The sequence below is a fragment of the Miscanthus floridulus genome, chromosome 15, assembly GCF_019320115.1.
Source record: "Miscanthus floridulus cultivar M001 chromosome 15, ASM1932011v1, whole genome shotgun sequence".
NCBI lineage: Eukaryota > Viridiplantae > Streptophyta > Magnoliopsida > Poales > Poaceae > Miscanthus > Miscanthus floridulus.
In genome coordinates, this window is record NC_089594.1 from 11,371,769 (window position 1) to 11,515,083 (window position 143,315).

The 143,315-nt window shown below is 46.9% G+C and overlaps 7 protein-coding genes, 1 non-coding gene and 1 pseudogene across 8 annotated transcripts; 2 read left to right on the forward strand and 7 right to left on the reverse strand.

The window, feature by feature from the left end:
- Positions 1-6,898: 6,898 nt before the first annotated feature.
- LOC136506993 (GDSL esterase/lipase At5g45670-like) lies at positions 6,899-8,341 on the forward strand (annotated as a pseudogene).
- Positions 8,342-12,822: 4,481 nt separating this feature from the next.
- On the reverse strand, positions 12,823-12,961 carry LOC136509740 (small nucleolar RNA Z247). Its single transcript, XR_010772483.1, has one exon. It is a non-coding gene; the product is annotated as a small nucleolar RNA Z247 (small nucleolar RNA).
- Positions 12,962-36,857: 23,896 nt separating this feature from the next.
- LOC136506994 (uncharacterized) lies at positions 36,858-37,418 on the reverse strand. The gene has a single exon (XM_066501860.1). The coding sequence runs from the start codon at positions 37,416-37,418 to the stop codon at positions 36,858-36,860; it is 561 nt and encodes a 186-aa protein (XP_066357957.1).
- A 24-nt stretch (positions 37,419-37,442) lies between these two features.
- Positions 37,443-52,835, reverse strand: LOC136506995 (protein NUCLEOLAR FACTOR 1-like). Its single transcript, XM_066501861.1, has 11 exons — positions 52,206-52,835; positions 52,000-52,089; positions 51,434-51,623; positions 51,039-51,180; positions 46,768-46,873; positions 41,740-41,840; positions 41,545-41,667; positions 39,947-40,027; positions 39,583-39,728; positions 38,015-38,087; positions 37,443-37,664 (listed from the first exon to the last, which is right to left on the reverse strand). The coding sequence occupies exons 1-11, from the start codon at positions 52,522-52,524 to the stop codon at positions 37,443-37,445; spliced, it is 1,593 nt and encodes a 530-aa protein (XP_066357958.1). The 5' UTR covers positions 52,525-52,835.
- LOC136509368 (uncharacterized) lies at positions 41,980-45,502 on the forward strand. The gene is made up of 2 exons (XM_066504186.1): positions 41,980-45,112; positions 45,197-45,502. The coding sequence occupies exons 1-2, from the start codon at positions 42,884-42,886 to the stop codon at positions 45,500-45,502; spliced, it is 2,535 nt and encodes an 844-aa protein (XP_066360283.1). The 5' UTR covers positions 41,980-42,883.
- LOC136509369 (uncharacterized) lies at positions 48,544-50,489 on the reverse strand. The gene is made up of 4 exons (XM_066504187.1): positions 50,327-50,489; positions 50,082-50,270; positions 49,187-49,921; positions 48,544-49,091 (listed from the first exon to the last, which is right to left on the reverse strand). Exons 1-4 carry the CDS (start codon positions 50,487-50,489, stop codon positions 48,544-48,546), a joined length of 1,635 nt encoding a protein of 544 aa, XP_066360284.1.
- Positions 52,836-54,336: 1,501 nt separating the features above from the next.
- Positions 54,337-57,519, reverse strand: LOC136508800 (uncharacterized). The gene is made up of 8 exons (XM_066503574.1): positions 57,349-57,519; positions 56,596-56,654; positions 56,261-56,512; positions 55,979-56,036; positions 55,746-55,870; positions 54,997-55,059; positions 54,784-54,908; positions 54,337-54,653 (listed from the first exon to the last, which is right to left on the reverse strand). The coding sequence occupies exons 1-8, from the start codon at positions 57,398-57,400 to the stop codon at positions 54,518-54,520; spliced, it is 870 nt and encodes a 289-aa protein (XP_066359671.1). The 5' UTR covers positions 57,401-57,519; the 3' UTR covers positions 54,337-54,517.
- Positions 57,520-64,547: 7,028 nt separating this feature from the next.
- On the reverse strand, positions 64,548-110,004 carry LOC136506997 (uncharacterized). Its single transcript, XM_066501862.1, has 18 exons — positions 109,869-110,004; positions 109,111-109,169; positions 108,950-109,027; positions 108,776-108,855; positions 88,280-88,503; positions 87,930-88,194; positions 87,571-87,793; positions 87,162-87,285; positions 86,779-86,949; positions 86,610-86,690; positions 85,709-86,158; positions 70,335-70,396; positions 70,168-70,219; positions 69,547-69,969; positions 69,278-69,418; positions 68,755-68,930; positions 66,075-66,143; positions 64,548-64,841 (listed from the first exon to the last, which is right to left on the reverse strand). Exons 5-18 carry the CDS (start codon positions 88,442-88,444, stop codon positions 64,769-64,771), a joined length of 2,475 nt encoding a protein of 824 aa, XP_066357959.1. The 5' UTR covers positions 88,445-88,503; positions 108,776-108,855; positions 108,950-109,027; positions 109,111-109,169; positions 109,869-110,004; the 3' UTR covers positions 64,548-64,768.
- Positions 110,005-122,729: 12,725 nt separating this feature from the next.
- On the reverse strand, positions 122,730-123,140 carry LOC136506998 (uncharacterized). The gene has a single exon (XM_066501863.1). It carries the CDS (start codon positions 123,138-123,140, stop codon positions 122,730-122,732), a length of 411 nt encoding a protein of 136 aa, XP_066357960.1.
- Between the last annotated feature and the right edge of the window lie 20,175 nt (positions 123,141-143,315).

A 143,315-nucleotide genomic window follows, 5' to 3' on the forward strand; every position in this document is an offset into this window, starting at 1 on the left:
AGTCAGTTTATGGTCCAAAGATTCCATCTAGATCTTCAAGTCTCATATTCTGTTTTATTTGTTTGATAATGAGAATGATTATCATTTATAATATAATACAACTAGTATGGCAAGCATATATAATATAGTTTTACCTCATTCCTGTCATTTCCAAGTATCATCTTTGTTAATGATCCTTGTATCTCTTCATGTTGTTGCACAGTTTATAATGAAGCATTGAAATTAAAGTACTGTTATGCTGAAATTACATTGCACATATGTGTGTAATTTACATATGTCTGAATTGTAATTTTTGTGTACTGGTATTATAAATTTTACCTGCATATTCCAGTCAGTCTAATTATCTTCCTGAGAGTTACTGATCTATTCCATCATAAGTTTAGTGTAGCCTCCCTGCATTGAAATATATTTTAGTCGAAAAACAACATTCTTATGTTGGCATTTTTTTATTCTAAGTAATGATTTTGCTCACCTTTTTGTATCTGTAGGTATTTGAAAGGTCACTGGAATAATTTGTGCCTGCAAATATTTGGTAAGGAGCTGACTGCACTTCCTTAATTGCTTCTTGTGACTTCACTGATGTTGGATAATCATCACATCTACTTGTTGTGACATATATATTATTCTGCTTCATAAAAAAAGCAAGCAGCTGAGTACTTACATAGCTTTTCATTGCATCATTGAATTGTGTTTCTTACCTCAAGTAGTTGATCAAACTAGACTGATGCTTGTATTAGTTGCATAAGGGAAGCAATTGAAACCTGCAAGAAAATGAAGAAGCCATTAGTTCTCATTTATTTATTGTTTGTGTCAACTGTTTTGAATTAGGAGTAATTTTACATCATTGTTGCTTTCTTCTTGGCAAATCATTTCCTCATAATTCTGAATCTGATATTGTGCCTCTGACATTTCTTGCTGCCTTGTTCTTCTTTCTAGATTCATGTTCTGTTATAACATCCAGATTTCATGTTTTGACAGTTAGAAGGTTTCTCGTCATTACATATTTCATGCATCTAACACACACAAGGAGATTGGATTCAAATAATCGGTGTACTAACCTTGGCAGTTGAGGTTTGTGGTTCCTCTTCGATCTGATCTCTGCCCCCTTTGCCCTGCTTTGCGTGTACAAGTTGCATGAGCTGAATCTTTAAATTGTATACATGTACAGTATAATTGCATTAGCAGCAAGTACAAGTTGCACTATGTCAAATGTGCAATTTCCTTATTTTTGTTATGTAATTTAATTACAATAGTAATATACAAATGCATAAGAGATATATTTGTAATTTTAGTTGAGGATTAGTTGAGGATTGCTGAGTGGTGTGGCTATGCTTGTCTTGTGCAGGAACAGCACAGCAGTCCCAGCAATAGCTTGGCTGCTGTTTTCATTTTGGCCCTGAGTTCTAGAAGCTACTGCTTTGTATCTTCGATTTTCCTAAGGAGTTGCTTGTTCGGTTTTTAGGTGTGCACCAGTACGTTAGTTGCAATTTTCCATCTCTTATGCAACTAGAGCTAGCTAGCTAGTAGTTCTCTGATGAACAGGGACATGATTTAGAGTGGCTTGTTGATGTGGCTGCAGAATTACTTTTAGAAAATTAGCCTAGAAAAATGTGATGATATTTTTCTGTTAGCATTGTTTTTTAATACTTGTTCCTGACTGAGTAGGCAATGTTTAGGAATAGGATTATTCTCAACAAGTCAACATTGCTTGCAGCACCACTTGGTCTGTTTGTACATGCAATGTGATAATATCACCTAAAAAATAAAACTAGTATATGTCGATACTATCCATGTGGATACCCTTATATTTATTTGGTCTGATGTTACAGGTGTTGCAATGCCTCTGTGGTCAAGGTTTGACTTCATCAGGTGGTAGTGGTCAGGTAGGAAGTGATGGTGGCAATAGCAGTGGAGCTTCAAGAGCGGCTGTGAAGGAGAGGTCAGTCTGATACTATAATTATTTGAGGATTGCTTTCTTGTACAAGTTGTGAAGTATTGTCATGTTTTTGGTTTCTTCCTGTGGTGCTATCAGATTTAGGTTTTTCAATATGTTATTTGAAGAGATCTACCAGAAGCAATGTGGCTGGTCTGTTCCAGATCTGTGTGATGTCTTTTCCATAGATCTACATTCTCCTAGTTTTTTGTTGCTTTTTCAGAAAGTAGATTCAAAAGATTGGGATATTAACCTTTGTTGATAAGGTATGGATCAGTCTTCTAGTTCTTTTTCTTGAAATTTTCTGTTCTTCTTTGCAATCTGATGTCTGCCCCTTTCCCCTGCCCTGCGTGAGCAGAGCAGAGGCTTCCCCCACGCAGATCTGTTTCTAGTTGGCTTCTCTCCCAAGTCTTTATATTCCTATGTATTCATGGTTTTGGGCTTTGTTATGGGCTGCTACTGTTAAATGGGCCAATTTGTAATTTTAGTTATATTTCTATGTATTCATGGTTTTGGGCTTCTCTTATGGGCTGCTGCTGTTAAATGGACCATTTTATCATTTTAGTTAATGGGCCAACTTTGGTTGCACAGAAATTATAACAGATTTCCTCTAAGTGGGTTTTCTTTAAAAACGTGTGCTACCTTATGCTAAAACACATGGTTTCTTCTCTCTTAGAAATCATGTATTATGCAAGCAACCAACAACCATGTGCTAGCTTGTGCTAAAACACATGGTTTTTCCTCTGTTACAAATTATGTGTTTTGTAGCTAGTAAACAATCATGTGCTACCTTTTATTGAAACATATGGTTGTTGGTTAGACAGACTCATTTTTTAACGGAGTTTTTTTTTCTATACCAAAGCAACATGAACCCAATCTTTTTGAATACTTAAAAATATTTACTTTTCAGAAACCTCTTGAGAATGTTTTGTCTCTATGTTTAGACACATCTCCGATATAAAGAAATAATATTTTAAAGGATTAAGTCCACTTTTGGTCCATCAATTATTGGGTTCGTCTAATTTTGACTCTCAACTACAAAACCGTCTAATGCTGGTACACAACTATCAGAACCGTTTAGTTTTAGCACTTGGGCGCGGACTGGGCTATTTTATCCAACGTGAAGTGGGTTTAACTACGCCACGCTACCGTTGACAGTGCCACGCTGGTCCTCTCTTTCCTCCCGTTCCTGCGCATGTAAAGGAGGCAACGGCGGCAGCGCGCGAGCAGGCCATGACAGCAGCGCACGAGCAGTGCAGCGACGAGCAGGCTAGGACGGCGGCGCGCGAGTAGGCTACGGCAGCGGCGCACGAGCCGGGCGGTGGCGGCACCCGAGCAGCACGGCAGCGCGCGAGCAGGGCAGTGGCGCATGAGCACGGCACGAGCACAGCAGCGGCGCACGAGCAGGCTACGACGGCAGCGCGCGAGCAGGCTACGGCGGCCGCCGTCTCCCTGAGCCCCGACCAAGCTCACCATGGCCATTGCCATGGCTGCTCGGTGCTCACAGGCCGCCACCGAGCCGAACGAGCGCCACCGCCGGTTTCACCAAGCCCTCACGTGCATGGTGTGCCCCGTCGCCGGTTCGCTGCATCGCTGCGGCACCGCGGCCATGGCGTCGCCGCCGCCACGGCCTCTGAAAGAGGCAGGTAATCTCTTCATTTTTTGGAAGGAAAAGAATGGTAACCCAAACACTCTCCAGCAATTACGAAATTAGCAATAGGAGCAAATCTAGCTACACTTATGACAGGATTAAGCAGCACTCTGGGATACCAGGATGAAGCAGAGCAGGCGCAGGCGGTGCATCCCTTGGCCAGCCCTGCTCGAAGGGAATTAAAGCGTCGTGGAAGCTCCTATCAGGTGTCGACAGCCGGCGGGCGACTGCTCGGTGAAGCCGGCGGGCAACTGCTGCTGCGCCACCGCGATGTCTTGCATTAAGGGGCGCTTTAGGAAGGGGACGACGACCGTGTGTGGATTTGGTCAATAATGGTACGCTAGTCTCAGTAGCAACCGACCACATCATAGTCCCTCCAGTTGTCCAATCGAACCTCCTCTAACTTTTACATTCATTTGACTTTTACAGTTTTACTTAGAAAAATACAGGATCTTCTGTGGTCATCACGCTCAGTAGCTGCCTTATACCATCTAAATTATCTTATTACTAGTCTATCGTCCCAACCTCCCGCACGGGTTAGAATCTTAGGAAACATATATAATTTTATGACGACATAAATGTAGATTTTGATCTTCAAATTTTAATTTTACCACTGGATATAGATTTTATATCCTTGAGAGCATCTCCATTAAAATGAAAATAATTTACCCCTTAGAAGAAGGGTATAATTTGCTACAGGACATGACCAGAAAAGATTCAATTGGCCAGCGGCTATTCTAGAAATATGTTAATTTGCTGATAGATATCGCACCTATTAACTTAAAGTAATGTTTTCCTGGTGAGTAGCAAGGAGAAAGACAAATGAAATATCGTTTTTGCCCCCTCACACTTTCTTCTTCCTCACTCCCCTATTCCTCTTCGGTCTTCCTGCTTCTGCTCTCTAATGCATGATCACGTTGGCCCTCTACACAGATGAGCACTGCATCGAAGCATTTCACCTCGTGGATCTTCAATGTCACGCCTCGTTCGCCAACAGCCACGTACCCCCCTCCTCACCACTGTCGTGTCATCAGCAACAAGTAGAACTCCTCAATGGCGGAGGTCGGCCATGTCGTGCTCCATCATGAAGAGGTGCTCGTGGAGGGTTAGGTTCTCTTCTAGCCCTAAGTCACACGCCTCCTCCTCATCCTCACCCAGGGCAGCTGCGATCGGGGGCTATAGACCATCTCGAAATAGCTGAGGTTGTGGTCTAGGCAGCGCTCCTACATGTCACTCTCACTGGACCCCAAGTCCTTGCCGGTTGCGCCCCTAGCGTAGGCGCGGAGGTGGATAAGGCTCATCTTCATGGACCCATACCCGTCCACGCCCTATATCTTCTTGTCCATCTCCACTAGCACCTCCAACACCAACGATAGCATTGGCATTAGATGTAACATCCTACGATCGATTTTGTGTGATAGAAAGATACAATTTAAAATTTTTGCTACCATTTGTGCTTCCATCTAGATTATAGCTAAATGACATAAACCTAAGACAAACATTCATTCTTATCTTACTTCAAAATCCCAGTATAAGTTTGTCTTTCTAAATTTTTATCAAGAGTTTGTTGGCAAAATCAAAACCTTGTCGGGCTTTTGGTTTTGCACCGGTACTTATTTTGAAGTAATATAATTTTCTAATATTATTTTACCAAGTGAACCCAATCTTTTTGAATACTTACAAATATTTACCTTTTCGGAATTTTCATGAGAATGTTTCTATCCTATGTTTAAACATATCTTCCATATAAAAGAATACTATTTTCAAAATATTTAGTGTTTGAATTTGAGCCCACACTCGAAAACATTTTATAAACCTTTTCCTCACAAAACCGTTTCACAAAGTTTTTGTGAAACAAAACCCTTTTTGGAAGAATGTTTGATAAAATATCCTTGTGGAATCCTTAACATGGCGGAGAATCATGGCAACCCATTCAAGTTGTACAACTGCAGCTCTAGATAATGTTGAATGTAACTGAATCTCAACAGCAGGCCTCGATTCCTCTCTCAATCCCATAATATACTGCCGACCAACTGACCAGTAATGTATCGCTGACAGAATGGTCAAGCAAACGAATGTGCTAAACAAGCCGCTCAAAAGCCTTTCCATAGTCCTCCACTGACCCAGTTTGTTTCAAACTTAATAATAACTCGATCATCTTGTCTCGATGGGTAGTCACCGTCAAATTCAGTCTACTGCCTGAGTAAAATATGACCAACTGAGACTGTCGTGCATCAACTTGAAGGAATTGGTACCAATGCGCAGCGCTGTCGACCAAGTGCATAGTCGCTGCTGTGAAACGAAACGAGTCCGGAATTTGGTAGTCTCACATTTGTCCAACAACCATACTCTCACATCAGAACCGTCAAACTCAGGGAAATCCATTTTGGGGGAATTATTTATTTGGTACTGAAATAAATCAGTGTTTCGTATTTGGCACTCGAAAATTTGAACTTTCTTATCTGACATCAAGTTGAAATTTCCTTTCGTAAATGGCACTGCCGTCCATTTAGGACAGTAACGGTGTCAAGTGACTGATAAAAAGACATAAATACCCTTGTTTGCAGCAGAAATCCACGGTGCCAAATAGGGAAGTTCAAGTATTTTCGTATGGACGATATTGCCGGAGCTCTTGCGCAGCCCCGTGCCATCGCCCTGGCGACCCGACGCATAGACCCCGTACCAACGTCCCCGCATCGCCGCCTTACCGACTGAAGGAGGCAGGACGATGGCGTGTCGCTGCCCCCATGGGAGCGCCTAGCTTGCTTTGCCGCAACCTCGCTAGTGCCGCGCGCTGGTCATCGCGGTCTCCACGTGCCGCTCGCCGCTGTCCGCGCGAGGTTTGCTGGCACCACAGCGCCTCACCATGCACCGGCGCCGCTGTCGTGGCCCCGCACGCGAGCTCCCAGCTCGCTGCCGCACGCGAGGTCCGCTCGTGCTGCTCCCCGTGCGAGGTCTTCCCGCGCCGCCGCGGCCTCGCTGTGAGACGGCTCCGCCACTCGCCAGTCGTCGCTGGACCTGTGCGCCGCTTGCCGCCATCCCCGGGCGCCAGCTCGTAGCTCGCTTTGCCGCGTGTTCGGTGCTGCCCTGCGCGCGTCGCAGCTCGCCGCTTGTCGCGGCCTCAGGGATGGCGGCCCGGCCATCGCGTCGCACTGCGGCGGGGAGCTGGCCGAAATCGAAGAAGATGGTGGCGTCTATGGAGTTCTGACCCAGCGCTGGTGACGCAGCCCATGATTCGGGAGGTGGTGAGGTACCTGGACGGCGGTGACCGGGTCTAGCTAGCTAGCTACTAGCCATCAGCACATGTGGAAAAAGCTAGCCATAGGAATGGGGCGTGAGACAATGCGGTGGCCGCTGCCGGCGCTGCTCCTCGTCGTGGCCGCGCGGCTGGCCACCGTCGCCGTCGTCGTGGTGCGGGGCGAGCCCCAGGTGCCGTGCTACTTCGTGTTCGGGGACTCGCTCGTGGACAACGGGAACAACAACGACATCGCGTCGCTGGCGCGGGCCAACTACCCGCCCTACGGCATCGACTTCGCCGGCGGCGTCACCGGGCGTTTCAGCAACGGCCTCACCACCGTCGACGCTATATGTAAGCTCTCACTGTGTATTCATGTGTCGTTTTTCAGCTCGGCTTCTGGGCTTCGACGATTACATCCCCACGTATGCCGACGCGAGCGGCGATCAGCTTCGGCGGGCAGCTGCAGAACTACCAGGCGGCGGTGCAGCAGCTGGTGAGCATCCTGGGCGACGAGGACTCCGCGGCCAACCACCTGAGCCAGTGCATCTTCACGGTGGGCATGGGCAGCAACGACTACCTCAACAACTACTTCATGCCGGCGGTCTAATCCACCAGCCAACAGTACACGCCGGCGCAGTACGCCGACGTGCTCATCGGCCAGTACGCGCAGCAGCTCCGGACGCTGTACAGCTACGGGGCCAGGAAGGTGGCGCTGATGGGCGCGGGGCAGGTCGGGTGCAGCCCCAACGAGCTGGCGCAGCACAGCGCCGACGGCGCCACTTGCGTGCCGGAGATCAACGGTGCCATCGACATCTTCAATCGCAAGCTCGTCGCGCTCGTCGACCAGTTCAACGCGCTGCCGGGGGCGCACTTCACCTACATAAACGTGTACGGGATCTTCGAGGACATCCTGAGAGCCCCAGGGTCGCACGGTACGTATATGCAGGGTTTACAATTTCAGCGAAATATCGCCTTTTTCACTGAGGTTCGAAATTTTTTTTGTATCGGTCAAAATTTTTCGGTTAAATTCATCTTTCACTCTAAAATTACACCAAACCATACTAAAATGACCCTCCATATCATCTAGTCTTATCAAAGCTCTAAATTTCTTCAAATTTATTTAATTTTTTCACTCACACATTGGACGGCACTAGTATATGCAGCTCGCCCACCGTCAGCACACTGTATTACCGCGGCTCTACTTCTGTGATATATTATGTTATTTCGTCAATGTTATATAAATTTATGATGGATGATGGATTATAGAGTTTTTCTAGTGAAATGATGCCAAATTTGTTTAAAACTCAATTTAAATTTATTTAAATTTGAACCGATATTTCCGAAATTTCGTATTTATCGCTGGGGACCGAAATTTTTTTCTTACCGGTATTGTAAACCCTGCGTATATGCACGTGTTTGAGTGGACACCAAACCGAAAGAAATACTCGAACTTCCCTATTTGGCACCGTAGATTTCTGCTGCAAACAAGAGTATTCATGTCTTTTTATCAGTCATTTGACACCGTTACTGTCCTAAATGGATAGCAGTGCCATTTACGAAAGGAAATTTCAACTTGATGCCAGATAGGAAAGTTCAAATTTTCGAGTACCAAATACGAAACACTGTGCCAAATAAATAATTCTCTCATCCATTTTAGGAAGGCATAGGACGCATAGTTATGTTCCAAACATCGCCATGATCATTGATCAGGATTCAGGAATAGTTCTACTGCCGCCAAAATCGCCACCAGAACCGTCCTCATCCAGAGTTTCTGTTCTACTGCCTCCAGCACCACCCAGAACACCCAATCCCCACCATCAACCCACGCCGGGATTAATTTCAGTTCGACCACCGCCCAGAATACCGGTAGCACAAAATTGATCTGCAAGAGTGGAAGGACGACAAGGGGGTGCCTGATGAGAACCTGGTGGTCGCGTCCCTATGCTGGAAGGCTGGAATTGGAGACGAGGTTGTAAAAAAGCTTCAGAGGCGCAATGTGGTGGAACGGCAGGGCCCCCAAACTTGGAGCTCCTGGCCGGTTGCGTGTTAATTCTTATGGTTGCCAAAACGCCTGGCACCGGTGGCTTACATAGGCTCCATCCCTAGAGAACCGGCTGTGGTTTGTTACAACAAACTCTATCTAATCTATTCTGGAAGATTCACCACAGCCGCATAAGTCTAGGAACAGCAAAGGGATAAATACAAAATATATCTTTACATTTAACACTCCCCCTCAATCTAAACTTCTCAAGTTGAGATTGTTCTTAAACATCTCTAATTGTCTTACCGGCAATGGTTTTGTGAAGCCATCAGCAACTTGATCTCTTGTAGATATAAACTCAATGTCAAGTAATCTTCTTGCTACCCTTTCTCGCACAAAATGATAATCCACTTCTATATGTTTTGTCCTAGCATGAAAAACTGGGTTAGCAGAGAGATACTTAGCTCCAATATTATCACACCATAATTTGGCAGCTCTGAGCGCCTGTATTCCCAATTCATATAACAGAATTTGTATCCACATAATCTCAGTTGTGGCATTTGCTACAGCCTTGTATTCAGCTTCTGTACTTGATCTGGAGACAGTGGCTTGTTTTCTTGCACTCCATGCTATCAGATTAGACCCCAGAAATACTGCAAATCCTCCAGTTGACCGACGATCATCTACATCTCCTGCCCAATCTGCATCTGAAAAGGCACTCACCAAAAGAGAGGAGGTTTTACTAATACGGAGCCCAATCTTCATGGTGTGTTTTAAATACCTCAAGATCCTCTTTACTGCCGCCCAATGAAGTGTCGTAGGAGCATGTAAATACTGACAAACTTTGTTCACAGCAAAAGAAATATCAGGTCGAGTCAAAGTCAAGTACTGTAATGCACCTACTACACTCCTGTATGCTGTAGCATCTTTTGGTCCAAGAGGTGTCCCTTCTTGTGCTGACAATTTTTCTGATGTAGACATAGGAGTACTTACTGGTTTACAATCCTTCATGCCCACACGATGCAATACATCTCTAGCATATTTTTCCTGGGTCAACAGAATACCATTCCTCAATTTAGTTACCTCTATCCCAAGGAAGTAGTGCAGCTCTCCAAGATCCTTGAGAGCAAATTCCTTCCTCAAGTCCTGCAGCAAACAAGTTATAGCCTCCTGTGTGGAGCTAGCAACAATGATATCATCAACATATACAAGAATAAATATAGTAACAGGCCCTTTTTGATAGAAGAACAAAGATGTGTCAGCCTTCGAAGCCTTGAAGCCTAAAGAACACAATTTTCTGCTCAACCTCGAGTACCACGCCCTTGGCGCTTGTTTCAAACCATATAGAGCCTTATCTAACTTACAGACATAATCTGGAGTAGCCTTGCTTTCATAACCAGGTGGCTGACGCATGTACACTTCTTCTTCCAAAAAACCATGAAGAAAAGCATTCTGTACATCAAGTTGCCGCAGGCTCCATCCTCTAGAAACAGCAATAGATAGAATTGTTCTGATAGTAGCATGCTTAATGACAGGACTAAAAGTATCCTCATAATCAACACCATATCTCTGTTTAAAACCTTTTGCAACTAGACGAGCCTTATACCTATCCAGACTCCCATCCGCTTTTCGCTTTATCTTATAAACCCATTTGCAGTCAATAATATTAATCCCTTTTCTTGGAGGAACTAAATGCCAAGTTTGATTCCTAATTAAAGCCTCATATTCGGCATCCATTGCTGATTTCCACTCTTTATTATTTAGTGCTTCATCTAAATTTTGTGGCTCCCCGGAAGCAGTAAAACAACCATACCTGACTGTTCCATCAGTATAAATTTTTGGCTTACGAATACCTGCACTCAGCCGGGTCCGGTGATGTGGTGCTGGCACAGAGGATTCATCAACAGGGAGATCTGCATCTGCAGTATCAGGCACAGGCGCTGTTCTCTCGGCCGCATCGTCCGCAGCGTCAGAATCAGGCACAGGCACAGCTCCTGTCTCCCCCTCGCCTGAACCCTGATTCGGCCGCGCGTCAGCACCAGGTGGGGCACCCGGCGTGCACGCGGGGTCAGGCAGTGCCGGAGCGCGAACCAGCGTCTCCGTGGCGCTGGCGCGTTGGTGGGATGGGCCGGTAGAGTTGGAGAGCCCCGATCCCGGAGCAGATCGCCCAGGAGTCCGTGCCGCATCATTCTCATGTCTCGCACCAGGAGGCAAATCTGAGATCCTGTTATCACATGCACTAGATCCATTCTGTTGAGTAGCATTAGCGGAATTAAACACACGGTCTGCTACAGGTTCCACCCCAGGAATAGATAAAGGAACAAGGTCTGATGGTAATAGATTAATTTCAGCACGGAGACGGGCTCCTGCATTGGAGTGGAGTTCAGAAAAAGGAAAAATAGACTCATCAAAAATAACATCCCGGGAGATAAAAACACGACCGGATGACACATCTAGACACTTGAACCCTTTATGGAGAGGACTATAGCCAATAAAAACGCATCGTCTTGAGCGAAACTCAAGCTTATGTTGATTATATGGACGAAGGTTGGGCCAACAGGCGCAACCAAAAACCCGAAGAGAGGAATATTCAGGCTTTTGATTAAACAAGCGTTCTAAAGGTGTTTCATGCTGGATGGTAGCGCTAGGCATACGGTTAATAAGAAAAACAGCTGTTGCAAAAGCCTCATCCCAAAATTTTAGTGGCATAGAGGCATGAGCGAGGAGGGAAAGCCCAATTTCGACAATGTGTCTATGCTTGCGCTCAACAACTCCATTTTGTTGATGCGCATGGGGACAGGAAACATGATGCACAATCCCACTTTTGGTAAAGAAATTATGCAATTTTTGGTACTCCCCTCCCCAATCAGTTTGCATGGTGAGAATTTTGCGACCAAATTGTCTCTCTACCATGACCTGAAAATCATGGAATTTCTCAAACACTTCAGACTTGTATTTAATAAAGTAGATCCAGGTGAACTTGCTAAAATCATCAACAAAACTAACATAATATTTCTTTCTCCCGAATGAATCTAGAGCAGGACCCCAGACATCAGAATGCACAAGTTCTAAAGGAAATTTTGAGGAATTAAAGGATCTACTATAAGAAAGTTGATGACTCTTTGCCTGTTGACAAGCATCACAAACTGAATCATTGTTTTTCTCAGAGGAACATGGGAGCTTATTACTGCTGATAATTTTGGAAACAACTGGAAAAGCTGGATGACCCAGGCGGCTATGCCATCTAGACATGGACGGCTTCACTACTCCAAACGCCTGTTTTATTGACTGATCTGATGGAAGAGGGTACAACCCTCGGTGGCATCGTCCTCTAAGAATCGTGTTCTTCGTGGCCTGATCCTTGATAAGAAAATAATCAGGGTGAAATTCAAGGAAAACAGAGTTATCTTTAGCAAGGCGACGAACAGAAACAAGATTTTTGCTAGCTTTTGGAACATGAAGCACATTGTTTAGATGAAGATTACGGGACTGGGTTGGAACAGTAGTATGACCGATGTGCTTAATTTCCATACCTGCACCACTAGCTGTGTGGATCTGATCATTCCTGTGATACCTCTCACGGAAGGACAACTTCTCCAATTCGCTGGTGACGTGGTCGGTCGCGCCCGTGTCCGTGTACCAGTTGGTGTCGACGTTGTAGGAGTTCATCGCCATCGCCGCAGCCACGTGCCGTTCTTCAGGGACATAGGACTCGTCGAAGCGATGCCAACACTTCGCCGCAGTGTGCCCTGTTTTAAAGCACACTTGACAAAGAGGACGTTCATCCACGCCTCCAAGGTTGGGGCGCTGTGCCCTTCCCCCGCGTTGTTGTCCGCGACCACGCGCGGGACTGCGCCCACGCGAGCCGCCACGGCCTCCATCACCGCGCCCAGGGGCGCGATTGTTGTTGAAGTAGCGATTGTTGTAGCCGCCCGACCCAGATCCTCCTGATCCAGATCGGCCGCCCCTATTGGCGGCGTTTGCAGAGAAGCCCGATCCATCTTGAAGCTCGAGTCGCGTCTCAAAGCTAAGAAGCTGAGAGTACAACTCATGAATTGAGAGCGGTTCAGTCCGGGCAGTAACAGATGTCACCACCGGATTGAATTCAGCGTCCAGCCCGTTACAGATATGGGCCGCCAGCTCCTCGTCGTCCATTGGCTTCCCCGCAGCTGCCATCTCATTTGCATAGCCTTTCATCTTGGTAAAGTATTCAGCAATTGTCTGGTTACCTTTCCTTGTTGTAGCAAGTGCTAATCGCACGTTCATCGTTTTGGCACGGGTTTGAGCGGAGAACATGTTCTCAATCACTCCCCATGCCTCGGCCGCCGTCACTGCAGCGACGACCTGTGGCTGCACTTCCTTCCCGACCGAAGACAAGATCAGCCCAAGGACTTTCTGATCCTCGGCGAACCAATCTGCATAGGCCGGATTAGGCACCTTGACGGTTGTACCGTCAGCCTTCTTCTCCTCGATCTCTTGCGCAGGAGCTTGAGTCTTTCCATTGAGGTAACCTTCCATGCGTGCGCCGCGGACGGCTGCAAGCACGAGTGCGCGCCATGGCGCGTGATTCTTCCTTGTCAATTTCTCGGTGATTGGAACACCGAAGAGAGGATGCGGAATGCTTGAACTTGACGACATGGTGACCTAGGCTCTGATTACCATGTAAAAAAGCTTCAGAGGCGCAGTGTGGTGGAACGGCAGGGCCCCCAAACTTGGAGCTCCTGGCCGGTTGCGTGTTAATTCTTATGGTTGCCAAAACGCCTGGCACCGGTGGCTTACATAGGCTCCATCCCTAGAGAACCGGCTGTGGTTTGTTACAACAAACTCTATCTAATCTATTCTGGAAGATTCACCACAGCCGCATAAGTCTAGGAACAGCAAAGGGATAAATACAAAATATATCTTTACATTTAACAGAGGTCCCATCGATCCTTGTCACGAATGCTCCAACTGCAGATGCCCTTGTGGAATTCGCTCGCGAGACGAGCCAGTTGGGGGGAAAGACTTTTGTTATTCGTCAAAGTTTATCGATTATTAATTGAAAAAGTCTACTTTTGGCCTCCCTCAAATATCGTAAATTCCTCCCTAAACTAGAAAACCACACATAACACCTCCCGGTTTAAAAAGATGAGGATGAGTTATGTGTGGTTTTCTAGTTTAGGAGGAGTTATGTGTGGTTTTCTAGTTTAGGGAAAAAAAAAGCTGACTTTTACGACAGTTGAAGTAGACAGAGTACACTGTTTTTCATTATTAATCGATGCCAACAATGTCGGCAATGTTTGCACTTTTATCCTCGAAAGTACATGGGCTTAGCCCAGCTTTTCTATGTCAATGTCCTCATTTTTCACTTGCTATAATGACTCCATATCAATTTTCTTCTCGTATCTTTAGATTCCACCAGCAGTATCCATCCCGATCACGAGCCTATGCATATATAATCAAGAAGTTCCGGGTTAGAAGTAAAAGCGAAAAAAGGAACTAAGAAGAAAGGTGACTACTGAAGAACTCGCTTGATCCAGTCGAACCTATGCCAGTTCTTGAGCAGTCAGTTGTCGCTGTCCTCAAGAAGTTCCGACAGAAACTTGAGTTCATGGAGACTGCAGGAACAACCAAAGAGGAGGGATCTCGGGTGCTCACTGCTCTGCCGGTCAACCCTCACCTTTGGCAGCTCTCAGTAAACCTGGAGGCCATCCGAGGCTGGGCAATGGCGCGCCGCAGAAGAGACAAAAGCGCGCGGAGAGGCCGATGCTGCCTGTGGGAGAGGAGGAGTGACTACTCATCACCCGGTTGATAGTTAATACAATTATCATCCACATAGTGGGGTTAAGGTGAGCGTCTGAGCAACCAGCAGTCGGCTAGATCTCAAAGAAGCCCCTCACACCCGCACACGGCCCTGTTCCTGCGACATGCTATGGATGATTGACGTGTGTCCACACGCCAGAAATCTAGTTGCTCGCTTCCGTCAACAGCAGTTGGAGTCGTGCGGCTCTTGCATGGAGTGCTCGCTTGCATGCATCACAGGGACACGCGTCGATCCTTTATAGGATGTCGCAGGGGTGTGCTGTGCCGCGCCGTTGCATAAAAATTATTTCCTCCTGGACGCACAGGGCACCGGCGGCCAGCCCTTTCACGCCACACGCGAGCTCGAGCGGAGGGAGCCACAGACTGAAATTGAATTACCTCTCAACGTGACATACAAATGGGCCACAACTAATGAAATTGAGCCCACAATACACAAACAGCAACCAACTAATGGTGGATGAAAACAGAAATATCCATCACTCGGATGATGGATAGAAATTCTGAGAGGGAAACACGCGGATTTGGCGAGCGAGCCCCGCTGCCCTTTCTTTGACTAGCTGAAACTGAGGAATAGCCCGTGCTATTTTTAGACAATGAGATTTACAGTCTGTTGGGATAAGAATACACGGCAGGAAATAGCAAACTATCTTGGAGTTGCTCTTAGCTTAGAGCATCTTCAAGAGCATTTCTAATCCCACTCTCTAAATTATCATTTGGAGAATTATCTGTATAAAAATCGTTTTCTATATCTTTTCACTCTCCAACATTTTTTCTATATCTCATGCACACTCTAAATAGCTATTCTCGTATTCTATTTTTGGCTAGCGAAAAATTCGGAACAGAAGATTGCCATATTTGGATGACCATTTAGAAAAGCGGTTGAACGGTAGTTTTCACCAAAATCTCTATTCCTACCATTTAGGAAGGACATGGAGAGTCTCTCGGAGATGCTCGACTTATTTGGATCCACCCAACTAAAGCTTAGCTAGCTAAAATTTTAAAGCTAAACTTTAGCCAGCTAAAAGTTCTCCTAGCTAAATTTTAGCTAGAGTGTGTTTGGATCCTCCAGCTAATAGCTAGGCCGTTTAGATCCCTAGCAGCTAAATTTAGCCAGCTAAAGTTTAGTTGGTGATCCAAACATGCTCTTAAAAAGGCGTAATCGAAAAAATAGCCATATGGGCATTGTATGCACCTCTGTAAATTGTCAACTTATAGAAGTGGTCTTCTTGGCACGCCAACCTCACCGAGGCGGGCTTCAGCTTAGGCCCGACTGGCCAATTACAGAGCCAACATATAAGGAACTTGAGTGCTAACATGGGAATACACGCAGAATAGGAAACATCACCTGAGCTCACTGCTTGTCATGAGCCGGCAAGCGGGCGCGAGCACGGGGCCTCCCGCATGGGTCGTCTCGGTCGATCCGATGTTGGAGGAGCTCACCGCCTCGCTCGTCGTGAGCCGGCCAGCGGGAGAACAAGCGCCCAGGTGCCAGCCTACTCAGGAGGCTGTCTCTCAGGAGGTTGAAGCGTCGTTGGTGCCTCTGGCGGCGGCCGCTCACCGGATGATAGACTCGTCTCCGCTGTCGCCGGTGCTGGAGCTGCCACAGCTCACGCCACCATGGGTGGAACAATCCAGCGTCAAAGATGAGATCACTGTGGGCATGCCCACCCCCAGCGACGTGACGCCCACGCCACGTGAGGTTGCTCGGCGTCTTGCACGATTCAGCGAGGAGGTGCAGTGCAAGCAAAAGTCGCCATTGATCTTCAGTCCACCAAGGCAGAAGGCGGCAACCACAAAGCGCCCCCTACCAATCCGGAGCAGACGGATTGTCGCTCAACCGCTGGCGCACGTACCGACCGCCAAGCGGGGTGAGGTACTACTCATGAAGAAGATGGGTGTCGCACCGCCGGCAGCACCAGTTTCATCCTCGTCGAGGCAAGCATACGACGCCATTTTCGCAGGGAACTTGACATCGAGCCAAGTTGAAGCTCTGGACGAGCTATTCTCAGCGACCAACACCAAGGCCGGTAGAAAAACCAACGTGCTCTTCTCGGACGCCGGAGTAGGATCACGCAGCCAGCAGCGGAGGCGCCCAACTTCGTAGGTTGCAACACTGCTCTTAGCCCGGTTGTAGACCTTTTATGTAATATCGAAGCTTGGATTTGTTTGCTAGGACAGTCCAGCCTACGGCTGTAAGACCTCCTAGGGCGCTCGTCAGAAGCACATCGTTTGTATTGTTAAACTCTTCTTCTTAATTACAATGATGCGCAAATTTTTTGCGTATTCGAGAAAAAAGTAAGTGGAGTTCCAGAAGAGAGCACCGGGCTTACAGAATCGGTGCTTTTGCTACCTGCCACTATTAGTGCCAGTGTTGGGCGGCTGCAGTAACAAAGAACTTTGTTTGCTCTGAAGCGTGTGAACATGTGCCCTGTCTGCAAATCCCATATCTGATTCAAACACAAGAAAGAACAAGCATTAAACAATTAACTCGATTGCTAGCTATATACCCCATGGTGTAGAGCTCAGTGAACATCTTCTGGATCTCCTCCAGCATGATCTTGGATTCGGGGCAGGTTGCCCCACTTGTTCCTATGGCCATCTGCCACGCCCACCAGGCACCAGCTGCTTGGGTACAGAGAATCGTCTGGCGACGTTTCTTTTTCACCTGCTGCAAAGCAGGTTCCCGCGCTGCTGCTAGAGATGTGCAACGCTTCTGCGGCACTCCGACGCCGACAGTCCAGAACCGTGTGCCACACCGCGCCACTGCCTAGTGCCTACCATGGGAATTGGAGAGGAGATTTGTTTATTTCATTGATCTTCATCATATCTTGTAGAAATAGGAGGTATGGTTCTGGCCATGAAAAGCGTAAGAAGTTGGAGCTCAAACTCAAGGGGTGCATCACATGTTTTGTTCGGGGTCCTCCAAATCGTAGGTACAGCCCTGATTCCGGGTTCATGGTGCAGAGCTTTTCGTAGAAATGTGTGAAATGCTCCTGGTGTGAATTATACTTGGCCATATGGCCCGAGGCCCGTTGGCCCGGCCCACGGCACGATGTTTCGGCCTGGCCCAGGCACGGCACGGCCCGGTGGCTGGCGGGCCCGTGCTGGCCCGGCCCGACCCTTGGGCCGTGCCTGGGCCTCACTTTCGGCACAGCGTGCCGGCCCGACACTTTGCAGACCCGGAAATGGCTTCACAGTATATATACGTTGAGCATAACTGAAACCCTAACTCTCTCCGTCTCCCTCATGCGCCACGCCCTCCAACCCTCTGTCTCCGTCTCCCTCGGGCGCCGCTCCATCTCTCTCGCTCTCTCCCCCTCCCCCTCAGGCGCAACTCCATCCCTCTAGCTCTCCCTCATCCCGAGCACAACCGAGCGGCCACGGCCACGGCCAGGGCGCGCTCCATCCCTCTCCCTCTCCCTTAGGCGGCCACGACGGTGCAAGAGGCACGCATGGAGGCCAGGGCTGGCTCGCGCGCATGGAGACCACGACGGCGCAGGGCGGGCTCGCGCGGGTCGTGGGCACGCGGATCCATGCAGCAGCAGCTCCTACACCTTCCTCTACAGTGGATCCAGCGCCACCACCTCCACGCCGGCGGCCGCACGCATCGTCATCAACTCCGGTAGCAGATCAGGCAGGAGCAGCTCCTCCCCCGTGCAGATCCGGTGGGCTCCCTCCTCCCTCCCTCTCCCTCGGTGGATCTGGCGACTCGGTGGAGCTAGCAACCCCGGCGGCGGCCGGCCTCGGGCGGATCCGGCGGGCTCCCTCCCCCCTCTGCCCACGTGGATCCGGCGCATCTGCGACGCTGGGCCAGTCGGGCCATTGAGCCGGCACGGCACGGCACGAGGCCTTTTAGGGCCGTGCTTGGGCCATTAGTGCTGCCCGTGGGCCGGCACGGCATGGCCCGATGCACCTGATGGGCCGTGCCGGCCCGATGACCTCCAGGTCGTGCCGAGCACGGGCCCGTGCCAGGCCGGGCCGGGCGGCCCGAATGGCCATCTATAGTGTGGATGCGGTAGTGTGGAGGATGCAGAATCTCCAGATCGAGTGGATTCCCACAATTCAACCGTGTGGAATTGGAATCACGGGAACTCGAATTGGATGCAGCAGACAACACGGATTGAATCTAGCTCAACAGACAGGACTTGTTGCGGGTCAAACAATGGAAGCACGGACCGAGCGATCTGGAATCGGCTCGAGGAGTATCAGATACCAGGTGTTTTGTTCTTTCACCTCGTTTTATTATAGAAACGGCTGCTGCTCACTGTTAGCCCACATGATCACCGGCCCAGTCTTACCAAGCACCCGCTAGTGGTGCCGAGCACCCACTCGCTAAGCTGACCACGAACAAGTGTTGTCCATCCCCACACACTATGGCTCAAGATTGAAGAAGAGGGAGAACAGAGCATACACACACAGTACAAGACACCAGCGTTGGTCGAAGCCCTATATAGGAGATGACAAATCTGAACTCTCTTTACTGAGTTGCCGTGGTAATCTATTTATACAACTCTATGCATCTAGTCCTAGTACAGCGCACATGCTGCAACAGTAACTAGATAACATAGCAGGACTGATTTCTGCGCCTGTCTTTGCATGTGGCTACAGTGCGGCAGGTGAGCCATTCGGTGCCCGCCTCTGTAGCGGCTACAGTAGCACAGCAGGGGGTCTTTTTGGCGCCGTCTTCCCTTACTGTGTGTTCACACAAGGATGCAGTAGATTATTCTAACAATTATTCCCCTAATCCTACTGCTATCCCTTGTACCCCCTCCATGCCGATCATCTCCTTCAGCTCCATGAGTCGAAGACGTCCGAGCGGCTTGGTGAGGACGTCCGTGAGTTACCGACCAGTTTCGACGAACTCGATGACGATCTGCCCTCCATCGACACAGTCCCTGAGGAGGTGGAACTTCACGTCGATGTGTTTGCTCTGGTCGTGCAAAATCGAATTCTTCACGAGGGTGAGGGCGGGCTGGTTGTCCACCATCAGTGCTGGTGGGTGAGCTTCCACGCCGGTCAGCTCGCCCAGCAGCCGGCGCAGCCACACAACTTGGCACGCTGCTGTAGCCGTCGTTACGTACTCTGCCTCGCACGTAGATAGCGCCGCCACCTTCTATTTCAGCGACAACCATGAAATTGGGGTCGACCCGAGGAAGACGAGCACGCCAGAGGTGCTCCATCGTCCGTTGATGTCCCCCGCCATGTCTGCATCGCTGAACACAGTGAGCTGCAGCCTACTCCCACTAGTCTTTGGAAAGATGATCCCATGATCTACTGTCCCCTTGACGTAGCATAGTAGCCGCTTCACTGTAGTCCAGTGATCCTCTCTGGGATCCTCCATGAAGCGACTGACGTAGCCCACGATGAACACAATGTCCGGCTTCGTGTGGACTAGGTAGCGTAGGTCGTCGATGATGCTCCGGTAGAGTGTTGCATCCACCTTCATCGCGGTGCTAGCCTTCGTCAGCTTCAACCGCTCCTCCATCAGAGTCACGCATGGCTTGCACTCAGCCATGTCGCTCCGCTCCAATAGCTTGGAGGCATACGTGCTCTGACCGAGCGTGAGTTCCTCCTTCCCCTGTCTCACCTCGATGCCGAGGTAGTAGGAGAGTGTGCCGAGATTGCTCATTCGAAAACAAGCCGCCATCTCGCGCTTGAAGCCATTGATGTCCTCTGTGCGCACGCCGGTGACGATCAAGTTGTCCACATACACGCCGCCGACGAGCTCCTCCTTCCCCAGTCACTGCGTGTAGAGCACGTGCTCGGTTGCACACCGTGTGAATCCAAGCTCGCCTAGCAAGGAATCAAGCTTGGCGTTCCACGCTCGTGGGGCCTGCCACAGCCCGTAGAGCGCCTTGCGCAGTCGGAGCACCCTGTGCTCCGCTCCCTTGATGGCGAAACCTAGAGGTTGTCTGACGAAGACCGTCTCCGCCAGCTCATCTTTGAGGAAGGCCGATTTTACGTCTAGGTGATGGACGCGCCAGTCCTTTGCTGCTACCAAGACTATGATGAGGACATCAACACCGACACGGGAATGGCTACTCCAACTGAACCAGCACAAGCGCCACCAGGACCCATCACTCGAGCTCGTGCACGTGAATTAAACTTTGTGATGATTTTGAAGAATGAAGGACCAGAAGTTTCCTAAGTGCATACGCCATCAATGCTCATGATGAACCTGCCCAGAATAATGTCTAGGTGCTGCGCCACCTATGTGTTTTTAGTTTTGTCAAGAAATAACCAGGAAGGTGCTGCACCATCTAAATCAGGAAAGGGAATCAAGGAGATGGTGTGTGGCTGTTTGGGCGCCTATTCCCTACCTTGTGGGCAGGCTGGGCGTCCTCCTTCCTCCCTCCTCCCCCTATTTAGCCAAGGGCTGCGCCCCCTCTTTGGCTTGGGTTTTGTTTTGCTTAAGTTAGCCATTGCTACTTCCGAAGCTTCGTCTTCGTGTAATTCAGAACCCCACCTTCGAGTAATATTCAGGGTTGCTCGCCTCAAATTCTTGCTTGTTCTTCGATTGCCTGCAGGAATTGATCTTCGTGATCAGGTTGATCTCGCACCAGCAAGGTCAATAACCATCGGGAGTTGGTTCAGCGATTGCTAAGGCGCCACGGACTTGTTCGTCGTAGTCGGATCGCGAGGGTCGACACCCACCAAATCGTAGTTATCCTCCACTCACCGAAAGATCGGGTACTCCAGCTCTATCAAGTGGTATCAAATTTCAGGTTGCTCGGTGAGATCTATCCCTTTATTTGTAGTTTTGTTCATCGTCCTATCATCCACCAGAAAAGCCAACAAAAAACGTTTCAGGTTAGAACCACTGTCCAAGACCTTTTGAGCCTTTGCATCTTTCATTCAGTTTATTGCTTTGTTGAGTTTTTGGTTGCATCGCTGTGTCGTGTTGCTGGTCTTGGCGTCTAGTCCATTAGAGTTTTGAGTTCCTGTCACGTATTAGTTCACATCTTTGCACTTGATCCTCCTTTTCCTTTGTCCTCCATGCTCCTGTAATCTTTCCCACGTCATAGACCCCCTTGTGCATGCCAATTTCCCACCTACAAAAGGAAAGTAATTTATTTCGGGTCTTGATTTATCTCGGCAAGGACACAGGCATTAGCTGTTGCATCCGTAGTCCGTTTGGGAAGTTTAGGTACAATTTGGAAAGCATATTTCGTGCCCTTTCCAACGGATACTCACTTGCCTTGCGATTCATTTTGGGCGTATCACAGGAGATCATGCGAGATCAGGCAGTCTGTGGCTACACGAAAGGAAAGAGTTCCTGATTTCCTTTTGTTTTCCTTTTTGAGTTGTGCAACGTGTTGGCAGTGTCATCAAACTGAAAAAGGCCAGAGGTGCATAAAACAAAAAAAAGAGCCGCACCAAAAAAAAAACAAAAGGCAAAAGGTGCAAAAAGAGCCGCACACAAAAAAAAACAACAAAAAAAACAAGAGATGCCAAGGGTGTGTACTCGCTGTCTTTTACTCTTTGTTATTGCAATTCTGTGTCTATCTTTGTGCGTGGGCTCACGTCTCTAGTACGGTCTAGCCTAGGACCAGCACAACACCAGCTTTGAGTGATTATTCAACTTTGCCTTTGCTGAATGCTTGTGCTACTCCTTGCTACAAATTGAAGCCTTCCCATAGCTCCACAAATTTTCTACAGCGATCAAGCTCTGTGTCCTCTGGCAATCGCTCCATTCAATCTTTGGAAGGTTGTACCGCTGGTTGCAAGTCACCCCTGCAAGCTTGGTAAGAACGGGTAAGAGTTTGATAACAGCTTTAGTTTGAGTGCCTTGATCAGCACCACTTCCTATTAGCTTTAGGACAAATACTTGTTTTCATGTTCGTTGCTTTTCCACTAACAATGTCAGGGGAGCCAGCTGATCAGGACACCATGCCTCACTCCCCACGCACTAAAGGCATCATTCACCACTTTAATCGCAAGATGAACGAGCATGTGGAGGGCTTGGCAGAGGAGATTAGGATCGCCAACGAGCAAGTGGGTCAATTTCAGGACGCTCAAATGGCCACAAATGCTACGCTTGCGGAGATGCAGCAAGCACAAGCTGCCCACGCCACCAGCCTTGCCACGCTCACTACACGCCTTGATGAGTTGGTACAACAACTTGATGATCAACGTGCGGACTTTGATTATGGTGGTGATACCGAGATCGACGACCAGGACCGCCATGGAGGGCGCCACCGCAACCGCCGTGGTGAGCGCGTGGTACGTAATCGAAATGACTCATTTACTAAGATTAAGTTCACAATTCCTTCATTTAATGGCAAATATGATCCGGGTGCGTATCTTGATTGGGAACTTGCGGTAGATCAGAAATTTCATTGTCATGATGTTCCTGCACAATATCAAGTTAGGGCTGCTACTAGTGAGTTTACAGATTTCGCATCAATTTGGTGGCGTGAGCATCGCAGCAAACACCCTAATAACATTCCCACAACTTGGGAGCAATTAAAAACTATCATGCGACACCGATTTGTTCCTTCCTATTATGCACGAGACTTGCTTAATAAAATGCAGCGTTTTCAGCAAGGAACCAAATCTGTAGAAGAGTATTATCAGGAGTTGCAAACCGGCATGATTCGTTGTGGTTTAGTTGAGACTAATGATGCTGCGATGGCACGATTTCGTGGTGGTTTGAACCGTGAAATTCAGGATATTCTTGATTATAAGCACTACGATGATATTACTACTTTGTTTGCATTTGCTTGCAAAGCTGAACGTGAAGTGCAGGGACGACGAGCAAGGACCCATTCTAACTCTTTTGCAGGTCGCACTACTTTGACCCATTCAACCCCTACGACGCCCTATACACCTAGTAGTACGTCACGTGACAAGGCAGCAGCTCCACCTCCAGCGCCCCCTTCAGTTAATAAGAGCGCCTCCTCTTCCACTAGCCGCACAAAGGACATTCAATGCCATCGTTGCAAAGGTTATGGGCATATGATACGGGACTGCCCCAACAAGCGTACGTTGATTATACGTGATGATGGTGAGTATTCTTCCGCTAGTGATTCCGATGAAACTATATATGCTATGCTTGCTGCTGACGTTTCAGGACATGTGGAAGAACACGTGGCTGCCACTGACGCCGACAAGTATGAGAGTCTTGTTGTGCAGCGAGTCCTCAGTACACAAGTTGCACAGCCTGAGCAGAACCAGCGCCACACTTTGTTCCACACCAAAGGCGTTGTGCAAGAACGATCCATTCGCATCATCATTGACGGCGGTAGTTGCAACAATTTGGCAAGTTCGGATCTGGTGGAAAAGTTGTGTCTCCAAACGCGTCCACATCCACATCCCTACCACATTCAATGGCTCAACCAGGGTGGCAAACTCAAGGTAACACGCTCGGTTCGTGTTCACTTCTCCATGGGTTCTTATTCTGATTATACTGATTGCGATGTTGTTCCTATGGAGGCATGTTCGTTGTTGCTTGGTAGGCCGTGGCAATATGATACTGATTGTTTACATCATGGTCGCACAAATCATTATTCATTACTGTTTAAGGGCAAGAAAATTATTCTTCATCCAATGACCCCTGAACAGATTGTGAAAGATGACATTGCTAGGGCTACTAAAGCATTAAAACAATGCCAACAACAACCAGCCACGTCTAAAGAAATTAAGCTACATGCTCCTGTTTTACTTGCTACGCGTGCTGATTTTGATGAACTACATGTTGATAATATGCCTTGCTATGCGCTTGTATGTTCTCATGTGCTGGTTTCACTCGATGATGCACCATCTTTGGATATACCCCCTGCTGTTACTAAGCTTTTGCAGGACTTTGCCGATGTGTTTCCGAAGGACTTACCACCAGGTCTTCCTCCCATTCGTGGCATTGAGCACCAGATCGACCTCATCCCGGGCGCCCAGCTTCCAAACCGCGCCCCGTACCGTACCAATCCTGATGAGACAAAGGAGATTCAGCGCCAAGTCCAAGCACTACTTGATAAAGGCTACATTCGTGAGTCTCTTAGCCCTTGCTCTGTTCCTGTGCTACTTGTCCCAAAGAAAGATGGTACCTGGCGCATGTGTGTAGATTGTCGAGCGATTAACAATATCACAATTCGTTATCGCTATCCTATACCTCGCCTTGATGATATGCTTGACGAGCTTAGCGGTGCTGTTATATTCTCCAAGGTAGATTTGCGTAGCGGGTACCATCAGATTAGAATGAAACTTGGGGACGAATGGAAGACGGCTTTTAAAACAAAATTTGGCTTATATGAATGGTTAGTTATGCCGTTTGGATTGACTAATGCTCCCAGCACGTTTATGCGCTTAATGAATGAAGTTTTGAGGCCTTTCATAGGCTTGTTTGTGGTTGTTTATTTTGATGATATTCTGATTTACAGCAAGTCTAGGGAAGAGCATTTGGAACATTTGCATGCTATTTTTGATGCTTTGCGCGCTGCCCGCTTGTTTGGTAACTTGGACAAGTGCGACTTCTGCACACAACGTGTTTCGTTTCTTGGCTATGTTGTTACTCCGCAGGGCATTGAGGTGGACAACAGCAAGATTGACGCCATCCAGAGCTGGCCCACGCCAACGACAGTTACGCAGATTCGGAGTTTTCTTGGGCTTGCAGGTTTCTACCGACGGTTCGTGCGTGACTTCAGCTCCATTGCCGCCCCGTTGCATGAGCTCACCAAGAAGGGTGTTCCTTTCTCCTGGGGTGTGGCACAGGACGAGGCATTCACCATTCTAAAAGATAAGTTGACACATGCCCCCTTACTACAGCTACCTGATTTCAATAAGATGTTTGAACTTGAATGCGATGCTAGTGGTATTGGGTTAGGCGGTGTTTTGCTGCAAGCGGGCAAGCCAGTTGCTTACTTTAGCGAAAAATTAAGCGGTGCTAGTCTGAATTATTCCACTTATGATAAGGAGCTTTTCGCTTTGGTTCGCACACTTCAAACATGGCAGCACTATCTTTGGCCTCGCGAGTTTATAATTCATTCTGATCATGAGGCATTAAAACATATTCGTAGCCAAACTAATCTGAACCGTCGGCATGCTAAGTGGGTCGAATTCATAGAGTCTTTTCCTTACATCATCAAACACAAGAACGGGAAAGACAACATTATTGCTGATGCTTTGTCGCGTAGATACACCATGCTGTCCCAGTTAGACTTTAAAATTTTTGGTTTACAAACTGTGAAAGAACAATACGCCGATGATCCTGGCTTTAAGGACATCATGCTGCATTGCAAGGATGGTAAACCATGGGGTAAATTCCATGTAACCGATGGGTTTTTGTTCCGCGCTAACAAGCTATGTATTCCCGCAAGCTCGGTTCGTCTTTTGCTGTTGCAGGAAGCGCATGGTGGCGGCCTCATGGGACACTTTGGCGTTTACAAGACACAGGAGATTTTGGCCGCGCACTTCTTTTGGCCCCAGATGCGCCGCGACGTGGAGCGTTTTGTTGCACGCTGCACCACGTGCCAGAAAGCTAAGTCACACCTGAACAACCACGGTTTGTATATGCCGTTACCTGTCCCTACTTCTCCTTGGCTAGATATTTCTATGGATTTTGTTTTGGGCTTACCTCGAACTAAGAAGGGGAGGGATAGTATCTTTGTGGTTGTTGATCGATTCTCTAAAATGGCTCACTTCATACCATGTCATAAAACTGATGATGCTAGCAGCGTTGCTGAGTTGTTCTTTCGCGAGATTATTCGTTTACATGGTGTTCCAAATACAATAGTCTCAGATCGCGATGCTAAGTTCCTAAGTCATTTTTGGAGATCTCTTTGGAATAAACTAGGAACTAAATTGCTTTTCAGCACCACTTGTCACCCACAAACAGATGGGCAAACTGAGGTTGTGAACAGAACCTTATCTACCATGCTTAGGGCTATGTTAGACAAGAATCTGAAACTTTGGGAGGATTGTTTGCCCCATGTCGAGTTTGCTTACAATCGTGCTACACATTCCTCCACGAAAATGTGCCCTTTTCAGGTTGTCTATGGTTACATTCCACGGGCGCCAATTGACTTGCTGTCCTTTAACCCTTTGGACGCCCCACATGTCGATGCTATTGCACGTGTTCAACAAATGTTGGACATCCATGAGCAAACACAGCAGAACATTGCGCACACTAATGCTAAAAATCAGGCTGTTGGTAGTAAAGGACGTAAACCTGTTACTTTTGAACCTGGTGACTTGGTTTGGTTGCATTTGCGCAAGGATCGCTTTCCTAGTTTGCGCAGGTCTAAGCTGATGCCCCGTGCTGCTGGTCCCTTCAAGGTGTTAAAGAAAATCAATGATAATGCTTATATACTTGACCTGCCTGCAGACTATGGTGTTTCCTCTAGTTTTAATGTTGCAGATTTGAAACCATATGCGGGCGAGGGTGAGGAGATGCCGTCGAGGACGACTTCGATTCAAGAAGGGGAGGATGATGAGGACATCAACACCGACACGGGAATGGCTACTCCAACTGAACCAGCACAAGCGCCACCAGGACCCATCACTCGAGCTCGTGCACGTGAATTAAACTTTGTGATGATTTTGAAGAATGAAGGACCAGAAGTTTCCTAAGTGCATACGCCATCAATGCTCATGATGAACCTGCCCAGAATAATGTCTAGGTGCTGCGCCACCTATGTGTTTTTAGTTTTGTCAAGAAATAACCAGGAAGGTGCTGCACCATCTAAATCAGGAAAGGGAATCAAGGAGATGGTGTGTGGCTGTTTGGGCGCCTATTCCCTACCTTGTGGGCAGGCTGGGCGTCCTCCTTCCTCCCTCCTCCCCCTATTTAGCCAAGGGCTGCGCCCCCTCTTTGGCTTGGGTTTTGTTTTGCTTAAGTTAGCCATTGCTACTTCCGAAGCTTCGTCTTCGTGTAATTCAGAACCCCACCTTCGAGTAATATTCAGGGTTGCTCGCCTCAAATTCTTGCTTGTTCTTCGATTGCCTGCAGGAATTGATCTTCGTGATCAGGTTGATCTCGCACCAGCAAGGTCAATAACCATCGGGAGTTGGTTCAGCGATTGCTAAGGCGCCACGGACTTGTTCGTCGTAGTCGGATCGCGAGGGTCGACACCCACCAAATCGTAGTTATCCTCCACTCACCGAAAGATCGGGTACTCCAGCTCTATCAGACTAGTAGCAAACGGACCGACTCCACGCGCGCTACTGGCGCAAAGATCTCCTAGAAGTCTATGCCCTTGCACTAAACAAAGCCTCGGGCGATGAGGCGCGCCTTGTGCTTGACAATGGCACCGAGCTCGTCCCACTCGACCTTGTACACCCACTTTAGGCTGATCGGACGACATCCTGGAGGTGGATCGACAAGTTGTCATGTCTCGTTTTCCTCAATCGCCTTCATCTCCTCCAGCATCGCCCGTCGCCAGTTTCCATCGCGCTCGGCCAGCGCGAACATGGGTGGTTCCTCCATACTGACGAGCAGCAGCTCTGCGTCATTGAGCAGCCGACCAGCCAGTCCTAAGGGCCCTATGCTGCCGACGATGTCGTCCAGCCTATGGAACCGTACCTCCTCACCTTCGTGGAAGGCATCCACAAACTCAGTGATGTCACTTGGAGGTGAGACGAACTCAATCAGTGTTGATGGAGTTCCCTGTTCCGTCAGAGTGCTCGGCACCCTGGTTGTAGTGCTCGGCACTACTTCTAAATAGCTCGTCACTACTCCTACAGTGCTCGGCACCACTGTAGAAGTGCTCAGCCTCAGTCTTGGAGTGGTCGGTAGCACTGCAAGACCTCTTGGCTCCGCCACGGGAGTGCTTGGCACCCGTTCTGGAGTGGTCGCCACCACTGTAGAACCTCCTGGCACCACTCCTGGCGTGCTCGGCATCTCTCCAGGAGTGCTTGGCACCCCTCCCGGAGTGCTCGGCACCTCTTCCCCAATGTCTCCACCACCGTGGATGACCAGGTGCTCGACGACGAAGGTGCTGGTGAAGCCGTCAGCTTCCTCCGTGCTCGGACTGCTCCAGTCCTAAGTCGCCTTCTCGTCGAACACGACGTCGCACGAGACAAGCACCTTGTCTCCATGTGGGTCATAGAACCGGTACGTCTTGGTACCCTCCACATAGCCCAGGAACACCATCGGTGTGCTCCTATCCTCCAGCTTGGTGAGGTTCAGCTTCGTCTTTCTAACGTGGTCGATGCTGCCGAATGTCCAGAGGAAGGACACGTTCGGCTTGCACCCATACCAAGCTTCGAACGGCGTCTTGCCCGTCAGGGCCTTGGTCGAAGCGCGGTTGAGGATGAACACCACCGTGGTCACTGTCTCACCCCAGAACCTTGCCGGCATACCTTTGGCCTTCATCATGGATCGGGCCATGCCGACCACCGTCTGATTCTGCCTCTCCACCACGCCATTCTATTATGGCGAGTACGGCGTGGTGTGGTGTCGCACCACACCCTGATCCATGCAGTACGTAGCGAACTCCACCGAAGTGAATTCGCCGTCGCGATCAGTCCTCAGCACGCGGAGCTTCTTGCCGCTCTCGGCCTCCCCGTGCATCTTGAACTTCTTGATCGTCGCTGCCTCTTCGTCCTTGCTCGTCAGGAGTTGCAGCCATATGTAGCGACTGCAATCATCCATGAGCAGGAGGAAGTACCGTCGACCACCGTTTGTGGCTAGCATGATCTGCCCGTAGAGGTCGCCGTGGATGAGCTCGAGAGCGTCCTTCGCGCGATACTTGGCTGCCTTTGGGAATGGTAGCCTCCTCTGCTTCCCGGCCAGGCAGCTGTCACACAGCTCACCTCCGTGCTTGATGTGGGGTAGCCCAAGGACTATCTTCTCCAGCCGACCAAGCGCGTCGAAGCTGAGATGTCCGAACCGGGCATACCACATCCATGGTTCCTCGGTGTGCCTTGCTGCTAGACACACCGACTGCTCTACCTTCAGGTCGAGCAAGTACAACCGGTTCAGGGACCTCTTCACCTTGGCAAGAAGTTGCTGCTCCTGGTCCCTGATCCTAAAGACTCCGTCCTTGATCAGTACCTCGCTACCGCGCTAATCCAGCTGACTAATGCTGATGATGCTAGAACACAACTGCGGGATGTAATATACATCCGTTAGCGCACGGTGCTCCCTGTTCTGGCACCTGAAGATGATGGTGTCGCGTCCTTGATAGCCACCATTGAGCCGTCACCAAACTTCACCGTACCGGTAACATCGTCGTCGAGCTCGGAGAAGGATGCCTTGGAGCCCGTCATGTGGTTGCTGGCACCAGAGTCTAGATACCACCGCTGCTTCTGGTCAGCGCCCACACATCCGAGGTGGACTTGGACGCATGGTTCGTCAAGGTTGATAGTCTTTAGGGCCTTTCTAGCTCCTTCCACCATTGTCGCCTCTTCCTTCTCCTCGGCCTAGACGTCGTGCAGTGCACATAACGTCGCCATCAGGATAGTGGCCTCATCCTCATCATCAGCTTGCGCCAGATGAGCTTCAGCCTTCTTCTCTTGTTTGCAATTTAGGCACTCCCGTGCCCAATGGCCCATCTTCCCACAGCGCTGACAGGCGTTGGGGTCGACCTGCTTCTTCTTCTCCGAAGAAGCCTTGTCGCGGCACTTGCCATTGCCACCACGGCTGGGGAGGTTGCCTTCTCGAAGTTCCTCCGAGCAGTCCACTCCTGTTCCGTCAGCAGCAGTTTGCCGCTGTCCTTCGTTGCTGTTGCTTGCTCCAAACGCTCGTCCACCGCCCGTAGACGGCCTACCACATCCTCAATGGTGAGGGTGGACAAGTCCAGCATCGTCTCTATGGAGAGAGCGATCTGGATGTACTTTGCCGGCACGGAGTGGAGGTACTTGGAGACCGCCTCCTCTTCGTCGATGGTGACGCCATGGTTCTTTAGCTTGTTGATGAGCGTCTGCAGGCGGAGGGAGAAGTCCTCCACCATTTCACCATCCTTGAACTTAAGGTTGGCGTACTCCTGCTTCAGAAGCTGGGCCGTCTCCTTCTTTGCGTGGTCAGAACCGACGCGCATCGCCGCAATAGCCTCCCACGCCTCCTTAGCTGAGCTCTTCGTCCCGAACGGCTCCCTATACTCCGCCGGTACAGCAGCGATGATAGCCTCTAACGCTGACATGTCATCTTCCTCATTGTCGGTGCCCTTGTCAACAGCATTCCAGAGCCGTCAGGCTCTGAGCTTGACCTTTATGGCCACCGACCACTCTCCATAGTTGGTGCGAGTCAGCATCGGCCAACTGGTGCCGCTGATCTTCTGCACCATGCGAACAACGACCTCCGGTCGTAGTTGGGCAGCCACAGCAGTGCCACTACTGTCGCCCATTTCCGAACCGCCCGTCATCGCCAGTGGTTAGTCTGGCGACGGCGCTTGTACGGCTCCGATACAACTTGTTAGCCCACAGGATCACCGGCTCAGGTAAGTGAACCACTCATCAGTCTTGCCGAGCACCCACTCGCTAAGCCGACCATGAACAAGCGTTGTCCGTCCCCACACACTATGGCTCGAGGTTGAAGAAGAGAGAGAACAGAGCATACACACAGTACAAGAAACCAGCGTTGGCCGAAGCCCTATATAGGAGATGGCAAATCTGAACTCTCTTTACTGAGTTGCCGTGGTAGTCTATTTATACAACTCTATCCATCTAGTCCTAGTATAACACACATGCTGCAACAGTAACTAGATAACACAACAGGACTGACTTCTACGCCTGTCCTTGCATGTGGCTACAGTGCGCTAGGTGAGCCATCCAGTGCCTGTCTCTGCAGCGGCTACAGTACTACAGCAGGGGACCTTTTCGACGCCGTCTTTCCTTGCTGTGTGTTCACACAAGGATATAGTAGATTATTCTAACACTCAGCAGCCAACCACACGCCTCACACACACACACTACCTACATCCATTCAGGGCCTGCAATTCAGCCTGGGCATTCGGTTTTAACCGACGGTTCAGTTCGGTTTTTTCGGTTTTCCAAAATTTCGGTTTTCATAAAATGACCCCCGATCGGTTTGCTAAAATTCCAAAAACCGACCAATTTCGGTTCGGTTTTTTAGTTCGGTTTTTCGGTTAAAACCGAATAAACCGATGCAAGAAAACATCATACAGGATTTAGAACTGACAACACAACATACTATATTATTTGAAGACTCAAGACTGTTACAAACTTAACAATTCAATGCTCAAATCAAATATTACAAATTTGCAGTTCATTCTTGATAATAAACCACAGTACTCCATCAGTTTTGATAAACAACAGGAAAAAAACAGGGTTCGGTTCGGTTTCTCGGTACTTCGGTTCGGTATTGCATAGAAACCGAAACCGAAACCGAACACCGAACTTAACAGAACTGGAAACCGAAACTGAACCGAAAAACCGAACTACCGACTATTCGGTTCGGTTCGGTTTTCGGTTTTCGGTGAAAAAGTGCCCAGGCTGACCTGCAATTCTCACACTACGCCGAACGCTCCGACGACGCCGGCGAGGCCTGGCATCTGCTGCTTCGGTCGACGACTCCGGAAGACCAGATGCTTGTGAGTTTGTGACGGCATAACATGCTGACATGCTATTGACTCCATATCAATTTCTATGATAACTATTTGCTCATCAGTACCTATCACGACCCTATATAATCAAGATGGTTTGGGTTAGAAGTCAAAGCGACAACATAAAAAAATGAGAAGAAATTTAATTCATATCAATTAAATTTTAGCCCTAAACGATAAGATTGTACATTACACTACTCCCAACCTACTGTTGCATTATCTCACGCTCCTTAAAAATGTCATATGTCGAATGCAGAGACAATTTGCTGTGCTCGGCTGTGCTACTTCACCGGCTGCTGCAGCTGTCGGCTGCTAGTTTTCCTTAAGAAAGAAGAGGAAGAGAAAGAAGACGACGACAAATTGGTATGCTGTGGTTCACTGCAACACACATAGCAGGTACCCTTAGGTTTGAAGTCAGATATATATAGCACCATAGTTCGCAGGGTATGACCTCTTCAAAACTAAATAAAACAAAGACAATATAAAGGTGAGCTTAAATAGCAGGTCAACTGCAGATGTTTTGATCTGTCGCTATGTCGTCCATTAAAGACCATCTGACTTAAAATACGCTTATTTAGGCTACATAGATGTCCATATATTTATTCACAAGTCCAAATTCTACTTTGCTGGAACAAAGTTAATGGTAGCTAGGTAAAAAATTAACAAGATAATGAATTACATACCTCCTTGAGCCTGAAAATCCAAGATCCTTGATTTTGGAGCCAATCACGTCAGAGCAATAAATAACTTTCTCAAGCCTGAAATTTTCGAAAATAGTGCGATCAGTGGTATCGTTCAAAAATAAAACGGACTGCACATTGAGTAAAACTGTTATAGATAATAGCCCTTTTGTGTCAAACACCTAAACCTATCATACTATATACTGACACTAGCTATCAAGCTAATAAATAGCGAATAGCAGGTTTACAGTAGATTGGTGTCTATGTCTACAGACGCTATCACGGACACTAAGTTCTACTTGCGGCATCTAATAAACACTCATAAATATATGTATGTATATCATGAATAATGACTTTCTCACACATTTGTAGCAACTAAAAAACAAATTATCGAAAATGGAACTTCAAGAATACATAATTAACTAGATATTTAGGTGCACTCGAATAGTTAATGTCACAGTCTATCATAACTTACAGTAAGAAATAAATATGATGTCCCCTATTGATTTAGTGACATGATGTTCTCTGTTGATTAGGACCTATTTGGCATGACTCCGGCTTCGGCTCGACAACAGCTTATCTGAAGGAGCCAAAGGAGCTCTACCAAATACTTTAGAAGAAGAAGTTGTTTTTTTGATCAACAGTAGAATAGTTGGAGTCGTTTTTAGGTTAGGAGTCAGAGAAAAAAAAAAGTGGCTTCTCCGGAGAAGCACTTGAGGAAGGACCCTACCAATACCAAGTAGGCTCTTAGTGGCTCATCATTAATTAACTTTGCAACCAATGGCTCCGCTCGTCATGGAATGGAGATACAAAAGTAGGCAACACCGGACTTAGGTTAAAATTCAGAGTCAGCTAAGATTTTACTAGTTATATCACCATGTTCGCTTGATAGTATCAGGCATGCTTATCAGCCATGATACAGTGTTTTTCTCTCATAACAAAACAGCATCAGCCGACTTATAAGCCACAGAAACGATCAAGCCAACAGGGTGTTTAGTGCTTCAAAGCCATCTTTACAGTATTTGATTGATTTCCTCCGGCGTGGTATATGGTATCAAATCTAGCCAAGCATCCATATTCGATTTCCTGTGGAGGCCGGACAGAATCCTCTCCGCCCGGTCCGTTCATGTCATTCCCGTACAAGCCTCCATCCGCACACCAAACCGCCTACAGCAATTGATCGGTATACAAGGATTCGTTCATCACCCCACCACCTTGCACGCACCACGCAGCATCCATAGATTAGTTTGTTCCTACAACGTGACACTTGCTTACATATACGGTAGACGTCCAACTCGCGATGGGTGTTTCCACGGCGCTCACGACACAGAATTTGCTTATCTGGTAACCAACATTATAAGAGTGGCAGGCAAGCTTTGGAAATGGACGACGGGAATAATACTAGCTAGTAGCAGCTATAGTACTAGTAGTATCATGGATGTGATTAGTTCGCCACCTATGGGCTCCGTTCGCTTGGAGAAATTTGGAGAAATCTAGATGGATCGAAAGGGATTTGTGAGAGGAAAGCAGCCATGAACAGTAGCTTTCATCCATGAACAGTGACTTTTTGGAACCAGGAGTGGATCTGCTCTCGTCTCTCGTCCAGGACATAGCAGAGCAGCCTGTCTGTCGTCTCTCACTCTCGCCAAGCGCGGAGACTATTTTTATACTTCTCCGTACTCCGTATACATACCAGTGTTCTGTTCGCTTGGCTGATAAGCCATGACTGAAAGTACTGTTGGCTGATTTATTGTGAGAAAAAAATAATGTTCGTTAATTAAAAAAGTACGACTTATAAGCCAAGCGGATAGGGCCGCACAGGATCGGACAGACACGCAGCCGAGCCGCGGCCATGTGATTGCATGCATTATTGTCGGCAGTGCACGCGCACGGACATGATCGTTCATGAACGCGGATGTTGCAGAAGACAGACACCAATGGCTCGGTTGCCATGCGCGTGTGTTCACGAAGCTAAGCACACGTACCCGACGTACTCCTACGCACTATCTTTGTCTGATGTCAGGAAGGTTTAAATCATCGATTAAATCAGTTCAATACTACCATCAAATCAATCAACAAATATTCATTTGGCTTTTGTTAGAAATTTTTCTGCATCAACTGCTCTTTGATATTACCCTTCTGGCCTTCTAAGAAAGGTTTCGAATTTGCAAAAGATCAAGTGAACTCTCAAACCCTTAACCTCCTTTTCCTTCTCCTTTCTTCTCTTTTTCTTCTCTGCTCTGCTCTTTTTCCTATGTGCCACTTCTTCTTCTCATCATGCAGCAAAGAATTTCAGAAGAGCTAGCCCGGACGTCCGTATGCAGCTCCCGAGCCTCCACTGCGACGAGAGACAGGCGCGCGGTGAGGGAAGGGGGCGAGCGGATGAGCGGCCACGCCGTGGCTCGGCCACGCGCGCAGCCCGTCTCGGTGACCAGCGTCAGGCGGGGCCTCGGGGCAGCGACTGACGAGGTGCCTCTCGGCCAGATCGGAGTCAGCGCTCGAGGCGGCAGCGCTCGCGTTCAAAGTCAGAGGCGAAATCTTGCGTCGCGGCCTCAGGTCGGCCGGTCGCTCTAGATAAGGTCTAGTTTAGTTCCAGAAAATTTTGCAAAATTTTTCAAGATTTCCCGTCACATCGAATCTTTAGACGCATGCATGAAGCATTAAATATAAATAAAAAATAAAACTAATTATACAGTTTAGACGAAATTCACGAGACGAAGAATCTTTTAAGCCTAATTAGACTATGATTGGACATTAATTGTCAAATAACAACGAAAAGTGCTACAGTAGCATTTTGTAAAAAAAATCGCCATCTAAACACAGCCTAAGAGGATGAGGAGAGGTGATTTTTTTTTCTAGGAGATGGGACTCGATCCTACATAGGTGTGGTAGCCACATCTAGATGCGGGTCATGGGACGGACGCCCGTGCCATATCATTATGGAAAGAATTTTGGCGGCAAAGGCACACTAATGAGCATCAAGGATTCAAGGTCACAGAAAAACACAAGAGCTAGGCAGCGGCGTCAGTAGACTAGGTGACAAGGAGAGGAGATAGACATTGGCCCAGTTTAGCATGGCTCCGGTTCTGGCTGTGACACCTCACAAGGAGCCCTGTCAAACAGCCATCTGAAAAAACTGTTCCTTGCAAGAAGCTCGAAGGAGCTATGTTTTTTACTAAGGAGACAGCTAAAAAAAAGTGGTCTCTCGCAATATAATACAGATTATTACAAAATTGCCACTCGAACCATTTTTGCCAAATGTTTTAAAAACGGCTTTAACTCACAAAAAAATTTGCTCCACACGAGGAGCCAGACCTACCAAACGGAGCCAAAGAGGTGACTACGGCTCAAGAGAGAGTCTGGCAACTTGAGAAAAGATAAAAGAATACCTAAAACATATCCAACAGCCTACCTTTAATGGCTCATCCTAAATTCATCCAACATTTAAATAAAATCTGTTAGTAGTTAAACGGATTTTGATTTTGTTAGTCTAATGTCCAGATTCTTGTCTGGCTGCAAAATTGCCCGGCAGGCAAACAAGCAAACAGCGCCTGGGACTAGATTTTAGTTGTTTGGGTGAGCGCTTCAGGTCGGGGCGTCATCCAAACGGCCCGTAGTGCTCCGGTGCATCCAACAACGTAACTCTTTGGCGGACCTTATAGATCACATGGATATCCCCAGAGTGGATTTGTTAATAATAGATGGTGTATGGTCAAAACATAGCTTATGGATAAATATAAAAAGCATTCATAGGGGCTAACCTACTAGGCTGCTACATGGCTACATCAGCAGAAGACAAACATGCCCTTGTCCGAGGAAATCTGTCAACGACGTCGAGCCCTAGGGTGGCCGGCCCTCGACTACGGAGATCGTAGCCTCGGTCCATCTTCTAGGACGAGGTTTTTTCCCCTCAGCAGCCTAGGCTTGAGAACGATGCAGAGAGATAGATTGATATTGATAATTCTTGATCCCCTCACACGAGTGCTGATTACATAAATATATAGCCTTTCACAAGGCAACCGACTAGAGCTAATTGCTCCTAAAACTAAGGACCTGATCTGATGGCTTTCCATCCTAGCCACTCGGTGGCTCAGCCTGCCTGCGCGACGCGCTCTGCGCGCGATCTGCTGCGCGCCGGATGTCCCTGGCACGGCGCCGTCTAGAGTACATGCGCCCGTACATAACATCTCTCCCCTCCTCGACAGCCAGCTCGTCCTCGAGCTGGAACGCAGGGAACCGGTCGGCGAAGGAATCCAGGTCTTCCCAGGTTGCTGAAGCTGCCGGCTCACCTTTCCAGCGGATGAGTACCTGGCGTACACTGCGTGCCAGGCGAGTGCGGACAACGCGTTCGGGCTCGGGCACCGTGGCGCCATTGAGGATGGCGGGAAGCGGAGGCGGTGCAATCGGCGGTTCGCCCACCCAATGCTTGAGGAGGCCGACGTGGAACACATCATGGAGCCGAGAGCGAGGCGGTAGAGCAATCCGGACCGCAACGTCGTTGACGACCTCCGTGACCTTGTAAGGGCCGAAGAAGCGGGGCTTCAACTTGCCCGTCGCAGCAGTGTCCAGGGAGACTATCGGGCGATGACGAAGTCGAAGCAGGACCCAATCGCCCACCTTGTAGGAGACGGCCATGTGCTGCTTGTCGTAATAGCGCTTCTAGACGGTCTGTGCTTGCTCCAGCCGGAAGCGCACATCCTGCAGGAACTCCTCGCGCTCCGCCATGGACTTGGCGACCGCCGCGACGCGCATCTCCCCGGGCTCGTATGACCGGATGGTGGGGGTGTCGCGGCCGTAGACGATGCGGAAGGGCGTGTCGCGAAGCGAAGTCTGGTAGGCGGTGTTGTAGGTGTACTCTGCCCAGGGAAGCCACCTGAGCCACTGCCATCAGCACTATGACACATCTTGCATACTTCCTCCCATTCCACTGTACATTCTACGAAGCAGGATTGCAAAACCACCCAAAAAAACCAGCTTCTTGCTATAGCATACAGCGGTTCCCACCTGGATCTCCCCACAATACTACTGGCTAACCACCACCAGTGTCATATCCTAAGTATTCTAGTAATTTCCATATACTTCACAGGAAGGAGTACATCAAATTCTAGATCAATAGGACAATAGCATACAAGGTCTGCCCAGAATAAGAGTAATGTACAACTGCAGAACACGAGTAAGTACAGGTTATGAAGTCTATGAAGAAATCTTGTTTTTGAAAAAAAAATACTTACACGTTTCAGTGCTAAAGGAGATGCAACTATTATATTAGAAGAATAGAAGTTACTATACAGCTTAATAGATTTCCTGCAGAAACATTAGTTCAAACATTAATTATTTAGACGTTCTCAGTAATCAATATGCTAGAAAAAAATAAGTAGAGCATATATTCTCAGGAAGACTAGCTTATCTGTTTCTGAAAGTTATATTTTGGTCATAAGATTATATTCCCTTCGTTTCAAAAAATAAGGCATGGTATGACTCGTGAGTGCAAGCGGTAGAGTCTTACCGCCTGTGACCGGAAGGTCCTGGGTTCGAGTCGCGGTCTCCTCGCATTGCACAGGCGAGGGTAAGACTTGCCACTGACACCCTTCCCCAGACCCCGCACAGAGCGGGAGCTCTCTGCACTGGGTACGCCATGACTCGTGGCAGTCTCCAAACTAAACTTTGAGCATTAATTTCTCTTATGACATATTATTGATAATGGCAATATCACGTTCATAAGAAAAAAACATTAAAATATGAACCCAATGGTTTTTTCTTAATAAATATTATCTACATATTGTTAGATTAATTGTTGCTCAAAGTTCACGAAGTTTGATCTTAGGTTGTGTGTGTAGCTGTGTACAAAGAAACAGAATATGCCACCTGGCACCTGCCACTCAAATGAGTATCATAGACTAACAATTTTTACTTTAAGGCGCCATACTATTTTAGACTAGAACAAACAACATCATTAAATTACAAAGAATGTGAAATAACTGCTATTCCATAGCCAATATTGATTTAAGAACACCATAACACCTGATGCATTACTTAGCAAAGACTTTTTGAATCAAATTATTTTGCAAAGTGAGTTTCACGAATGAGGACAATTGAATTTAAATGCCAAATTCTGAAAATACAAGATCAAATTATCAAACCATTGCAAAAGATAAAGACAAACATGTGACATATGCTTGTTTTGTAGAAGGTAAAATTCAGTGAAGTCCAGGCAAATGGATGAGTACTGAACATTGACATGAGTGGATTTCCAACAAAGGACTAAAATAAAAGCTGCTGATTGAAACTCGAAATGGGAACATAGTGAAATATAGAGTTATAGATCCACAACTCAATATACATTGAAATCCAAACTGTCAATTTGCAATCGTGTGATGGTAAAAGGAGGAAAGACCATTTTAACTATAATCTCTGGAAAGTGAAGAGAAACAAGCTGCAGTCTGAAACTGAAAATTATTATAAGCAACTTAAATACTTAATGCTCTTCCATCCCAGTAGACCAAGAAATGCAGTTACTCCTGCCCAGCTCCGAGGAAAAATGCTTCACTTCTGCTGCCTCATGCAAGATGCTGTACTACTACAGAGAGAGAGAGAGAAGATGTTGTGCCAGTGTCTAGCTGCATGGGCATGGGAGCCAAGGAGTGTCCATCCAACACCACACTAAATGTTGCATGCAGCATGCGCGGAACGGGAGCCCAGAAGCTGCCACCCAGTATTCTGGGACTACGAGAAAAGGTAGTTGCGCCTTCTATTATGGAATGGAGGGAGTAAATGTTAAGTAATTATATAGAATACTCACTTCGTTAATTTTACGCCAAAAAGAAAGTGATCATCAATATCTCCAGCAAAAAGAAGGTCAAAGTCTGCAGGTTTTGTGCTATGTTCAGGTATCCCCTCGTCATCTGATTCACCAAACTCCTTTTTAAATTGTCCCATGGCACTATCCTAGAGAAAAGAGAAAGATATCACTTAGCACCAGAAATAAAAGCATATGAGAGCGAGCTATTGATATGGTTATATCTGTACATAACCCTATCAGCTATTGTATCAGCAGAAAAAAGGATCAAATGTATGTAGGATTGTTTTTATATAAACTTACTTCACATCTTGAAGAAATCAGAACCCAAATCATTGCATATAAATATAAGAAAATGAAAATTTACCTTTTGTGGCAATGGAGAAAGCTGGATCAATCTCTTCACAATGCGTCGTGCAAAACTTTTGAGAGGTAACAAGAAAAGAACCTAAAAATATATTTAGACAAAAGAAAACAGGGTTAATATGAATGTATCTTAAAGACTGGATTTATGGTACAGGCCCCACCAAAGTACCAAACCGATAGCATGCCAGATAAGTTTACTTATTGACAATTGCATGAGAAAAGGACTCAATCCAGTCATAAATAAGTGACATTTTGGACATCGACATGGTCCGCAAAACACCACTTTGACTACTAATATCTGTTGTAATATATTTATAAAGTATAGCAAATGCATTCTGTTATGAAACTTTGAGACAAATCCACCTGTATCAATTTTCAGATATCCCAACTACACAATTTGAAATGGTTGACTGCATATCCAAAACAATATTTATTTGTACTGGAAGTACAATTACACCAACACGATTATTTATGGATAATAAATTTCTGTAATGTGCAGTGTCCAATTAGATATTATTTGCTTAGATGTGATCAAAGTCATCCAAGGCTTCACCTTGAGACCACACAGCAGCTGGACACCATGAGACGCATGACCTAATGACCTTATGGTATGTTTGGCAAATGGCATAGGGAAATGATATCCCACCCTCCAAAAGGTAATATTGTATCCTAGCCATTCATTCTTTACGCCTCGTTTAATCCTAGCCATTCATCAATTTCCCTTTCCCTATCCCACCCCCTTTATCCCTGTATCCAAATGCCTCGTTAAGTCAAGTCAACTGGCAACCTATCCCTAATAATTAGAATATTATTGATTGGCTATTTATTTACCACTATTGCTTGGAGTTTAGGACAATATTATTTGTTTAGACCAGGACATCCTCTATTAAAAGCTTTCACATCCTGCAGAGCTTCCTTGGTGATGGTGTGGGAAAAAACCCCAAAGGGCATAGTTATTGGGATTGGACTGGACACCATACTGGTCAAACCACAAACCCTTGACTGGTCTAAACGGTTGGACAACTGGCTCAAAACAGCTTAAATATAGAGTTTCATACCAAAGTCATCAAAGAAGCATGGCACAGTAGTGGACGGACTACCATGCGATTCAGGACTGAGGTTATGGGTTTGAACACATTTCCAAGCATTTTTCGTTGCAATATTCCAGCACACTTCCACACACCATGCCCACACGGCAATAAGTTGTTGGTGGGACAGAAATACTATTTGAGAAATCAGGGAATTAACATAAAGGTCACATGAATCTTAAGAAGCATGACATGCCATGGTTTATAATTACACAAAAGGATAATGTAGCCGAGCTCTACAGATCACATATAAAACATAGTTCCTCATAAATTGCGAGTAAACATGCAGGAATCAACTGTCACGACAGCTTAATGTGTTCTTATAACCTATCCACCTCGCATAATTATGTCTTTTTTCTTGCCAACACACATCACAAAGAAAATATTGCAAAACAAATGCAGGATAGCACACTAAAATACAACTAAAAATATCTGGTAGTGTAATCTCAGTTAATGTATCCACGGCAACAGAACAGGTGCTCAACATGTCAATATTCTTGATGTGATATACCTTTGGGCGCGTAAAACCCTGATCAAGGTATGTCTTATCATCCAAAATATCTCTGTCAGTGTCATTCCTAAGCTTCGCGTCATTTCTAATTACAACATCTCGCGTCCTATGAACATGATTCAACTGCAGAAGTAGTGCGCTTTGCAGATTAGCCAGCACCATCAAGAGGTTCAAGAATAATAACATGAAGCTTACAGCATGCATAAGATAAGCGTCCATGGTACTCGAATCAGGACCATTACTTTTCAGATAAAATGGCTTCTTATTGCAATGCATTATGTCACGATAACTGTTACCTACAGTAATACATGAAGAATAAAATTATATCTAACATTAAGGAAAATAGAAAGCATACCATACATCATACTGTGAACAAATTTAACGAGATACAGCCCTAATTTGGCTGTTTAGTTACTGCATCACAGAAAGTAGGGTTTGGAACCATGTTTTTGAGGCGTCGCCTAATCGTCGCCTAGGCGTCGCCTAGGCGCCAAGGCGTGCTCGAGGGCCTGGGCGTCGTCCTCGCCACGACCTCAGCCTGTATGGCGTCCGCCTCAGCAGATTAGGCGTCGCCTAGGCACGAATGGCGTCGGGCGGACGCCTAGAGCTCTCCAGCGGACGCCATAATCTAATTCGCAGGGGAGGGCGCGAAATCGAGTGCGTGTCCGTGGGAAATCGGACGCAGCGCGGGGAAGGGGGCGAAAATGACCGTTGCGCGGGGAAGGGCGCGAAAATGACCGCGGCCCGCGGTAAATCGACCGCGCGGGCGCGGGAATTGCGACCTACGCGCGGGAAATCGACCGCCTGAGCCATTACCGCGAGGGGGGCGAGGGGAGACCGGGAGAGAAAGAGAGAAGGCGGCGGGCGGACCTCCTGCTCCGCTTCGCTGCTCCTCCGCTCGCCAGCTCGAGTCCACCGGCCGGCCTCCCCTTCCGAGAAGAAGCTGCCCAGGGCGAGGGGAGACCGGGAGAGAAAGAGAGAAGGCGGCGGGCGGACCTCCTGCTCCGCTTCGCTGCTCCTCCGCTCGCCAGCTCGAGTCCACCGGCCGGCCTCCACCGAGAAGAAGCTGCCTCCGCTCGCCAGCTCGAGCCCCCTCCAGCATTTGCCTCCGGTCATGCGCTGCCGCCTGTGGTATGCCCCTGCCTACTCTGCTTCTGTGAATATAGTAATGCCTCGTATGCCTGCTGCTCTGCTTTTGATCTGAATATTGTATGCCTCGTTCTCATGCTCTGCTATTGACCTCAATCGGAATATTGTATGCTCATGCTGGATGCCTGTCCCTGCCTCCTCCCTTCTCTAATATTTATTCTGCACTCTGCTGTCTGCTCTGCTTTTGCTGATGCTTGCTTTTTATATTATATGGGTACTCACATATACAAATGCCTGCTTGTGCTTGGGCTGTCACACACCCTGCTACAACACAAAGCACAGATCTTTCTTTGATCCCAAGACTGATCCAGCAAGCAACATGGCAAGCACAGTTGAAGTACCTGAGTATGATCCTAAGACTGATCCAGCAAGGAAAGCAAAGTCCAATGATCCAGGCTGGAAATATGGCTACTGGCAGGACCCTGCTAGGAGAGACTGGGTGACATGTATCCTGTGTGGACATGAGGGTTCAGGAGGCATAAAGAGGTTCAAGCAACATTTGGCTGGTGGATATGGAGATATTATCCTTTGTCCAAAAGTTAGCACTGAAATCAGGAAAGAGATGGAAGCTTACTTGCAAAAGAAGAGAAGAAGGCCTTTGTACTTGGATGGTATTGAGGAGGATGGGGAACCAGAAGATGAAATTGTGGAGGTAGCAGCTGCAGATGTACAAGCAGCAGCAGCAGCAAATGCCACACCAAAAGTGGCTGCAAAAAAACCAAGTTCTGGGACAGCCGCTAAGAAAAGGCATGCTATCTTCCAATTCAAGGCTTCAACAGCTAGCAGTGTCAATTCTACACCAAAGACACCAAAGACCAATGCAACAAAGTCAGTTGTTGGTATGCTTAGAAGAACACCTGAACAGATAGTAGATCAAAGGCGTGCAAAGGACTTTCAGCCCACCATTGAGTCCAGCACAAAGACTAAGGAGGAGAAGCAATATGTGGATATGCAATGGGCACTGTGGTTCATGGAGTGTGGTGTAGCCTTTAATGCAGCAAATTCAAGGCAATTTGAAATTGCTTGTGAGGCAACAGCCCAATATGGTTCAGGGTACAAGCCTCCAACTAACCAGCAGCTTGGTGACCCTTTGCTCCAAGAATGTGTTAAGGTGACAAGTGACATGAGGAAGGACCATGAGCAGGCCTGGAAGCAATATGGTTGTACACTAATGTCAGATGGATGGACTGATATGAGAGGGCGCCACCTGATTAATTTTCTTGTGAACAGCCCTGAGGGAACGTACTTTCTGGAGTCAGTTGATGCATCAAGTGAAGTTCATAGTGCAACAATGCTAGCTGATTTGTTACAGGAGAAGATTGAGGACATTGGAAGGGACAATGTTGTTCAAGTTGTGACCGACAATGGCGCTAACTATAAGGCTGCTGGTAAGATCTTGATGGATAAGATTCCCACACTGTTTTGGAGTCCTTGTGCTGCACATTGCTTGGATCTGATGTTGGAAGAAATTGGGAACTTGAAGGCATTCAAGAAACCTATTGCACGTGCTAAGCGTGTCACCAACTTCATTTATAGGCATGGAAGGCTTCTTAGTGCAATGAGGGCTCAAACAGGTGGGACTGATCTTGTTAGGACAGCAAAGACTCGATTTGCCACATCATTTCTGACATTGAAGAGTTTGTACAAGAACAAGGATGCCTTGAAGAGCTTGTTTGTTAGTGAAGCATGGACTGGGAACAACTTGTGTACAACTGCAGCAGGTCAACAAGTGCAAGACATTGTGCTATCTACTGAGTTTTGGAACTCAGTAGAAGATTGCCTAAGAGCTTCAGCCCCACTCTTAATTGTTTTGAGGGCTGTTGATGGTGATGAGAAGCCTGCAATGCCAGAGGTATGGGCTCTAATGAATCATGCAAAAGAGAGGATAAAGCAAAGCTTCAATATACCAACCAAGGATGGCCTACTCAAGAAGATCATGGAAATTATTGAGAGGCGTTGGGTGAAACAAATGGACCATCCATTGTATGGGGTTGCACTATATTTGAACCCGGGAAAATTTTTTCCTCTGATAAAAGCTAATGATGATGTCACTGTTGGGCAGCTAAGAGGTTGTTTTATTGAAGTGCTTGGAAGAATGATACCAGATGTGGAAACACAAATGAAGATCAATAGGCAGGCCATTGAGTATGAAGAGCAACGTGGAGAAGCCTTCTCAAACAAAATGGCAAAGGAAAGCTATGACAAAATGAATCCTCGTAAGTGCTGTTTATCTCAGCTTGTAAATTTCAGCAACTTAATTGCATTCCAAACACCTAATATGTGTTGTCCTTTTCATCCAGTTGATTGGTGGCGTTCTTATGGTGGCCGAGCCATTGAACTACAAAGACTTGCTAAGCGTATAGTTAGTCTTTGTGCTTCATCCTCAGGATGTGAGAGATGTTGGAGTACCTTCAGTCATGTGAGTATCCTTGTGACTAACAGTTTATATTTAGATGCATACAATCTGATTTTTTGTTTTGCTTCCCATCTGATTTTTTTGTAGATGCATACAAAGAAAAGGAATAGGCTGCTGCACAAGAGATTGAATGATATTGTCTTTGTTTCATACAATCGGAAGATGAGAACAAGGTTTCAGCTTAGGCGTGAGAAGGCAGGCAAGAAATATGACCCCTTGGTCATTGAGGAGTTCGATTGGGACAATGAATGGGCTGATTCATTGCATGTGCCTGTTCCGGGTGCTCGAGGGTCTTGCTCCAATATAAATATGACTCCTTGTGTTTGGGAGAGCTCCAGCTCCAATAATCTGTGGTACTGTGCAAGGTTTAAAATAGCGGGCTATTGCAAATAGCGGCATCTTTTTTCCAGAAGCTATAAAGCTATAGCGCAGCTATAGCGGAGCTATGACAGATAGCGGTTTTTAAGAAAACCATAAAAAACTCAAGTAATTATTTCATAAAAACACAAGAATCGTGAAAATTACTGAACACAAATATGTTTTCAAGGCTTTAGGAGTCTAGGGAATATTATTTAATATGGCATTATAGCACAATTTGTGAGACTCAAGTGTTCAATTTTCTAAAAGATCAACTTAACAGCAAAAGATAAATATATAATAAGTGGATTGTCACTCTAAAAGCTAAAGTTGAAATAGTAGCGCTATTTTAAAGTCACAGCTAATCAATTTAGCGACGTTAAAGCATAATATAGTGGTTATAAATGACATAGCGGAAAAATAGAAATAGCGTAGCGGGAGCTGGCTATAGCGGCGCTATAGCGTTGCTATAGCCCGCTATTTAAATCCATGGTACTGTGTCAAGGGCGTAGACTGAGGGTGTGTGTGCCAGTGAACCTTACGGTTCTCATTTTAGACTAAGATGTAGGCTTTCGAGCTCTCTGCTCTCCCAGAGAGGCCCCAAGTATCAGGAAAGAAAAGAACCATTACCTTCCCAGCTACAATCAAGACAGAGAGATGCTGTTTCTCACAAATAAATAAAACTTAGGCACACAATTATTATTCTAATATTACTGAGCTCTACCACAAAAACCGATAACTAAAACCTTTATTCACTCTAGGCCAAGATAACTGTTATAGTGTTATTAAATACTCCCTCCATTTCAAATTATAGGTCGTTCTGGCTTTTCTAGATACATAGCTTTTGCTATGCACCTAGATATACATTATGTCTAGATACATAGTAAAAGTTATGTATCTAGAAAAGCCAGAATGGCTTACAATTTGGAATGGTGCAAGTAACAAATAATCCAGAAATAGTTAAAGCAAACAGGTTTAGAGCCACCGAAACTCAGCAACCATAAAGCCTATTCAGCAGACCTCCAGCTCCACCTATTTCACAAATTCATGAAGGTGGAGCTGGAGCCTGGAAGAAGAGTGAGGGTTGGTGTCTCAGTAAGCTATAATGGTTCTCATTTACAACTGGAAACAGAAGCTTAAAACTTCATTTTTAACATACAACTCTGTATTTTGGGATACTATAGGAATGGAGCACTTCCAAACAGGCCCTAAGTGTAAAACAAGAAAGAACAATGACCTTCGCAGCTGTGATTAAGGCAGACAAGGAAGAGATGCTGTTTATTGCAATAAAGAGAACTTACAAAGAGAGAAGAAGCTCATTCGAGAATTTAAATGATCAGACAGCGTACGTTGCCAATGGTCTCTCAACTTTCCTTTGACATCACGAAGATGATCATCACAAGCTTCCTAAAATAACAAAGCATCAAGGTTCTTCTTAATCATCCCAAAACTGTCATGCACAATTGGTAAGATAACCAAATCACAAAGCTAGTGACTAATTTGACATTTAGTTTAGTCAATCAACAAGACATAGACAAACAAAAATGAACAAGAGCAATATTTTAGAGGATATTGTGCTTAACAAAATTTGCCAAACTTCATAATATGTGCACCATACGAATATTAAGAAATCACAGAAACAAGTATTTCTTGTGACACAGACAATAATGCTCCCCCCCCCCCCCCCCCCCCCCCACCCCCAATCACTTATTTCCAGTTCCCCAACTCCAACTTGTAAGATGAGCGATGGACAGTTGAGAAAGTGTATAAAGTACATAGAATGCAAATGTATTTATTTTCTAAGTAACTCACTCACATGCTTATAAAAAAATTATTAGGTACCAAAACACGCTTAAGGTAAAAACTGATTTAAACTAAGAGTACTAGTAAATCTTTGAAAGGTCAGCTACAAATTCACATAAATTCAATGACCAGGCTGAAAAGATCAAGTTCCCCTTTCTTTCGTATGATGTGTGTGATTCAATTTAGCCTTCAAACACGGAAACCCAATGAAAGAGGTATACAGTTAGACAATGACCCGATCGCCACTATAATGGGCACTGCCATTATGCATAGTTATTTTTCTCGGCAGCATTAGGCATAGTTATTATTCCAGGGTAATATAGCATCCGAACTTGAAATATACTCCCTCCGTCCTTCATTCAGAGGCGTATTGGCTTGGGAAAAGGTTTGTGAATTCACCACCGCCTAAGCCGTTGGGTGCATCGGGAGCCAGCGCTCAAGTCCTGTATTCTCGCGCGTAGTAACTGCGACGCCTCGCTTCCAGTATCAGCTGCATGCATGCATGCAAGTTGCTCTCCCTTCCCAACTGCACTTCCTATTTTATCCCTCCCGCTTGCGTACTCAGCCACGAAAGAGAAGCACCGGCCATGGACGCGGAAACCTCGCCGGCCACCTCGCTGGAAAAGGGTTCGGCCACCTCGCCAGCAAAGGGTTCGGCCACCTCGCGGGCAAAGGACGCAGCTGCTTCGCCGGCAAAGGGCGCGGCCGCCTCGCCGGCAAAGGGCGCGGTCGCTTCGCCGGTGCTCATTCGTGGTCTCAACTGGGCGCCGGACTCCGAGGACGAGAGCGAGCTCGTTACCATCGATCGTGAGGAGTGGCGAATCCGTCGCGGCATCAGGATTCCATGCTCTCGCTGTGGTCTCATACACAGTGAGTATGAGATCACATCATGGATCTATGGCTTCAACGAGTTTGACTGCAAGGTACTTTTCCCTAACATCGACGATCTAAAGATGGATGGCGATACTGTATTGCTCCCTGCACACATATGGATGGCCGAGAGTGTTGCTGATATTCAAGATTCAACCAGTGTAGGCGAACAACAAGAGTAGTTGTTTTTGATTCAATGTAACCGAGCAGTAGTAAGAGTGCATGTAACGCTGATGCTACCTAGAAGTGCTTATGTCTATCTATTTCTTCATGCATTCATTTCAAAAGTCCCTCTAAACATGCATCGTCTAAACATCATGACTAGCTTAAGATTAACAGGAAAGAAGTAAACAGACGCTACCCATGCAAAAGATACTCTAAACATCATGGCAAAAGAAGCAAGTTTAACCAACGAATCCTAATGCTTGATTGTAAATTTCCATCGGACACTCATAGCTAATTGGAAGGTTGCCTGTCATCTCCAAGTGCTTCTTCTTCATGTGCGGGATGTTGTAATATTGTCCTCCATTTTGCTTCATGATCTCCATCATGCAACTCTGTTGTGTTAGGAAAATCCGATTGGACCTATCCACAGGGTACTCGCGAAATGCCTTGTCAACCTTTTCCACAATTTTTTCGATGTTGTTTGGAGTTCCCTTGTAAAACAACGCTTGAATTGCTGCAAAGAAACCAAGGTCCAACACATTAAGATCGGGTGAGTTTGGTGGCTGGCATGTTAGCCGTATGTCCCACCCATCTGCTTGGGCAGCTTCTACAAATGCTGGATCATTTACAGCAACGTGAGTCCTGGCATTGTCCTGCTGGATGAATATTGGCATTCCTCTTTCTTCGGCTGGCCATTTTTCCTTTATTGCAGGGAGGACTTTGTTGATAAGGAATTGCCGGCTAATTTCCTTGGTAACAGACGTCATGGCCTTTGTTACCATGACACCTACAGAAAGCATATACCCTTTGTTAGCCAAATTAAGTAAAAAAGGGAAAATTAAATAGAAAAGGGAAAATTTTAAGTACATATGCATGTCATACCTCTATCTCTATTGGGGCTCCATCTCTTTGCAGGCTCTACGTAGACAAAGGGAAAATTGCCAATTTTCCCATCAAAGGTGCATACACCATGCTCATCAAATCTAGGCCGAGCAACCACAGTAAGAACCATGACCTTTTCAATGAAGTTTTTGCTTTTAACCGCTCTTTGTGGTCTTTCTTCATCATTGGCGAGATAGTACTTTTGGTTACGCCTAGTCCTATAGAACCACTTCTCATCGATGTACACGATGTTGTACATTGGTTTGAACGTGGGAGCATTTGGAATGTTGTTTGTGAGCATGGACAAGCAGTACTTAACTCGTGCCTTCTTGTTTTCATCTGTTAAACTAAACTTTAGGTCATTTGTGTGCCGACGGAAATAACCCTCCCTAAAACGACTATGAAGTGCGCTTTTAGACACACCGAGCGCATTGGCTAGATCACGGATGGTTGTGCGCTCTTTCAAAGGCACGTTTTTTATGGCTTCCATGTCTATCTCAATTCGTTTGCGACCACAATTCCTAACCAACTTATTTTTAACACCATGTATCCCACCAGCAAGTTGTCCTTCTCGCCATATCCTCTGCACTACTCTACGAGTCACACTGTATTTCTGTGCAACTTCCTTACTCACTCCACGTTGTAGTATAGGTGGTTTTGTTTTGGCTAACAAATCACAATATATAGCCATCTTAATGTCATCGGTGTAGAACTTCCTCTGTCTCCCACCAGAAGCTGCAAAGATAAATCGAATTTAAAACAAAGAACATGGTAGTACAACGTGAAAGTATAATATGGTCATGCTCATGCTCATGCAACGTGCATGAAAGCAACGTGCTACAGTACCATGCAACAAAGAAGCTAACAGATGCTGATGATAGAAATGCTAGCTTACCCTCTCCAGTGTTATTGTTTCCTCCATGATCCAAAGCATTGCTCGCGGCATCGACTTGCTGTGCACCATGGTCACTGGCATCACCATGCTGGGCGCCATGGTCGTCGGCATCTCCTTGCTGGGTGCCATGGTCGTCGGCATCTCCTTGCTGGGCGCCATGGTCGTCGGCATCGTCGTCATGATCTCCAACTAGAAAAGCAGAGGGAAAAACAAGTCAGCGGAATCATATTTGGCACAAAACAAACTGAATCTTTGAAAACTAGCGACACCATTATTTCCATCATCCCACACAAAGTTGTAGCCGAGAGCATGTGCAGGCCCTTCCCACTCGCCGATGGCTTCCCAGTCAATTGGATTGTCCCAATCTAGGGGCGCCTCTTGGTTGAGATCAAAGCCTAATGGCGCCATGGATTGGAGAGGTAGGGAGAGGAGAATTGACGAGAGAGAGAGAGCTGATTAGAACAGGTTGCAGGAGAGGGTATATATAGAACGGTGGAGGCTTCATAGGCGCGGCAACTGTGAAAATTTTAAACACCCTGAAACCTTAAGCGGGAGATTTGATTTCTTATGCATGGCGGTAATTTTCAACAGCAAAACTGAAACTCAAAACGCGGCAATTTTCAACTGCAAAACTGAAACTAAAAACGCGGGAGCGGACGAGCGCGGCCGCGGGCGTTCCGGCGTTGCGCGAGCGTTGAATGCTTTTGCATGCAGCCATGCAGGGAGTTACGGTCAGCGTGGGATACGAAGGGATTTTGCGGCGTTTGTGGCTGGAGGTTACGGCAATTAAGTTCTCCTTGGTCTCGGTGAAAAATGCTAGTACGCCTCTGAATGAAGGACGGAGGGAGTATTATAGAACATCTCAATATTGGATAGTACACCCTATCATCTAACAATATTCAGATGACAACCATACAAATTTCAAAATACATACATAAGGATTAACCAAAACTATACCTGCACTTTTTCACCTGTTCCAACCCATTTGGACCTAGGAATGTCCACAGCAGGCATTTCCCATTTAAATTTATAGTTCTTCTTCATCAACGCCTTGACTTCTTCATTTGTCATGATGTGGCTTACATGACGATGAAATGAACTGCAAAACAGATAGACAGAGACGGTGTTGAAAAAGGAGTGACAATGCACGCAAGAACAGGAAATGGCCAATATATAGAAATGATAAGCATCTTTTGTCACTTCTGCTTACTGATAATAATGGATGGAATTTCAACGAAAAATCACCAATTCAACTATACCCCGACAGTAAAAGTCATGAGGGCTAACCTACTAAGATCAGTCTAAAAAGATAATTACTAACACAAATCACAAATCATATATGCAGCACTAACCATGAAGTCTCTGTTTCATCAAAACAATCATTGCCATTGTTTATCGTATCACCTGGCGCATCACCGCTAGGAGCGTCATATTCATCTTCCATGTCATCTTCATCACTCTGTGCTGTGCCTTGAAAGCTCCCATTGGCTTTTTTGTCAAGTTGAACAGTCCCCGCAGCTCCGGATTCCGTATCTAAAATTTCTGCTGCACACAATGCTTAAGTTACGTAAGAACGAGCGTGAGCACTATTTTGTCACAGGAAGCAAAAAAAGAAAAAGAAAAAAAGCGAGCGAAAGTGGAGGAAGGCCGATGGTACGATTGCACGCCACTACGCAAAGAAATTTGAGTTAAAACCTGTCGTCAGTTGAGTAACTCCACAATAAAACTCTCTAGTGGCACAAACTAGCAACTTAAGCTTCTTGCTACTAGATGCAGACCATTGGAGAATGGAGATGCATAAATAAATAATCCAATGAGGGCCACACGGAGGAGTTGCACGTGAAGTCAATAGCCAATTAAGAACTTTCCGCTACTCATTCGAGCTAAAGAAACCAACGCAAGGAGAAGAGGATCAGACCGTCATCGTGCTCCGACAGCTGGGGATTCTCCTCCGGTAACTCAGCTCCCTGCTTCGTGGACTTCGGCCTCTTTGGCGGGTTCTTCGATCCTGTGACGACAGCAACAGCAACAGCAACAGCAACACGAGAAGGGAAAAAGCACGTTAGGACAGCTCGAACGGAGGGGAGGAGGTGGTGCCGAATCGGTTTGGGCAGGGCTTCGTACCTCGAGCGGCGGCGGAAGGCATGGGCTTGCGCTTCCCCATCTCCCTTGGGGATGGCAGTGGAGCACGCCCGACCTGAGAGAGGAGCAGGAACGGAAGGCTGGGCGGGCGGCGGGCGGCGGAGAGTTTTGAGGAGCAGCTCAGGCGCAGCCGCGCAGGCACAGGGGTCCGGGGCGGGCGGCGGGCGGCGGGCGGCGGCGGGGAGGGCAGTCTTTGGGAGCGCGGGAGGGTGCGGGAGTACAGGTTGGGCTGTGGGCTTAATGGGCCCAATGTGAAGTTGCATAAATGAGCCGTGAAAAACAAAATATTAGGTAACTTCATTCATTTTCCATTTGGAATTCTATTTGCTTTTACCGAACACTACTCACAAAAAGCAAGTAACACTCTCATAGGATCTATCTGTTTCTACAATTGTTCCTCCTTTCGCCGCACCAAAGACAAATTTACTGTAAATGGTTTTTTTCCAACACAAGAGAACTCCGCGTCAATATATTAAGATACAACAAATGATCCCATTACAAGTTGAATCCACGGATCCAATTACAAGTTGAATCCATGGAATGAATTAGTTTTTAACCGGCAGTGCTAGCGCCCGTCCACACGCCCGCGCTGCACTCCCTTTCCCGCGCGCACCTGCACTCCACGCCCCGCTCGCGTCGGCATGCCTCCGCCTGCACCTGCATTTCGCACTCCCACGTAGGGCCCACGCTGCCTGGATATCGCCCCGCGCGCATCAGACTGTGCATGGGGACCGCTCACGCCCCCTCCCACTTTCTCACGCGCATCCCATATGCAAACACCCAATATCCTTTTAAAATAGCCAGATGCAACACTTTGTAACATACGTATGAAGACAGATGAACACTTAAAACATGCTTCTGAAATACTTGCAAAAAAAACACCTGAAAAACGTTTGAAAACCATTGCAAACATAAGCAAAATCCAGATAAAACACTTGCAACATATATGTGAAATATATGCAACATCCAGATAAACACACTTGTAACATATGCCCGAAAACATAGATGAAACATTGGGAACAGACGCTTGCAACATACATGTACAACCATGGCAACATATGCAACATCCTGATCTACTTTTGCAATATCCATTTGAAACACTTGCGGCGTACCTCTAAAACATTTAGAAACGTGTGCTTGCCACATGCTTTTCACCCTTCTTCCGTGCGACGCAAAGCAAGAGCAGGGAACGGCCGGGTTCGGCCAGTCGACGGCCGAGGATGGTGGCGCAGCCTGGCAGTGGCTAGCTGTGCCTGCGCCTGGCTTGGGCCTGGCCGACGACGACCCCCTCTCCTGGCTGCATGACCACACGCGGCGTCGGGGCGCCTGCGCGGCTGCTGCTGGGTTGGCCCGGCCACCCAACAACACCCGCGAGCGGCCAGACCCCGATGGCGGCGAGGAGGCTCGCCGACTCAGTGGAAGTGGCTGCGGCGGTGGAGAACGCCGCTAGGCGAAGTGGGGAAATGTCGCGGTGTCCAGTTTTTTTTTAAAGCCGTCGAAGCGTCCAGTTAATTTGGTAGAACTTAGAAGGTAGCAGGCTTGTTGGGCCAGTCCGCAGGCCCATCAAGGTATGTCCGGGCGGACGGTCACCCTAACCGTATCATTTTCGTTTTTTAACTCATATATGGGCCTTTGAAGATCTAAACAATCATATCCAGTATCTAACCCAAAACCTCTCCCAGAGCCTTAGCTCCAGCCATCACCCAGAGCACTGCTTGCTCAGCAATCTCCTGTCCACCAGTTTGTGGAAGGTGTTGCGGATAATTTGAACTCAATGAAGAACATGGCATGGACAATATGTTTTCAGTTATTTGTTTTTGTCCCCCCACAACGATGTAGGGCCTGATTTCACAGTAACTTCCTCATTTTATTATTACGAGTAAAGTCTGACTATATATATATCTTGTATATGGATGAGCACTGGAAAGGAAAATTTCATTGATATAGCTTTTTATGTTTGTTTTCGAAGCAACAGCTCTGAATTTGACAAGTCGTAACCATTAAGTAAAGAATAGTTTCAAGCTCATTGCAACTTATATTCTGTAGACCATGAGTCCATGACTCCACATTCTGTTTTTCACAGGTAAGTACTAAGTAGTCATCTTTAACTTCATTTTCCATATGGTAGTAGGGAAAAAAAAGAAAAATGAAAAACTACAATAAGCTACAGAAAATACATGGGCGAAGCAATAATGGACACTAATACTGACTATATGACTAATAAGGCTAAGGACTAAAAAGTCTAAACTTGTGCAAGATCTTACAGGGATGACTGTTAAGGGTATTATGTATATTTACTTTTGTGAGTTCTTGGTAATGCGCCAAAGTAAACCTCCGATAATATTGTTTATGGAGTGAGAAGCCATTGGAACTATAATGCTTGAGGAAGCTATGGTTCCTATACCATAGGCAAAGCCAACAAATGTTGCCCTGGAAACATAAAAAAATGTATAAGAATATATCTGAATCTTATCAACATGTTAACACTTATGTGTATAGCAGGAGATAGTACACTTTTTCCAGTTGCACACATGCAAAAATACTGCAGAAAAGTATGTACCAGATTGCAAATGAATATTTCCTGCCATTGCCCAAGTGAAGAACACCAAAAATGGTTCCGATTATAAGGGCACTAATCCAGTTCAGTCCCAAGATAGGCATCATCACCCCTCGAAAGAGCAACTCCTGTTATATGTAAAGTGTACATAAAAAGTTACTTTATTAACCAAACCAGTGTTCTTAAGCAATATTATCTTTTAATCGATGAGCTCACCTCAGTCATCCCAGGGAGACAAGCAACAACAATGTAGTCCAGAGGCTCTAGAGATGTAAGGATCTAATGGATGAAAATAAAATAATTGAGTTGGATTCAATAAGAGATATCCAGTATCTAAAAATGCTGAGTAAGCTTGGGAAGGTTCGAGTCCAAAAGTGATTTCAGGAGAAGACATTACAGACTAATTGTTGACAATAGAATGGAAAGAGATCCTAGTATCCTACACCTGCATGTCTAGAACTCTGGATTGCTAGTCACGAATATGCGAAATTGAAGGGAGTAAAGAATAGGTTGGTGGAAGGCTTCATGTAAAGAGAGTTCTTTTTGTGACACCAATATAATTAACTCTGTTGGCGCAAGGCACTGTGAAACTTTATGTTTCATTAGGGTAAAAGACCAGAACATACAAAGAACTATATCTTTCAGTGTATAACAGAATGCTTTTCATAGGAAATGAGGTTAGCTCAACTGGTTGGGTGGGAGGTGTGGTAATGCACCCAACCACCCAGATTCAAGTGATCAAGGCCTCTCTTGGCTTGAATTTGGGTGCCTATTTCTCTTCTTAATGAAAAATCGTCTAGTTCCTCCTAGGTTGGATCTCGTTTTTTAACAGAATGCTTCTCATTACGCTGAACCTCTATAAGATATTAGAACTATGTTATTTATCAGCATGTTGAAATGTGAAACCAATAACTCCAAGAAAAGAGACAAATCAAAAGATATTCGAAGTATTCATAGTTACAAACTTGTCTATTTGCAGCTTCATTGGAATCTCTGAAATCTGACCATGTTTGTAGCAAAATGTATCTACTAGAGGAGATTACTATTACAAGTCCCGCAACCAACTCAAGATGCCAAGTTTCAAAATTGACTGCAGAAAAAGCAGTAGTTAAGTTCATAATATGATATAAGGCATTTTGCCTAGTCAGAAATATCACATTAAATCTGATTTACTTGTAAAGATGTAGAAAAAACTTACATGAAACATCTGTAGGATCAGCAATTGGCCATCCATTTAAAGATGCTAGGTGTGATGCCTACGGTAGACAATCAGCCATTTTATTATGAAATTCAGGATTTGACACAGAGGGCAAAACGTAAGCAATCTGGGTTCATAAAGAGTTCAGGATACTGCAAGAGTAACAGCAGAGCACAAACTCATATGCGTTTAGTATAACTTACACCAAAGCAACATTTAGAATTCGCTATCAAAGCCGTCTCAAGAACTGAAAGTTGTTCTAGAGAACACCATAGTGTTTACCTGGCGAAGCAGAAGCCCTCCAGCAAGCAGCAAGCCCGATGTGAGAGTGCAAGCCTGAAGAACAGCAGTCCTTGGGGCACCGGAAATCTGATCGTCAGTAGCAACATCCTCGCTATTGACATCAAGGCTTGTGCTGGCACTTCCTCCACTGCCCGAAGAAGCTTCCTCACTTACCAACAGCGAATCCTTTGACTCGTTTGGAAAACTTCTCCTTTTCCTCTTGGTGTTCTTTGTCGCAAATGTTATGACCTCCTTCAATATCGAACAATGTATGTTTGTCATATGCATACATCGAGAGCAACTAAAAGTCACTCATGTGACAGAACACTGCTTACAGTAAGTCGGCCAGACTGCATATGTTTCCATGTAGCAACCGGGCTTTGCACGTTCCAACCTAATCAAGCATTATCTGTCAATGTAAGGGTACCAGAATGACATAAGCAATAGTTTCTAAAAAAGAATGATATAGTCAGACATTTTCACATGAAAACGCAAGTAGTAAACATACGCAAGAAGGTCAATTTGCAGAGGAAAAGGAAATAGTCCTATGTTCAGCCTTCCTAACACTGACATGAACATTTTTTTTTCCGATTAGACTAGTTACTACAGCACCAACTGCGGTGTCTGGATGAGGGGGCCGTATTATATGGTTACAGTTTCTACCATACACTGTCTTTTGATTCCGTTGAAAACTTGAAATCGATTTTACAGTATTATAGGTGTATTTGATTTCCGGTATTATAGGTGTATATCGGTATGGGAGTTTATGACCTCCCCCTTGCTACAGTAACTTTTGGAGATATATTAATCCACTATATTTTTCGGTTCCTCCAATCACTGCCAATCTGCCATGCTTGTGGTTGAACAAAAGCAAGCAATCCCAAGAAATAGTGGATGGTTGAATTCAATCACCCTGCATCACGAGAGCATGTACATATAACCCTATCTCCGAAACAGCCAAATGCCCGGAAAAGAGTCCATGGACCATGGTTGGTGGAGAATGGATTTCCCACGAAGTGAAACAGCCGGATGTGTAGAAATCAAATCGGGCCAAGAACGCTGGAAGATGGATGGCGAAATAGCAGTACCTTTGAAGGGCAGTGGGCGGCGACAGGAGAGAGCGCTCACTGCGAGCGCCATCCACAGCACCAAAGGTTGCAACTCGCAAGGAAATGAGCAGATTGCTGGGGAAGAGTGGAACGGCGAAGATTTCAGTTTCGAGGACTCTCTCTCTCTTCTGTTCTGTTTTGTTTTGTGTGGTGGAAAACTGGAAAGGAGAGGAGCGGGCAGATGCCGAGCGGCGACTGGCAGGCATGGGCTATTGGAGCTGAACAGTCGAGGGCTCGAGGCCTACGACAGGAGTAGGAGTATCGCCTTTTTTGTTTCGTACGTTTTCCATTTTTCCAATCGATGACATGAGGCTGCTGCATGGCAGCCTTGCCTGCCCGCACAACCAAACAGGCTTAGATGGTGAGCGTGAATCACTGAATCATAGAGCATGCAGGTGGCCAAGATACTATGAGTATTTTTTGCAGACACGCAATCTCTTGTATACCAATGCAAACACAAGGAGAGTAAAATTTTCAGTTTCAGAAGAAGCTTGTATACCAATGCAAACACATTGGACCAACGGTCAGGGTGTGTCTGTCTGTCTGCTGGTCCTAGCCACGCACAACTAGCAGCCCGTTTGGCAGGGCTGAATTGCCAATTCCAGCCCCCAGCCGTATCCAGCATGCTGCAGACATGCTCCAGCCAGCAGATACTATGCAGCCGTTAAAAAATTGGCGCCAACCCAATTGTAACTCATGCTGATTTCAAACTTTCAAATTCAAACTACCATGCATTTCTAGATCATGCTGTTTTACAGTTTCAACCAACAATTTGAACCCATAATTTACAGTTTGCAAATCAAGCGCAGGAACAGTTTGTCCAATGTTTAAACAGATCAAAAGGGACTAAGGTTTATGATCCATGCTAGATCCAGAATCAACACAACCTACAGACAGCGATTAATTACTTGCACGATTACAATCAAATTCATCTAATTGAGCTCTCTCCACCCCCCACCACCCACACCCTCACACCCCAGCACCCCCAAAAAAAATATCATATTGACACGGCAAGGTCCCTTAGCTGCACCCATACAAATGCCAAGTTAATTGTTCGGCCTACTGCTACAAACTCTCTCGAAGGGGAGCTTTGTCTTCTGGTCCAGCTACATCCAAAGCAGTTAAGATCAAGTCAGCTGCGGCATAGGTTGGATTAGAAAGTAAAAAAAGAAAAGTACATGGTTAGGTTGATGAGAACCTTTTCAAGACACCGGGTTGAATCAAGTACATTGCTGGCCAAATGACAGTTGTCTGTTTAGATCTGCCTCCGAGTACGTTACACACAAAGGTTTAGTATTAGACACCAGTTGCCACTTCCCCAATTGGGCACATTGTAAGATCACGAAGAGTGTCAACAAACCTGTCTTCCTAGGCGACCGTTGCAGCGTGGGTAGTTAGGCCAGGTGGTTCCTTTCCCGGAATCCCCCATAACTCTAAGGTTTACACTGTGAGTCGAGTATTTGCAACCATCGTCACACTGCCAGAAAAGAACTGCCAAAAGGTCAAGGGTAATCATAAACAGGCATTGTATAATATATTAAGGCTCAAAATGAAACACTTACCATCTGCAAACCTTCATAATATAGGCTAATGAAATTATCAGCCTGTCTTTCCATCTACTCATTGACAACCTAAAAGCTAAGTTTTAATCAACTTAAATTCTGGATCATGTTATATTCAATTAATATTCACCTGGTTGGCAAGTTTTGGAGGAGAAATTTTGGACTCGTCAGCATTATCTGGTCATCTTGGGCACCGCATATGGCGCCAGAAATTAGCAGTACCATCCTTTCCTTCATTTGGATCTGATACACTTGTACCACTAGTAATCAGACTAGATACAATGCATGTTTCATGATTGCTAGACTCAGTCACTCTTGATTGGAACTGATCCAGGTAATGAAAATCTGCAATCTCTATATTGAAAGAGATGATGACAATCATTTAACATATCGAAGACTCAACATAACATATGCACCTTAGCTGATACGTAGCACATGTCACTTCATCTCCTTTATATACACTAGGAAGGGCAGCAAAAGCACCTTGCACTGGTGCCAAGCAATTTGTGCTGAACAGTAAGATGGCAAGGTCACCATGTAAATAAAATGGATGTTGATGGAAGTTACTACTAATATTGAGAGTTTACCTAGCAGGAAAGCAGGATCATGACGTGGTGAGTTCACTGCTCCAAGCACGAAGCACGTCTTCTTCCGTCTTCCTGCCTAGTAGCAAACTCAAATTACCTCTGGTTCAATCATCCATATGAACAAATACAAAACCAATATGATGAAATCATACCTCTGAGGAACAGAATCCTTGAGTAGCAACTAAACAGTACAGAGTATTACATCACAGCACCAAACAGTACAGAACGTGGCATGGTCATTCACAGAAACAATGTAGCAACTACTATGAAATCATACATCACAGCACAAATCAGTACATAACTTGGCACTTGTAGTTCTGTCACTACAATTCTGTCATACATCAATAAACACAATATGATAGTCCCACACAACCTTACAGATGCACACGCCAAGACTGCTAAGGAATTGAACCTACAGCTACTGGTTTGTGAAACAACATCCTTGGCCTACATCAGACAACACTCCACACCGCCATGGATATTAACTCCCTAAGTCTAGAGATAGGGGTTCCCAGATTTAGTTCAACCCAATTCGGCACCTCATAGGAGGGTGGATCTGCGCCGTACTTACGCATCCACAAAAAATTATCTAAAGCAAAGCATGAAATGATTATCATAGCCTGCTTCATCCTACTGCAGTAGGGAACCCCATCAAGAATCTGCCAGCGTTCTTTCAACACCCCAAACCTCCTTTCAATTACATTCCGCAATCTAGCATGAATGTAGTTGAATTTCTCCTCCCTCTGCAATTGCTGCATATCTATGCCTCTAAAGTCATTGATGTGATACCTTGTGTTTTTGTAGGGGGTCATGTAGCCTTCCATCTCCTTGTAACCCGCGTCCGCCAGGTAGTACCGGCCTATCATAGCAGTGACAAATCCGATGGCTTAGCAAATTAAACACAAGTATGCTTCAATGCATGTACTACAAGGAAACAAATAGGGTATGTGAACAGCAAGTCATCACGAACCTTCGGGGGGATGTGGGAACGAAGCGTCGTCCTGACAGTCTTTCAACACTGCCATGTCATGACATGCCCCCGCCTTCCCAGCTCCCACATATGTGAAACGGCCATCCATATCCACGATGGCACAAACATTAATTGTTGTTTCGCCTTTCCTATTGTAGAAATCAGCCTTTGCTTGACGGTTAACCTCAACCTTTATGTGCGTGCCATCTAAGCACCTATGCAGCCATCAAACCATGGTGAATGTGCAGCAAGTTTGTGGCTTACGCGTGCGTAGTTCCTATCTGCTGGGACTAAGACTGTATTTGCCCACTGGTACATTACCTCTGCAACTAGTGTAATCTTCCGGCTAACTGTATCTAAAGACCTTTCGAACCTATACTTGCACTGTCTACTAGCCGATTGGTGGGCACATGTCCAGATGTACATGCCTAAAGCTTCTACCGAGGTGCACTTATCTGTTGTTGGTAGCCCAAACGGAAGCAGGGTTTCATGCAAATGCATGAAGTCATCACGCGACATGCGCAAATTCTCTAAACATCTGGTATTTTCAGCTAGTGTAAGCTACATCCACTGGGCTCCCGTTAGCTTAGGAATGGGGCAAGGAGGATTTACCTCAGGCCTTTGCTGTGACAGAAGCCCTTTCAGCTGGACAAATGCTGCCTTTGCCACAGTCACATTGCTCGGTCCTTCACTGGAAGTGTCGCTGTAGGAGGACTCGTCAGTGCTGCTCATGCTGCTCATACTGCTCATGCTGCTACCTGCAATTGGGCATACATAAGACAGATTGTAATGCCGATATTAGGAACAACACAAGTGCAAATAAATGAACATATGACGATACCTGAACTTGGTAGCACCTTCAAAACAGGTTGGAACGTACATGGGAAAAGTACACTAATTTTTTATTCAAAACACTCACAGCAGTACACTAATTTGTTACAGCACTCATTTTTTGTTTACAACACTCACACCAGTACACTAATTTTTTATTCAAAAAACGAGACAACGACAGGCACTTAGTTCTCAGCAATGGTCTTTGGTAATATGAAAAAACGAACATAAGGATACAACAAACTAAATGAACTCAACATGCACATGGTGAATATCCGCAAACAGGCGAAAAAAAAGGAATGTGCTGATCAGTGGGACTTGTTGGAGCACACAAAGGCCCACGTCACTTTGATCCAGTTCAGCCGGCCCTCTTTAGACTCCATGTCTAGAAAACCCTGACGACTGAGCCTATCTCTGCAAAGGTTCAGGGCTTGCACGAATACTTCATCAGCCTCGCTAATACCATCTTGCAGCAGAATGTTTCGGACTTGGGCCAACTCCTGCGCATCGGTTTTGTGACGGGCCTTCTGGGACCTAGCCTCTCTAAGAAAGTGGCCGAGGTCTTCAAGGCACTCTTCTACAGATGGAGTTTGGCTACTCTTCTTGCTGCGAGGACTGTTCACTGAAAACTCTCTATGGACTCTCTTCGAGGGCTGATGAGTACTAGGTGGCTCGAGCTGGTGGTCCGATAAGGATGGAGGAGTGCGAGGGCTTCCATTACTAGGTGACTTGTCGGGTCGGTGGCCCCCCGCCGATACCAACTGGCCCCTGTCACGTGGGGTGCGTCCCAAAATTGTGATCAGTTGCTCACAGCATTGGGGCCATTTGAACTTGTTTCTAGCGGGTTGGCTACTTTCCTGCACGTGTTGCAGTGATGTCGAAGTTAGTATTGAGTTAGTACGAACCTAATTGCTACAAAAATATTCAAAAAATGCGTGTAGTTAGTACCCTGGGGCTGGCGCCGTACAACTCAGGGTCAGCTGTAACCTCTCCAGTCAGCGGGTCACGGCCGAGCCCAGTATGGGTCTGGCCGTCGCGCCAGTTGAAGTAACAACGTTTCAGTTCGTTGTACTTGTTCTGGCACACTTTCTTGTTGTACCCAAGGTCCGTGACTTTGTTGAATTCATGAGTGATATTGGTCCACCCTAGTGGGGTTGGACCGTTGGCAGGGGTCCAGTGACAGAGCTCTTTCTGCTGGATGATTAGGTCAAGAAGCAGAGAGGTTGCTCTGTCATCCCAGACAGCACGGTCCTAGCTCATCTGATTCAAGGATCGACAAAGCTATTAGTAATGCAGCAGTCGCAAAATCTGCAGGAATAGATGTACTAACGGATTCATAATGCTTTCTTGTGTCATGGATAATACTAGTTGCCTCAATGTGAAGGAAGCATACAGGAAACCAAAGAACTAAATAACTAGAACACTAGTCCCATAAATGAATTATAGGAGTGAATTGGAACTGTTCTAATTGTCCACCACAGCCAACCCCTCAGAGAAAATACAGAACACAAAGGAGACAACAACAAAGGAAGCAGAATAAGCACAGGATCCGTAACTTGCCTTATGTGGCCGTTTTTGGCCTTTTGAGCGGAGGTTGTAGGGCTTGCCACTAGTTGGAGAGCAAGACGAAGCCGACGACGCTGCCAGTTTGGGCAGCGCTGATCACAACCGGACGAAATGTCCCTTGTAAGTCTGCAGTTCAATCATAGAGGTCAATTGTAAGATTGAAAACCTAATCTGAAACATTGTAAAATTGTTGGTATAGGTAAGCACATTTTGTAATCTACAACCCCTTAGAAATGCCCTGTAAGTCATAAGTGACTAAAACGCAATGAAACCAAACAGGAATCTTAGTAAAAGTTGGACCATGCAAGCAAAATGATTCGACAGCTAGTTGCATGAGAATGAAATGACACAAGTGCACCGAACATATATATCTGAGTAACCTAGGAGCTATTAATTGTTCAAGAATAACAAACCACTTGGATGAACCAACTGAATGCTGAATGCAATGAAAAGCATGAGTTGTAACACTCCATACTTAGCATTCAATAGACAAGTATAGAAGAAACTCATTAAATCAGGCCCAGTGTCAAATATGATGAACATATGATGATATGAACAAACTTATATATGTTATCTCCTACTGATATAGTAAAATAGCAAGAATATTGTTCACAAAAGTAGCAATTCTATGAAATGGAATCCTATTTAATGCTGATAGTGACTGAATACATTAGTTGTAGCACTCAACTAATATTTTGCAAGCACACAATGACACAGGAGGCACATAAACCATTAGGAGTTTAAGACTGCATTCCACAGAAAACTTAGCAGGTACAAAAAAGCAAAGGGAAGAGATCAAACTTAGTGTTTGGTAATAATAGATCTAAAAGAGACATGAGTACACGTTGGATCTCAGATCCGGCGGGTCAAAGTGCGAGGCGTCGGGTGGGGGGGGGGGGTCGGGGGGCTTACCGTGGTGGAAGGATTCGCCGTTGATGGAGGCGGGGTCCGGGGAGGAAGGCCGAGCCCACTGTCACCAAGGCCGGAGTGAGTGAGGGAAACCCTAGCCGCGCGGAGCTCAACCTACGAGACGACCAGCTGCGCCTCAGAGGCGGCAAGGTGAGAAGACGAAGGCGAGGGATCCGGGTTACCTCGCTGGCCAAAGTCGTCGTCGATGGAGGCGGGGTGGGGGAAGAGGACGACGACACTTTCCCAGCAGCCCCACCGGGGAGGACGGAGTAAAGAGGCGGCCGAGCCCGGATCTGGGGGCCACCGACGGCGGCCGAGCACGCGGCGCAGGCTACCGCCCGGACAAGCGCGGCGCGAAGGCGAGGAGCGGCGCGTCAGCGTGGAACCCTAGCCTCCGCGAGCGACGGGAGGAAGGAGAGAAAGTGACGGACGATAGGAGTGCACCGGATAGTTGGCAACGGATATAAGCCAGCCGTTCGGCTGGGCTGGCTGGTGCTGGGCTGCCGAACGGCTGGGCTGATAAGCCCAGCACCAGCCAGCCCAGCCAGCGTACCGAATGGGCTGTAGGCCCGCCGTAGCCCGTAGACAAATCTCTGCATCCACTTCTCCACGGCAACCCCCAAACCTGCTGCTTTTTGTAAATAAACTTTATATTATGTGGAGGGACGCTTATGCTGAAATTTAGCTTATGCTAAAATGTTGTAAGAGAAAAACACTGTTCCATGACTGAAAAGTTGCTCAAGCGAATAGGGATAATGATTCTGAGAACTCAAATCTAATCATCTTATCTGCTTCTCTGCTGCAATATGGAGTACGTGTGTATAACTTCTGTTTCTACGCCAAGAGCTTATCATCCTGAAAATATTCTGTTCACTTCTGGTGTTCATTTCATCAGAGTTGTCCTTGATCGCCGGGCACGCAAACATACACTGGAGACAAATAACAAAGCGATGGCCAATTTTGTGCGCATGTCCTTATTGATGACATGCTACTGATTCCATGTCAATTTCCAGGACTTCTATTCTCCTGTCAGTTCCGATGACGAGCCTACATAATCAAGATATGTTCGTGGTCAGAAATTAAAGAGGCAAAAACGACCATTAGAAAATTCAATTCCCTACCCTAAATGTCAGTGCCCGGTCTCATTAGAATACTAAACTATTACTCCCCCGTCCTTTTTTAATCTGTTGTTCTTGCTTATCGAGAAGTCAAACGTACTCGACTTGGACTAAATCTAAATATATATTTAAAAATAATAATATTTATGGTACATAATTAGTAACATTGGATAGATTTTTGAATTTACTTTTATAATAGATTTATTTGAAGACACAAATGTTGCTAATAATTTCTACAAAAATAGAGAACTTAAAAAAATTGACTGGCACGGATCCCATGGTAACACTTAATTAGGGACAGAGGAAGTGCCTCTCTATATTCATACTTAGAATTGCATTTCTTTATAGAGGGAGTACTCTGTTGGGATCATCTGGCCAAAATTGAGAAGACTGTCTGTCTATATATCCTTCACCAGTTCTTGAGGGTGGTGTTTGACCATCAAATCATGACCAAATAAATCATGGTGACCATGCCATATCTCAAAGATAATTTTTTTTCAAAAGAAACGGGGCAGTTTGTTCCCTACGTGGAAACATAGAAAACAAATAGACATACGAGCACCAGTTTGTTTCGATCATAGTAAAAATTCTCTTAAAACAAATGCTCAGTTGTCCATAATTATTGTGGTCGGGTCTGTTCGGCTGGTATTAAAGCCGGCTGAAGCTGTTTTATTGTGAGAGAAAAATACTGTAGATTTTAGCTGATAAGTTGGCTGATAAGTTCAAGCAAACATGCCCGAAATGGTCGATGATTCTTTTTTCAGGTCCTCATTTTGCAACATGACCTATACTTCTGTACAGATGATGAGAATTTTTCATTTTTTTTTAAAACCTCCGCATGCAAAACCACCATCAGAAACTTAGCTAGGTTTTAAAAATAGTTTCAAAAGTACAGGCTTCAATTCTAGAACATCTTATAGGCTAAGCTTAGTGTTCAAGGCAGACCAAGTACCATAGTTCACAGTTTATGACTTCTTCAACTTAAAATAAAACAAGGACCAATAGTGGTGAGATGAAACAGATCAATTACAGATGCTTTGTTCCTATCGCTACAGTTCGCTAAAGACCATTTAATATAGGCTGATTTAGCCTACTTCTATGTCCTTCATTCACACGTCAATAGTAGCAAAGTACAGAAATAGCAAGATAATGAATCATATACCTCCTTGAGCCTACAAATCCAAGATATCTGATCATCCCGCTAGACGTCCACCAAACAGTTTTCACAAGCCTGAAACTTACAAAGTAGTATTACGGTTAGTGGTATCCTTCAACAGCTTAACACACAACATAACTAATAATAAAACTGTTACATATATGTTAGAAAAAATATAAACCCTAAAAATAACACAAAAGTGAAACCATCGAGCTGTCAATTAATTTGGTAAACTGTAATCATCATTAATGATAATAGTCACATGGAATTGATCTGTCAAGTTGAATCCTGCAGAATTACATGAATCGATCTGCTCGCGATCCGTGCACTCTAGCACCTTAGGTGTGGAACCATAATTGTGTCAACACATACCAAGATCAACACTCACTTCATCAATGAGGTATCCATTGGTGAAGTGGGTTCTGCATATATATACCATTTGCCTTGCAGACTAATCAACCTTCTCAAACACACTGTGCTATGTCAATGCCAAACTAGATTTCAACCTCCAAGCAAAACTAAGGCGGTCAGCTGGATCAGCTCTGTAAATCAATTAAGGTGCCCGCCTCTGCAAATAACGTTTACAAAGGTGGATGCCACCTTAGCTAGGCATCATGATCAAGCGTCACAAGTCATAAGTCACACGATTTTCGTGTGAAATACATGCACGTGTGCTTCCTAGGATTCGAACACATGACGTCTCGTCTCTCGTGTCTCATCACTACCACTATACTATACACTCACTTGTCTTGTATTGAATATTTTGGGCCTAAATGATTTTTAATAAAAAAATTCAACTACAAAGTTTTGGATCTCATCGAGTACTATATTTTTGGTATAGTACATGTCTCCATCCGAGATCATTAGAAATTTTTTTGAATATCAAATTATGATAATTTAAAAACGAATATTTTGGACTCTAAAGGATTTAATAATATAGAAAACTTATCAACTACAAAGTTGTAGACTGCATCGAGCACTACAACTTTAAAATAGACCATGTCAACATTTGAGATCGTTTGAAAATTCCAAATTTTAAATTTCAACATATGAGAATTTAAAACGAATATTTAAATGACTTCAAATAAAAAACTTGTCAACTAAAAAAGTTTGTATACCGCATTGACAAATACAGGCTAAGGCAACATCTGAGGTAGTTTGAAATTTTAAAATTTAATTTTCAAAATCTAAGAACCTCAAATGAATTTTTGGGGATCTAAGTTGTTTCATATCAAAACATGTCAGCTACAAAGACGTAGACACGCTGAGCTCTATAATTTTGATATAAAATTTATTTTCACCCGACTTCATATGAAAAAGTGATGATTTTTTAGATAACTATTTATAAAGACGGGCTGAGTGTCGCCTCTGTTAATTGATTTCTAGAGACAATGCCCTTTAGAGCCTTGACACTAAAAATAATCATTCACGGAGGTGCTCTCCTTATGACGCATGTCTCAAAGAGGAGAGCAACGTAAGAAAACCACCTATAATTATTGATTTATAGAGATGATAACTTAATCTTTGTAATGATTGACATAGGTGGCCATTTGCCAGGATCTGTCTTGTTATTTTTAGATGTAGCGTACAAAAATACATGCATCTATTAATCAGAGGGCTTGTTTCCTATTTTTTTGTAGTGTCCACTACAATATTTATATCTAGCAACATCCTACTACAGCTCGGTGCATGCGCCCCTGTTTTTTGCTATTATGTGGCGACTACTCCATTAATCCGTGCTCTACATGGGTTAGCTATTTTAAGAGACATCAGTATTTTAAAATAGATACAAAGTTTTTGTTTCTGAGTTCCAAATATTATGTGATTTGTAAGAACATTTTTCCTCTCCGTTTTAAGTTAATCATAGTGCCCATAACACTTCTTATTTTGAACCCTCTTTTTCGATTTTATTAAGAACATTGATTCGATGTCCTAATTGTACTCTTAGTTGCTAGTTGCTACATAGAATAAACATGCATTTTTAGCTTGGCTTGTCCGTAGTGCGAGAGATTTCTTTTCTCTCTAAAAGAAAAGATGTAGGTGCAACCATATATATTTTTGAAAAACTTTAGAGTGCTTACAACTAAACTATCAATATAAATATATTATAATATATACTTAATTTCAAAATATAAGAATATTTGTCTAAAATAGCAAGTTATATAGTTTTTAATATCATGGAGCATTAATGTTAATTTAACATGAATTTTTGCTTCTAAACATGGCATAGGTGGGCAATTTATATGTTATAGTTTAGGGCGTTTACCTACTGGTTATTCTTCGTATTGACACTTTGGCAGAGCTGGGCAGTTTATATTTATATTTAGTTGGTTACTTTATATGTACGAGGCTTTCATAAAGACAAAAGTGGTAATGTTTTAGAAAAAGGAAGACCCAGTGGTTAATATTAGCAAGGATGATTAGAGTATAATGAATCCGTAGATGGAATGTATAACCTTTTTTGTCTAAAAAGGCGTTGCAAGGACTAGTGTAGAGCGAAAATACGTACGTGGTATATACGAAGGCACTGAAAATGTTCTTATATATCATTGGAGCAAACACGGAAAACCTTTTTTTTATAAAGGACAACTTATTATTACCATATATAGAGGCACACGCACCGAGACACGACAATACGTGATGAGTGTAGTGGTAGCTGGGGACTGGGGTTCACACGGAATATCACCTGTAGTTAGTGGAGTTCCAGAAGCAAACAGCCGGGTGTGCGTCATCATCCAAGAAATCCACGACACCACTTACAGCTACTAGTGGAAGTGTTGGGTGGCAAGTTACTGCAGTACCAGAAAATCTGGGGTCACGACTGAATGTGTGAACACGTGTCCCTGTCTGCAAATCCCATATCTGATGCATGCAACACCACAAGAAATAAGTAATGAAATCCGAGTTTCAAAAAAAAAGGGGGAGTCTGTACCTCACTTTGTCGAGGATGTAGTGGTGACCGCCAGCACTCCTGCTCAGTCCGACGAGTAATGAAATCCGAGTTTAAAAAAAAAACATAAGAAATAAAAAACATTTACTATTCAGCTCGACTGCTATTCCATAGAAACAGACTGTTCGGCTTCGGCTGCTTGTCATAGCAGCTCATGCTGGCTGTCCGCACAGTAATTTTGTGAGAGGCAGAGCAGTGCAGCGGCTGCAAAAGCCATCTGCCGAACAGAAAAAAAAAAAATGCACACAGCAATTCTTACCGGTGGATCTTTATCGGAGCTGTCGATAACCACCACATGGTTCGGACCTGCAGCCTCAGTGAAAACATGATCATGGTGCCATAAGCCCGGACATCTTATTGTTGTGATAGGCTGATCAGCGGAAGGATTAATTGACCAGACCTGTTAATAATAATTCGGTTTTCATGTATAGAGGATCGATCAAAGTCAGATTGAACCAGGACATGAACTAATTAATAGCTCCGTTCGTATAATATGCACAAAAGAAGTAGCAAAAGAGGAAGGCCAACCTTGATGACCCCATCATAATAATGGGAAGTGACGAAGGTGTTGGCGTCCATTGGGTTAAACGTGGCACAGGTCATGCCGTAACCAGTTTGAACCTTTCGAGAACATGCCCAGCCCTTTTCCCAGTCCCAGATCTCAATCGCGTCGTCGTCTTCGCACGCTGATACTGATAGCAGGTATGGACAGGTAGGGTGAATCGCCAACGATTGGACCCAACCACGACCGGTGGCTTTGAAGCTCTTTATTTCGTCCATTGTAGGACACGTGTAGACATGGATATATCCCCTACTATCTCCAGCCACACACCATTCCGTTCGAGGGATGAATCTTACTGAGGTGACATGTGCATTTGCATGGCCATGTATCATGCGACGATATAAGTTTTCTGGTTTGTCCTTGATATCTACTGAAAAAATTGTCGTCACCTGGTAATTAATTAATGAAAATAATTATTTTTTCTTTGTCGTTGCTAAAACTCCCCATTATTAATACTTGTGTTATAATGTGTTTGGGTTAGTAAATACTAATTAAAATTGTTCCAAATCGATATAGAATATATAACAGTTCAACCATCTCAGCATGATAAAAGGACAAAGATGCTTGAATGTCACATGTGCCATTACCTCCATTTCATAGTACCAAAGGGAAAGAAGCTTGCCACGACCCACCAAAATCCTAAGGGATTGGATGAAATTTGAGCACAAATAAGTGTAAAGCTAGATATATCAATCAAGCTCATTCTAGTGTGTCTAGTAATACGCCAGCAACATCAATCGTTAAATCTGCTCACCAGGGCTGTGTTGAATGCACATCCATGGTTCGTATTGCCTCAAAACCGACCCTCGATATGACCTGAGACAACCAAAAAGTCATTTGGTTTGAATCCCTTTATACTTCTATAATATGCAGATAGCTTGGTATGGGCAGGAAAGGTTAATAGCCTATTTGATGACAGAATTAAGACCATTTGGTTTCAATCTCTTTACTTCTATAATATTGTATCCCAAACTATGTCCGTTTACAAAACCATTGCCTTCTAGGTTTAGAAAGCTAGAATTCGTATTGATTGTATTCATGAACCTTGTGAGTTGTGAGCAAATTATATAGGAGTGCATTAAATTGGATGGAACCAGGGTCCAAACATCATCTAATCTGGAATTATTTTTCTGATGTAATGATTGCTTTGCCGTGGTAGATCCTGCACAGGCCACGTCGTTAAATAAAAATTTGACATGTGGAAAAACCAAGGAATCACACGTGTAGAGCAAGGACAGGACACATGGGCCAATACAAATCCAAGATGTGGTACAAATCCGTCCTACCACATGGTCGAATAAAAAAAGACGTGTGGGTAGTTTAGGACGCAACACGTGTGAAAGTTCTAGTTTGGTTTTGGTGAATTGATGAAACCCTAAGTGCTAACCTAGTTTATCAAGTGATCATGAGATAGGTAGCACATTCCAAGTGGAGAAGCAAATGAAGATCATGACATGACGACGGTGATGCCATGGTGATGATCAAGTGCTTGGACTTGGAAAGAAGAAAGAGAAAAACAAAAAGCTCAAGGCAAAGGTATAAACCATAGGAGCTATTTTGTTTTGGTGATCAAGACACTTAGAGAGTGTGATCACATTTAGCTTTGATAGCCGTACTATTAAGAGGAGATAAACTCGTATCGGAATGCGGTTATCAAAGTGCCACTAGATGCTCTAACTCATTGCATATGCATTTAGGATTTAGTGGAAAACTAACACCCATGAAAATGTTTGTGAAAATATGCTAACACGTGTGCACAAGGTGATACACTTGGTGGTTGGTATATTTGAGCAAGGGTGAAGAAGTTAGAGGTGAAATGGAGTTGGTCGCAAAGATGCTGGCGTCAGTCAACTGACCGGACGCTGGGTCGCTCAGCGACCGGACGCTGAAGGGCTGCATCCGGTCGTGTTGTCGGTCAGCACAGTAAGAAGTCATAGTGTGACCGAACGCTGGCAGGGTCTGGTCGAGCATGACCGGACGTGTCCGGTCGGCAAAAGTCGGTTTTGGAACCTTACTGTAAACGACCGGACGCTAGGTGTTCAGCGTCCAGTCAACTCAGGTGCAGCGTCCGGTCAAGACAGATCACCGTTGAAGTCGGGACACGTGGCTGACTGCAAGCGACCGGACGCTGGGGGCTCAGCGTCCGGTCAGCCCGCGTTATGCCCAATGAAGGGGTATAATGGTTCTATTTCATGGGGGCTTTTATTTAAGCCCCATGGCCGGCTGTAGCTCAGAACTTTGGCCATTTTCATTGACATAGCAACCTTGTGAGCTTAGCCAAAGTCCTCCCACTCATCTCCATCATTGATTCATCATCATAGTGAGATTGGGAGTGATCCAAGTGCATTGCTTGAGTGATTGCATCTAGAGGTACTTGGTGTTCGTGTTTCGCTGTGGATTTCACTTGTTACTCTTGGTGGTTGCCGCCACCTAGATGGCTTGGAGCAGCGAGGATCGTCGAGCGGAGGGTGGTGATTGTCTCCGGCTCCGATCATGGTGATTGTGAGGGGTTCTTGACCTTTCCCCGGCGGAGCGCCAAAAGGTACTCTAGTGGATTGCTCGTGGCTTACGTGATCCTCATCTTGTGTTGGTTGCACGGCACCCTATTGAAGGTTTGGCGTGTGATGCCAATTAGCGCGTGAACCTCCAAGTGAGTGAATTGCCACAACGAGGAGTAGCTTGCCGGCAAGCAAGTGAACCTCGGTAAAAAATCATTGTGTTCATCCTTTGATTCCAAGGTGATTGGTCTTCATTGTTATTCACTCTTGTGATTGATTGGTTCCTTCATCTACACGGCGATATAACTTTCTTGATCATTCTCTTTATATTACCGTAAACTAGTTGTCAAGCTCTTTAGTGTAGTTAGTTGTGAGAGCTTGCTTGCTTGGTTGGTGTGGCTTTTTAGTTAGCCTTTGAAAGCACACTAACATAGATTAGTGTCATAGCTATTATGTGAATAGGTTCTACCTAAACTAGAATTGTGGTAGGTGGCTTGCATTTTGAGTAGGCTAGCGCAACACTTGCTTCGCCTCATAATTGTCTAACCCTTTTGTTAAGTGTTGTTGTAAAAATTTTATTAGGCTACTCACCCTCTCTAGCCATTAGGACCTTTCAAGTGGTATCAGAGCCTAGGTCACCGTTATTTGAGGCTTAACAACATTCATTGTTAAAATGGCTCAAATCAACAACACCAAGAAGTCACCCTAATTTGATGGCTCAAATTATTCTTATTAGAAGTCAAAGATGACCACATATATCAAGTTAATCAATAGAAAGGTGTGGAAGGTGGTAGAAACCAAAATTGAGATTGAGGATCTAGAAAATCCCACCGCGGCCGAAGAAGTGCTTCTCCAAAACAATGACATTGATCTAAGTGCCATTCATGATGCAATTGATGTGAGACCATTTGAGCAAATCAAGAATATTGAGATGGCTCATGAAGCTTGGAAGAAATTGGAAGAATCATTTGAGGGCACTCAAGTCGTGAAGGGTGCAAAGGCATATATTCTCAAAGAGAAGTTTGCAAGCTTCAAGATGAAGGAAGATGAGAGTGTGCGAGACATGTTCCATCGGATGGAAGTGATTGTCAATGATCTCAAAGCACTTGGTGAGAAGATAGAGGACAAAGACTTCTCCAATAAGTTCTTGAGATGTTTGCCCGCAAGATTTGGCATGTTGGTCACCTTGCTAGTGAGACCGGTTTGAACACAATGACACCAAACCAAATCTTGGGAGACATCATGACCGATGATGCTTATAGAGATGATGATGAGAAGGAAGAAAAGAGGGAGAAGAAAGATGAGAAGGATGCCAAAAAGAAGAGCGTGGCATTCAAGGCCACATCATCCAAGGGCAAAGCTAAGCAAGAAACATCAAGTGAGGATGATGATTCATGGGATGATGATGATGATGATGATGAGAAGATGGCTCTATTTGTCAAGAGATTTGGCAAGTTCATGGTGAAGAAGGGCTATCGTGCTAGAAGAAAGAAGTCTTCATCCAATAACAAAGAAGAGTCAAGAAGGTGCTTCAAGTGTGGAAGTAAAGACCATCTTGTTGCTCAATGCCCATATAATAGTGACAATGATGATGACAAGAAGAAGAACAAGAAGGACAAGATGGAAAAGAAAGAGAAGGACAAGATGAGCTTCATGAAGAAGAAGGGTGGTTCATATGTGGTCACTTGGGATAGTGATGCTTCCTCAAGTGATGATGATAGTGATGATGACAAGACCACCAAGAAGAAGGTTCTTGCAAGCATTGCTATCAATGAGAAGCCTTCTCTCTTCGACTCTTCATCATGTTTCATGGCTAAGGCCACTAAGGTACAAACTTGTGATGATGAAAGTGATGAAGAACATGATGATGATAATGAAAATGAAAATGATAGTGATAGTGATGATGATGAACCTACTAAGGATGAATTAATTGACATGCTAGAATATGCTAGAGAACACTTTGATATCTAAAGAAGGGAATGCAAAAGCTTGCGTAAGGAACTAAAAGCCCTTAAGCAAGCCTTTGATGAGCTCAATGCATCTCATGAGAGGCTAGAGGAAGCCAATGAGAAGCTTAGCAAAGCTCACAAAAAGCTTAAAAAGGAACATTCCTCTTTGCTTGATGAGCAAAATAAAAAGAAGCATGTTGATACTTGTGATGTAGGCTTAATGTGTGATTTAATTGATGAATCATTATCTATGCCTATCATTATTGCTCCCACTAACCCTTCTTGTAGTACTTCCACCTCTACCTCATCTAGTAGTGATGGTCTCCCTTGTGATGCCTCACTAGTGGTTGAGAATGAGAATCTCAAGAAGGAGGTTAACAAGCTCACTCACACTTTGGCTAAGGCCTATGGTGGTGAGGACCGCTTGCTTATGTGTTTGGGTAGCCAAAGAGCTTCTCTCTACAAAGAGGGATTGGGCTATACCCCCAAGAAAGGCAAGGCGGCCTTTGCTCCTCACAAGACTAGTTTTGTGAAGAACAATGGTCGGTTTTGCATTAGTTGCAAGCAAGTGGGTCATAAAGAGCATGAGTGCAAAAATAAGAGCAAAAATGCTAATGTATCATCTCTTAAGCTTGATTCATGCTATATGCTTACTAAGGGTACAAATGGTGTGAATGCTAAGTTTATTGGTAAACCATGGATGGGCTCAAAGAAGAAAGCCATTTGGGTACCAAAGAGTTTAGTGACTAACCTTCAAGGACCCAAGCAAGTTTGGGTACCTAAAATGAATTGATCTTCTTTTGTAGGTCAATTACAAAGCCAGAGGAAGACATTGGGTTCTTGATAGTGGGTGCACTCAACACATGACCGGTGATGCAAAAATGTTTAACTCAATCAACACCAATGGCAATGATGGTTATGATAGTATCACATTTGGTGACAATGGCAAAGGTAAGGTCAAAGGGCTTGGTAAGATTGAAATATCAAATGACATGAGCATATCTAATGTGTTGCTAGTAGAGAGCTTGAGCTTCAATTTGCTATCCGTGGCACAATTGTGTGATCTTGGATTCAAATGCATATTTGGGGTAGATGATGTAGAAATCATAAGTGTAGATGGCTCTAATTTGATCTTCAAAGGTTTTAGATATGAGAATCTATACTTGGTCGATTTTAATGCTAGTGAAGCTAGATTATCTACATGCTTGTTCACTAAGTCTAGCATGGGTTGGTTATGGCATAGAAGGCTTGGTCATGTTGGAATAAAACAATTGAATAGATTGGTTAAGCATGACTTAGTTAGAGGCTTGAAAGATGTTGTATTTGAGAAGGATAAGCTTTGTAGCTCTTGTCAAGCCGGCAAACAAGTTGGAAACACCCATCCTAAGAAAAGCATGATGAGCACTAGTAAATCATTTGAGTTATTGCACATGGATTTATTTGGGCCAACACAATACACTAGCATCGGTGGTAACAAATATGGCTTTGTAATAGTGGATGATTATACTAGATACACATGGGTATTCTTTCTAGTGGATAAAAGTGATGTGTTTGCAATATTCAAATCATTTGTCAAGGGCATTCATAATGAGTTTAAAACAACCATCAAGAGAGTTAGAAGTGATAATGGTAGTGAGTTTAAGAATACTAGAATTGATGAGTTATGTGATAAATTTAGAATTAGACATCAATTCTCGGTCAAGTACACTCCACAATGAAATGGCCTTGTTGAGAGGAAGAATAGAACACTCATTGATATGGCAAGGTCTATGCTTAGTGAGTACAATATGAGTCAATCTTTTTGGGCCGAAGCTATCAACACGGCATGCTATTGTAGCAACCGCCTCTATTATCACCCATTGAAAGAGAAGACACCATATGAGCTCTTGAATGGTAGAAAGCCCAACATTGCATATTTTTGGGTCTTTGGTTACAAATGCTTTATCTTAAAGAAAGGCACTAGATTGGGCAAGTTTGACAAGAAATGTGATGAAGGATTCCTACTTGGTTATTCCACTATAAGCAAAGCATATAGAGTTTGGAATTTGGATAGTGGTACTCTTGAGAAAGTTCATGATGTTGAATTTGATGAAACCAAGGGTTCATAAGTAGAGAATGAGAACTTGGAAGATGTTAGAGGCATTCAACTTTCAAATGCCATGAAGAACATGGATATTGGTGAATTGAGGCCTAGGTAAGTGAATGATGATGAATATGATCAAGTACAAGTGCTCTCCAACTCAAATGTGCAAGATGATACAAATCAAGCTAGTGCATGTGGCTCTCATGATAATGAACAAGATCAAGTGGCTAGTATATCATCTCAACCTAATGATCAAGCTAGTGCAAGCAATCAAGTTCCAATACTCCAACCAATAAATATTACAAGGGATCATCCATTGGACACTATCATTGGTGATATTTCTAGAGGTGTACAAACAAGATCAAGATTAGCATCATTTTGTGAGCATTTCTCATTTGTGTTATCCATTGAACCAAAGAAGATAGATGAAGCATTGAAGGATGTTGATTGGATGAATGCTATGCATGAAGAATTGAATAACTTCACAAAAAATCAAGTATAGGAATTAGTAGAGAGACCAAAGGAAATGGGTCTTTAGAAACAAGCAAGATCAAGATGGGATAGTAGTAAGGAACAAAGCAAGATTGGTAGCACAAGGCTATACACAAGTTGAAGGTCTTGACTTTGGAGAAACATATGCCCCGATTGCTAGATTGGAAGCAATTAGAATCTTGCTAGCCTATGCTTGTACCCACAACATTAAGCTCTATCAAATGGATGTTAAGAGTACATTTCTCAATGGTTACATCAATGAAGAAGTATATGTTGAGCAACCTCCCAGTTTTGAAGATGATAAGAAGCCCAACCATGTATACAAGTTGAAGAAGGCATTGTATGGCTTGAAGCAAGCACCTAGAGCATGGTATGAGAGATTGAGGGACTTCCTCCTCTCCAAAGGGTTCATAATGGGCAAGGTTGACACCACTCTTTTCATCAAGAAGATTGGAAAAGATCTATTTGTATTGCAAATCTATGTTGATGACATCATATTTGGATCAACCAACTAAGATTTTTGTGATGAGTTTGAAAAGATGATGGCTAAAGAGTTTGAGATGTCCATGATTGGAGAGTTAAGTTACTTCCTTGGTCTTCAAATCAAGCAATTGAAAAATGATACATTTATGAGTCAAGGCAAGTACATCAAGGACATGATCAAGAAGTTTGGCATGAGTGATAGCAAAGTCATTAGCACACCAATGGGAACAAATGGCAACTTGGATAGTGATGTAAGTGGCAATATGGTGGATCAAAAATTGTATCGGTCTATGATTGGAAGCCTACTCTACGTGACCGCATCAATGCCGGATGTCATGTTTAGTGTATGCATGTGTGCAAGATTTCAAGCCTCACCAAGAGAAAGTCATTTGAAGGCTACAAAGAGAATATTGAGGTACTTGAAGCATACACCAAATGTTGGTTTGTGGTATCCCAAAGGAGCAAAGTTTGAGCTAGTTGGCTACTCTGACTCGGACTATGCGGGATGCAAGGTTGAAAGAAATAGCACCTCGGGCACATATCAATTGTTGGGAAGATCACTTATTTCATGGTCATCAAAGAAGCAAAATAGTGTTGCATTATCAACCACCGAAGCCGAATACATATCCGCCGGTAGTTGTTGTGCACAAGTACTTTGGATGAAGGCCACTTTGAGTGACTTTGGAATCAAGTTCAAGAAAGTGCCATTGCTATGTGACAATGAGAGTGCAATCAAGTTGACCAACAATCCGGTTCAACATGCAAGAATAAAGCACATTGATGTCCACCACCATTTCATAAGAGATCACCAACAAAAAGGGGACATTTGCATTGAGAGTGTAGGCACCGAAGATCAACTTGCCGATATATTCACCAAGCCATTGGATGAGAAAAGGTTTTGCAAGCTAAGGAATGAGTTAAACATATTGGATTTCTCAAATATGTGTTGATGCACCCCCACTTATATGACATGCCTCTCCTTCAAGCAATCCAAGGTAAAAGTTGATTGACATGGCATACATCCTTGCTAAGGACATATTTAGTGCATCTAATCATCTCTCTATTTTATTAGGCTCATTCATGAAAATCAAATAAATTTGATGATTGTATGGTACCACTATTGCTTCTATGCTTATTTTGAACTAGTGGTAGCATATGACATGTTTGTGGGCTTGTAAACCTAGTGTTTAATCTAGAAAATGAGCTCTAAGTGTTTAACTCAACATGGTACAAGATAACCCTTATTTGGAGGTGTGAAAAAGCTTATCCTTGGATCAAACTAAGTTAAATATCTTTGGCAAATGATCTAAATTTGACCAAATTTGAGAAAATGATCCTCACCCCATTGATTGACATTGATAATCTCAAACTATCTACATTTTGAACCTTTGTGGTCATTGATGACAAAGGGGGAGAAAAACAAAGATATTAGTGTTATGGGGAGAAAAACAAAGATAGTAAATAGACACCAAAGGGGAGAGAAATAAAGATATAAGTGATAGGGGGAGAATTTGACATAGGGGGAGAGATATGACAAAGAAAATGAATCAATTAAAATTTTGAGCACACAAGTAGGGGGAGCAAGTTCATGAACTTGTATGGTGCATTTGAATGTGCATCTCATATGTTTGCTTACATGGCACAAGTTTTAAATTTTGATATCCATGCTTGTGTGGTGTATGCTAGTTGTAAGATTGAATGATGAAATGAAATCACTAGATAACTTTCACTTCCAAGTAAGCTTTTACAAGTGGTATCATTTTCAAAGTGTTGTTTCCAAGTGGTATCAAGCTAACCATGATGCTAAGGATGGTATAATGGTGCACTCCGATTGGTATCACGCTTCAAAGGTCTATCTTTTATACCTTAGCATCATTTGGTAGACATTGACTCCTATATTTCCTATCCAAGCATATGTGCAAGCTATAATTCAAACTCTTAGCACATATGTAGGGAGAGCAATTGCTACCATATGGAGTTCATGAAACTTGTCCATATCCTTTTACAAATGGTAAATATGCTTGGGCAAGCAACATGGATTCAATTGAATTTCAATTCATATCTTTGTGAAAGGGTTGTCATCAATTACCAAAAAGGGGGAGATTGAAAGCTCTAGTTTGGTTTTGGTGAATTGATGAAACCCTAAGTGCTAACCTACTTTATCAAGTGATCATGAGATAGGTAGCACATTCCAAGTGGAGAAGCAAATGAAGATCATGGCATGACGACGGTGATGCCATGGTGATGATCAAGTGCTTGGACTTGGAAAGAAGAAAGAGAAAAACAAAAAGCTCAAGGCAAAGGTATAAACCATAGGAGCTATTTTGTTTTGGTGATCAAGACACTTGGAGAGTGTGATCACATTTAGGTTTGACAGCCGTACAATTAAGAGGAGTGAAACTCGTATTGGAATGCGGTTATCAAAGTGCCACTAGATGCTCTAACTCATTGCATATGCATTTAGGATCTAGTGGAAAACTAACACCCTTGAAAATGTTTGTGAAAATATGCTAACATATATGCACAAGGTGATACACTTGGTGGTTGGCACATTTGAGCAAGGGTGAAGAAGTTAGAGGTGAAATGTAGTTGGTCGCAAAGATGCTGGCGTCGGTCAACTGACCGGACGCTGGGTCTCTCAACGATCGGACGCTGAAGGGCTACATCCGGTCGTATTGTCGGTCAGCATAGTAAGAAGTCACAGTGTGACCGGATGCTGGCAGGGTCCGGTCAAGCATGACCAGACGCGTCCGGTCGACAAAAGTCGGTTTTGGAACCTTACTGTAAACGACCGGACGCTAGGTGTTCAGCGTTCGGTCAACTTAGGTGTAGCGTCCGACAAGACAGATGACCATTGAAGTCAGGACACATGGCTGACTGCAAGCGACCGGATGCTGGGGGCTCAGCGTCCGGTCAACCGACCGGAGCGTCCGATCAGCCCGCGTTATGCCCAGTGAAGGGGTATAACGGTTCTATTTTGTGGGGGCTTCTATTTAAGCCCCATGGCCGTCTGTAGCTCACAACTTTGGCCATTTTCATTGACATAGCAACCTTGTGAGCTTAGCCAAAGTCCTCCCACTTATCTCTATCATTGATTCATCATCATAGTGAGATTGGGAGTGATCCAAGTGCATTGCTTGAGTGATTGCATCTAGAGGCACTTGGTGTTCGTGTTTCGCTGCGGATTTCACTTGTTACTCTTGGTGGTTGCCGCCACCTAGATGGCTTGGAGCAGTGAGGATCTTCGAGCGGAGGGTGGTGATTGTCTCCGGCTCCGATCGTGGTGATTGTGAGGGGTTCTTGACCTTTCCCCGGTGGAGCGCCAAAAGGTACTCTAGTGGATTGCTTGTGGCTTGCGTGATCCTCATCTTGTGTTGGTTGTGCGGCACCCTATTGAGGGTTTGGCGTGTGATGCCAATTAGCGCGTGAACCTCCAAGTGAGTGAATCGCCACAACGAGGAGTAGCTTGCCGGCAAGCAAGTGAACCTCGGTAAAAAATCATTGTGTTCATCCTTTGATTCCGAGGTGATTGGTCTTATTGTTATTCACTCTTGTGATTGATTGGTTCCTTCATCTACACGGCGGTATAACTTTCTTGATCACTCTCTTTATATTACCGCAAACTAGTTGTCAAGCTCTTTAGTGTAGTTAGTTGTGAGAGCTTGCTTGCTTGGTTGGTGTGGCTCTTTAGTTAGCCTTTGAGAGCACACTAACATAGATTAGTGTCATAGCTATTGTGTGAATAGGTTCTACCTAAACTAGAATTATGGTAGGTGGCTTGCATTTTGAGTAGGCTAGCGCAACACTTGCTTCGCCTCATAATTGTCTAACCCTTTTGTTAAGTGTTGTTGTAGAAATTTTATTAGGCTATTCACCCCCCTCTAGCCATTAGGACCTTTCAACGTGGTCCACTAAAAAACTGACACGTGGACGTACAACATCGTTACACATGGTCAAGTAAAAAAAGACATGTGGGATATTGTGGTCAAGCCACGTGGACCAATAAAAATATGACACATGATCCAATGAAGAAGTGACACTGCTACAACCGCAACACGACACATGTGCCAATAAAAACCTAACAAATGGAACAACACAGACGACACGTGGTCCAATAAGAACCTAAAATGTCCAAGAACAAGAGAGGGCCACATTGTCCAATAAGAAGGTGACACGTGACCTGAAGCATCTCTAGTGTAACCGGCTATAGCATCTGCACGTGAAAGCATCTCTAATGGAAGCATCCACCAGCTACCGCTGCCGCTGCCACGCATACCAAAATAGTTCTATGACAGTTAGTTTTTCATCACAAATCAAGCCACTTCTATGACAAGTTGCTCGGGTCCATCATGGATGAACAAATATAACACGTTGTTTTTGACGAACGATTTTTCGTCATAAATTCATCATAAAACTGAAATTATGACGAATTTCGCTTCTTCGGTGACAAAAGTTGTTTGTCATGTATGTGCAGATTTCTACCGGTGGATAAATTCATCACAAAGGTGGCTAGAAATTTAAAGAGACGAAGAAGGGAAATGAGCCTATCTATGAGGGTTGTTCATTAGAATGGATGATGTTGCCTTTTGATCTCCGGATGCTAATGCTGAAGGCTCGTTTAGGATGGTCCAATGCTAGCTTCAATGATCTGTTATGTCTCCTTCGCTCTCTACTTCCAAAGGGTAACAAAGTGCCCACCAATACCTATCGTGCAAAAGGAAATTGATCAAACTAGTGATGTTGGGGGGGGGGGGTCAAAAGATTCATGCTTGCCCTAATAGTTGTACCTTGTTCCGGGGCACCTAATATGAAAACTTGAAGTGTTGTACGAACTATGACGTGGGATTCAAGAGGAATGCTAGTTGTCTCATGGATGCGAACGACAAGGGGGCCTCGAGTGGGCGAAGAACAAGGCGAGTGTTGTGGGTGCTTAACCACAACAAATGATTAGTGGATTGATCAATGGGTCGATCTAAAAGTGCATCTAGCCCTTTAGTGGGTTTTGGTTAATTGAATGACGACCCAATTAAACACTACTACAAAAATCTTAATGGAGGCGGGCAAAATGGGTTAATGGAGGCGGACATTGCAACTGCCTCCAATCAATGGTCATGGTTAATCATGACATAATGGAGGTCTAACAAAAAAAGGGCATCGCCGCGCAAAAGAAATCCTATAATAGTGAAAGGTCTAACAAGTTTGCTAAGTGTTGAATAGAAAATTGAGTTATTGCATACAGTTGTGGATTGTGTAATGAGAAGTGTATCCAAGGTTCAACCAAAAGGCAAACTTGATGGTATTCCATATAGTGTTTAAATGAAGGCCAAATTGTGTACTGTTGTGTTGGAAGATTATGGAAACAATATAGTTCAAGCAAAAAGACAACAATGCAAATAGAATCAATGAAATGGCCTCTATATTATGTGATATCATTGCATCATGTGAAAAAAGCATGTTTGGCAACAGGCAAATAAGACATGGGTTGATAACATGGAATGGTCTTATATAGGTGGCTTGCTTTTCATGAACAAGAAGAGTTTGATAGTGAATTAGCTTTGATTAAGCTAGAAGTATGAAGATAGATATTGAAGTGAATATTCCAGGTGTCAAGCCAAAAATGAAGAGGATATAAGGAATTATGAATTGGCTTGACCATATTGATGTTTATTCATATATGTCAATCTAAGTGAATCAAACTGAAGCTTGATTGATCTCAACATTCATATCTAGAAGATATTCAAGCAAGGATCACAATAATTAAGAAATCATTTTTCAATGGATGCTTAATTTGATGTGACTTGAGTAAGGCTTGATAGGGTGAAGATAGCAAGGAAAGGGCTTCGAGGGACTAAATGAAGGTGAAGGGAAAGCAGTGGTTTGAGGACTAAGGTACCATGGCTAAGGTGAAGAAGAGAGTACATGCATTGAGTCAAAAGTACTAATCAAGCTATAAGGAGTCATATTGTGTTGAGGATCAAATCATTAGTAGGAGTGACTTGAAGCCATGAATTTAACTCATATGTGTTGAAATGGTTCAAGTCACCTACTGAAGGAGAGTTTGCTCGAAGAGATAAGATAAAGATGATTGCAACCCCTATGAAGTGATATTGAGAAGAAATGGCATATGAAGACACTGAAGACTCAAGTGGTTGAAATGGTTCTATTCTCTTAATCATGAGTATAGGTATGCCGTTCTATCAAGGGGGATACAATACAAATCATAGACAAGTCTCATGTGCTCAAACTAATCGGACCCTGAGTGCTAACATGAGAGAAACACTTGGCACAACACTTTCACATGTTGATATTTGGGCTTGTTCTTGGTTGGCTTGGATAGCCCTCAAAACAAGCTTTTGGAAAGCCTAAGATCATTGAATCGGAGTTCAGAGTCAAAAGTTATGGCATCTTCCGTGAGGTGACCTATGTTGCTTCTGAGAGTTGTGGAAGTGCCGCTTCTCTGCCCGGTAGTGCCATGCGACGAGATGCAGTGCCACACCTGTATAGGTCATAATGACTAGTTTTTGTGGGGTGGGTATATGTACCCATCCCATGCCTCCTGGTGAGGCTGCTGGTGCCCAAATCGCTCCCAACTCATTCTAAGCCTTGTTTGAGCTCTCTCTAACCCCTCTCTTTGTGAGAGTGAGTAATTAGTATATGATTAAGAGGTAGAGAGCATTTGAGAGCAAGCCAAACCTTGAGCACTTGTCAGGCTTCATCAAGCATTTGTTGTGCATTTGTTACTCTTGGAGGTGAAGCCTCCTAGATGGCTAGGCGTCGCCCGGTGAGCTCCCATACTTGTGGTGAGCCACGGGAAAGTTTGTATTGCCCAAAATCACAGTGGAAACCTTGAGCTCATCACCTAGGTGGTGAGTTAGAGAAGAGGAGCAAGTTGAAAGAGACTCCAAAGCCTTTATGACTTACTCAACAATGTGGAGGTAGGCAAGCCTTAGTGGCGAGCTAAACCACAAGATAGATACACCTTGTCTCTCTTGTGTTCTTGCTTTGTATTGCGCTCTACTTGTTTGTTGGTGATTTTAGGTTTTGGTCATGATCTACTTGTGCATAAGCTTTCGCTTCAAACAAGTGATGGAATAGGCTCAACACTACCCTAGGAAGTTATGGAGCGATGTAGGGAGAAGAAGAAGGACGCGGGTCTCTATGAAATATAGCATCGCTTGGGAGCAATAACGCGGGTCTCTATGAACCAATTTGGTTTCATGCCCAGAAGGTCAACTATGGAAGCCATTTTCTTAATAAGACAAGTTATGGAGCGGTATAGGGAGAAGAAGAAGGACCTACACATGGTTTTTATTGACTTGGAGAAGGCTTATGATAAAATACCAAGGAATGTTATGTGGTGGGCTTTGGACAAATATAAAGTCTCAACAAAGTACGTCGGGCTCATTAAGGACATGTACAACAATGTTGTGACTAGTGTTCGAACAAGTGATGGAGACACGGATGACTTCCCGATTAGGATAGGACTACATCAAGGGTCTGCTTTGAGCCCTTATCTATTTACCTTAGTGATGGATGAGGTCACAAGGGACATACAAGGGGGCATCCCTTGGTGTATGCTTTTCGCGGACGATGTAGTGCTAGTTGATGAAAGCCGGACAGGAGTGAATCAGAAACTGGAGTTATGGCGGGAGACTTTGGAGTCCAAAGGTTTCAGACTCAGTAGAACTAAAACTGAGTATATGAGATGTGACTTCGGCACTACTACTCGGGAGGAGGAAGATATTAGTTTAGAAGGTCAAGTAGTGCCTAGGAAGGATACCTTTCGATATTTAGGATCAATGCTACAGAGAGACAGGGATATTGACGAAGATGTTAGCCATAGAATCAAAGCAGGGTGGATGAACTGGCGCCAATCATCTGGTGTCCTATGTGACAAAAGGGTACCACAGAAGCTAAAAGGCAAGTTTTATAGGACGACGATTAGACCTGCTATGTTGTATGGTGCAGAATGTTGGCCTACGAAAAGACGACATGTTCAATAGATAAGTGTTGCGGAAATGCGTATATTGCGTTGGATTTGTGGTCATACAAAAAGGGATCGAGTTCGGAACGATGATATACGTGATAGATTAGGGGTAGCACCGATTGAAGAAAAGCTTGTCCAACACCGGTTGAGATGGTTTGGACATGTCCAACGGAGACCTCCAGAGGCACCGGTGCATAGTGGAATCCTAAGCCAGGATAGTAACGTGAAGAGAGGCAGAGGAAGACCGAAGTTGACTTGGGTAGAGGCAATAAAAGGTGACTTGAAAGGATGGAATATACCCAAAGACTTAGCCTTAGATAGAAGTGCTTGGAAAATAGCTATTCACGTGCCTGAACCTTGATGGCTTCTGCTGGGTTTCAACTCTAGCCTACCCTAACTTGTTTGAGACTTAAAGGCTTTGTTGTTGTTGTTGTTGGATGAACTGAGTTTCATAGGGATGAAACTTGTCTACACCGTTAACAAGACATGAGTCTTGAATAATAGTGACATGAAACCCCCACCTGGACTGCTCTTAAGGTGTTCGTGGTTAACAAATATAAGTATGCCAAATAGATATGAAACATGAAACATTATTTCAACCATGTCATCTTGAAAAGGATAGGATGGCAAACTCACCTTAGGGGCAGTATCCTTTGGTGGGCAGATGACAGCCTTCAACACGGCAGCATGTACCTCACCATCCAACTCTTCCACTCGCTTCAATAAATCATCATCATTTTTTTGGGAATCATTGTCAATGGATGACTCCAGATTTTGAAGGTCCTTCTTGCTCTCCATGGAGATCATCAATATCTCAAACATGCCCGCATCTAATGGCGGTGTCTCTTGCCTTACCATCTTTACAGTTAAAACAACAGTGGACATTGGGCGCAAATGGTAGGAGATGCGCTGGTCGATAGCATACATATCTTGGAACTGCTGTCTGATAAAACATGCAAAATATTGATGTGTCCTGTTAACTAAGTTCAGTGAGCACTGTGTAACCTTTTTGGCCTCGAAGGGAAAGCAGAGCTCGAGAGGGTGGACATCCAGCAGTGCACTCTCGCTTGACCAACAAGGACGTAGCTACAACAACAGAATATGTGCATGGACTAGTGAGAGTTCAGAGTGGCATTATATGCAACACACACACACAAATCATATCAAGATAAAAAGATGGAAAGAAATGGAAAAAGTGCTTTCGGTAAGAATACACATTGTATTGTATGACTATTTACATGCAAAAAGAAAAGGGAAACACTGCCAAGCATGAATAAAACGGATCTGGCTAACTGTTGATTTTCAAAACAAAAGGAAAGAGATTAGCTATTACGAAGTGGAATTACCATGAATTCTCTGTATACATGCATGGACAAAATTAAAATGCCAAATCAACATTAAATGATTAGCAGATTGAAAAAAATTGAATCATATATAACGTGGGAAGACTTGTATGCATGGTGTTACTATGGTTTATATATATTACACATGCATGTTTTGCTCCCCTGTACGGTTGGCTGTAGAAATGTAAACTCACCTCTGGCGCCATGGATGCAATAATTCGCATTGGCTTGCATGGTTGTTTGGCCTGTCGATAGTACCGGTAGAACCTACCCAGCTAAAAATGAAGACACAATAAATCAATTATAGGAAGTTTGTGGGAGCAGGCATGTATATTTAATGTAACTGAAAGCTGATGATACTACCTGCACTGAAATATCTGTTTCATTAAGCCTACCGATAATATCTTGTATATGAGGCCTTTTGCTTGGGTCATCATGCATGCAATCTATCCCTATCTCAACACATAGTTTTACTTGTTCTAGTGGTGGATTGCACTTTGATGTCCCAAATGTGTTCGTCCAACTTTCAAGCACCTACCAATGTTACAATAAAAGCGCACTAAGAAGTATATATATAAATATCAGGGGTGAGCCTTTAATTTTAAGACAGGGAACACAAACATGTAGCTATATAGAACACGTATAGGTTGATGCAGATTTCGAACCCGCAAGTAGTGTGATGAATAACACCAAGCAAAAAAAAAATGTTGCCATTATCTTGAAACAGGAATGTAAATTATTACTACCATATTAACATTGGGGCATTCCTTACTCCCCGTTAGAATCTGTATGATTATAACACCAAGACTATATATATCTGTCCCAAATGAGATTGTTCCGCTTCTTAAAAATTCTGGTGCCATATATCCCCTGCATGAAAAATTAATGTAGTGAGAATAAACAGCCAAACGGGACAGTAGTATGCACCAGAGAGTTACGCCCTGTTCGCTTGGGCTTGTTTGACTTATAAGCCATACTTTTTCAGTCAACGAACAATATTTTTCTCTCACACCAAATCAGCCAACAATACTTTCAGCCATGACTTATCAGCCATACAAGCCCAAACGAATAGAGTGTTGGTGCCTGACAATACAAATGGATGTCTGAGAGAGAGAGAGAGAGAGAGAGAGAGAGAGAGAGAGAGAGAGAGCATACGGTGATCCAACTATATTTCCAGTAATAATCTTGTTTTGGTTTTCTCTGAAGCGTCTCGATATACCAAAATCTGTAATCTTAGGCGCCATGGTGTCGTCTAGCAGTATATTTTCAGGTTTGAGATCCATGTGAATAATAAACCGCTTGTGAAGATGAGCCACGCCCTCACAAATCCCCTTAATTATTTGATAGCGAACCCTCCACTCAAGTCCAGAAGATGCATCTGTGAAGAATATATACACACACAACACAACATAACACAACACAAAAGGTAACTATGATTAGTTCTGATTTATGTCATGAGACGAGCTGTTTCTTCTTTACTTATCAGAAATGTTCTTACTTATGGCTCATCTTACCAGTAACATAGTTGGCAAGACTCCCTTTACTTAGGAATTCAAAGCAAAACAACATGTTCCGCTTGTCTACCAAGACATTTCTTCCTTCATGCGGATACAGCATATGTTGTGTTTCGTAACTGTAGCCTAGAAACCGTACTATGTTTCTGTGCTTCACCTCTATGAGACAATTAACCTCATGCAGGAAATCCTTCTCTTGAACCTCAATAAGCTTGTTATCATGAAGCTTCTTCACAGCGACAATAATCCCATTTGGAAGCACTCCCTACAGTTCACAACATTATTGTTAAGTGTAATTTGTGTCCATGAGCTAGGGCCAAGTTGCCTGCATGGTATGTATATATACTTACCTTATAAACAGATCCAAAGCCACCGACGCCGATAAGTTGATCATTAGAGAAATCTTGTGTGATGGCCTTGAGGAACCAGAAACGTAGGTCTATTGGAGCCACACTTTCATCAGCTAACGCAGTCTCTAAGTCAAGACATATGCTGTTTTGGTAATTATTGTCCATCGTCGGACACGATGAATCAGACTTGGAGGCAGATGCTCACTCTTCCAACTTCACTGTATCTAGAAAAAAACAATTGATGGACCGTGTTACTGTGGCTATGAAAAAATGTGTAGGAGAGGGGAATGAAAATAGGATCAACAGACATGCATGGGAGGGGAGAAACACCGTATTGCTAACAAGTAACAACTAACAAATATCTGAAAGAGATGATTTCTTCATTGGCAAGGGGGGAAAAAAGGCAAGCCAACAACCCAATATATAATCAAACACTCGATCTCCAGCCACAGTAGCAGCAGCAGAAGGAAGAAATAAATCTAGCTAGACTGACAACATGATTAATGAGCGGTTACAGGGAGCAGACGGAAGGCGTCAACAGGGAAGAGAGGGAGCAAATCTAGCTTCGAACGAACGAAGATCATTATCTTCCACCAAGGGCACGGGGACGGGGCATGCAACGTATAGTCTATACTCTATAGCTATAGTACAGTGGTATATGCAGAAGAAACAAAGGAGCTGCCAACTTTTGATTGTCTCGAGCAGAGCAGGAACACGTGAGGGACACCGATCAAGGCACGACAGTCTTCAACCTCGTTGGCACCAACCGGAAATAACGTAGGGTGTGTTGCTGCAATTTTTCTAATGCCATGTACTCGTTTCCCGAAAACAGATCAACGTACTACACAATAGGCACAAGGGCATCTGAGGCTATCTTCAAGAAATTAAGCACTCCTATCGATCGGAGTATAAAATTGTATCCTTCCATCCAGGGGCTCAGACACAGAACCCTAATATAACAAAAACCCTAGGCCTTGTTTAGATTGCAAGTTTTTTCACTCTCTCTCCATCACATCAAATCTTTGGACATATGCATGGAGTATTAAATATAGATAAAAAATAGCTAATTACATAGTTTGATTGTAAATTACGAAACGAATCTTTTGAGCCTAGTTAGGCCATGATTGGACAATAATTGTCAAATACAAACGAAAGTGCTACAGTGCCAAATACTGATTCCTAACCCCAATCTAAACAATGCCCTAGTTCGCTAAGGACGACGAATCAAATAAAACAAATGTACTATACGTATATCTGGTACAAAGAAATACAACTGGCAAAAAAGGGTATAAACAAGCGTGCAGCACATGGTTTGCTTCTTGCGTTAATCTGCAGAGCCATATACTCATGTTAATTTGGTCGAGTAACTCCAAACATATATAAGTGTGCATATCAGGTTGATGAGTACAGCCGACCTGGTTGCTTCTTGAGTTTATGGCAACACTAATCTGTTTGCTTTCAGCAAAGAACAGGTTTTTCTTTTTAGCAAACAAAAGAGTAGGTTCTGCCTGCTTCGTGAGACAAATGTATTCCCCCTTTGTTCTAACTACTACATTCCCTTATATATATATATATATATATAAACCTATTACATTCAGTCATAATATTTATTTGACGTTTACACAAGGGAATTAGTCTCTTTTCTTTCTTGTTTCCGTGTCTGAAACGTTCATTTTTAATCACTGTTACAGTTCTTTTGTACGTACTACAGCTTGAAAATTCTGTGGCGAGTATAAAACACAACAAACTATACACAGTGACATATAAGCTGCTCCATAGTCTCTTATATAATCAAATGGCACAGCTGGACAAATGGGACCTACTGACCCTATCTTTCTTATACTCTTTTGCACAACAATATTCTAGAATATGGTTTTCATCTTAATTACCTTAAAAGCAATCAATCGGGGAAATCTCTCGGCAGTAATACAAACACTGCCCATGCAGTAGGCTTTAACTGATTTTTCCATAAGAACTGAAACACGCTGTCAAGCCTTTTATCCTGCCCGTAGCAACCCCTGCAAGCTTCCAGATTGTCAGTTGTGCTTACCTGTGGTTTGGCCTGGCTTCTGTCGAAATCGACCCCCAAAATGGGTTCAGTGCGTGGGAATCCGATTCCTCCCCCTCAGTATTCCGATTCATCCGCAGGGGTGTAGTGTAGGTTCAGTGCAGCCAAGCTCCGGTGGCCACGGAGCGGCGGAGGCGATGCAGCCTGTAAGCTCTCAGGGATGGGATCGCCGGCGGGGTTTCTCATGAATCATGAAGGTGGGAGCGCTCAGGGATGCGGATCGCCGGCGGGGTTTCTCATGATTCATGAAGGTGGGAGTGGGAGCGCTCAGGGATGTGGATCGCCGGCGGGGTCACGTTTGTTCGGCGGCCATCTGGGAGCATGGAGGCCGGGTTGGCGGGTTGCAGTTGCATAATAATAACAATAACAATAATAATAATAATAATAATAATAATAATAATAATAATAATAATAATAATTATTATTATTGTTATTATTATTATTTTTGAGAAACCAGGTTGGATTTTATTCATATATAAACAGTACATGATATTTCTTACAAAGACATCTCTGAATAAAACAAAAATTACATCCACGTCCTTGTAAGGTCCTCTGGTCATCTTCATCATCAGCGATCGGAGCAACCATCCAGCGAGCCACCACTGGTGGTAGAGGAACACGCCGAGCTCGCAGCTTGAAGCTGGTCTCCATCTCGACGAAGAAGCTTTCATAGAAGCTTTAAAGTTATTTTAATGTTGCAACAATTGGCACATCGAGGTCTTCGATATGCGACTGAAACTTTGAACGCGCAGGCAATAGTAGTCGGCCACCGGCCGTCACAATGCCGAGACACATGAGATCTGTCGCCTTAAGGAACACAGGCAATCCCGAGTCGTCGAACGAAGAAACAACACAGAAAGGGAAGACAACGCCAAAGCAGACAACAAGACACAAACCTGATTTCTCAAGTTCGTGGACTACATACCACACATGGTCCTCCCCGGAACACACACCGCTGGTGACGCCGTTGCCAGAGAAGCCTCGGAGGGAGACACATACCTGAAGTCGACACATCACGGCCAAAAGGGATCTAGATATCTTATATCTGCCTAATACTATATACACACCAAAGCAAGAGATGGGCCTCCCCCTCCTCCCGGCGCCTGTGAGGACGCCGAGGAAGAGGGGAGACCCAATCAATCGCCGGTAGAGAGCAGCACTCGTGAGAGGATTTGCTTCTCCTTACTGTAGCAAGGGGAAAGGTCAGGACGACTTGGGGTTGCCTGCGTTCCTTGAGGCGACAGATCTCATGTGTCTCGGCGTTGTGACGGCCGGTGGCCGATAACTATTGCCTGCGCGTTCAAAGTTTTAGTTGCATATCGAAGACCTCGATGTGCCAGTTGTTGCAACATTAAAAAACTTTAAAGCTTCTATGAAAGCTTCTTCGTCGAGATGGAGATCGGCTTCAAGCTGCGAGCTCGGCATGTTTCTGTACCAACGGTGGTGGCTCGCCGGATGGTCGCTCCGATCGCTGATGATGAAGATGACTTGGAGGACCTTACAAGGACGTGGATGTAATTTTCGGAAAAAGAGATGGCTAGCCCAACGGAGACTTGAACAAAACGGCCCAGTCCGAATTTACGTGAGGCACTAGACATTGGCCCAGAAGACCACAGATATCGGGCTGGGCCTGTACGAAGCCCATCAAGTGCTGCTGTGTGAGCCTGTTGAACTTTTGCACTTTTTGTGGTTGGGCTGGATGCAAAATCAAAAGTACAGGTCTTTCTTCTGAATTATTGCAGCATCAAGCAACTATGGGCCTGTTTGAGATTCACCACTGATAAATCTGGATCTGGGATTGACCATGAATCAGCTCCACCGTGGATCTAAAGATCCACCGTGAATCTACCAAGGAACTGTTTGAGAAAACCAGTAGCTCCAGATCCACGCAAGGGTATTTTGGTTGGAATGGACATATTTTACGAGACAGAAAACCCTCATAGGATCTATCTGTCTCTACGATTGTTCTTCCTTTTGCCGCACCAAAAACAAATTTACCACAAATGGCTCAACGGTTAGGTTTAACTTTTTTACCAACTAAATCTCCATAGTTCATTTACAGGCACACATTGACACAAGCCGCCTCCTAAAAGAAGCTGGTGCCGGCACATGTGAGTGGAGAAGAATGACGATTTTTTTTTTAATTTAAAGAATGGAGAAAATACAGGTGCGTTTTTGCTAGACCAGTTGGTTAAGCCTCCGGGTGGCGCCCCCCGTGACCAGAGTTCGAATCCTTAGTCAGACGAATTTCTGGTCGGTGGTGTGGAAAAAAACCACTCGCCTGTCCTATGTTCCCAAAGCACAGGGAAAATGGACAGGCCCACTCACCGGGTACGAGCCCCTGTGTGCGGGTGGGGCATAGGGTTCGGGGGTTTTCTCGGACTGGTTGAGAAGTCCTCTACCTTAAGCTAATAAAATAGCTCGGGGTGTCTACCCCGTAACCTGATTTTTTTTTCAAATATGCAAAAGATTTAATAAGTGAGTATTTTATTTGTATACATGCAGACTTTTCTGAAAGATGAGATCTGTTTTTCGATCACCAAATGATATCTGTGGAAAGCTTCCAAACCAGTTCACAACTGCAGTTCAGAAGAAGTCAGCGAATAGACAGTTTCAAAGGAAGCCAAGGCTGCAATTCTGCAAAACTCTGGGTGCACAATATTTGTTACAGCAGCAAATTAAACTGTATATTCTGTTGGCACATGTTAACACTGCAAGACAATCCACTATGAAGGTAGGGATCAACACCAATACACTATGAAGGTAGTGATCATCTTCCATCCTCCATTCCTCCTGTTTACAAGTCCAAAGAGCGGCCAAAAATCTCGACACATCATCGTAAGAGGTAACCTGATGCTGAGACTCCAAATTCCCGCCGTTTTCTTTTTCTCGGTCTATAGACATGCACTTATCCACTTGATGATTTTAGGATGCATTCACTACACCACAACATCATATCACCGTCAGACATCTAACGCTAAAACTTTTTTTATCGATGCTTGATCAGACGCTAAAGATAACTCACAGACAATCTGACGCTAATTCTCCATTTAGAGATTAACTGTCTGCCGCTATAGGTAATCATCTTTAATGTCGAACTATCTGTCGCTGAAAACAGGTATAGCATAAATCCGTCTGTCGCTAAAAAAAGGGCCCCACCTTGCTCACGCGCCCACTTACATTGAGCTCGCACGCTTACTTACATTCGGCCCTCGCGCGCAAATTTTGGCCTAAGAAACCCTAGACCCTTCTCTTCCAAATCCCAAATCTAGAGAAAGAGGCGCCGCCAGCTGCTCTCGTCTTCCACCTGCCTGCGCGCCTCGGCTCTCGCCCCAGCTCCCACCCGTTCCCACCCTCCCCTCCCTCTTGCCCCAGCTCGCTCCCTCCCTGGATCCCACCACGCTCCTCCCTGTGCCCCACCGGCGGCCGGCCCCTCCCTCTCCTTCCCCGGCGCTGCCCTCTCTTCCCCAGCGGCCGGCCCCTCCCTCTCCTTCCCCGCCACCCCCTCTCTCTCCCCGGACCGGATCCGGCCCCACCGCCTCCCTCCCGGCTACCGAGGCGGCCATGGAGCAAGCGGAGGAGGAGGAGCCTACGCCCCGCGAGGCCGAGGCCCACGAGTCAGATGAAGCCGAGGCGCCCTCAGTCGCTGAGGCCACCGAGGCCGAAGCCGAGGCCCTTAGGACTTCCAAGGCCGAGGCGACGGAGGCCGAAGTGGCGGGCGTCGGGGCTCCCCGGGCTGCCGAGGTCGAGGCGGCGGAGGCCAGTTTGGGCATGGTGGAGCCGGCGGGCCAGGATGCGGAGATGGGGGCGAGGCAAGCTTCAGTACCGCCCCCGGTCCAAGACCCGCCGCCGTCGCAGGAGAGCGCTCGGGAAGCGGAGGTCCATTCGATCTCCTCCGACGATACTTCCCGAGGGAAGGAGGTGGCAGATGCTGAGGCGGCCAGCACCGCGGAGCAGCCAACTCCGACTTCTGGCGAGGGAAGCTCGGCCCTCGTGCGGGTACAACCCAAGCCCCGCGGGTGGGATCACCCGCGTGTATTGTGGCGGAGCCGGGACGACCCTGAGGGGGAGCCTCTGTTCGCCCTCGAGGACGCGACCGAGGGGGGCGCTGGGGCTCCTTCGAGCAATTCCGCCAGCTGGTGGAGCGGTCGCTGTGGACAGCGCTGTCCGTCATGGCCGATGATCTGCCCGGCGTTGCCCAGGTACGCGCCTTCTTTTCTCGTGCGGTGTCGTCTTTTTCCCGAGTTTTCTCGCAGCGCTTGATGTCCGTTCTACCTATCCAGGAGCTCGAGGCCCGGTCCCTTGGGAAGTCGTTGTTCCTCCGGCAGGAGAGGGACGTCTAGGACCAGCTCCGGCAGCAGAAGGACTTGCTCGCCAATGCCAACGAGCTTCTGTCGGCGCGGAGTGCGGAGGTGGAGGACCTCCGCCTTCGCTGTGCTGATATGAAGGCCAAGGCGGCCACGACTCAGGAGCAGGCCGCCCCTTTAGCGGTGCGGATCAAGGAGCTAGAGGAGGAGCTGACCCGGGTGGCCGGTGAGCGGGACACCTTCAGGTCTCAGGCTGAAGAAACGACAGCTTCTGCCAAGGCCATCGCTGGGCAGCTAGGGGCGGAGCAGGGCGCGCACCTGCTGACAAAAGCCACCCTGGCGGAGGCCCTCAAGGTGGCCGAGGCCTCCCGGGCCTAGGCTTTAGTCTGGAAGGGAAAGGCCGAGGCTGAGTCCTGTTCCCCTTGTTTTATTTGTTTTTCTTGCGTTCGACCCCTAACTCCTCGATGTGATGCAGAGCTGGAGAAGAAGTCTTCCAGGGCGGCCGAGGCCTCTCGGGTCGAGGTCCAGCGCTGGAAAGAGAAAGCCGAGGGTGAGTCTCGTAGGCCTTCGCCCCTGTTTGGCTTATTTTCTTTTGCGCTTAACCCCATCCTGCTTGTCTTGGCGCAGGGTTGGAGAAGGAGGTCTCCCAGGCAGCTGAGGCCTCTGTTGAAGTGCAGGCGGTGCTCGAGGCCGAGATTGGGGAGCACAACGCGCTATAGAGCGCCGCCCGTACCATCTGCGAGGCCCTGGAGGTTGAGGGGGTCGAGCCGGGCAGCTCCCTTGGGAGCCGCCTGATCGCGTTGAGCGGCCAAGTGCGCGAGCGACTCCGGGGGGCGTTACACATGGGCATCAAGCGCGCCCTAGCCGTTGTCTCCTCGCACTATGCCGGCATCGACCTCGAGGCTGTCTGCGACGGTTACGTCTTGGCCGAGGATGATGAGGAGGCCGATGAGGAGGTCACGAAGCTGGTGGAGGTGGCTAAGGGCCCCGGCACGGCACTGGCCACACTGTTCGAAGAGGAGGCGGTCCCTCCCACGCCGTTCGCCGACGCTGGCGACCCTGAGCCTTGACCTAGGCCAAAGGGGCCATGTAAACAGATTAGGATTATTATCGTACCGTGACGCTTGTGGCCGTCGAGACCTTTTTTAAAGTACTTATGCGTCTATGCTTTTGAATCATTTTTTATTGTATTTCCGAGCCTCTGCCCTCTGTCTCGTTCCTGAACATATCATTTGCAAAAAACTTCCTCGGAACCTAAGCTGCCCCTCGGGGAAAAGGTGGTGAGGGAGTGCCGTAGCCTGGAGGCGTAGGCTGTCTCACGGCTCAGCCAGCCTTTTGGCCTTGAGACAGACTTTCGGTCCTTAGGTTTTTTACAATCGATTTGTCAGAGCACGCTAGAGAGTTTGGCGTAGAAATTTATTCAAAAAATGATTAAAAAATGGTGCCTGGGACTTAGGGGGGTTCCCCCCTTCTAGCCCCCAAGGGAGGCTCGGTTCTGCAGAGGCAGAGCTGAGTCTTGTTCGAGCCCCGCGGTGGGTATCTCTGCAGAGGCAGAGCCGAGTCTCCCTTGTAGCGTTATCGTAACGCTGATCCCCCATCGATAGGTTCGGGGGGTTTCTCGAAAAATTAGAATAACTAAAGAACGCTTCTTTATTGTATTTCGAGAAACAATGTATACAATGCTTGGAAATTTAAGGGTAGAAGCGACGTAGCTGTTCTATGTTCCAAGCGTTGGTGAGGATTTCGCCCTTCTCGTTGGCTAGCTTGTAGATCCCAGGCTTTAGCACTTGGGCGACGATGTACGGCCCTTCCCATGGCGGCGTCAGCTTGTGGCGGCCCCTGTTGCTCTACCTCAGTCTCAGCACCAGGTCGCCCACCTTCAGGTCTCGGCTTCGAATGCACCGGGCTTGATTTCGTCGTAGAGCTTGCTGGTACTTGGCCGAATGTAGCAACGCAACATCTTGGGCTTCCTCCAGTTGGTCGAGGGCGTCCTCACAGGCCGTGCGGTTGCTTTGCTCGTTGTAGGCTGGGGAACTGTACTCCAAGTCAGTGGGGAGGATGGCCTTGGCTCCATAGACTAGGAAGAACGGTGTGAACCCCATGGCTCGGCTCGGAGTGTTCCTTAGGCTCCAGATGACTGACGGGAGTTCGGCAAGCCATTTCTTGCCAAATTTCTTCAACCGGTTGTATATTCTCGGCTTGAGGCCCTGTAGGATCATGCCGTTGGCACGTTCTACTTGGCCGTTTGTCCTAGGGTGTCCTACAGCCGACCAGGCCACATGGATGTGGTGGTCGTCGCAGAACATCAGGAACTTGTGGCCGGTGAATTGTGTCCCATTGTCAGTGATGATGGTGTTTGGAACCCCGAACCTGTGGATGATATCAGTGAAGAACAGCACCGCTTGCTCGGATTTGATTCGATTGATCGGACGAGCCTCGATCCACTTGGAGAACTTATCGATCGCTACCATCAGATGGGTGTAGCCCCCGGGGGCCTTCTGCAGAGGCCCAACCATGTCGAGCCCCCATACAGCAAATGGCCATGTAATGGGGATGGTCTGGAGGGCTTGGGCCGGGAGATGCGTCTACCGCGCGTAGTACTAGCATCCCTCGCAGGAGCGTACGAGCTTGGTGGCATCAGCAACTGCCGTTGGCCAGTAGAACCCTTGGCGGAAGGCGTTTCCGATGAGCGTCCGGGCGCTGCATGGTGCCCGCAGGCTCCCGCGTGCAAGTCCCAAAGTAGGGATTGGCCTGCCTCGGTGGTGATGCATCGTTGGAGGACGTCAGATGGGCTTCGCCTATACAACTCGCCGTTGCTGAGGACATACGTTTTGGCTCGTCGCGCAAGCCATCGGGCTTTGGTCCTGTCTGCAGGAAGCTCTCCTCGAGCGAGGCAATCAAGGAACGGGACTCGCCAGTCCGTGCCCTGGTTGGCCTCGGGAGGCTCCGCGTTGACTTCCATGACCTCGGGCTCGGCCAAAGGGGTCTCGGTGACAGAGGGGGCCTCGGGCCCTGCAGTGGGCTCGACTGGTGGGCCCTCTTCCGCCGCCGAGGCGTAGTCGATGGAAGGCTTATGGAGGTCTCTGGCGAAGACGTTCGGGGGGACTGGGGCCCGTGCCGATGCCATCTTTGCTAGTTCGTCCGCGGCTTCGTTAAATTTTCACGGGTGGGTTGAGCTTGATGCCCTTGTCTTTGAGGCATCTGAAGGCTATTTCCAAGTCACCGACGAGATCACTGGCCTTCGTGGATTTGACCACGATGTCGTCCACGTAGGCCTCGACGGTTCGCCCGATGTGCTCGCCAAAGACCTGGGTCATGCACCGCTGGTATGTGGCCCCTACGTTTCTGAGGCCGAACGGCATAGTCAGATAGCAGTACATGCCGAATGGTGTGATGAAAGAAGTCGCAAGCTGGTCGGATTCTTTCATCTTGATTTGAAGGTAACCGGAATACGCATCAAGGAAGGATAGGGTTTCGCATCCCGCAGTGGAGTCAATGATTTGGTCGATTCAAGGTAATGGGAATGGGACTTTTGGACATGCTTTATTCAAACCGGTGTAGTCTACACACATTCTCCACTTCCCATTTTTCTTCTTAACTAATATAGGATTAGCTAACCACTCCGGATGGGACACTTCCTTGATGAATCCAGCCGCCAAAAGCTTCTGCACCTCCTCGCCGATGGCCCTGCACTTTTCCTCGTCGAATCGACGCAGGCGCTGCTTCACCGGTCTGGAGCCGGCCCGGATGTCCAAGGCGTGCTCGGCGACCTCCCTCGGTATGCCCGGCATGTCCAAGGGACTCCACGCGAATACATCGGCATTCGCGCGAAGAAAGTCGACGAGCACGGCTTCCTATTTGATGTCGAGGGTGGCGCTGATCCTCAGCGCCCGGTCGTTGGGGCAGGTGGGGTCGACCGGGACGAGCTTGACGGCCTCCGCAGGCTCGAAAGTCCCGGCATGACGCTTGGAATCAGGCGCCTCGCTACCAAGTTGGTCGAGGTTGACGATGAGGGTCTTGGCCTCCACGAGAGCCTCGGCGTACTCGATGCATTCGACGTCGCAGTCGTATGCATGCTCGTACGTGGACTCGACAGTGATGACGCCGTTGGGGCCCGGCATCTTGAGCTTGAGGTAGGTGTAGTTGGGGACCGCCATGAACTTGGCGTAGCACGGCCGCCCTAAGATGGCATGATAGGTTCCCTTGAACCCAACCACCTCGAAGGTGAGGACCTCCTTGCGGTAGTTGGAGGGAGTGCCGAAGCAGACGGGCAAGTCGATGCGCCCGAGGGGTCGCATGTGTTTCCCCGACATGATGCCGTGGAAGGGCGCGGCATCGCCTCGGAGCTGTGACTGGTCGATCCCCAGGAGTTCTAGGGTGTTGGCATAGAGGATGTAGAGACCGCTGCCTCCGTCCATCAACACCTTGGAGAGTCGGGTGTTGCCGATGATCGGGTCGACGACGAGTGGGTACTACCCGAGGTTTGGGACGTAATCGGGGTGGTCATCCCGATCGAAGGTGATCGCCTCCTGAGACCAGTTGAGGTACCGGGGAGTGGCCACTTTAACCGAGAAGACCTCCCGGCGCTCCCTCTTTTGTTGACGTGCCATGAGGCACGCTGAAGGCCCGCCGAAGATCATGAAGGTGTTGAACACCTCGGGGAACCCGTCGTCCTTGTCGTTGTCCCTATCGCCGGTGTCCCTCTTCTTGGCCTCGTCATTGGGGAGCCCGAGCTTGGCAATAGTAACGCTGGAGCATGGTGCACTCTTTGAGGGTGTGCTTCACCGGGCCCTGGTGGTAAGGGCAGGGTTTCTTAAGCATGTCGTCGAAGAGCCCGGGGCCTCTGGGGCCTCGGGGATTCTTGCGATCTGCGGTCGCGACTAGACCGGCCTCGAGGACCTCCTGCTTTCCCTAGCGACCTTTTTTCTTTTTCTTGGGGAGGTGGGAGGCCGAGGCCCTGGGGGCCTCGTCCCTCCGCTTCCCCTTGGCGTCGTTGTTAGGGAAGATGGCCCCGACAGCCTCTTCGCCCGAGGCGAAGTTGGTGGCGATGTCGAGGAGTGCGGCCGCCGTGGTTGGTACGTTCTGGCCTAACTCCCGGACCAGGTCTCGACAGGAGGTGCTAGAGAGGAATGCCTGGACAATTTCCGAGTCGCCAACGCGGGGCAACTCGGTGCATTGCTTGGAGAAGCGTCGGATGAAGTCTCAGAGAGACTCGTCCGGCATCTGGCGACAACTTTTGAGGTCCTAGGAGTTCCTAGGCCGCACGTACGTGCCCTGGAAATTCCTGATGAAGACCTTTACCAAGTCGCGCCAGTCGTGGATCTGCGAGGGAGGGAGGTGTTCGAGCTAGGCTCGTGCCGAGTCTGACAGGAACAAGGGGAGGTTGCGGATGATGAGTAGGTCATCGTCCGCGCCGCCTAGCTGACAAGCCAGGCGGTAATCGGCGAGCCACAGTTCGGGGTTGGTCTCGCCGTTGTACTTCGAGAGGTTGGCCGGTTGCCAAAACCGGGCCGAGAAGTGGGCGCCGCGGATGGCCTTGCTGAAGACTCGAGGGCCAGGTGGCTCAGGAGAAGGACTGCGGTCCTCCCCACTGTCGTAGCGACCGCCTCGGTGCGGGTGGTAGCCTCGGGCGAGCCCCTCATCGTCGTGGCGCCGTCGCCTGCTGACCACATCATGGTCACCTTGCGCCTCGCGTCGATCGCCGAGGCAGTCATGCACCGAGGGGGCCTTGTTGGCTTTGGGTGCCCGACCAGGCCCTGGACGAACCGAGGCCTCTCTATCCTACCGAGGCGATGCCGCGGGCAGTTTCGAGGCGCCCCCGCGCCGTCGAGAGGCGGAGCTTTCGGCCTGCTGTACCGCTGCGGTCTCGAGGTCTCAGAGCTCGCCGTGGGCCCATCATCCCTCCGAGGTAGAGGGCTCGGGCATCATCCGGAGTAGCATCACCGCTGCCGCGATGTTCTGGCTAGCGCGATTGAAGATAGGGGGTTGCTCGCCCACTTCGTCGTTGTTGATGCGGTGTTTGACGTCACGAGCCCTCCGTCGGGCTGCTCCGCCATCACCGCGACCCCGCTGCTCTTGCTCGAGAGTGTCTCAAAGCTGCTGCAGAAGAAGTCGGTCTTGTTCGACCTTGGTCTGAAGCTCATGGAGCTGCTCTAGGTCAAGGCGTCGAAGTTCCTTGTGGGCGGGGTTCTCGTTCCGCGCTACCGGAGGCTCGATGCGTGGAGGTGTGGCGTCGCCTACCCCTTGGCAGAGCGGGGAGCGGTTGCCTGCCCCTTCATCCTCGTCGCTCATTCTCGGCATCCCGAGCCCGATGTGGAAGCACTCTCAAGTGGGATCGAAGTGCCTTCATCGTCGGAGTCGAAATAGCCGAAGCAGTAGTCGCTCGCGGCCATGAAGCGGCGCATGGCTTCAGGGTCACGAAGCCCAGAGAAGTCCGCTTCGGCCCACGCCTCGTCCTCCTCCGAGGAGTCAGCATGGGTGTGGGTCGAGGTTGTGGCGTCGAGGTCGAGGGCGAAGCGTTGGTGGCGTCCTGAGGGCTCCACGTGAGCGGAAGCGTAGGCAGCGGCGGCATTGCTCAACCCGAAGGGGTATGGGGATGGTGCCGTCGCCGGGTGCTACTCCGCCGGAGTCGATTCCTCAGGAGGTAGCGGGGCAGAGCTTGATGTCGGGGCATCGCCGCATGCCACCGACGTCTTTCCCTTGCCTAGGCTTTAGCTGGACAGGTCCCAACCAGGGACCCTGTACCAACAGCCGGGCATAGGGTACCGGCGGAGTGCAGTGCGTCGCCCTGAGCTTGTGCGATGTCCGGGTGGTCTCATCCGCGTCGTGCCTGGCGAGCGTGATGAGAGCAGCGGCCCGGGCGCCGCCTGCGCCTGGGCTGCTGGTGCGTGGTATCGTCGTCGGTCGGTGGGGCTCTGGGTGTGAGGAGTACCATATCGTACTCACATCCTAGAGACATAAACTCTAGGCTCCCGAACTAGATCACCGTGCCGAGATGTAGTGGTCGTACGGGGTCTACCATCCGGAACTCGTTGGGATGACGAAGCTAACACACAGCGGGCCCCTACCTGGCACGCCAACTGTCAGTGTTTTGGACCGACGGGCCATCAACCAACTAGTGAAAATGTACTGCGTGCCCCTAATCCCGGATGGTGATGCAAAAAGACACAAGGTTTATACTGGTTCAGGCAATAGGTGCCCTACGTCTAGTCTAAGAGATCGATCTTGTATTCCTTGCACCAAAGTGCTTATAGTAGGGGGTTACAAGCTGGGCGAGAGAGGGAGCTTGTCCCAGGTCTCTACGTGGAGCGGCGTGGGCTGCTCGAGATGTTGATCTCAGGCAGCGAGAAAGCGTGTGTATTACAGAGTGTTGCATGTTGCTTGCGTGTGTGTGTTTGAATCTCCGTCTGTCTGTGCGTGCGTCTATGCGTGAGTTCGTGAACCTGTGAGCTCGTGTCCAGAAACGGCCCCGATCACTCCCTTTTATAGTTGAAGGGGGGATAGGGGCGATACATGCGTTCGCTACGCGGCGTCTTGTGAGCGGAGGTGGCGTGTCTGAGCCCTGTAGCTTGCCACTATGGCGGCATGGTCGACGGAGCGGTCTTGTCCTTGATGCACTGGAGCGACGCGCTGATCACGCCCGATCCTGTGTGACGTGGGAGCTCCAGTGATAGCTTGACGCAGGGCATGGCGGACGACGTGCCAGTCGCTGTATGTCGACAGCGTAGAGAGCCGAGGCTCAGTCGGTGCAGAGGCTGAACCATCGTGGGGGGCTCGACGGGCGCGAATCCCAAGGCTGCCGAGACCCCAAAGCAGATGACTAAGGCTCGGAGGGAGCAGTTGGTCCTGTACACTGATTCCGAGGCTATAGGTACCCAGACTTGACTCCCCACACCGCACTGTCCTCGGAACAGTTGGGGTTAGGCAGCACAGTGCAGCACGGGCATCGGTCGTGGGCACAATGCCGAGCACAGCGACCGGTAACCCCCGCCTCGTCTTGTCCCGGACGGCGTGGCGTTGATGTGACTCCCATCTCGTCGACCACTCCGCTGTACTGGGCCATCGTTCGGCTGATGTCGCGGGAGTGGTTGGCCGCATTAGTTAGGCGTGACGTCCCGGTCGAGGCGACGGTGATGGGGTGGCTGCCGAGCCGGCCTCGAGCGAGTCGAAGAATCGATACGTCGTCCGAGGCCTTACGTGCGGGGCCTCGAGCGAGACAGAGAATCGGTACCCCGTTCGAGGCCTTACATGTGGGGCCTCGAGCGAGACAGAGAATCGATACCCCGTCCGAGGCCTGGCTGGAGGGGCCTCGGGCGAGTCGGAGAATCGGTACCCCGTCCGAGGCCTTACGTGCGGGGCCTCGAGCGAGACGGAGAATCGGTACCCCGTCCGAGGCCTTACGGTTTCATTTTGGGCCAAGCCCGCTTCGGGTAGGTCCGGATTTGTTCAAGGTGGGCCGAGCGGCCCAGCTGAGCTTCGGATAAGGTGGGGGTTTGCCGGTAGTTGTCTCTTGGCTTCGATTTTTACAGGGTCTAAGCGAGTTTTTCGGTTTTTGCTTAGGGGACCCCTTTTTATGGTACCCGACACGTTGGGGGTGAAGAGCTCTGCTAAGGAGGCGTGGGAGGCCATTGCTGTGATGTGCGTCGGTTCTGACCGCGCAAAGAAGGCGAGGGCTTAGCTGCTGAAGCAGGAGTACGCCAACCTCAAGTTCAAGGGTGGTGAATCGGTGGAGGACTTCTCCCTCCACCTGTAGACGCTCATCAGCATGCTAAGGAGCCACGGCGTCACCATCGACGAAGAAGAGGTGGCCTCCAAGTACCTCCACTCCATGCCGGCGAAGTACATCCAGATCACTCTCTCCATAGAGACGATGCTGGACCTGTCCACCCTCACCATTGAGGATGTGACTGGCCATCTACGGGCGGTGGATGAGCATATGGAGCAGGCCACAGCAACGAAGGACAACGGCAAGCTGCTGCTGACAGAGGAGGAGTGGGCTGCCCAGAGGAACTCTGGGGAAGCCTCCTCTAGCCGCGGTGGCGATGGCAAGCACCGTTGTAAGGCTTCTTTGGACAAGAAGAAGGTCAACCCCAACGCCTGCCGGCGCTGCGGGAAGACGGGCTATTGGGCAAAGGAGTGCCCAAATAGCAAGCAGGAGAAGAAGGCTGAGGCACATCTGGCGTATGCTGCTGCTGATGATGAGGCCACTCTCCTGATGGCGATGTTCTATGCACTGCACGACGTTGAGGCCAAGGAGAAGGGAGAGGTGATGGCGGTGGAAGGGCCTGGGAAGGCTCTGAAAGCTATCAACCTCAACGAACCGCGCGCCCAAGTCCACCACGGACGTGTGGGCGGCGAGCAGGAGCAGCAGTGGTACCTAGACTTCGACGCCAGCAACCACATGACGGGCTCCAAGGCCACCTTCTCCGAGCTCGACGACGACGTGACCGACACGGTGAAGTTCAGTGATGGCACAAGGGTGACGATCTGAGGGCGCGGCACCATCATCTTCAGATGCTAGAACGGCGAGCACCGCGTGCTAACGGATGTATATTACATCCCGCAACTACGTTCAAACATCATCAGCATTGGCCAGCTGGATGAGCGTGGCAGCGAGGTACTAATCAAGGACGGCATCCTCAGGATCAGGGACCGGGAGCAGCGCCTTCTTGCCAAGGTGAAGAGGTCCTAAAACCAGCTGTACCTGCTCGACTTGAAGGTGTAGTAGCCGGTGTGCCTGGTAGCATAGTACACCGAGGAGCCGTGGCTGTGGCATGCCCGGTTCGGCCATCTCAACTTCGACGCACTCGGTTGGCTAGAGAAGATGGTCTGAGGGCTGCCCCACATCAAGCACGGAGGCGAGCTATGTGACAGCTGCCTGGCCGGAAAGCAAAGAAGGTTACTGTTCCCGAAGACGACGAAGTACCACGTGGCAGAGACGCTCGAGCTGGTCCATGGTGACCTCTGCGGGCCAATCACGCTAGCCACAAATGGTGGTTGGCGGTACTTCCTCCTGCTTGTGGATGATTGCAGTCGCTATATGTGGCTGCAACTCCTGACGAGCAAGGACGAGGCGGCGGCGACGATCAAGAAGTTCAAGGCACGCGTGGAGGTGGAGAGCAGCAAGAAGCTGTGCGTGCCGAGGACTGATCGCGGCGGTGAATTCACTTTGGTGGAGTTCGCTGCGTACTACGCGGATCAGGGTGTGGTGCGACACCACACCGCACCATACTCGCCACAACAGAATGGCGTAGTGGAGTGGCGGAACCAGACGGTGGTCGGCATGGCTCGATCCATAATGAAGGCCAAGGGCATGCTGGCAAGGTTCTGGGGTGAGGCGGTGACCACGGCGATGTTCATCCTCAACCACGCGCCCACCAAGGCCCCGAAGGGCAAGACGCCATTCGAAGCTTGGTATGGATGCAAGCCGAGCATGTCCTTCCTCCAGACATTCGGCTACATCGGCCACGTTAGGAAGATGAAGCCGGTCCTCACCAAGCTAGAGGACAGGAGCACACCGATGGTGCTCCTGGGCTACGCGGAAGGTACCAAGGCGTACTGGCTCTACGACCCATGCGGAGACAAGGTGGTTGTCTCGCGCGACGTCATGTTCGATGAGAAGGCGGCCTATGAGTGGAATAGTCCGGGCACGGGGGAAGCTAGCGGCTTCACCAGCACATTCGTCGTCGAGCACTTGGTCATCCACGGTGGTGGAGACGCTGGAGAGGAGGTGCCAACCACTCCAGCAACAGAGCCGAGCACACCTAGGACTGTGCCGAGCACTCCAGGAGTGGTGCCATGTGGTCCTGCAGTGGTGCCGACCACTCTAGGACGGGTGCCGAACGCTCCCGTAGCGGAGCCGAGAAGTCTTGCAGTGGTGCCGACCACTCCAAGACTGGTGCTAAGCACTCCTGCCGTGGTGCTGACCACTCCAGGAGTGGTGACGAGTGGTCCAGGAGTAGTGACGAGCACTGCAGCCGGGGTGCCGAGCACTCCAGGTGCTGTGCCAACCACTCCGGCGGAACAAGGAACTCCATCGATGCCGGTTGAGTTTGCCTCACCTCCAAGCGACATCACTGAGTTCATGGATGCCTTCCACGAAGGTGAGGAGGTGCGGTTCCGTAGACTGGACGACATCATCGGCGGCATAGGGCCCTCAAGCCTGGCGGGTCAGCTGCTCAATGACCCAGAGCTGTTACTCATCAGTGTAGAGGAACCACCCACGTTCGCGCTGGTCGAGCACGATGCAAATTGGCGACGGGCAATGCTGGAGGAGATGAAGGCGATCGAGGAAAACGAGACTTGGGAGCTCATTGATCCACCTCCAGGATGTCGTCCGATCGGTTTGAAGTGGTGTACAAGGTCAAAAGGGATGAGCGCGGCGCCATTGTCAAGCACAAGGTGCGCCTCATCGCCCGAGGCTTTGTCCAGCGCGAGGGCATCGACTTTGAGGAAGTCTTTGCGCCGGTAGCGCATAAGGAGTCTGTCCGACTGCTACTGGCTTTGGCAGCAGTGAAGGACTAGCGCTTCCATCACCTGGACGTAAAATCGGCCTTCCTCAACGGTGAGCTGGCGGAGACAGTCTTCGTCAGACAACCTCCGGGTTTCGCCGTCAAGGGAGCGGAGCACAGGGTGCTCCGACTGCGCAAGGCGCTCTACGGGTTGCGGCAGGCCCCAAGAGCGTGGAACGCCAAGCTTGACGCCACGCTGGGTGAGCTTGGGTTCACACGGTGCGCAACCGACCATGTGCTCTACACGCGGCGATGGGGGAAGGAGGAGGTCGTCGTCGGCGTGTATGTGGATGGCTTGATCGTCACCGGCACGCGTGTAGAGGATATCAACAACTTCATGCGTGAGATGGCGGCTTGTTTTCGAATGAGCGATCTCAGCGTGCTCTCCTACTACCTCGGCATCGAGGTGAGACAGGGGAAGGAGGCGCTCACACTCGGTCAGAGCGCGTACGCCTCAAAGCTGTTGGAGCGGAGCGACATAGCTAAGTGCAAGCCGTGCGTGACTCCGATGGAGGAGCGACTGAAGCTGACGAAGGTCAGCACCGCGGCGAAGGTAGATGCAACACTCTACCAAAGCATCATCGGCGGTCTGCGCTACCTAGTCCACACGAGGCCGGATATTGCGTTCGTCGTGGGCTATGTCAGCCGCTTCATGGAGGATCCTCGAGAGCATCACTAGGCTACGGTGAAGCGGCTGCTACGCTACGTCAAAGGGACGGTGGATCAGGGGATCGTCTTCCCTAAGACCAGCGGAAGTAGACTGCAGCTTACTATGTTCAGTGATGCAGACATGGCGGGGGACATCGACAGACGGCGGAGCACCTCTGGCGTGCTCGTTTTCCTCGGGTCGGCTCCAATCTCATGGCTGTCGCTAAAACAGAAGGTGGTGGCGCTGTCCACGTGCGAGGCAGAGTACTTGGTGGCGGCCACAGCGGCGTGCCAAGCTGTGTGGCTGCGCCGGCTGCTGGGAGAGCTGACCGGTGTGGAAGCTCACCCACCAGCACTGATGGTGGACAACTAGCCCGCCATCGCCCTCGCGAAGAATCTGGTTCTCCACGACCAGAACAAGCACATCGACGTGAAGTTCCACTTCCTCAGGGACTGTATCAATGGAGGGCAGATCGTCATCGAGTTCATCGAAACTAGTCGACAACTCGCGGACGTCCTCACCAAGCCGCTCGGCCGTCTTCGACTCATGGAGCTGAAGAAGATGATCGGCATGGAGGGGGTTCTAGGGTTAGCGACAGAATTAGAGGAAGAATTGTTATGTAATCTGCTGCTCCCCTGTGTGAACGCACGGCAGTGGGCAGGTGCCGAAAAGGGCTCTCTGCTGCTGCACTGTAGCCGCTGTAGGGGCAGGCGCCGAAAGACACCCCTGCCGCACTGTAGCCACAGCAGGGGTAGGCGTCGAAGTCAGCCCTGCTGTCACATCTAGTCACTGTAGCAGCATGGCAGCCTGACATGTCTGTGTACTAGGATTAGATGGGTAGAGTTGTATATATAGTTTGCCACTGTAACTCAGTAATGAGAGCGAGTTCAGTTTTGCCATCTCCTCTGCATAGCTTCGGCCAACGCTAGTGCTTGTGCTGTGTGTGTGCACGCTCTGTTCTCCCTCCCTTCTTCTACCTCTAGCCATAGTGAGTGCTCGGCATCGCTGGTGAGTGGTCGGCTCACCCGTGCCGGAGATCCAGGGGCCAACAGGCGCAAGGCACTCCCAAACTTTATGTTTCATTAGGGTAAAAGACCAGAACATACAAACAACTATATCTTTCAGTGTATAACAGAATGCTTTTCATAGGAAGTGAGCTTAGCACAACTAGTTGGGTGGGAGGTGTGGTCATACACCCAACCACCCAGATTCCAAGTCCTCTCTTGGCTTGAATTTGAGCTCCTATTTCTGCCTATTTCTCTTCTAAATGAAAAGCTGCCTAGTTCCTCCTAGGTTGGATCTCGTTTTTAACAGAATGCTTCTCATTATGCTGATCCTCTATAAGATATTAGAACTATGTTATTTATCAGCATGTTGAAATGTGAAACCAATAAATCCAAGAAAAGATACAACTCAAAAGACATTCGAAGTATGCATAGTTACATACTTGTCTATTTGCAGCTTCACTGGAATCTCTGAAATCTGACCATGTTTGTAGCAAAATGTATCTACTAGAGGAGATTACTATTACAAGCCCCGCAACCAACTCAAGATGCCAAGTTTCAAAATTGACTGTAGAAAAATCAGTAGTTAAGTTAATAATATGATACAAGGCATTTTTCCTAGTCAGAAATATCACATTAAATCTCATTTACTTGTAAAGATGTAGAAAAAAACTTACATGAAACATCTGTAGGATCAGCAATTGGCCATCCATTTAAAGATGCTAGGTGTGATGCCTGCGGTAGACAATCAGCCATTTTTATTATGAAATTCAGGCTTTGATACAGAAGGCAAAAGGTAAGCAATCTGGGTTCATAAAGAGTTCAGGACACTGCAAAAGTAACAGCAGAGCACAAACTCATATGTGTTTAGTATAACTTACACCAAAGCTACATCTAGATTTCGCTATCAAAGCCGTCTCATGCACTGAAATTTATTCTAGAACAATACTGTTTTTACCTGGCGAAGCAGAAGCCCTCCAGCAAGCAGCAAGCCTGATGTGAGAGTGCAAGCGTGAAGAACAGCAGTCCTTGGGGCACCTGAAATTTGATCGTCAGTAGCAGCATCCTCGCTATTGACCTCGAGGCTTGTGCTGGCACTTCCTCCACTGCTCGAAGAAGCTTCCTCACTTACCAACAACGAATCCTTTGACTTGTTTTGAAAACTTCTCCTTTTCCTCTTAGTGTTCTTTGGCGCAAATGTTATGACCTCCTTCAATATCAAACAATGTATGTTTGTCATATGCATACATCGAGATCAACTAAAAGTCACTAATGTGAAAGAACAGTGCTTACAGTAAGTCGGTGAGACTGCATATGTTTCCATGTAGCAACCGGGCTTTGCAGTTTCCAACCTAATCAAGTAGTATGATCTGTCAATGTAAGGGTGCCAGAATGATATAAGCAATGGGGTCTCTGAAAAAGAATGATATGTTCAGACATTTCCACATGATATCGCACGCAGTAAACACATGCAAGAAAAAAAGGAAATAATCCTACGTTCATCCTTGTAACACTGACATGAACATAAATTGTGACGGACTAGCTACCACAGCATCAATTGCGGTGTCTGCTGGATGAGAGGGACGTATTATATGGTTACAGTTTCTAGCATATGTGTCTTTTTTATTGATTCCGTTGAAAACGTGAAAATCGATTTTAAGATTACCGGTAGGAGTATATGACCTCCCCTCTACGCCTTGCAGTAAGGATTCCTCCCCTTTCTACAGTAAGTTCTGAAGCTATATTAATCCACTATTTTTCGGTTCCTCCCATCACTGCTGACTGCCGTGCTTGTGGTTGAAGGAAAGGAAACATCCCCAAGAAATAGTGGACGATTGAGTTCAAACGCCTGCATTTCATTAGAGGACAGGCATGGGCTGGACATCACGAAATTGACAATGGTTGGTGGAGCCGTGGAGAACTGTGCAGATTGGGCCATGGACCATGGTTGGTGGAGAATGAATTGCCCACGAAGTGAAACAACACAACCGGATGTAGAAAATCAAATCGGGCCAAGAACGCTGGAGGATGGATGGCGAAATTGCGCGTACCTCTGCTTCTGAAGGGGAGTGGGCGGCGACAGGAGAGCGCGCCCACTGCGAGCGCCATCCACAGCACCAAGGTTGCAACTCTCAAGGAAAAGGAAAAGAGCAGATTGCTGAGGACAATGGGGCGGCGAAGATTTCAGTTTCGAGAACTGATCTCTCTCCTCTGTTTTGTTTTGTGCGGTGGAAAACTGGAAAGGCGAGGAGTGGGGAGATGTTTTTTTTTTTGTGGGCATGGGCTGTGGCCTATGGGCTACGGCCTACGGCCCATACGAGCTGCACTGCACAGCACAGTCGAGACCTACGACAGGAGTAGGTAGGATTACGCACGTTTTCCGCTAAAAGAACAAAGTGTGAATATCGTTTTTGTGCGACAATTGTCTTGGTTCGTCCGTCTGCCACCCCATGCGATCGATCTCACCTCCGTGCGACAATCACGGCAGTTGTTGATTTTCCTTGCATGAGACCTACGTGCGGTGGCAATCATGGCAGTTTCCTTCCATGCAAAAGGAAGTGTTCCCTCGTGCGACCATCACACCTGTTGTGATATAACTTTCTTGCAAGCAAAAGGAAATTACTATCAATCAATCAAATCAAATCAAATAAGAAATTATTCTCATCAAGAGGTTATGATTTTTCTTCACGCAAAACAACCGAACATAAATATCTACCACGTTGCGGTGGCGGTCGATCCCTGCGGTGGCGGTTGCGCCGCCGGCTGACGGGAGGTGGCCGTTCAATGGCCTCAGCTAGCAAGAGGACAATCTCGCCCTCGCCCGCGTCGTCCAGGAGCCAGCAAGAGGCCAATCTCGCGGGGTCGATTGTGCCCAGGCCGGGCACTTCGCTGATCGCTGCTGATTCCTCCTGCTTTTTGCAAGAACGGGCATACATGATGCTGCCAGTGGCGAGTACATGATCTCGAGGCCTTCGCGTGCCCCCTGTAGGACACCGAGGAGCTCAACGTTGCCGATAGGCTGATGGTGCTCGTTGAAATCGGTGATTGTGAGTGTACAGACCAGTGTCAAAATTCAGTCAACTTTGATAATCTTTTTTTCTATTTTTGTATGGTGCTTAATCTGCCGCTATACCATGGCGAGCCATTGAGCAGGATGATGCTGGGGACGATGATGAGGAAGAAGATGATGGGGTTCATACACCGTTGATATTTTCTATCTAATCTTTGCATGACTCGATTGTCACGTGTAATTTTATACCTTTGGATAGTTTTATAAAAAAAATACTAAGATTATTGCTGGTAATAATACAAACAGGGACTGTTTAAGGTAGTGAAATATCTTACCACATCATTTCTCTTAGCTCTAGAATTAATAAGGTGGTAGTATGTACTACTAAATCATAATCTTGAGCTGGTAGCCATAATTGGCTTCTTGCTAGAAAGAGATAGAATGCTAATCGAATTTACATAATCTTGTGATGATGTTCCCACCCCTATGAACAAGCAGGCATGACAGTTTGGAAGGAACTAGCGGTGACTTGATATTTATCTTCTGTTGGTGAAGTGAAAGCAGCAACAACTGTTGGATTGTTTAGATAAGCAAGGGAAATGGTTGTTTTTGTCTCCCCGTTTTCTTTAGCTCAACATACTTAATTTATGACTATGGCACTGGTTATTTATGCATTCCATTAGACATCAATGATTCATTCGTGATTTGTTGCCTGTAGATGTAAACTAACAATTATACTAATATCCATTGCTTTAATATTTGTCTGATCTTTTCATGTTTAAATTGTGTAAGTTTTGTTCCTTTTTTCTTTGAGATAGATTTTTTCTTTTTTTTACTAATAACCCGTAGATGATAAAGCAGTTGAGGGCAGAATCAAGGATGATAGCACTGTTGAAGGCAGAGCCACCGATGACAAAGCTGTTGAGACAGAGCAAATAATGATGAGGACATTGAGGGCGGAATAAAGGATGATAAGGCCGTTGAATGTCAAGTCACTAATGATAAACCTATTCATAGCAAAGTAACTAATGGTAATGTCATTGATGACAGAGAGATTGAAGGTAAAGCCACTGAAGAGGCAAAGGAGATCGATATTTGGATGAAACTCCGAAATGTGATCAGATTTGGAGCACTGACTATGGAATTGCTAATACTGAAGAAAACCTAGCTGATAATGGCAACTAAGTTTCGTATGAAAATAATGAGGCTGCTCTTGAGGTTTCTCTCTACTCTATGGTGCTAGAGCATGGTTGTTCATCACATAAGTTTCATACGCTAGCTCCCCATTTATCTAGGATTTACATTCAAGCATCAAAATTTTGGTCCTCAGATAGGAAAGCTTCAGTTGCAAAAAAATCAATTTATGGGCTTCTGCTTGTTTCAAAATCTCGTGGCAATGATGTTTCAAGGTAAATTATGACTATGCTCTACAGCTTGTTTCCCTTATTGTTGTTAGCATCAATTCTTTCAGATCAAAATTTAAGAAGTAAGAACCTAATTTTGATGTAGGCTGACATTTTGGCTATCGAACACATGTCCTGAGAGATTGTTGCATAAACATTTGGTACTTCACGGCACTCAAGTCCATTTAAGGTTTTCAGCACAAATGGTGCAAAGAAGCCTGAGAGGAGTTTCGCTACAACATGATGGAAAAGTAACTACAATGGCAAGTATACCCAATATCATGAAGCTGCTAGATGATTGGTGTGAAACTAGCACATTGTAGATGCATTGGAGAAGATGTGGTGGCATATAAAGGTTAACCCTATTACTGTCTTGGCACTTTCCAAAAAGCTGAGTATGGCTCCTATAAAACAGTGATGAGTAAAACCTACTGCAAACTAATTCATTTTTTAGTTTTCTAAAGGATTTTCATTTCACATGCAATGACACCCCACATGCAAACCCCTACAGAAGATTTGTCAACTCCAAAGATTGGGAGGTTGTTAGGGCTTTCTGGGTGATCAACAACATAGGAGTTTTTCTATTGATCTCTGGAAAACTGCATTTGATGATGCATTCAGCAGAAGTTGTCCTCTTCGTGCTGGTGGACATGAGTGTGGATGTTTACCAGTGTTGGCAAAATTGGTATGCTTTTAGATGCTGATTTTTGTTTCTTTGGTAATGGTATCTTTTATGTGAAGTCATGAAATTTTTTATGTTTCTATCAAGTGATGGAGCATTGCGTAGCTCATTTAGATATTGCTATGTTTAATGCCATCCTTCGTGAATTAGAGAATGAGATACCCACGGATACTATATCTGACCCAATTGTGGACTCCAGAGTTCTACCAATTCTAGCTGGTGACTTAAGCTTTGGATCAGGCACACAGCTTAAGAACTCTGTATGTGCTTAAATTATGAAATGCTTGCAATTGCATGATGAACAAACAAACAACCTAGAATAGGGACTATGCATGACACCTCCCTTGCACTATTGATTGTTAACACATGATATATACTTCTGTAGGTTGGGAATTGGTCCAGATGGTTGTCTGATATGTTTATAGTTACCTATCCAAATCTCATTATCTTGTTCTAAAAGATATTACCTTTGTCTTTTTTCATGCATGCTAGGGCCCTTAAACTTATGGTTTATAGTCAAGTTAGAAGGTAAAATACTAATGATTTCTTGAACTTTATAATGGTCTATACAACATGAAGACTTATGTAATATTGGTGTTCCGTACATCATACTTATAGGTAATAGTACAACACATGTTCATACATATGTTATTGTAACATTGTTTTTTCCCGTTTCAATGCACGAGCATTTACCTATATTTACATATATACTCGAACCTATGTACAGGATGGTATAGAGATGCGGTGGAACTTATTCGTTGATGTATTGGCGCACGAAAGAAATGAATATAAGAGATTTCTTCTTGCCAATATAAACATTATCTTAGCCGCATCATGGAAAGATCTATACAGTAGAGCCTGTGAGCCTACGACGTCGCGCTCTCCGTGACTGTGTTAAATTCATAAACTTTGCTTTTTGGATTAAATGTCACTTTAACGTTGGTATTTAATTTTTATAGTATTGTTATCTTATCGTGCGATCCATGTGTTTTTAGTACAAAATGTTAGCTATCCCGTAGCAATGCATGGGCATGCTACCTAGTATATAATAACTTCTGTTTTTCTAGAGTAAAAGGGTGTTAACAGCAGATTAATAAGGGCAGAGGAATCAGAATTGAGGAAGGGAAGCACAACAATTGGGGTAGGATCATATGATGAGTTCTTATTAATAGGATAGTTTGTTCATTACAATGGTAAATGACCCCTTCCACAAGAAGGTGCTAGCCTATATAACAAGACACATGCACACGTCTTCAGTAGCAGCGGCGCACATGCCATCGGTTGTTGGATCACTTGGCACTCTCATTATGGTCCAGTGTAGCACGGGTTGCACGTCCTAGGCCTCTTTGGCCTGCTTGCCTATAGCCCGTCTAGAGCCAGCGCCTCTGTTGTCGGATGTTGGTCAAGCACCGCTAGAGCCAGGCCTGGTGCTTGATCAGTGTTAGCTAGTGTAGTGCTGACATTCCCCCTCCCTTGCGCGCCATATTGCTACCATAAACTGACGCGAGGGAACTGTTGCTGTAGATATGCCAGATCTTCCCAAGTGGCCAAAGAAACGGGTATGTTAGTCCACTGAATAAGACCCTGCTGAATGAACTTCTTACCACGCACCACCTAACGACGTTGAAGGATGCGCTCTGGAATGCTCCATTGGGTAGACGCCAGAGGTAGAGTTGCATTGACTGTATGGCGAGCACCCACCGCCTTTTTTAGCTACGAGACATGAAAGACTAGATGCATAGAGGATGAAGGCGGGAGCTCAAGCCAGTAAGTGACGGTGCTAACACGTTCCAGCACCTTGTAAGGCCCAAAAAATTTGAAAGCTAGCTTCTGACTGCTTCTATCAGCCACTGATGATTGCACATAGGGTTGAAGCTTTAAGAACACCCAATCATCAACTTGAAACTGGCGTTCTGAACGATGACCATCAGCAGAATGTTTCATACCTTGTTTGGCGCGGAGCAAATGCTGGCGGATGACTTTAGACATCAACTCACGATCATGCAGCCAACTAGCAATGTCAGTAACCGGCTGCTCATCTGTGGGACTGATGCCAAAATGAGTAGGAGCATATCTATAAAGCACCTCAAAGGGAGACCGCTCAAGTGCCGAATGCCAACTCGTGTTGTACTAGAACTCACCTAAGTCAAGCCACTGATGCCACTGCATAGGACAAGCATGAACATAGCAACACAAGAGGGTCTTCAAACATTGATTCACCCACTCGGTCTGTCCATCTGACTGAGGATGATAGGCGGTGCTCATGTGCAGTTCCACTTTAGCCAACTTGAACAATTCACACCAGAGGGCACTGGTGAAAATCTTATCTCGATCAGAGACCAAAGCAGTGGGCATACCGTGTAGGTGATAGACCTAAGATATGACGAGCTTGGCAACTGTAGTAGCGGTGAAGGGGTGACGCAGACTTAGAAAATGGGCATACTTGCTGAAGAGATCCACGACCACGAGAATGCAATTGTACCCGTCAGACAGAGGCAACCCCTCAACGAAATCCAAAGACAACACCTTCCAGGCATGTTCGGGCACAGGCAATGGTTGGAGAAGTCCCGGAAGCTTGCTGTGGTCAGGCTTTGCCTGCTAGCATATTTGGAAATCAGAAACGAAAGCATGTACTGCTGACTTCATGCCGGGCCAGTAAAAATGTTGTCTAGTGTGACGGTAAGTGACTGGTACTGTCGGTGTTTCAGATCACCGATGAGTAAATTTGTATTTGCGCGTCTGGCTTGGATGGTGTGCTCAAAAGACACAAAGGTTTATACTGGTTCGGGCTAAATGTCCCTAAGTCCAGTTCGATGCTACTCGTGTTACCGGCACTTGGTCTGTAGTAGGGGTTACAAACAGGTGAGAGAGGGAGGAGGTCCCAAGTCTCTGGAGGAGGAAGCGAATGTGTTCTGCTAAGGCATGTCGAGACATGTTAGCTGTGCTTAGATGTATTCAGGCGTGCCCTTCATGGGGCATCCTGCTTCCCCTTTTATAGGTGAAGGGGTGGAGCAGGTTTATAGAGGAAGAAAGGAGAAAGATCAAGGAAGAGAAAGGTCCTCTAGGTCGCACCACCTTTCATCTCCTATATGCAGGTCCCGCTGATCCTGTAGATGTCAATAGGGATGGCTCCAAGTCATGGCCTTGTTCGTCACTGGTGCCATGCGTTGACGTCATCTATCGGTCATGGCGGTCCATCCCATCCTTGCGGATGGTGTGGTCAACTGACGCGCCCGTCGATGTCCGTGTAGGGATTAGGTAGAATAGCACCAGCACGCCCGACACTATTCTGGACGTGAGCTCCCTACTATGGCCTATCTTGGTCACATGTTGCATCGAGGTGTGCCTGCCAACACCTTGGTGTCAAAATGTTGACCCAGGCCCATACGCATGGACCTAGAGTGGTTGGCGACGGTATGGACCTCCGTCGGGTGAGATGGGGGCCTTGCCTGAGGGGGAGGTGGAGCCCCTGACCCTGAGGTTGGGCAAGGTGGAACCCGCCCCCTGTGATCAGGCGAGGCAGAGCCCATGACCCTGAGGTCGAGAGAGGTGGAGCCCGCCCCCCTATGGTCGGGTGAGGCGGAGCCTGTGACCCTAAGGTCGGGCGAGATGGAGCCCACTCCCTAGGGGTTGGGTGAGTCCTTTAATGCATCTTGGGCCATCTAGGGAGATCAACGTGGGTGTTGACTTTCTTGCTTTGGGTATCCATAATATTGATACCCGACAGTAGCCCCTGAGCCTACGAAGGAGTAGAATACTTCTTCGGAGGCTTGTCCAGATGGGAGGACTCTGAGAGCCTTGGTGTTGCGTGCCCTGGTAAGGAGGCATTTTCCCTTTCCTCGTGGTCAAACTCCTTGGGCATATAGCTATGAGATTTGGGAGGTCAGAGAAGATCTCTCTTGATTCCAATCACCCACTAGGATCTGATCGATCTGCCATCGTTCTGCGATCGCGCGTTCAGTCTCTTTGCGAGTTCAACTTTCCTCGCGCCCCCGCACGTATCAAGGGTCCAGTCGAGGGTCAGCTCGTCTTTGTGATCACATTCCCACAAGCATTTTTTTGATAAAAATGAAAGGGCTAAGCCACGCCATGATTTTCCTCTATGGATGAACCAGGGTGCTCGGTGTGCTGTTAATGGGCTAGTCCGAGTGGGACCCCAGCTTCCCATTCACGGGGGTCTAGCTTGGGTCAGCTGGTGACTGACTCCAGATTCTCAGCGGTCAATCCATATAGTTACCGGGTCCATTCGACTGGTCCCAAGGGCTCTCTGCCTTTCTTCGAGGAAAAACCATGGATTGTAATGCGGTGGAGACTCGAACGTGGGACGGGATGCCCGTGGCGCTCATGCGCCTAGGTACTGGCCGCTAGCGGGCCCATCCCTTTCCACCCCTCACTCTAAAGGTGCCTCAAAGTGGTTACGGACCCATCGGTGGGCTAACCTTCGAACTCCGAGGCCTTAATGGGTTGTGGGAGTGTTTTTAGCGCCATATCCCTACTTACCTACGATGGTTCTTGGCCCATCCACCGGTCAAACCGTCATCCAACGTGTCCCTCGAGGACACGGCCAGAGATCACATGCGCACGATCTTTGGAGGGAGTTGACATCATGCGGCGCAGCAAGTGCATGAATCCAGGTGGACAGTTTGCATTCTCGTTCCACTTCACCCTATAAATAGCAGCCTCCCCCTCCTCATTCCTGCACATAGAAACCATAGCCTTACCTTCCCCGTATTCTCCACCGCCGTCGTTTAGATCTATTGCGCCTGCAAATCCACCGCCGGAGCCCTAGATCCACAGCCCTCTACTCTTCCGCCACCGCTTTTGTTCCTCTGCAGCCACCTCCACCCTCCATGGATCCGTGGTACTGCTCTAACGTTGCCCACACCTGCATGAAGGGCCTCGTCAAGCGTAGTCTTCTCTGTGGGAGAACCGACATGGTAGAGTGGCTCGTGCCCGACCGCGAGGATGCGCCGGCGCTGCTCGATGGCTATGTCGTCTCCTTCGTGTCCTTCCACTTGCATGGACATGCGACTCCTATCCACCTGTTCTTTTGGGGTGTGTTGCACCACTATCAGATCGAGTTGTAGCACTTGAACCCCAACTGGATCCAGCACATCGTGGCCTTCATCGTGATGTGTGAGGGGTACCTAGGGATTGAGCCCCACTTCGAGTTGTGGAGGTATTTCTTCGCCATCTCCTTGATCAAGAAGAAGGAGAGAGGCCAGGAGATCCCAGTGCCGATGGGGTGCGTGGGCATCCATCTTAGGGGGCAGAGGGCAGCCGAGTACATGCCTTGTCAGCTCTCTAGATCCAACAAGGGGTGGCACTCGCACTAGTTCTACCTCAAGAATGACCCCGCCACCCCTCTGCCGGTCTTCTCTAGATGCCTAATTGAAGAAGCACTGCTGTCATGGCCTTGGGGGCCACCCACCAAGTAGAAGAAAAGAATTGGTGACCTCCTCGAGGCCATCGTGCTCCTAAAGACACACGGCCTCCGCAGGTCCGGTGTCATCAGGGGTTACTATGCAAGGAGGGTGGCACCGCTGATGGCACGCGCCTTCCTTCCCGCTATACGGAATGATCCTCGATGTGCCACTTGAAGGGACGACGCTTGCCTCTAGGCCGCTCTGTGACAACGAGGTCACGCAACGTATCAAGGAGGTGATGGGGGAGGCCGATGCTGTGTTCCCAATCCTAGGACACCCTGTGATGCGTCTGAACGTGGGCTTCATCGAGCTACCAGCGGGGTTAGTCTTCTGGGACTCCATCGTGCCGCTCGCTGAACACGCGGCCATGAGGGTGGTGAACTGTGCCACGAACAAGCAAAGGAAGAAGAGGAAGAATGACAAGGAGAAGAAATAGTGGGAGAAGCAGCGAGCGAAGCTGTAGCATGGGAAGCAGCACCAGGGCTTGCTGGAGGAGGAGCAAGAAGAAGAAGATAAAGAAGAGGAGGGCTATGGCTCTGGGTTGCCCATCCCATGGGAGGCTCTGGCTGTTGAGGACCCTTTGCATGGCATCTCTCGGAGCAAGAGGGGGGACGCGCCCCCAGCGATGGCGGGAGCGAGCTGTCCCACTCTATCTAGGCCTTCTACGGTGGCCTCGAAGCTGGTGGGATCAAATTGCCTTGCTCTGACCGGGCCCTTTATGGCATCGGAGGTCGCGGGTCTCTTCTGAAGCTCGTGCCACAAAAGACCCTCGCTCTCTGGATGACGTATCAGGAGCCGGTTGGCGCCGTGCTGGAGGTGAGTGGGAGTGGCGCTGGGGTGGCCATGGCATCGACCGGGGAGGTGCAGCTAACGTCTGTGTCCATGGGAGAGCTGATGGGTGCATCCATGGGAGTCGTGTCTAGGGAGCCCATGATGGACGTGGCATGGTCGGTCATGCCCACGACTTCGTAGGTGGAGGTGGCGCGGTTGGAGCCACCATTTGCGTAGGTGGCCACGTTTGCGGTGGGGCAGACAGAGAGGAGCATGTTTGAGATGTCCTCAGCGGGTGACCGGGTGTGGTGATGGGACAAGCTTGTGTCCACATCTCCTGCCCCCTTGGCCACCGAAGGGGCCATTCTAGAGGAGCTGCCGCCACAGGAGAGGTCAATGCCGCTTGAGGTCGGCGTGGGGACATCCCGGTCCCTAGTCTGGGTGGCTACCCTCAGTGACGTGATAGAGGAGATGGAGTGGGGGAGCGTCTAGGCGGAGGTATGATATGTCCATGCGTCCTGACCACCGCATTGTACTCGATGTGAGCCATCATCGGCCCGTTCAGCTAGGTATCATATGTCCATGCTTCCAACCTTTAGTTTTTCTTTTTCTACACCCCTAAGTCTTGTCTTCTCCGCAGGTGCTCATGGTTCATAGCTAGAAGAAGTCCCAATCCCTTGCAGAGGAGACATGGTGGAGCGAGGATCTAGTCGCACAGCTCGCTGCTGCCGGCTAGAAGGTGGCGGAGCTTGCCCCCGCCGCCCAGGAGCTGGCCGACCTCTAGGTCAGGGAGAGGAATGCTCGTGATGATGCCTGCAAGGTCAGGGAGAAGCTTATGGCCCTGGTCAAGAGGGCATAGATGAATGCCAAGGAGGCCGAGCGGCTGCAGAAGGAGCAGGATGGTTTACTCTAGGCCATAGAGGAGCTCCATACGGAGCATGACTTGGCATGCCAAGAGCACACCGGTGCCTGGCAACAGATTGGCATGCTCTTGGGTGAGGTAGCAGGGGAGCAGGACCTAAAGATCACGATTGAGGATGTGTTTGCTAGGCTTGCCGCGGAGGTTGGTGAGCACCAAGAAGAGATCTAGCACCTGAGGGCCGAGGTGACCTAGCAGCAGGATGAGGTGCGCAAGCTCCGGGCGAACATGGACGGTAAGTCTCTAGCTTCCCTTGTTATTTTTCTTCCTGAAATCCGTGATTGGCCTTTTAACATGGTCGGTATGGCACTTGGGTAGGTCTTGATGACAAGCTCGAGATGAAGGTGGTGAAGAGCCATGACCTGGAGAAGGAGCCTGGTGAGATGAAGGACATCCTCCAGAAGGAGAGAGACAAGCATGATAACCTCCATGTCACCGTCTAGCTGGTGTGCAACAAGCTAGAACTGGCCCCGGAGCAAGAGACAAGCTCCTTTGTGGTTCATGCTACCTAGATTACAGATCAGGTGCATGAGATGGCGAGAGACATGATCCACCTCGGCGTTCATCACTCGTTCGTGATCGCACGTTCTCACTATGAGAACATTGATCTAGCGACGATAAGCTAGGGCTTCGCACCCGGCTACTCTGAGGCCGAGCTGGACGAGATCGAGGAGAAGGTGGCTGCCCTGGTGCATGACCTAGCTATGAAGATGGAAGAGGAAATCATCCCCCTGAGGGATTAGTTTAGTCAGATAGGTCAAGCGCCATACTTGTAATAAACAGACAAGTTTTGGTCCTTTCGTTTTGGTTTGAACAAACTTGCTTTTTTTGCCTTGGTTGAACAAATGTGCTCTTTTGTTTCGGTGGAACAAATTTGTTCTTTCTTCCTTTTTATGTATAAGGAAGGTTAATGCATTCCAACCCTTTCCATTGTTAAGACTACAAAGCTCAAGGTGCGGTTGAAAAAACTCTGATCACGCTTGTGAGCAAGAGCGCCGTAGCCGCTGGAGTGTAGGCTCCTTGCAGTCCGACTAGTTTTACTCAAGGTTTGTTTCCGCAGACCTCGCCTCAGGATTCCTAATGTGAGAAAAGGGTCAGGAATAGCGATTGTTTCTGAATAGGTGTATGTACCCTTATCAGCCCCCGAGTGAGATCTAACCCCTGGCTGTTGCTAGGGTCAGGTTTCACTGAAGATTGGGGAAACGATAGCGATACTGATAAGAGAAAGTGTTTTTTCATTTTAGAAATGTTATCCACAATTTTTGTTAGTACACGCACGGATTAGGGGTAGAAGCGACGTAGTTGCTCAATATTCCATGCATTGACAAAGACCTCGCCGTCGATGGTCTTGAGTTTGTAAGTGCTGGGTCGGAGCACCTTTGAGACGACGTACGATCCCTCGCACGGTGGAGAGTTTGTGGTGGTTCTTGTTGCTCTGGACGAGGTGGAGCAGCAAGTCTCCAATGTTGAAGGCCCGACCCCGCACCCGACGACTATGGTACTGACGCAATGCCTATTGGTACTTAGCCGAGCAGAGGAGGGCTACATCATGCGCTTCATTGAGCTGATCCATGGCATCTTTGAGGGATGCCTTGGCTCCCTGCTCATTGTACGCCCTGACCCTTGGTGCTCTGTAGTCGAGGTCGATCGAAAGGATGGCCTCAGAACCGTAGACCATGAAGAAAGGCGTGTAGCCGATAGCTCGGTTGGGGGTCGTCCTTAGGCTCCAGAGCACCATAAGGAGCTTCGTGACCCATCGCCCACCGAACTTGTTCAGCCGGTTGAAGATCCTAGGCTTGAGGACTTGTAGGACCATACCGTTCGTGCGCTCGACTTGCCCATTCGTGCGGGGTGCACCACGGTGGCCCAATCGACGTGGATGTGATATTCATCATAGAATTGGAGGAACTTCTTCCTGCTGAACTGCATGCCGTTGTCTGTGATGATGGAGTTTGGGACTCCAAAATGATGGACAATGTCGAGGAAGAATAGCACGGCTTGTTCAGACTTGAATGTGGAGATTGGCCGAGCCTCTATCCATTTCACAAACTTGTCTACGGCGACAAGCAGGTGCGTATAGCTCTCGGGCGCTCTTTTGAGAGGCCCGGCCATATTGAGCCCCCAGACCATGAACAACCACGTGATTAGGACTGTTTGGAGCGCCTGGGCAGGTAGGTGGGTTTGCCGAGCGTAATACTGGCACCCTTCGTAGGTGCGCATGACCTGTTTAGTGTCGGCTACTGTGGTCAGCCAGTAGAAGCCTTATCGGAACGCGTTTCCAACCAAGGTTCTAGGTGTGGTATGGTGGTTGCAGACCTCACCGTGGATATCACTCAGTAGCTACTTCCATTGTTTGATTAGGATACAGCGCTGTAGGATCCTGGTGTGGCTGCGCTTGTAGAGCTCTCCCTCGATGAAGACAAACGACTTGGCGCGGCGTGCAAGCTACTGAGCTCCGTCTTGTCCATCGGTAATGCCTTTCGGAGGAGGTAATCGAGGTATGGAATCCTCCAGTTAGCGAGAGGGTCAGGCTCTGCTACTGGGTCGGCGTCAAGCTCCATTACCTTAGGGTCAGGAGGAGCTAAGGGCTAATCAGCCCCAAGCCTAGGGTCAGCGATTCATCACCAGTTCGCTCTGGGTCCTTGTAGCGGACTGAGGGCTTGTACTGGTCGCTGGCAAAAATGCCTGTCGGCACCGGCTCTTAGCCGGATGCCATTTTTGCTAGCGCGTCGGCTGCCTCATTGAGCCGCCTCAGGATGTGATTGAGCTCAAGGCCATCGAACTTGTCCTTCAGCTGGCGGACCTCTTGGCAATATGCAGCCATCTTGGCATTGTGGCATCTAGACTCCTTCATGACTTGGTCAATGACCAGCTGGGAGTCGCCCCGAACGTCGAGCCATCGGATGCCCAACTCAATGGTGATGCGCAAGCCTTTGACGAGCGCCTCATACTTGGTGACATTGTTGGAGGTGAGGAAGTGAATGCGAACTGTGTACTTCATACATACCCCAAGGGGGGAAACAAAGACCAACCCCGTGCCGATGACTTTTTTCATCAACAATCCATCGAAGTACATCATCCAGTACTCTTGGTCGATGGCTGCTGGTGGCATTTAGACCTCGGTCCATTCTGCGACGAAGTCAGCTAGCGCTTGGGACTTGATGACTGTCTGAGGGGTATATGAAATGCCCTGATCCATTAGCTTGAGTGCCCACTTCGCGATTCTTCCCATGGCATCCCGGTTTTGGACGACCTCCCAAGAGGGAAGGACGTCACGACCGTTACCAGGTGCGACTCAAAGTAGTGACGCAATTTCCTTTTGGCGATTAGGACGGTGTACAGGAGCTTCTAGATCTGAGGGTAGCAAGTCTTGGAATCAGACAAGACCTCACTAATGAAGTACATGGGGCGCTGTACTTTGAGGGCATGTCCCTCTTCTTCCCACTCCACTACCAGCATAGCGTTGACCACTCGTGTGGTGGGCGCAATGTAGAGCAGGAGTGGTTCCCCATCGATCGGGGGAACCAGGATCGAGGCCTTCGTCAGGAGTTCCTTGACCTTGTCGAGCACCCCTTGGGCCTCAGGCATCCACTCAAAGTGGTTGGCTTTCTTCAAAAGTCGATAAAGGGGGAGACCTCATTCACCGAGGCATGAGATAAAATGTCTGAGCATGGTGAGGCACCCTGTAACTCATTGTACCCCCTTTATGTTTTGAATAAAACCCATCCTTATGATGGCCGAGATCTTCTCTGGGTTGGCCTCAATGCCGCGCTCGAAGACGATGAATCCCAGCAGCATACCCTTGGAACCCTAAAAATGCACTTCTCGAGGTTGAGTTTTATGCCGTTAGCTTGGAGTTTCACAAATGTCTACTCAAGGTCAGACATGAGCTGGTCAGTCCGCTTGGACTTGACCATGACATCATCGACATAGGCCTCAACGGTCTACCCAATGAGATCCCTGAAACATTTGAGAATGCATCGTTGGTATGTAGCCCCCACGTTTTTAGACCCAACGACATCGTGACATAGTAGAACGATCCGAACGGGGTGATGAAAGACGTCGTGAGCTGGTCGGATTCTTTCATTATGATTTGATGGTATTCGGAGTACGCATCAAGGAAGCAAAGGGTTTCACACCCTGAGGTCAAGTCAACTACCTGGTCTATGCACACCAAAGGAAATAGATCCTTTGGGCACGCCTTGTTAAGACCCGTGTAATCAACACACATTCTCCATTTCCTCCTCTTTTTCTTACAAGAATAGGATTGGCTAACCACTTAGGGTGATACACCTCCTTGATGAATGTGGCCGCCAAAAGCTTTGCAATCTCCTCGCCGATGGCCCTACGCTTCTCTTCGTCGAAGCATCATAGGCGCTGCTTCACTGGCTTGGAGCCAGGCCTGATCTTCAAGGAGTGCTCGATGACTTCTCTCAGAATGACTAGCATGTCCGAGGGTTTCCACACAAAGATGTCTCAGTTGGTGTGGAGGAAGTCAATGAGCGCACTTTCCTATTTGGAGGAAAGCGCGGTGCCGATGCACACCACCTTGCCCTCAGAGCCGCTGGGGTCTATGAGGACCTCCTTGGTGCCCTCCATGGGCTCAAAATACCTAGCCAACTGCTTGGGGTCGGGTGCTTCTTTGACGATCTCCTTCTTGATGGCCGCGAGCTTCTTGGAGGTGACCATAGCTGTGGCATGCTCGCAACACTCGACCTCACACTTGTAGGCACGTTGGAAGGAGGTGCCGATGGTGATGATCCCGCGGGGAGGCATCTTCAATTTCAAGTAGGTGCAATTGGGGATAGCCATGAACTTCGCATAACATGGTCATCCAAGGATGGCGTGGTAGGTTCTGTGGAACCCGATCACTTTGAAGGTAAGGGTCTCTATCCTGTAGTTGGTCAGATTCTTGAAGTGATGGGCAGATTGATCTGCCCGAGCGGCATGGCCTACTTCCTAGGCATGATGCCATGGAAAGGTGCCCCGGTCTGCTAGATGCATGATCGATCGATGCCCATGGCGTCGAGCGTCTCGGCATATAGGATGTTGAGGACACTACCATCGTCCATCAATACTTTGGTAAGCCGCTTCATGCCGATGATCGGGTCGACCATGAGAGGGTACCTTCCCAGCTGTGGGATGCTTTTCAGAGTGGTCGGTCTAGTCAAAGGTAATGGTGACTCTGATCATCGGAGGATGGAGGGCACAGCTGGCTCGACCATATAGACCTCGTGACGCACAAGCTTCTGATGGCACCTGGAACCATAGGCTGCCGCCCCCCGAAGATCATGAGGCAGCCATCTAGCATCGGATAGCCGCCATCTTTCCCTTTGGAGCCATCTGCTGCCGACTTGGGTTCCTTCCTTGGCTCACCCTTGTTGGAGCCGCTAGACAGGAACCGCTTCATGAGGACGTAGTCCTTGTACAGGTGCTTGACGGGGAAGGCATGGTTCAGGCATAGCCCCTCAAGTAGCTTCTCAAAGTGGTCAGGGGTGCCCTCGGTGGGCTTCCGACCCTCTTTGCAATCGGCAGCACCATGAGCGAGCTCTCGTGCCACTACTTATTCTTCTTCTTATTGGGGTGGTTGGAGGCGTCCTCGTCCCACTTCGCCTTGCCCTTAGAGCGGTCGAAAATCACCCCGATCGCTTCCTTGCCTAAGGCATGGCTGGTGGCGATGTCGAGGAGCTCCTTGGTGGTTCATGGGCCCTTGTGCCCTAGCTTGTGAACCAGGGACTCGAAGGTGGTCCCAGACAAGAAGGATCCTATGACGTCAATGTCAGCGACGTCAGGCAGTTCGTTGCACTGCTAGGATAAGCGTCAGATATAATCATGAAGAGTTTCTCCAGACTTCTGCCGGTAGTTCTTCAGGTCCCATGGGTTCCCAGGATGCACGTAGGTGCCCTAGAAGTTCCCCACGAAGATCTCTTTTAGGTCTGCCCAACTTTAAATCCGGTTGAGCGGAAGGTGTTCCAACCATGTTCGCGCCGAGTCGGCCAAGAACAATGGAAGGTTACGGATAATGAAACTATCACTATCCGCACCACCAGCTTGGCAAGCAAGCCGAAAATCCTTGAGCCACAGTCCGGGGTTTGTTTCCCCAGAGTATTTTAGGATGTTGGTCGGTGGTCGGTACCGTGGTGGGAAGGCAGCGTTGAGGATGTGTCGGACAAAGGCCTGAGGTCCCGGCAGGTTGGGGCTTAGGCTTCGGTCCTCGCCACTGTCATAGCGTCCACCACTGTGGGGGTGATAGCCATGGCTGGCCTCCTCTCTCTCTCGCCGCTGTGGGCACACCTACGGGCATCTAGAGTGTTGCGCGCATCATGGTCGAGGTCGAGACCCTCGTGCACCAGGACTGTGGCACGCGACCTGCCACCGTGCTATGCCTGGTGGACAAAAATGTCCTTATTGGGTTGTTCTGAGGGAGCGCACTAGCTGGCGTCGAGCTCACATCATTGGGACAATGAGCTCTCCGCTTGTTGTGCTGCTGCACACTCGAGCAGCGTATGAATCTCAAGGTGGCCCCAATGATCTTCGGGCGTTGCGGGCTCCGGGAGCCCTCGGAGCAAGGCCGCCGTGGCTGTGATGTTCTGGCTTACCCGAGCAAAGTGTGGGAGGGCACCATCATCTTCTTTGATCTTCTGATTTACATCGCGGGCCATGGCACGCGCACACCCACCGTCTTCGCGGTGCTCGATCTCGTGCTCAAGCACTGTGCGTTCTTGCTCGAGCTAGAGTCGTGCCTCCTTGAGCTATTGCTGCTAGGCCATTTGGCAGGGTAGCCCCTCCCTGTATCTTCCCTGACCCTGTCATTGAGGCTATTTGGCAGGGTAGCCCCTCCCTCGTGGACGCTTTTAGCACATCCCTTAGGGGTACCTACCTTAAAGCATTCTCGTGTGGGGTGATAGCTCCCCCTGCTGGAGTCAGAGTTAGAGAACGACTCCGAGTCTCCCATGAAGAAGGTCATGAAAAGATTCCATGACATACTTTGTCATTCCTATGAACTCATCATTTGTAGGGGTGAGTGGATGCGCTGTGCCATGAGATGGACAGGGATCCATGCAACATTGTGTAGGCCGAACAGGAATGCCATCGCAGCACCCCGGGTGAGTCATTCTGGGGTGAGCGGCTCCCCTCCAGTGAGCTACATGATGACATCGGCGAATGAGAAGGTGAGGCAGCGCAGGTCCTCCTAGGATAGTCGGGGTCCCAAGAAAGCATTGAGCTGGCGCTCAAGTATCCCATAGCCAAAGTCGAGGAGCTGGTCGCTCCTAGGGGCATGAGCCTCAAATGCGTGTAGTCGCAGCTCCTCAAGAGCCTCATCAATCGCATCGAGGCTAGGGGAGTGGAGAGGCTAGACGACGGTAGGAGCCTATGCTAGTTCTCCCTCTGCCGTGATGATGAAGTCTAGGCTCCTGAAGTACACGTGCGTGCCCGGGACCTAGCTGATGCCATGGCTAGCCATCCGAAGCCTGGTGAGGACGTCGAGACGCGCAAAAGGCCCCTACCCGGCGCGCCAACTGTCGGTGTTTCAGATCACCGATGAGTAAATTTGTATTTGCACATCTAGCTCGGATGGTGTGCTCGGAAGACACAAGGGTTTATACTGGTTCGGGCTAAATGTCCCTATGTCCCATTCGGTGCTGCTCGTATTACCGGCACTTGGTCTATAGTAGGGGTTACAAATGGGCGAGAGAGGGAGGAGGTCCCAAGTCTCTAGAGGAGGAAGCGAACATGTTCTGGTAAGGCGTGTCGAGACGTGTTAGCTATGCTTAGACGTATTCAGGCATGCCCTTTATGGGGCATCCTGCTTCCCCTTTTATATGCAAAGGGGTGTGGTAGGTTTATAGAGGAGGAAAGGAGAAAGATCAAGGAAGAGAAAGGTCCTCCGGGTCGCACCACCTTTCATCTCTTATATGCATGTCCCGCCGATCCTGTAGATGTCATTAGGGATGGCTCCAAGTCATGGCCCTATTCATCACTAGTGCCATGCATCGACATCATCTACCGGTCATGGCGGTCCATCCCATCCTTACGGATGGTGTGGTCAACTGATGCGCCTGTCGATGTCCATGTAGGGATTAGGTAGAACAGCACTGGCACGCCCGACACTGTTCTGGACATGAGCTCCTTGGTATGGCTTGTCTTGGTCACATGTTACATCGAGGCATGCCTACCTACCCCCTGGTGTCAGAACCTTGACCTAGGCCCATATTCTTGGACCTAGAGTGGTTGGCGGTGGTATACACCTCCGTCGGGCGAGACGGGGGCCTTGCCTGAGGGGTCGGGCGAGGTGGAGCCCACGACCCTGAGGTTGGGTGAGGTGGAGCTACCCCCCATGGTCGGGCGAGGCAGAGCCTGCCCCCTTGTGGTCTGGCAAGGCGGAGGCCATGACCCTGAGGTCGGGCGAGATGGAGCCCGCTCCCCAGGGGTCGGGCGAGTCCTTTAATGCGTCTCGCGCCATCTGGGGAGATCGACGCGAGTGTTGACTTCCTTGCTTTGGGTATCCCTAATATTGATATCCGACAGGTACTCCATTGTGTCCACCCACCGCACTGACATGCATTACTTGCAATAATCACAGATGTAATGCAACATCATTCCCAACCCATAAACGGCCTTTGTAACGAATAAGACCATCTTGCAGCATGTAATTAGGCGTAGACACAGAGTTATCCGAGAGCTTGGCCAACAAATCTTGAGACACAGGGTCATTCTCATAGGACTGAAGTACTTCTATCAACCATTTAGGCTGACAGACAGTCATGGCTGCGCATTGGACTGCTGGAACTCTTGACAAAGCATCAACCGCTCCATCAACCGCTCCATTATCAACTCCTTTCTTGTACACAATGCGGTATTGTAGGCTGAGGAGCTGAGTAAAAACCTTTGGTTGCCATGGTGTATGAAGGCACTGTTCTTCCAACTGCACTAAGCTCTTATCATCTGTCATGATCTGGAATTCAGCCAACTGTAAGTAACTGCACCATTGCTCAACGGTCATCAGAATCGCTAGATACTCTTTTTCATAAGTGGATAGACCCTATAAATGAGGACTCAGAGATTTACTTAGGAATGCTAGAGGATGACCTTGTTGCATCAGCACTGCGCCCACACCAGTCCCACTGGCATCAGTCTCGATGAAGAATGGTTTGGAAAAGTCAGGCATGGCCAAAACCGGGACTGAAGTCAAAGCTTGTTTGAGAGCCAAAAATGACTGATCCTGAATCTCAGTTCACATGAACATTGCCCCTTTTTTAAGAAGATCAGTGAGCGGCCGAGAGAGAATACCAAAATGGCACAGGAAGCGATGGTAGTAGCCTACCAATCCAAAGAAGCTTCGCAATTCTTTGACAGAAGTAGGGGTTGGCCATTGCAACACTGCTTGCACTTTTTCTAGGTCAGTGGCAACCCCCTGTTTTGAGATAATATGTCCAAGATAACGCAACTGTCGCTGAGCGAGGACACACTTGGAGAATTTAACTTGCCATTTGTCCCATTGCAACAGTTGCAGCACTAGGCGCACATGTTCAATGTGGTCTTCTAAAGTCCGACTGAATATCAGGATGTCGTCAAAAAATACAAGCACGCACTTGCGTAGTAATGGCCCCAACGTGATATTCATGGCCTTTAGGAATGTAGCTAGCGCTCTAGTCAATCCAAACGCCATCATGCGGAATTCATACTGCCCTGTATGGGTTTGAAATGCCATCTTAGGTTCGTCACCCGACTTAAGGCGAATTTGATGGTATCCTGCTGTCAAATCCAAGCTAGAAAACCAGGATGCCCCATGCAGCTCATCCAAAAGTTCCTCAATCATTGGCCCTGGATACTTTGACTTAACTGTGATGGCATTGAGATGCCGAAAATCCACGCAAAATCGGTACGTCCCATCCTTCTTTTTGACAAGGAGTACAGAAGATGAAAAGGGACTGTGACTAGGTTGCACAATGCTGGAGTTGAGCATTTCAGTGATCTAGCGCTCAATCTCATCCTTTATAGCAGGAGGGTAACAATAGGGATGAACGTTGATGGGAGCAACACCCGGTATCAGAGGAATGTCATGGGCAAAAGCACGTTCCGGTGGATAACCCTGCGGTGGCTCAAACACCGACTGAAACTATTGCAGTAGGTGAGTGATAGCAGGTGGTTGAATGGGTGGATCAGAACTAGTGCTATCATCCATTACAGTAGACAACTGAATGACTGAACCGGGAGGAAGGCTGTGCAGCTCACCTTGCAGCGCCCGAGAAGCGCCCTCATATGGAATGACCAACCATTTCTGGGCCCAATCCACCTGCATCGGGCTGTACTGAGCCAACCAGTCCATACCCACCACCACCATGTCATAGTTTGCCAGTGGTAACACTTTAGCATCTATGCGAAAAGAGCACCCCTATAACCCCCACTCCAACTACAGGAAATTGTCAACACAATCAAGAATCTGACCATCAGCAATCTTAACACGGAGAGGGACTGTTAGAGGAGTTTGTCCTGTCTATTTAGAGCTCAGCGCAAGACTGACAAACGTATGAGAGCTGCCAGAGTCCAACAAAATCTTGACTGGTAACCCTTGAATTGTTCCCTAAAATTGCATGATACTCACTGCTGCATTGCCATTCAGGGCTGCTAGAGATACTGCCAATAACACCTGAGCCTCAGCTGATCCGTCTTCAGGCTGACTGTCATCAGAACTGTCTATGTTGTGACAAATATCCCAAAACTCTTGTAAAACATGCAACTGAATGTTTTCAGAACCGCGGTGATCTCGAGACCATTTTTCCCCACAATGAATACAGAGACCATGGGCCTGACGATACGAATGGAGAGTGTTGAGACGATCTTCAATGCCCCATCCATGACTCTTAGCTCCAGCCATCAACACATTCTTGTCAGCCTTGTCATTTTTGTCAGTGGTGAATGGTGTTTGCACTGCATTGGGCCTGGCGCCTACGAACTTGTTGGGGGTGAAAGTTTTAGGGTGCTGGCCTTCTTTGCGCCGAGTAGAATCCAGCAACTCCTCCTGCAGTAATGCCAGAACACAAGCTTCATCAAAAGAATTGGGCCTTTGCATATGAACGGCACTGCGTATGTCATCGCGAAGTCCATCCATAAATCTCATAGCAAAGAATAGTGGATCTGTGTTACGAGCATAGGCCAACAACTGATCTACCAATTCAGAAAACTTGTCAATATACTCTTGGACTGTGGATGTCTGACGAATACGAAACAGCTGCCGAATCAGAACTTCATATTGGCTTTTCCCAAAGCGATCGAGTACCAACGTACAAAACTGTTCCCAACTAAACTGACGACCACGATGGTCCAACGACTGCACCCATCTTGTAGCTGCACCAGACAGGTTCATAGTAGCCACCTTGATCCACATGTGTGCCTCCACAGAATAGAGCTCAAAGTAGTCCTCACAGTTAGTGATCTAGAGCTTGGGATTCTCCCTAGTGAACACCGGAAAATTGAACTTCGACAGCTTGCTACTGGTGTACAGAGGACCCAACTGTGTATGTCGATCACGAACTCCCTCGATGGCCCCAGCAAACAAACGACCATCAGTATCAATCTGTGGACTTGAAAGAGAACGACGCAAACGGGGAATGGGTTTGGGAAGTGGGTGGGATTTGAAATCGAGCGTACCCTTGACCGGGAGTGGAGTTAGGACTCAAACTCCCGGTGATGCATTTCGACGCGATGCCCCACAATGGGGCCTGTGTTTGGGTGCCTGGCGGATGAGGTCGCCGTAGTCACCATCGGTTGCGCCAGGATGCCGGTGGGCATGGCCGGTGCAACGTCGAGCACCACACGGCTGATCGATTTGCGCAACGCCATCATCTCCTCGCGCATCTTCTTGATCGCACCCTCCTGCTTGCGCAGGGTGCCGATCTCGGACCGAAGCTCGTCCATGGACGCGTCCACGGTAGGCTTCCAATCGTCGAACACCCTGACAACATCCTCCACGCGCCTGAACCGGTCGGAGATGGAGCGGTCCATGGCGGAGATCCGGCTGCCCATGGACGTCTCCACAGCGCCGACACGACTCTCGACACCGTTCACAGCGGTCTTCACGGACTTGATCTCATCGAGCAGGAGCTGGAAGTTGGGATCCATGGCGCCCAATTGCTTGCGGAAGCGGGTGAAATGCTCGTGATTGATTTGATGCGGCTCCAGGGTTACTCACCGCGTCACCGTCGACCACACCAACCTCGGCGCGGACCTACGGGACCTCACGATCAACACCGCAAGGGCGAAGAACAAAGATCGACCTGCTGTTGGGGATTACGGTGCTAGATCAAGACGGAAGGAATGAGGAGAATTGCGGGTGGGTGGAGAGGGTAGGCTGAGGAATTCATAGGCTCTGGATACCAATTTTGTTAACAACAGATTAGGAAGGGTAGAGGAATCGGAATCGAGGAAGGGAAGCACAGCAATTGGGGTAGGATCAGACGACGAGTTCTTTGTAATAGGATAGTTTGTTCATTAGAATGGTAGATGACCCCTTCCACAAGAAGGTGCTAGCCTATATAGCAAGACACACGCACACGTCTTCAGTAGCAGCAGCGCACACGCCATTGGTTGTTGGATAACTTGGCGCTCCATTCTGGCCCAGTGTAGCGCGGGTTGCCCGTCCTGGGCCTCTTCGGCCTGCTTGCCTGTAGCCCGTCTGGAACCGGCGCCTCTGTTGTCGGATGTTGGTCAAGCACCGCTGAAGCCGGGCCTGGTGCCTGATCAGTGTCAGCTGGTGTAGTGCTGACAAAGGGAATAGCCCCAGTCTTATCATTATAAGACCCAAACAACAGTTATAGCATTGGGTGGGATACACCAAATACAAACACACACTCAGTTTAACAGAACAAAAAAAAACAGAGGCTGCTCACATCCTAGCACGCCTCACAGGCAAAACCTAGCTGACTGGATGTTGATCCATTTCTCATCTGCGAACGCCTCCGGTCCAGTGAAGATATTCTGTGCTTCCACATGTAGCTCCGAAGTTGCTTCCACATGTAGCTGACTATTCCAGTGAAGACATTCAGCTTGCCATCACCGGTATATAACTTCTGTTTCTTCGCCACGATCAGCTTATCATCCTGAAATATTCTGTTCACTTTTTTCATTCATTTCATCACAATTGTCCTTGATCGCCGGGCACACAAACATACACTGAGACATTTTTTTTTTGAACGGTATACACTGGAGACAAATAACAAAGCAATGCCCAATTTCGTGCACGTGTTTTGCTGCAGCTCCGATCCAACTCCTATCCTATGCATGTCCTTATTGCTGACATGCTGCTAGTGGTTCCATATGAATTTCCAGGACTTCTCTTCTTTCCTTAGTTCCAATGACGAGCCTACATAATCAAGATATGATCTTCGGGGTCAGAAATTAATAAAGAGGCAAAAAAGACCATTAGAAAACTCAATCCTACCCTAAAGAGTGACTGGTCTGATTTGAATCCTAAACTACTATTCCTCTTCCATTAATTAGGATACCACCAAAATTCAAAAAACTGTCTGTCTATATACATCCTACACCGGCCGGTTCTGGAGGGTGTTTGACCCTCAAAGCATGACCAAAAACAAATCATGTGACCATGCGGTATCTTGAAAAATAAATTTTCAAAAGAAAGGTGGCAATTTTTTCACTAAGTGGAAACATAGATAAGAAGTAGATGGGCAGCACCTGTTTGTTTCAATTAAAACAAATGCTCAGTTGTCCATATTAATTGTGCAAGAAGAAATTGTCGATGGTTCTTTTTTCACGTCCTCATTTTGCAACATGACCTATACTGCTTTACAGATGATGATGTTATCATTTTTTTTAAACCTCCGCATGCAAAACCACCATCAGAATCTGAGCTAGGTTTTAAACATAGTTTTAAAAGCACAGGCTTCAATTCTAGACCATCTTATAGGCTAAGTTTTAGGGTTCAAGGCAGATCAAGTACCATAGTTCACACACAGTTTAGGACTTCTTCAACTTATAATAAAACAAGGCCAATAGAGGTGAGATGAAACAGATCAATTACAGATGCTTTGTTCCTTTCGCTACAGTTCACTAAAGACCATTTAATAAACTCTGATTTAGGCTACCTCAATGTCCTTCACTCACACGTCAATAGTAGAAAAGTACAGAAATAGCAAGATAATGAATAGTATACCTCCTTGAGCCTACAAATCCAAGATATGTGATCTGCTCGCTAGATGTGCACCAAACAGTTTTCTCGAGCCTGAAACTTATAAAGTAGTACTACGGTTAGTGGCATCCTTCAACAGCTGAACACACAACAGAACGAATAAAACTGTTACATATATTTTAGAAAAAAAATATAAATCCTAAAAAATAGCACAAAAGTGAAAACCATGGAGCTGTCAATTAATTTGGTCAACTGTAATCATCATTAATGATAATAGTCACTATATCTATTTCATTTTCTAAATATAGTTACATTTGCCATTATAAAATCTTTTGAGATCTTCACAACAAAACAAACCCAGGTCTATTAAAACTTTTTGAGAATTACACGGTACAACACAGGCGCCCACAACATGCACGCCACTCACCCCTATGAACACACGTACGAAAACCCTACTCCTATGAGCACCTCCAAAGGACTGAGCCGGCAGATCTTGAAAATCACGAAGTCACCACAGGCGCCTCGCTGTCGATGGTGACGTAGCGCCGTTAAATCCTGGAATAAATCCAGGAAAATGCGAGCACCCGTGCCAAGTCGAGGACTTGAACACCACAGGCGCCTCGCTGTCGACGGGGACGTCGCCTACCACTGAATGGATAGCGCCGTTAAATCCTAGAATAAATCCAGGAAAATACGAGAACCCATGCCAAGTCGAGGACTTGAACCTAGGTAGACAGGTTCCACCACAAAGAACCCAACCAGCTGATCTATGAGCACCTTCAAGAGTCTTTCTAAATCTCAATCTCTAAATCATCATTTGGAGAGCCATTTGCATAAAAATCGTTTTCTATATCTTTTTGCTCTCCAACAGTTTTTCTATATATCGTCTACACTCTAAAGAACTATTCTTGTTTCATATTTTTGGCTAGCGAGAAATCTGAAGTAAAAGATGAATATATTTAGATAACCAAATAAAAACTATTGCAGGGTATTTTTTTATCAAAATCTCTACTCCTAGCAAGCAACTAGGAAGGATACAAAGAGTCTCTTGAAGTTGCTCTAATGACCTTGGATATTAATCCAATGCTATTATTATTACATCTTCACAACTAAATAACCATAACATCACATTATCCACACGCCCTTAAAAACTGATTAGGGGCCGTTTGGTTCCATTCATTTTAGAGGAATTGAAATCTACTTAATGAATTATGCTATTTGGCATGGAATTTGAGATTCCACAACTTTTCAAAGTTCACATATAAGCCTATCTCAAAATCACAGGGTGGAAGATGAAATTTGATTCTATAGATCACCATGTTATGTTTCTACTCTCCAACTTATAGCACGCTCTTCAACTCGTTTCTCTATAGTAGAAATACAACATATAAACATCTCTCTTGCACGGCTAACAATATTATACAAATATATTTTATATACAGCCATATTAGCTCTATTAATATGTGCCTAAATTATAATTTATTAGAATGAATTCAATTCTAGGATATAAACGGGGCCTTAGTGTATTTAATTTCTATGTGACATCAATTGGCATCTCAAAGACCTTAGGGTTGTTTGGATCCCTTTATTTTGGAGGAATTGAAATCTACTTAATGGATTAGCCTATTTGGCTTGAAATTTAACATTCCATATTTTCTTAAGCTCATAAATAAGCCTATCTCAAATTCATGGGGTGGGAGATGGAAATGGATTCTATAGATCACTGTACTATAATTTCACTCTCCAACTTATAGCACACTCTTCAACTCACTTCCCTACAATAGAAATACAACATATAAGTATGTCTCTTGTATGCCTAACAATAAATATACAAATATATTTCATATACAACTATATTAGCTTAATTAATCTATGTCTAAATTGTAATTATTAGAATGAATTCAATTCCAAGGATCCAAACAGACCCTAGTGTATTTAATTTCTATGTGACATCAATCGGCATCTCAAAGAAGAAAACTGTCTGAGACACACATGGGCACAACTACCTCTCAAGTCTCAAGTATCAAGCTGGGCAATTTATATTTATATTTAGTTGGTTACTTTATACGGCTTTCATAACGACAAACGTGGTATGTTTTAGAAAAAGAAGACAGTGGTTAATATTAGCAAGAATGATTAGAGTACAATGAATGCGTAGATGGATGTTTGTGTGATAATGTGAGAATATTTTTGTTTTTGTCTAAAAAGGTGTTGCGAGGACTATTTGTAAAGTGAAAATACATACGTGTGGTAGTTACAATGGCATTGAAATGGTCTTATAAATATCAATGGAGCAAACATGGGCAACTTATTATTCGGTAATGCTGGGTTAGGACGTCTGATTCGCCGCCGTTGGTGGGCCGCGACGCAGGACGAACGGTACAATAGTCTCGCACCACGTTGCTAAAAAAATACGAAATAGTCCTCTCTCACTTTTCCTTTCCTCATGCTTCCCCGCAGCGCCGCTGCACCACGACCACACCATCGTGGTGTGCTGCATCGTCGCGGCCACGCTGCCGTGCTCGTACTGCCGTGGCGTGCTCCACCACGGCTCTCTCCACCGCGTCCGGTCGGCCGTCATCCTTCCTCTCCACCATGTCAGAGCATGGCCTCCTACCTTTGTCGCTCTCCACCGCGCCTCCGCCCCGCCACGGCCTTCTACAGCGCGGCCGCCTCTGCTTGCGCTTGTGCTGGTGCTTCCGTCGTGTGCGCCCAGCCTGCGCCACTCGCTCCTCTCTCTTGCCCGACGCGCGCGCCCACCTCTGCTGGTCAGGCCGCTCCCTCCCGCGTGCGTCGGGCTGGTAGTGCTCATGCGTTGCCGCTCGCCGTCGGCTCCGACCCTGACGGCTTGAATCGATCGGTCCCGGCCTCCTTCATGTTGCAAACGCATGTTTCAAGTGTTTCAGATATTTTATTTATATGTTGCAAGTGTTTCATACGGATATTGCAAAAGTAGATTAGAATATTGCATATGTTGCAATGGTTGTCCACTTATGTTGTAAGCTCCTGTTCTCAATGTTTTATCTCTTTTTTCCGACGATGTTGCAAGTGTTTTTATCTGGATGTTGTATATGTTTTCACACATATGATACAAGTGTTTTATCTAGATGTTACGTATGTTTACAATTGTTTCAAGTGTTTTTCAGGTGTTTTTGTAAGTGTTTCAGATGCATGTTTCAAATGTTTCATTTGTTTTCAGAGGTACGTTGCAATTGTTATATCTGGATGTTTCAAAACTAGATCGGATGTTGCATCTTCCTCCTCGCCTTTCTACTGTCTCGCTTTAGTGTCAGGCGCGGAAAGTGAGTGCAAGTAGAGGCGGTCCCCACTGGCGTAGGCAGGTCCCACGTGCTTGCGGGCGGGCGCAGTAGGCGATACGTGGGTGGGCAGGCATGGGACGCAGCACAGGGGGCAGCGGCACGGGCGTCCAAATAGGGGGCTAGCGTCCAAACGTCCGGGTGCTAGCCACACCCCTTATTATTACCTTACCATATATAGAGGCATACGAGTACTAGCTTGGGGTTCACGCAGAATAAGAAATATCACCTGTAGTTAGTGGAGTTCCAGAAGCAAACAACATCATCATCATGGTCATCGAAATCCACGAACCCACCTAGAGCTATTATGTTGGGTGGCAAGCTACTCTGTTAATATGAAATCCGGGGTTACTGAGCGTGTGAACACGTGTCCCTTTCTGCAAATCCCAGATCTGATGCAACACGAGAAGATATAAAAAAAACATTAATTATTCATCAACTCCTGCGCTATTCCATACAAAATGCACACCGCAAGGATTACCTGTGGACCTTTTAAGAAATTCAGAGCAACCACATGGTTCCGACCTGCAGCCTCAGTAAAAACATGATCATGGTAGATTAAGGACGGACATTCTATTGTTGTGATAGGCTGATGAGCGGAAGGATTAATTGACCAGACCTGTTAATTAATTCGGTTTTTCATGTACAGAGGATCAAAGTCAGATTGAACCCAAGACATGAACTAATAACAGGTCGATCGGTTCATAATGGAGTAGCACAAAAGAAGTACTAGCATAAGAGAGGAAGGCCAACCTTGAGCCCATCAAAGACATGAGAACTGACGAAGGTGTTGGCATCCATTGGGTTAAACGTTGCATGGGTCATGCTGGAACCAGTCTGAACCTTTCGAGAACATGCCCAACCCTTTTCCCAATCCCAGATTTCAGTCACGCCATCTTCGCACGCTGATAGCAGGTATGGGCAGGTAGGGTGAATGGCCAATAATTCGACAGAACCATGACCGGTTGCTTTGAAGCTCTTTATTTCGATTATTGTATGAAGATATGTGTAGACATGGAGGTATCCCCTATTATCTCCGGCTACAAACCATTGCGTTTGGGGGATGAATCTAACCGAGGTGGCACATGCATGGCCATCTATCATGCCATATAACTTTCCTGCTTTATCCTTCTACTGATGAAAAAACTGTCGTTGCCTAGTAATTAATTAATTAATGAAAAGAATTATGTTCCTTGTCAGTGCTAAAACTCCCCATTAATACTTTGTTGTAAGGTGTTTGGGTTAATAAATACTAATACTAATACTAATTACAATTGTGCCAAATCAGTACGGAATATATAACATTTCAACCATCTCCGTATCAAAAGGACAAGACGTACACTTGAATCACGTATGCCATTATTACCTCCATTTCGTAGTACCAAATGGAAAGAAACTTGTCATAACCCACCAAAATCCTAAGGGACGGAATTTGAGCACAAATAAGTAAGTGTAAGCTAGACATATATCAAACTCATTCCGGTGTCTAGTAATTAATACACCAGCATCAACAGTTAAATCTGCTCACCAGGGCTGTGTTGAATGCACATCTATGGTTCGTATGTCCTGAAAACAGACCCTCGATATGACCTGAGACAACCAAAAAGTATCTGTCACGCTGATTATAAGAAATGGTATCATCTAAATCATCATTGTCGGGGCCCTTTGGGTTAAATTAAACTTGATGCAAAGAACCAAGACCTGGTCAAATTGACTGGTAACAACAAGTGAACTTTTGGAGAACACGTCTAGGCCATGTGCCAGACCTTGATCATGCCCTAACTACACACAAACAAGGTTGATCTCGTTGTGTATCTAGAATCTTATGATGCTACATTCCTACCAAACCAAAACAATACTAATCTGATCTCATCATGTGTCCTAAATTTAATAGTATCTCAATCCTACATGAAGCCTCCATATGGTCTCGTGTACATAAAATTTCATAGTATTGTCGATGTTTCACCACCGATAGCCTGCCACGGGGGTACCCGGGGCAGTATGCTCGGGCTTCAGCGTATGCGGAACTCGATGGTAAACGCAAGAGACAGTCGATTTATCCTGGTTCGGACCCTCGATCTTTGATCGAGTAATAGCCCTACGTCCAGTCGGCGTTAGCCTTTGTATTGGATTGATTGTAAAGTGTTGTGTCGTAAAAGTCGTGTCTCTAGGAACCCTGCCCTCCTATATATAGTCAGGAGGTCAGAATTCTAGTCGGTTTACAATGAGAGTTCCTAGTAGGATTACAGAATAATACTACTACTAATATTACATGGGAAGAATCCTAGTTAGACTAGATCTTCTCCCTTCCTTGCGGGGTATCCCGTGGGTCCCGCACCGACAAGCCCCTGAGCACTTCATGGTTGAGCTCTGGAAGCCTCGTCTTGCTCCTTTAGGTCTTGTCGAGCAGGAACAAGCGTCGTCCGAGTGCTTTCTTGAGCGAAACCGTGTAGCGCTTCGTGAGATCTTCGCGTGGTGTGTACCTTTTTGAAGAAAAAATACTCCCATTTGGGTGTAGCCCCCAAGCCTCTTGCTGTTTGGCACAAGGAGCTAGAGGGTCTTCTCTTGAAATCGCTCTGATTCTTCGTCGAAGGGCTCCTGAGCATATACCCGGGTTCTTTGTCAAAAAGAGCTCGGATATAGCTATGTCCGGGTTCTTTTTATCGTGTGGCCTTGAAGTGGTCTGTCTTGAATAAGTCTTCTGAGTGATGTGCGCTTTTTTAAGAAAAAAGTGCACTCACTGAGTGTAGCCCCCGAGCCTCTTGCTATTTGGAACAAAAAGTTGGAGGGTCTTGAATCTTATGTTGTTTGAAAAACTTGCTGTCTTGAGGAAGTCTTCTGAGTGGTGTGCGCTTTTTTGAAGGAAAAAGTGCACTCACTGAGTGTAGCCCCTGATCCTCTTGCTATTTGGAACAAAAAGTTGGAGGGTCTTGAATCTGAGTTGTTATTCTTTATTCTCCTGATGTCTCGGTTGTTTATGAGATTCCCGAGTTCTTTCTATAAGGACCGGGTTGTTGCGTTCCTTGTGAGGTAACCCTTCTTTGCTTTATGGTTGATGAGTTCTTTTTGTAGCAATATGATAACTCTGCCGTGGTGCTGGATGGATAAGTCTGAAATCTGGTCGTCACTACTAAAAAAGTGCACATCTGAGACGATCTAATAATGTCATAGTAAACGCTAAAAGCGTCATGGAAACATATCTGTGATGAAGTTATGACGAAATTCTGTTCATCATCTTTGTAGCGTCACAAATGTTGCACTGTGATGATTTGTCGTGTTTCATCACAGATAAGTTTACATCCGTGACGATTTGGGCACCGTCACTGAACTATTTCAGCAGGCATTGTAGTGGACACGTGTATGACGGTAATGTTGACGCGTTTCATTCGCTCAGGACGACACGTGTCTTAAGCTAAGGTTTACACGTGTGTGACTATGAGTACGGCACGTGTCCTAAAATAAGGTTGACACTTGTTTCAATATGAGGTCGACACGTGTATTTCTATGAGGTTGACACGTGTATTTCTGAGAGGTTGACACGTGTATTTCTGAGAGGTTGACATGTGGCATTATCTTAACGCTGGCGATGATGTGGCAGTGCATGAACAATGACGTTTTTTCATCATAAATTCTTTGATTGGATAAAATACAGGCTGCAGCCGTGCCTGATCACTCATTCCAGAAACAGAACATAATTTACCACATACAAAAATTCATACATCATACACAGTTTATACATCACATGTTTAAATGTTCTCACAACCAAAGTTCCCAAACATAGGGGAACCACAAACACAGGGGAACCACAAGTTCCATAGGTTCACATCACTTGAACCACAAGTTCACAAACAAGTTCCACAGACCAGGCAATCACAGAATAAGTTCACAAGCGACAACTGACAGACCAAGTTCAGCAACTTATTATGAGTACCAGCAGTAGCGACACGAGTACCAGCAGTAGCGACACGGCCCAGCACAACCATGGATTGCAGAGGAACCTAGGCAGGACAGGAACAAGCTAAGTAGCTCAATTACCTGAGTTGAGGCCCAAGATGCGCTGAAGGATCATATCATTAGCTTCTTGTTTCTTCTTGAACTCCTCCAGCTCTTGCTGGTTCTTGAGCACAACTTCTTGGGTCCTAGCCATGGATTCTTCTATTTCTGTAGCTTTCTTCTTCAGATGGACCAGTTGTTCTTCAAGATTATTAGCCCGTTCCTTCTCTGCCTGTAGCTGTTCCTGAAGTTGTGCCTCTCTTGCAGCTGATGTAGCAGACTTGCTTACTGGTGTTTCAATACCAGCATTCTTGAGGAATGTACAAGCTGAACTGGTTTGTGAGAGAACCTTCAAAACTATCTCAGTACTAGATCTTGGTGTCTCCAAGTCTTGAGCAGGCTAGGCCAACATATCTTCCATGGTACTCTACAGCAAACAGGTGCAACATTAGTAAGTTCATTATGCAGAATCTATTTCACAAGCCAAGTTATGAAAACCATCACAAAACATATTGTTGCATACATTTTAAAGTGCATGAACATCAAAGATATGAATATCCTATCCATGTAATAATGCCATCCAGCAAGCATATAGGGACAACTATTTATTTCCTAAGCACAGATAGGACCATCCTGCTAGCATATAGGAAAAGTAACAACCAGCAATCATATAGGAACATCTTTTCTATGCACTACCTTCTAGAAAGCATGTAGGAACCCAACTTAGCATTTCTCAACCATGCACAACCTTCCAGCAAGGGTGTAGGAACCCAACTTAGCATCTCACAAGCATATAGGAACACAACTTAATATTTCAGAACAATGCACACAACATATGATTCCATATATAGGCATAAACACATGAACAACTTTCTATGTACTCATCCCCTTCAGCAAGCATGTAGAACAACCTTCCATTTCATAAAGAACTGATAGAACCATTGACACACAACATCTAATCATATGAACATACTTTCCATGTACTAATCCCATCCAACAACTGTAATTAGCATAAATTCACACATATACTCAATCCCAACAAGCAATGATATGTAGGCACTTACAACTGTTTCTTTGACCACATCAGTCATACCCTTCTTCTTGCTGGTATGCAATTCCTTGAAGATCTCAACTGCATCCACCTCTCTGTCCTTGTTTTTCTCCTTCTTTACATAATTATAGCGGGAAATGCAGCAAAATTAGCTTTTGTTTGTAGACAACTTTATAGGAAATAGATATGTATGTTTAAATCAGATACAATGTATTGTCCTAGTGTTTTAGCACTTACAAATGCATACAAGTGTGAGATGTAGCTTCGAGATCCCGTCGCTTGATGGTGTCTAACCTTCTCACGGTTTATCTTGTTCTTCCGAGCAGTTTCCTATAAGACATATATGTAAATGGAAGACAACATAGAGAGAACAGAAAACTTTCTTTACAACATCATGATACCTTTGCTTTTGGAGTAGACCACATCGCCATGAGTGCCTTCCACTCGTCGCCAGAGCAGTTGCTCGCCAGCGCATCCCATACCAGCTAGGCTGCTAGAGCGGTTCACCGGAGCTGGCCATCGGAGAGGCTTGCCGCCAGTGGAGAACCTACTCCCGCCCTCTGCCGGATTTGGGTTGGGTTTGGATCTGGGGGCAACACGATTGGATTGGGTTTGAGTCATAGAACTGATTTAATAAACGAATAAGAAAAAAAATTCATCTCTAAGCATGACCAAAGTCGTGTTCTGATGGTAAGGCAGCTTGACTCTGAGTGAAGGGTGCTGGGTTCGATTCCCAGGCACCGCACATTTTTTTAATATATGAATTATTCAAACAGA

What these genes read in the sequence shown, in the direction of transcription:
- LOC136506995 (XM_066501861.1), bottom strand. Translation starts at nt 52,524, where the DNA reads ATGAAGTTACCTAATATTTTGTTTTTCACGGCTCATTTATGCAACTTC. An exon ending in GATGAAACAGAGACTTCATG is followed by an intron (nt 51,181 to 51,433) that starts GTTAGTGCTGCA and finishes TCTGTTTTGCAG; the next exon opens with TTCATTTCATCGTCATGTAA. An exon ending in TTTCTCCATTGCCACAAAAG is followed by an intron (nt 39,729 to 39,946) that starts GTAAATTTTCAT and finishes TCTTTTCTCTAG; the next exon opens with GATAGTGCCATGGGACAATT.
- LOC136509369 (XM_066504187.1), bottom strand. Translation starts at nt 50,489, where the DNA reads ATGGCGCCATTAGGCTTTGATCTCAACCAAGAGGCGCCCCTAGATTGG. An exon ending in CGCTAGTTTTCAAAGATTCA is followed by an intron (nt 50,271 to 50,326) that starts GTTTGTTTTGTG and finishes CTGCTTTTCTAG; the next exon opens with TTGGAGATCATGACGACGAT. An exon ending in AAACAATAACACTGGAGAGG is followed by an intron (nt 49,922 to 50,081) that starts GTAAGCTAGCAT and finishes TTATCTTTGCAG; the next exon opens with CTTCTGGTGGGAGACAGAGG.
- LOC136508800 (XM_066503574.1), bottom strand. Translation starts at nt 57,400, where the DNA reads ATGGCGCTCGCAGTGAGCGCTCTCTCCTGTCGCCGCCCACTGCCCTTC. An exon ending in CCGCCCACTGCCCTTCAAAG is followed by an intron (nt 56,655 to 57,348) that starts GTACTGCTATTT and finishes ATGCTTGATTAG; the next exon opens with GTTGGAACGTGCAAAGCCCG. An exon ending in GAGGGCTTCTGCTTCGCCAG is followed by an intron (nt 56,037 to 56,260) that starts GTAAACACTATG and finishes TGTCTACCGTAG; the next exon opens with GCATCACACCTAGCATCTTT.
- LOC136506997 (XM_066501862.1), bottom strand. Translation starts at nt 88,444, where the DNA reads ATGGACAATAATTACCAAAACAGCATATGTCTTGACTTAGAGACTGCG. An exon ending in ATTATGATGGGGTCATCAAG is followed by an intron (nt 69,419 to 69,546) that starts GTTGGCCTTCCT and finishes TATTATTAACAG; the next exon opens with GTCTGGTCAATTAATCCTTC. An exon ending in TGGAACTCCACTAACTACAG is followed by an intron (nt 66,144 to 68,754) that starts GTGATATTCCGT and finishes TGTAAGTTTCAG; the next exon opens with GCTTGTGAAAACTGTTTGGT.
- LOC136509368 (XM_066504186.1), top strand. Translation starts at nt 42,884, where the DNA reads ATGCTTGCTTTTTATATTATATGGGTACTCACATATACAAATGCCTGC. An exon ending in GTTGGAGTACCTTCAGTCAT is followed by an intron (nt 45,113 to 45,196) that starts GTGAGTATCCTT and finishes ATTTTTTTGTAG; the next exon opens with ATGCATACAAAGAAAAGGAA.
- LOC136506998 (XM_066501863.1), bottom strand. Translation starts at nt 123,140, where the DNA reads ATGCCACCAGCAGCCATCGACCAAGAGTACTGGATGATGTACTTCGAT.
- LOC136506994 (XM_066501860.1), bottom strand. Translation starts at nt 37,418, where the DNA reads ATGGCCGTCTCCTACAAGGTGGGCGATTGGGTCCTGCTTCGACTTCGT.